Source organism: Zingiber officinale, chromosome 5A (assembly GCF_018446385.1).
Source record: "Zingiber officinale cultivar Zhangliang chromosome 5A, Zo_v1.1, whole genome shotgun sequence".
Classification (NCBI taxonomy): domain Eukaryota; kingdom Viridiplantae; phylum Streptophyta; class Magnoliopsida; order Zingiberales; family Zingiberaceae; genus Zingiber; species Zingiber officinale.
Window position 1 is genome coordinate 35,320,374 of NC_055994.1, and position 144,179 is coordinate 35,464,552.

Sequence of the window (144,179 nt, forward strand, 5' to 3'; positions counted from 1 at the left end):
TCGATCCAGTGATCGATCCAGCCGGCAACTGTATGCGGGACATAAGTTGGATCGATCCAGTGATCGATCCAGCATGCTACTGTGGCCGGGACGATAATTTGGATCGATCGGCTGATCGATCCAGGTTGATCAATCGATCCAGTGATCGATCCCAGGGCTCTCTGTTCGCGACTGAAATGGCTGGATCGATCGGCTGATCGATCCAAAGGCCTACTGTTCGCGGAGCAGATTGCCCAATCGATCAGCTGATCGATTGGAAACCCTCGAATCGATCAGCTGATCGATTCGAGTTACTGATTTCGTGCCAAATGTCTGATTTCAGCACTGTTTCGTGCCTCAACCACATTACAAGTACCAAAATGACTAAGAAACACTCTAATGACAACAACTAACATTCTAACAACATAAAAGAGGTGTTCTAAGCATAATAAAGTGCATGGTTAACTAATTCGTAATGAATAACATACTAAAGTGCAAGATGATAAAAAGAAACACTGAAAAGTTCTAATGTTTGAAATAAAGCTTGCTAAGGTTCCCTAAGATCTTCTTCCAGGTTCCATCCACACACATCCTTATCAATGCATTGACCTCCAGCCTCCGCTAGTCCATCTTTCCTTTACCTTTATCTGCAGTATAAGGAAAAATAGAATCTGTAAGCTTAAAGCTTAGTAAGAAACCATCTACCTCACAAAATCATGCATTCGATGCAGTATGCTTTTAAATCATGCTATTTGAAAATATGCACTGAACTTACTAAGACATGGTATACTGAAATCATAAGGCATAACATATAAGCATGGCATAAGCACTGAATCATGGCAAAGCAACCCAAAGAACACTGAACTGAATATAGGCTAAACTAACTGAAACTGAATCTGTAACTGGAAACAAACTCAACTAGCATAACTGATTTTGAGTTTTGAAATTTAATACGTAATAAGTGAAAATACTAAACATGCTGTTGGGCCCGGCAACTGTACTTGCTGTGCGCGCATCCCTACTAGACCCGGGGTTGCAAGTCCCGAATTTAGCAGGGTTGTCTAGGCTATCTGAACCTAGGGACGACTGTGGGAGTCCAACCCAATGGATATCTAATCCAGTACAGTGCCACTGAAAATAAAATACTGATATCCATAGCTAACTGATATAACATGCTGTTTCTAGGTTATCTGAACCTAGAGCTAGGTTATCTGAACCTAGAGGCGACTGTGGGAGCCCACCCATTGGACCGTAGTCCCATAAAACTGAACTAAACTAATGTGCTGGTTTAAATGCCTCTAATGCCTTTAATTGAGCTATTAAACATAACTGAGGTGGTATTTAGCTACACTAACATTTTACCGAACACTTGGTGTGCTTCAACTCTCTCCTCTAATAGGGAGATCACCTCTAGGCACCCGACAACGTCTAGAATCTCCAACTAAAGGAGAACGACGTGTCCGGCCCGTCCAGAGGTGTTCAACTAAATCCCTAAATCCTCGAGGAGGGTTTAACATACCCTATGTGCCGGAAAAACCTGCATATAGCTAAAACTAATGCATAGGAAACCAACCGGAGCTATTATACTGCAGGTGAGGGGTTTCTTACCTCGTACGCTAATTTTCTTACAATTCCTTTCGCTAGAATTCCGGTGGAGATGATCTTCTCGACGATCCGATCACGTCTTCGCGTTCCTCTCGCGGAGAAGAACCTCTTTCGTGTTGGAGTCGTCGCCGGAAGGTGAACCGATGGACCTTGGGCTTGGTGTGCCGTGCGTGAGGAAGAGGAGAAGAAGAGGGGCGCCGGCGTGAGGGTTTGAGAGGAGAAGGTGCCGAACCAAAATAAAAATAACCCAACTTCAACTTAAGTTTATTATTTATATTAAGTGGTTTAATGAACCCAACTCTAATATAAATATATTTGGTTCTCCTTTCTTTCAGCACGGCCCTGCTGGGTTCACCGGTTACTAAACTTATCCGTAACCCATAGGTCTTGGGTTCGATTCCCGCCTAAGCTATTTTACGATTCTAATTATTTTTGCTACTTCCGCTACTCGGAAAATTCCGGAAAAATATCCAAAAATTCTAGAAAAATCATACTGTATTTCTAAAATAGTTTTGAGAATTTTCGGGCTTTACACCTTCACTTAATACATTGATTAGCATCATAATGAAACCATACTCCTAGGATGCTTCTCTTGACCAAGTTTCCTCAATCAACTCTCTTTACTTGCTCTCTCTTTCTCCCTACTTTACTTCTCTCTACTTTAAGTACATAGACTCTCAAATCTCGATTGTTTAACTAATTCATTGTGGTTGGTCTCTAGTGCTTATATCCAATCCCTATAGGTTCGATATTTTTATTACTTGACGATAACCATGCACTTGCAGATTGTACACATCAGAGGAGACAAAACCTAGGGGAGATGTTTACATGGCCTAGGTGATGGGATGCGGGCGTTCCCTAGTGAGGATTCTCCTGAGCCATCAGACTGCTTCAAGGATACTCCCAAGGGGGACGTTCTCATGGTTGGTATCCTAAGGTAGTTTTGATGTGATCAAAAAAGTTAAGTTATGTCATGTTGTGTTTAACCCTGTGTCTAAGTGTGCAAGAACTTAGGAGTACAGGAAGTCAAGAAAACGACGCAACTAGAGAGAAGGACAGCATGGGAGAGAGCCGACGGACTCGATGTGTCTGAGGAATGAGGTGTTGTGGAAGAGTACATTGGCGGACGAGAAGGGAGTGTACGGTATTTCCAAGGGACGAGAAGCCGGAGCGGAAGATTGCTCGAGGAACAAAATATGCAGCTAGTGATAAGAACGACACGAGAGAGAGCCAACGGGTTCGGTATGTCTGAGAGACGAGGTGTTGTGGAAGAGTAGACTAGTGGATGAGAAGGGAGCGTGCGGTGTTTCCAAAGGACGAGAAGCTAGAGCGGAAGATTGTTCGAGGAGCAAAAGACACAGCTAACGAGAAGGTCGGCACGGGAGAGAGCTGACGGGCTCGATGCATCTGAGGAACGGAGAGCTACGAAAGAGTACGTTGGCAGATGAGAAGGAAGCATGCGGCGATTCTGAGGGATGAGAACCTGAAGTGAAAGCTTGCTTGAGAAGGTCGGAAGTTAGGTTTGGGTGAGCTCTTCCAGATGGCTAAAATCATCCAAGCAAGTAGAGCCAGAGCGGAAGACCTGGACTAAAGCAAGTGGAGCCAGAGCGGAAGGCCCGGACTGGAAAAAGTCAACATGGTTGACTTTCCTGGTCTGGGCTCCCGGACTCAGTCAGGGCGCTCGAAATGGAGTTTTATCTGGATCACATTTAACCACAATCCGTTGCAAAGGGGATAAAATTTTATCCCCCTTCAGGCGTCTGGAACCCTTCCAAGAGCCCCAACCAAGGTTACAAATGCATCCTTGGTCCAAGAAGCTAAATACAACAAGCATTTTGAGAAACAACACTTGTACGCTTCCAGTTTTTCATTTAGTTTTCTATTTTTGTGCGATCATTGCTGTAAAGAGGCTTCTCCGCCTGAAGGAGATATTAGTGTGCTCTACTTTCTTGGATTAACAACCTCCCCAGTTATAACCAAGTAAAAACTTCTGTGCCTCTATCTTTTTGATTTCCTTATCATTTCGTATGCAAGTGTTCTTTAATTAAGTTAATTGTCTGAGAAAAGTTGTTCTTTTGTTTAATTTGTGCAGGGGCTATTCCCCCCCCCCCCCCCCTCTAGCCGGCCACCAAGGGTCCTAACAATTGGTATCAAAGTCAGGACGCTTCAGGAGGATTAACCGTCGACTGAAGCAACGAGATGGCCGGAGCTAACATCTACCCACCAATGTTCAAGGGGGAGTTCGTGTTTTGGAAACGACGAATGGAGGTATTTATTAAAATATATTTTAATATTTTATTAATAATAAAATATGATTATGAAGCTCCAAAGAACACAAACAGAGAAGAAATTGAAAAACACCTCTGGACCAAAAAGCAGTATGACGACTTTACGTCAAACGGTAAGGCTGAATATCATCTAATAAGCATACTATGGGTGAAGGATCTTGACAGAATCGACAACTACCAAAGTGTGAAAAAAATTTGAGAAAAGTTCTTGAAGCTCCACGAAGAACCAATCGAAGCCAAATCCAACTCCTCGATCGACACCGAGTCATCGTCAGAAGAATTTGAGACCGAAGAAATTACCGGGATAGCCTTTATAGCCGAATTCCTTCCTAACGACACAGAAAGTTCATCCCAGATGAGCATCGACGAAGGGGAAGAGTCTTTGAAGGAAAGTAGCTCTACAGGGGGAGCATCAGAAGTCGATAAGGTAAGTCAGGACGGTCTCTATCTTCTGACCAAATGTTTAAGCTCATAAAAATATTATCATTAGAAATTGAAAATAAAAAATTATTAATAGAGAATACTAAGTTAAAAGGAACTCTAGCAACAGCTTGTCGATTAATTAGAGGATTTGGACCAATTAAAAATATAAAATGAAATGTTAAAAGAACAAATACAACTTTTAAAAGTTTCTACATGTTCAAATTTCTCTATTTTGAATTTTAGAAATTATAATAGACTAAATTGGAAATTTAAATTTCACAATGGACAGACTAAAAATTTGTCAAGAAAGCATGTACTTAAAAATTTCTTGTTAATCCGGTAGGAAGAAATCTATTTAGGACTCCAAAAACATGCATGTATTAAAAAAAAATTTGCAATTGATTTTTTTCTTTTTTGTTTTAACTTGTGTTCAAAATAAATTGGATCCCAATTTTTTAGAAAGAAGAATTCAATATTCATCTTAAGGAAAAATCTCAAATTTTTTTTAACATTTGAATCTTTAATTATTTAATTATTCTGCAAGTGTTATCCTTGCTAACTTTTCTTCATCTAAGAAATTGTTTTATGAATTTTCTTTGAGTTATTTAAATACAAATATTCAAATATTAAGAATATTCAAAATTATAAATTTTGAAAATATATATATGTTTTTTTTTAAATGAATGCTTAGTGGACATACTGATAAAACAGTCAACTACGTTAAATATTTGTCAAAAAAAATCTATTAGATTTTTTTTGATAAATATAATTACTTTATATAATTTCTTTAAATGTTTATCTAAATGTAATTTTTTATAAATTTTGAAAATATATTTTCTTCTATCAAAATGCATGTTCTATTTTTTAAAAAAATATTTCAAGATTTCCAAAATTGTCTTATGGCTTCCAATTTTGTTTTTTTTTAATTATTCACTTAGACTTGTATTTAAGATTCACAAAATTTTCTTTTAAAATTTTTTTACTTTTTCAAAGTTACCCTTAGATTTTTTTTGGTTTCCCATTTTTTATGTGATCAAAGGGAGAGAAGGGAAGATTAAGTCTAGAGAGAGGTAGCTTAATTAACTTTTTAAATTTTTGCACTTTACTATAAAATTTATTACTTTTAATTTATGTTGGTTTACCCTAACTTAATTTGGGTTACTCACATCAAAAAGGGGGAGATTGTAGGTAACCCAAAGTAGTTTTGATGTGATCAAACAACTTAAATTAGGTCTTGTTGTGTTTAACCCTGTGTCTAAGTGTGCAAGAACTTAGGAGCACAGGAAGTTGAGAAAAAGACGCAACTAGCGAGAAGGACAGCACAGGAGAGAGCCGACGGGCTCGGTGCATCTGAGGGATGAGGTGTTGCGGAAGAGAACACCGGCGGACTAGAAGGGAGTCTGTGGTGTTTCCAAGGGATGAGAAGCCGGAGCGGAAGATTGCTTGAGGAGCAAAAGACACAGCTAGTGAGATGGACGGCACGGGAGAGAGCCAATGGGCTCGGCGCGTCTGAGGGATGAGGTGTTGTGGAAGAGTACACTGGCGGACGAGAAGGGAGCGTGCGGTGTTTACAAGGGATGAGAAGCTAGAGCGGAAGATTGCTCGAGGAGCAAAAGACGCAGGTAGCGAGAAGGTCGACACGGGAGAGAGTCGACGGGCTTGGTGCATCCAAGGGACGGAGAGCTGTGGAAGAGTACGTTGGCGACAAGAAGGAAGTACACGACGATTTCGAGGGACAAGAAGCTGGAGCAAAAGCTTGCTCGAGAAGGTCGGAAGTTGGGTTCGGGTAAGCCCTATTCTGGATGGTCGAAATCACCCAAACAAGCAGAGCCAGAGAGGAAGACCCTGACCGAAGCAAGCGGAGCCAGAGCGGAAAGCTCGGATTGGAAAAAGTCAACATGGTTGACTTTCCTGGTCCGGGCGCCCGAACTCAGTCCAGGCGCCCGGAATGGAGTTTTATCCGTATCACATTTGACCGTAATCCGTTGCGAAGGGGATAAAATTTTATCCCCCTTCAAGCACTTGGAACCCTTCCAGGCACCTCGACCAAAGCTATAAATACAGTCTTGGTCCAAGAAGCTAAATACAATAAGCATTTTGAGAAACAACACTTGTACGCTTCCAGTTTTCCATTTAGCTTTCTGTTTTTGTGCGATCATTGCTGTAAAGAGGTTTCTTCACCTGAAGAAGATATTAGCGTGCTCTACTTCCTTGGATTAATAACGTCCCCGGTTATAACCAAGTAAAAACTTCTGGGCCTCTATCTTTTTGATTTCCTTATCATTTCTTATGCAAGTGTTCTTTAATTAAGTTAGTTGTCCGAGAAAAGTTGTTCTTTTATTTTATTTGTGCAGGGGCTATTCCCCCCCCCCCCCCTCCCCCCCTCTAGCCGGCCGCCAAGGGTCCTAACACTCAATGCTTACCTTCGAAGTACATGAGGGCTTAACCTTTTCGAAGATATACCCAATGGGGTTGTTCTCAATCCTTGCCCTTGGAGTCCCTAAGGACTTGACCTTTCTAAGGATGTATCTATTAGAGTTGTTCCCAATCCTTACCTTGAAGTCCATGAGGACTTGACCTTTCCAAGGATGTACTTAGTTCTGTGTGTAGAATATACATATTTTAAGCATCGTTTAACATATATCTTGTTGCATTTTATAAGAATGATTTGCATTCGCACACCCTATTTCTATGTAAGTTCATTACTTTTACTCTTTTAGTTCGTAGAAATGCTCTTTGCTTATTTTCATTGATAGGACATGTTTTTGAAACAAAAATAGAGCATAAAGCTCTTGGAACATGAAGTTGGAGCAAGAAGCATGCTTTGACCGTGTCTCATGACATGAGCATACTCCTACAGCCAAGAAAGACGAAGAATAGAGCAGAAAAAGGCTCAACACAAGCTAGTCATGCCTCATTATCGAGCCGAACACACAAATCATACATGAACAAAAAGGTCATCAAAAGACTTTATGAGAGTTTTTTAGCCTTAATTTAAGCCTTTAGGGGGAAGTGTAGTCGGGCTACGCTGGAGCGCCTCGTCAATTTGAGCCTTAATAAACTACGCCAACTGCCCTAGGGTAAAGGGCCTCTTGTAGTCTCCACTACTACAGTGGGAATAGATTGTCTCGATTCCTCGGATCCTTCCCTTTGTGACTTGGCTACCGTCTTCCTGGTGCTCACCATCCTCACGCCTCAGTGCTCCCTTTCCTACATACGACACCAGAAATAATGAGGTCGAAATCTCCCCTCTTGCTGCCCTGGACCTCCTCTTCTACCACAACACTTTAATAAGGGTTCACACTGGTAGAGCTTCCAGATTTCTGCAATCACATCATTCTCCTGTGTACTCCTACCTATGGCTTTAAGTCCTTTCCTGATCTATAGCACTCTATTATCCCCATCTACGATCTGCTATGTGTCCAAGTTGCTGACCTAACCAACAAAGCTAACACTAGTGAGAGAGGGTCGGTGTGGCCAACTTTGCCCCACTGATGCTTTAGTCAGCCACATGCTGAAGAGAAAAGGTGTCTCTCTCGAGGAGAGGGCTTAAGCTATAAAATAAGGGTCTTCGATGGGGAAGGGCCTAAGAAAATCCTAAGAAAGTAGAAGCCTTGTTTTAGCTTTGGTTCCCCTTTATATAGGGATGATCTTTAGTTTTTTCTACACCTCCTTACCCCTGTCACTTCATCTTTAGGAGGTATGGCTAGGGGCTCATTTCCTATACCGGGCAACTACACCTTCGTGTTAGAGGCATGCTCTGACACACCCTACTCCCTACCTGCCATAGACAATCAAGGGGCAATCCCCAAGTGTAAAATGATGGCATGTCCCTTCAAGTGTGGAACACCTTATAATATGATAAATATCTTTCTTGTCGCCAGCCTCTAACTTAGTTGACCGCCACAACACCTATGAAAGTCAACGGGGAGGGGGAGACAATGCAACAAAAAGAAATGGACTACATGGGAGAAACCATCTCTACGAACCACTCACACGGCCAACCTGAAAAAGTCCCCTGATGGACTACTGGCGAGCAAGGCACTACTGGCTATAGTAAGAGAGGATAGTTGAAAGTGTTGGTGCAGGGAGCACCAGATGATCAAACCTGTATTTTGATAATCATAAAGGGGTTCAAAGTTAACCTATCTTGTTGTCTAATAAGTTGAACTAAGTGTGCAGGAATGTCCTAAGTAATTTTAGGCAAAGGAAAGTTCTAGCTGCGGTTAGGTAGGTGAAAAGTCCTAGTTGCAGTTAGCCAACAAAGTCCAGGTCTGGGGAACTGGATGAAGTCTTGGTGAGTTGAGCACTTTGGGAGAAATCCTAGAGTCAAAGACTCTAGGTGAAAATTTTGGGGGGCATGGACATCAGGCGGAAGTGTGGACAGGTCATGGATCGGGCGTTCAGCATGAAGTCCTGAAGTCTTGGATACTGAGCAAAAGTCCAAATGGTCTGGAGGACCAATCTGGCAAAAGATAATTTTTCCTGAGAGGAGTAGGTGAAGACGCATTCCCCGAAGAGGGAACAGTAGGTGTCGGTCTGACCTAGAGTTTCAACAAAACTCAAAATCAGGACCGGATAGTCCGAAAACTATCAAAAGTTAATTTTTACATATTGTTTGCCTATTATTCTAACTTTGTTTTACAGGAAGACTAACATTTTACAAGTTAGGATTTTACCTTGATCGGTCAACCGAATGTTAGGATCAGTCGACCGAACCCCAGTGATCATATTGGCTCACGGGCAGCCTCAACCAAGGGACCAGTCGACCAGTTCGGTCGATCGAATGATGGATAAGTAGTGACTTGATTGAGCTGGGTTGATCGGACCAGATAAGCTGAGGATCATCGACAAATCGATCGAATGAATGGCGAGATTGGTCGACCGAATGAAGACTCATTCGAAGCAGCGGCATCTGGATAGAAAGCTAGGTTGATTAAGGCATGATCAGTCAACCGATCAGGGGGATCGGTTGACAAATCAGTGTCAAGTCAAACACTAATCCCGAGATCAGTGGATTTGGATCACGTCTAACTTGGTTATAAAAAGGACCAACGACTTCAAAACAATCATTCCAAGCATCTTTAGCTTTTGGATGTTGCTCCAATAACCTCTACAACGCCCGAACTCTGCTCCAACGACGGAAAGCACGACCTTCCAGATCCCTAGAAGTTGTCAGTATATTTTCAATTGTAGTACTTAAGTTATAAACCTTCTATACTCATATTTGTACTATTTCATATTAATAGTGAATTGGCCAAAGTAAACACTCAACAAGTGTGGGCTTTGGAGTAGGAGTCGTCACAGACTCCGAACCAAGTAAAATTGCTTATGTTCCTATGTATTCTTTTTCTTTCTTTTACTTATTTTCTGTTGCATTCTATTCTGTGTTTTTTTAAATTTATGAAAAAGTCACGAGTGTTATTCACCCCCCCCTCCTCTAGACGTCTCGATCCTACAATTAGTATCAGAATAAGGTCACTCTGAATTTGTGGAACCACCAATCGAGCAAGGGGTTCCTTTTTGAAAGAAAAAATTATAATCATTTTTTATTAGAAGTTATTCTTACGTCTTTCTTTTTTTTCCCTCTAAATTTTTTTCATTGAAAAATTCTTATTTTTCTATTTTTATTTTTCACTATTAGTCAAATTTGATGAAATATCTCATTTGACAAAATTTGTCATAATATTTTTTTATTATATTATTTTAAAAAAAAATCATGCAATACCATTTAAGTAATTTCTTTGTCTCCCACACTATTAATCCAAGACTAAGTCTTGGGACAAGTTTCTGCATTTTATTGTGTGCAAGATTTACTTTTTAGAGTGGCCCACCAAGTGTAACGCCCGCCCTCCCTGCTACCCTAAGGGACGGGGCTACGATACTCTACGTATAAATTTTTCTTTTTAAAATAGCGGAAGACTTAAAATAATTTTCATAGTTTTAATAAAACTTTTCTTTTAAATTTCTTTTGAACTATACTATCACATGGCATCAAAATCATAACATCAAATCTAGTAGAATCATAATGTCAAGCCACACATGTTTAGGTATCACAAGTCATAAAATACCAATGCATAGTTCTTTAAAGAAACTTTAAGCAGGTTCTTATTTATTTGGTTGCCTAGCCACTGCCACACACATCTTCATTGCCCCTCCTGCTGCTCCTCTAACTCATCCAGCTTTTTCCTTTATCTGTGGTACAAGGAAAGTAAGCTATGAGCACTCATGGCTCAGTAAGTTCCTTTCCTACTCACTAAAACCAACAATCAGCACATAATCAAGAATGCATCAACAAGTCATAATCTCAACTAATCATGGCATAACATAGCATTCTATTCAAGCATATCATGCATCATAATATAATCACAACTAGTCATAGCATATCAAGCATCACCATGGCCGAAACATATACATAGTGCATTGCATAAAACATAGCTAGACATGGCATAACAAACAAGTATTATGGTATATCAAAGCATGGCCGAAACATGTATATCAAAGCATCATTCCATGGCCGAAACATGTACATCAAGGCATCATCATATCTATGGCCGAAATCTATATATCAAGCATCAACAATTCCATGGTCGAACATGTCTATAAGGCATAGCATGAACATAACATAATCATACCTTATCATGGCATATCATAATCAAGAGCATAACATGAAACATAGAATAATCATAAGGTGTATGCAATATGATTTTGGAAAACATGTATCCGAAAAACAAGTGTATGTCTCATGATCTTTAAAACCATTTTCTTTTACATATATACTTGAAAATAATCTCAACATAAGGGGGATCCCGGCTATGTACCACTTACATATTGCGCGCAACCTTGTAGGTCCAAGGTAGCAAGTCTTGAACCCTACGAGGCAAACATACTAGGCCCTTAGTCCTAGGGGCACTTAGGAGCCCATCCCTAACGAGGTCTTTAGTCCCCGGGGCGCTTATGGAGCTCACCCTTGGTACAAGCCACTCACACATAAAGTAAAGTACATGTCATACATATCATGTATCATAAAAGCATGCATCACTTAGGCACACATCATAAAAGTATGCATCACTTAGGCATACATCATGTCATAAAAGTATGCATCACTTAGGCATACATCATATCATAAAGGTATGCATCACTTAGGCATACATCATATCATAAAGGTATGCATCACTTAGGCATACATCATGTCATAAAGGTATGCATCACTTAGGCATACATCATATCATAAAGGTATGCATCACTTAGGCATACATCATGTCATAACAATATGCATCACTTAGGCATAGATCATAAAAACATGCATATCTTAAGCATAAAGCATATCATCAAGCATGCATATTTTATCCACATAGCTTATCATAAAAGCATGCATATTTTATCCACATAGCTTATCATAAAAGCATGCATATTTTAAGCACTCAACATAGCATTAAAGCATGCATAATTTAACCACATATCATAACATAAGCATGCATATTTTTAGCACAAAGCACATCATATCATAAAAGCATGCATATCATATCATAAGTCATAAATCACAAGCATACATATTAAGCATAAGGGTGTATCTTGTGATTATCCTATCATAGGAAACATGATATCATATTTATCTTGGTTTTAAGCTTCCTAAACCCTTGTGGCCGAAACCCTTTAGGGCTCAATTTAGGTTAAACACAACATCCAAGCATGTGGCACCTAAATTATCATCATAACATTTTCATAGGAAGCATTATAAACATGATTAACTTAGTTTCTAAGTTCCTCAAGTCCCTAATTTCATATGGCCGAAACCTTAAGGTGTAAAATAAGGTTCCATATGACATAAAAGCATGGACAACTTTAAATCATATTTATAACATTTTTACCAAGGAACAAGGTAAACACATTTGACACATTTGAATTAGTTCCTAAGTTCTTCAAGCCCTTAACATATGTCATGGCCGAAATTTAACAAGTTCTCATTAGGGCTTCAAACAAGCATACAAGCATGTGAACTTGGACTAACATTATGTATAAATTCATACAAGGCATCATACAATAGTTATGGCCGAAACATACCCTAGCATCATTTTAGGTCATAAAACAACATATAGCAATTGAACCTTGGCTTTCTACTTATCATATTTCATGTAGAGTGACATGAGCATATTTAATTTAAGTCCTAGGGTTTCTAGGGCATCTATTCCTTCATGACCGAAGCATTCAAGGGTTCATTTAGGTCATGGAAAAATTATACAAGCATGTGAAACAATCAACACATTATCCTATTTTCATAATAAGTACTTTTAACACATTTGGTTTCATTTCTAAGGCCTCTAGGTCTTTTAAACCCTACTTGGCCGAAACTCACAGAATATGAACTTGCTTCAAATAGCCTAAAAGCATGAGAATTTATACAAGTTTCATAGCATGTATAAGGACAAGCATAATGAGTATACATATGAATTGTGTCTTAGGCTTTCTAGGTTTCTTTTCCTCTTTTTCTCTTATTTTTTTCTCGTGGCCGAAACCTAGCATTCCTTAGCTAGGTTTTTAAGTGGCCTAAAGCATGAAAAATCTAAGTAAGTTTCATGGCAAAAGTTACTAAGAAACATGTATACAAATTGGTTCATGAATAAGCTAGGACCCCTTGTGGTCATACATGTTATATGTCATGCAACTAATTTTTCTACACCCTAATTAAGCATGAGGGCATTAACCAACTTTCATATCTAAATAGCACAGAGGTCTTGAGCATATTAAAATTTTGTTTAAGCTTTTCTAAGCCATCCATCTCATCATGGCCGAAAAACCCTAAGAAGGAGTTCATGAAATTCTAGCAATATTCAAGCATACAAATCCTTTAAGATCTTTGTATTCTATCACATGAGCATGGTTATTTAAATTTCAAGGTCTTCCTAACCCTAAACCCTTTCTTGACCGAATCATATGAGTGGGTTTTCTCTTAGTTTCAAATATCTTCTAAGGAAGGAAAACTAATACATGATCCTTAATATTTCATAGGGAGAACCTTGTACTAGTTGGGTAAAACAATAGATTTTCCCTAGCCTCTTAAGAATATTTTTGGCCTAAATTCTAGGGTTCAGTACTCCTCTGATCAAGCATCATATAGGTATAAAAGTATGAAGAAGAACCCCTTTACATAGTATAGAAAATCCATCATGTAGTGAAGACTAGTTTAAACACCATTAGATTTTGAAAGCTCTTCTTGGCCGAATTTTCTCAAACTTGTTTCTAGGTTTTAAAATCTTCTTAAAATCCGAAAAGCACATAAAAACCTTGTACCACAGGTGAGGGGAAAGCTTACATCCTTTTCGCTTGTGGATCTAAGGTATGGTGAAGAAGAAGTAGCCTCTTCTTCTAGTTCCTTTCCCTTGATTCCCTTGCTAAGTCCTCCTTGTATCTTAGGTTTTCTTAGGAGAAAACCTTGGCTTGGGGCCGAAAATGGAGGATAGGGGAACTGAGGTTTCGGTGAGGGAGAGGAGAGAATGAGAAAAATAAGAGAAAATAGAATTTTCCCTTTACATATTCTCTTTTATGTTAAGGGGGAAGAGGTAGCAAACTTAGTTTTTACTTTCCTTCTCCCTTAGCCTTTTTTTTCTATTTTATTTTTATTTTTATTTATTTATTTATCCTCATCATTCATGGTGAAATAAGGGGGAATGAATCCCCTTAATTCCTCTTTAAACATTTCGGCAAAATCAAAGAGGAAGAGGAAGAGGAAGGGAGGAAGGCAAGTTGCCTTTCTCTTGCTCTTTTCTTGTTTCCTTTTGGCTAGCTTTTACTCTCATCTTTATCATAAGTTTCCCTCCTTTGTTATCAACATATTATTCCTATCCCAACTGGTTATTACCCATTAATTCTATGAAATATAATATAAAAGGTTCAAGGTTCAATCCTTGACCTCTCCCTATTTTTATTTCTTTTTTGGTTCAACTCATTTCCTATTATTTTCTAAGGTTAAATCCCACATTCATATATTTATCTTACAAGCTTAGTGGGTATTACACCAAGAATGCTACAGTACAGCTTGCCTGCCTATTTTCTCCAGCGAGGACTTCGGATACTGGAAAAGCCAAATGGAGTACCATCTCAAGACTCAAGTGGAAATATGGATCATAATTCAAACCAGATTCACACTTCCCACCGAAGACAAAGTACTCATCCCATGCGACAAGTTGGACCCGCAAACAAAGAGGAAGATCGAGGTGAATGCAAAAGCGGCATATACCCTCCAATGATGCCTAACTAAAGAAGAGTTGAACCGGGTTGGCTCCTTCACTGCACCAAGGAGTTATGCGAGAAATTGATCAAACTACACGAGGGCGCCTCTGATGCAAAAGTAAGTAAACGTGACTTAATATTAAATAAGTCATATAACATTAAAATGCAGGAAGGTGAGTTGGCGAGCCAGTTTCATGCTTGCATCAAAAATCTTTTGAACAGCCTCCACGTGATCAGACAAAAAGTGGAGAATCGTGATGTCATTAGATACGCACTAAATGTTTTTCTGAGGAATACCTTATGGGCATCGATGATAGATACTTACAAAGTATCTAAAGACCTTTCTTTAATTAGACCAGATGAGCTATTTTCATAATTTGAATTGCATGAACAGACTAATGCACTTCTGACCGAAAAAGGTATTACATTGGTTGCAGATACAAGCAAAACTAAGGAGTCTAGAAACAAGCATCAAACTGAACCCGAGTCCAAAGACGAATCGAACTCAGAAGATGACAATTAAATTACCACCGAGCTCGTGGAACTAATACAAAAATTGTACAAGAAGAAGAAGGGCTTCACCAAACAAGAGATCAAGAAGGTGACTCAATCGAACACGAAGGCTAAGTCCGAAGTTACCTACTATGGCTGCAACAAGAAGGGACACTACAAGCCTGAATGTCCAAACTAGAAGCAAGGAAGAAGGAAGGCACTGAAGGCAACATGGTCTGAGTCATCGAAAGAGTCAGACGAAGAAGAACAAACTCAAGCAAGCTTCCTTACTCTACCCGTACATGCCCATGTTGTCGAGACTGAATCTGACTCCTAGATAGAATCGGAAGCTGAGTCAAAGCAAAGCCACAGACCTGTATCTAGTTCAGAAGGTTCTAAATCCACTATAAGTAATTATTTAATTAGATCTCATAATTTAATTTCTTACTTATCAAGAAAATTAGCTAAGTCCAATCTCTGAGTCATGACACTCCTAAAGGAGATTGAATCCCTTAAGGAGGAGACTAATCCAAGTCCTTTGACTGAACCAGTTCAAAGTGAAAATTCAATACAAGTCCAATGACTCGAGGAAGAAAATTCCAATCTGAAAACTCAAGTCAAAGGACTTAAAGACATGTTGGAATGGTTCACCTTAGTTTCTAAAAACCTTGATCTGATTCTTGAAAAACAAAGGGTTGTAAGCAACCAAACCGGACTTGGGTACAGAGCTAGACATTGATTCAAATCTTATTGTCTTTAGTGAATCAATCAACTAAGAACCTAGTCCAAGCATGGGTCTCCAAGTCTAGCCTAACTAATCAAATTGGACTTGATCAATATTAGATCCCTAAGGATCAAATCCACTACCTTGATAGAACTTATCGAGACTATGATATAGGGGGAGACAATAAAAAGACCACCTTTATTATTGATAAACCTGATTGATGTATGATTTATCGCTTTCCTTATACATGCTTAGTTTAGGATAAATAAGGACTTAGGCTTGATCGACACTTATTCAATTAGACCAAGGATTCTCAAAAAGAAAATTAAATATTTAGTATCTTTAAAAGGTTTTTTCTAGAAGTGATTGTTGTTCCAATATCCAAGAAAGCTTAGTGTCTCGCCACAGCCTGGAAGCCAATTATTGAAATGAATATTTAATTGACTAATTATTAAACTTTAGTCTAACTCATATATAAATTAATCCTTAGATTTTAATCTAAATTAAAAATAAAATTAATCATCTCACAAAATAGATAAGGTTCTCTGATTGACAATCTAGAAAAAGAGTGAGATGGATTCAGGTTTAAAATTAGTTAATTCAAGCTTAAACCTAACTTAATCAATGAAAAATAATTCAAATTAATCAAAGTAACCTAAACTTAACCAAACTTAAATCGAATCTTAATTATTTTTCAAATGAAAAACTCTTAATAATTTTTAAATGTTTATTAACTTTGAGATCATAATTAATTTTTTTATTTTAATTTTTAAATCTTAATTATTTTCAAATATTAATTAACTTTCAAATCATAATTAATTTTTAAATTTTAATATTAATTATTTTTAAATCTTAATTAATTTTTAAATCATAATTAATTTTCAAATTTAAAACTTCAAAATCTTAATCATTTTCAAATTTTAATTAATTTTCAAATCTTTTCAAATCCTAATTAAAAGTTTTAAAATTTAAGATTTAATTATGCAAACTTAAATATTTTTAAAATTCAAACATAAATATTTGTTTAAAATTCTAAATTAAATATTTATCTTAAATTTTAAATTTAAATATTTCTTAAAGTTAGAAATAATATTCTCAAACTTAAAATCAACTTAAAATTTTGCTTAACTTCATTTTACACAAACTCATAAGCTAATATATTTGATAACATAGAATGAGTGAGATGGAAAATAAGAAAATTAGATAATTACTTTCATTTTTTTCATGCTTGGACTCTAGGGTCATAGTCATTAATCAAGGTATTAATTAAGACATTAATTAAATTATTTAAGCTCACTATCTCCTACAAATTACTTAAACTTTTTAAGAAAGAAAATAGGGAGTTGTTTTTTTTTTTTTCAAAATTAAGTTTTCTTTTGGGGTTATATTTTAAAAGAATATTTATAAGTTAAGCTCTTTCAAAATCAATTACTTCTTCAAATTTTTAAGAAAATTTCTTTTCAAAGCTAAGTATCTAGCTAAGGTTTTTTTTTAAGAAAATTTATTTTCAAAACTAAGTATTTAGGTAAGTATTTTTCAAAGAAACTCTTTTTAAAGTTAATTATTTAGCTAAATATTTTTCAAAGAAAGTCTTTACAAAGCTAAGTATTTAGGGTTTAGCTAAGTTTTTTTAAGAAATTCTTTTTTTTAAGCTAAATGTTTTAAAGTATTTAAGAAATCCTTTCCAAAGAATTTTTTTTAAAGCTAAGTATTTAACTAAATATTTTTTAAAGAAATCATTTTCAAAGATAAGTATTTAGCTAAAATATTTTAAACTAAAAATATTTTCTGAAAAGGTAAGTGCTACTTTCAGGGGAGCTTAAAGGAAAAAAGATTAAAAAGTTAACTTTTCAAATTTAAAATTTCTTTTTACAACTTGTCTCTCTACTTAGTAGTCATTTTTTATATATGCCAAAGAGAGAGAAAGATGTTGAAAGTAAAGTAAAAAAGTTTTATTTTGAAAAAAAAAAATAATACTTAAGGAGAAGTGAGTAACATTTTTTTTTTTTTGCCTTGAAAAATATTACTTGAAAATTTACTTGTTATTTGTTCTTCATGTCTTACTGCTTTTTATGTTTTTTCTTAACTTTTGAATCAGGTTGCCATAAAAAAAAAGATTGTTGGTATAGGGAGCATCAGACGATCAAATCTGTATTTTGATAATGGCAAAGGGGTTCAAATTAAGCTATCTTGTTGTCTAACAAGTTGAACTAAGTGTGCAGGAATGTCCTAAGTAATCTTAGGCAAAGGAAAGTCCTAACCACGGTTAGGCAGGTGGAAAGTCCTAGTTGTGGTTAGCTAATGAAGTCCTGGTCCGGGGAACTGGGCGAAGTCTTAGTGAGTCAAGGACTTTAGGTGAAATCCTAAGTCTGGACAGGTCGTGAATCGGATATTCAATATGAAGTCTTAAAGTCTCGGACGTCGAGCAAAAGTCTAGATGGTCTGAAGGACTAGTCTGGCAAAAGATAATTTCTCCTGAGAAAGTAGGTGAGGACACGTTCCTCAAAAAGGGAACAGTAGGCGTCGGTCCGACCTAAAGTTTCAGCAAAACTCACAATCATGACCGGATAGTCCAGAGACTGTCAAAAGTTAATTTTTATATATTGTTTACCTATTATTCTAACTTTTTTTGGTAGGAACACTAATATTTTACAAGTTAGGATTTTACCTTGATCAGTAGACCGAATATTGGGATCAATCGACCGAACCCCAGTGCTCAGATCAATTCACAAGTAGCCTCGACCAAGGGATCGATTGACCAAACGTCAGATTCAATCGACTGAACGATGGATAAGCAGCGACTTGATCGGGTCGGGTTGATCAGACCAGATAAGCTAGGGATCATTGACAAATCAATTGACCGAATGGTGGAATCGATCGACCGAATGAAGACTCATCCGAAGCAACAGCAACTGGACCGAGAGCCAAACTGATCCAGATAGGATCAGTCAGCCGACCAGGGAGATCGGCCGACCGATCAGTGTCAAGTCAAACACTGATCTCGAGATCAGTGGATCTGGATCACGTCCAACTTGACTATAAAAAGCGGTTCGACCAACAGCTTCGAAACAATCATTCCAAGCATCTTTAGCTTCTGCACGTTGCTCCGTTAACCTCTATGACACTCGAACTCTGCTCTGACGACGGAAAGCACAACCCTCCAAATCCCTAGAAGTCGCTAATATATTTTCAATTGTAGTACTTAAGTTATAAATCTACTGTACTCTTATTTGTACTATTCCAAATTGATAGTGAATTATCCAAAATAAACACTCAACAAATATGGGTTTTGGAGTAGGAGTCGTCACAGATTCCGAACCAAATAAAATTACTTGTGTTCCTATGTAATCTTTTTTTTTCTTTTACTTATTTTCTGCTGCATTCTATTCGGTGTTTTTCAAAATTTGTGAAAAAACCACGAATTATATTCACACCCCCCCCCCCCCTCTGACACGTCTCGATCACACAGAAAGGGTGAAACCCAAGGGATATATTCCCATGAGGGGTGTTCTCATTGGCCTGAGTGACAAGCAATGGACGTTCCCTAACACAAATGTTCCTATGCCGTCACACTGTTTCGGGGATACTCCCAAGGGGGGGCATTCCCGATCCTTACCTTCAGAGTCTATGAAGGCTTGATCTTTCTGATGGTGTACATAGCAGGGTTGTTCCTAATCCTTGCCCTCGAAGTCCCTAAGAACTTGACTTTTCTGAGGATGTATCCAGTGGGATTGTTCCCAAGCCTTGCCTTTGGAGTTCATGAGGACTTGACCTTTCCTGAAAGGTACTCAATGGGATTTGTTCTCAATCCTACCTTCAAAATCCATGAGAACCTACCTTCCCGGGGATGTACCCAATAGATTATTCCCCATCCTTACCTTGGAGGTCCATGATAACTTAACTTTTACAAGGATGTACCCAACGAAATTATTCCCAATCCTTACCTTTGAAGTCTATGAGGACAACGAAGTTCCTTTGAAGTCTATTAGGACCTAACCTTTCCAGGGATATACCTAATAAAATTATTCTCAATCCTTGCCTTTGAGGTCCATGAAGACTTAACCTTTTCAAAGATTTACCCAATGGTGTAGTACAGATAATAAATGCATGATAATATATTTGAATTTGATAGGAGGCGATCCCCAAGATGTCACTGACTATGATATTCTCCACTATGTCTTTCACCTATATATCCATATTTACCTCTCTCCATATCCGTGACATCAATTCTGAAAGGGATATTGATATGATGATTCCACATTTTTTAGTGAACTTTGTTAAATTTGAATTTTATTTACCTGTTAACTCAGTTACTGATTGGATTAATGATATAGTTCCAAAGAAAATTTACTCAAGTTGTCATGATACATAAGAATATACAAAAAAGAAGTGCACGGATAAAATAAATGACTAAATGTATTGGTTCGGCAGAGAAATAAAATAGCACTGAAACTCATCTCCAAAGAACTTACTAGGTATATTTGAACATGACATAATCTAAATGAATAATCCAACCTTAATTAATCACCTTTAGTTTAACCAAAATGTCAAAAAAAAAAAAAAAAGTGGGCATGAACACCCTAGTGGGGTGAAAAGAGAATGTGCATAATATTAACCCCTTAAAGGAAAAAAGAAAATGTATTCTTAGCATAAAAAAATCAACAATCATTTTTTCTCTTTAGTCATCTACTTTCTCAATGGTTAACATTGAACCCACCATATCAAACAAACTCAGTAAGATGATTAAAAAGAAAAAAGAAATTTATCCTCTTTTAAGTTATTATATGAACTTAGCAGATATCATGCGAGAACTTATGAACTCTTAAACAAATCCTACTCTTGATTGTAAAACTACAACATTCTTTGGATTAAAAAAAAAAAAAAAAGAGGATTAACAAAATTTTTGACAATCCGTTTCTACAGTAGATTCTACATCCAACTATCTTTTAACAATCCAATGCCCAGTAGCAATCAATTTTGCAGGCCTTCAGTCTTCATATCTAACTGGTTGCATGTAGAAAGCACCATCCCTTTATACCTTTATACATCCTCAGAACAAAAAGAGTAGATTTCATAATTGTAATATTCACATAGCTTGGAACAGACCATTTTTCTTGAATATCAGAAATTCACATTCAAGGCAGGCCAATAGATCAAGTACACTTTCCTCCTTGGATCCTTTGAATTGTTTCACAATATCCTCTAATCCAACCTGCAGAAAATTTATGTTCCCATGACAGGACATGTTTCTTTACTCTTCAGACAACCAAACAGGATAATTTTGAAATGGAAGAAAAATAGACCAACCTTGTCGTGCTCCATGATCCACTGCAGGACAGCAGTTTTTGTTGCCACTAAATCACTGCCAAAGTTTTCCCTGTTCTCACAAACTTTTTGCAACTTCTTTGGAGAGTAGTATTCTAGGTGAAGAGAGTCCTCAGCCCTGGATTGCTTTGTATTAGTTGTACCATGACATGGTGAGACAGGAGCAGAGGCCATTGCAGCGGCACTCATAGAACAATAAGGTTCTGCACTCTCTCTAATGGTGATTGCTAGGTTGATGTTTAATGATGATTCCATTTTCTTGTTAGGAACATCAGTTCTGGTGTCATAGCCTGACATTTCTTCCGCTGACAAGCCAAGCTCTTCCATTGTTAAAAAGGCTTTGATGTTATCATAGGTTACCTGCATGTTCAAATGGTTAAGCACAGACTTCTTAAGCAGAAACACAAAAAATACATGTTTGTTCTATTAGTATTAGTTTTGTAATATCAAGCTTTCGCTGCAGACTAAATGTCTTAAACCATCTTTTAGATGCTAGACATGATTTGGAGGACCTTTCATCATATTGCTTGTCACAGGCTGTGGTAGGTTAGAATTCTACTGGAATTGCTGCTGTGGGTAGATCTAGACCTGCTGCAGGGAAGTAGGCTTTCTACAATGATGACAAAGTAGGATGAAACAGCACAGAACAGGTGTGCCTAGAACAGATGAGATGTGCCATAGAGGTGGATCAGGCTGAGAGGAACTCACCCTATGCCGTAGGAAATCAAAGAAAAGGGAAAGGGAAATGATCACTTGGAGGGAATAGTCCTTCAATACACAAAAGGTTCCTGATTCATATAGAATTAAATCATTAATTTATTACTTTTTCTTTGCCAAACGACTGCATATCTATTTATAGGCATCTAAAATGTGCCTTGTTAATAATTATAAAAACTATTTGAATAATTATCTCTTATTCAAAATAAAATAAAGTAATTTATTTATTCTAATTAAATGCTTATTCTAAAGTTAATAGTTATTGATTAAAGAAGTGATTTCAATAATTCTCTTTTTAGTAGTATCATTCCACCATCCTTCAAAAAGACCTTGTCCTCAAGGGTGATCTGTTTTTTTTCTTCTTTTTCTTTTTCTTTTTCTTTTAATAACTCGCATGAAATCTGCTCTTTATTGTGGATCGACTGAGACATAAAGTTATGATCGACAAATACACCTCTATGATTCTTCCTTTAAGTAGAAATGAGTTCTAATGTGTCACTCCAAGGAAATTACTATTGTTGCTTTGTTCTCTTGAATGATGAAAGTAGAAATTGTTGTAGATGAAAGAAGCTCACAAACACTTTAATACGGTGGCTTCAAATATAGGTATTGTGATGATCGTGATAGATAAATTCTTCTAATCATTATCAATGGTTTAGATCCTCATATGGATTGTCAATATCTTGTTCGTTTCTCTATTCTCCACTAGTATTTTTTTCCCCCAATTCTACTTCAAACTTGTATTATAATGAATCATGTTAGACAATGGATTATTCTTAACTCAAGTATTTCTCCATTATTCTTCAAGGATCCTTTAATGCAATCATGCAAAGAATAATGCAACTTTTACAATAAGAGGATAGTACATCTTAATCTCCTTTTGGATGTTGGATGAAATCTTTAATAAAAGTGTCCAACAATTCTTAATCTCACCAACCACGAGTTTAGTTAAAAAGTTGAAGAAAGTGATTGTAGTAGTCTGAATTCCAGACAAATCCTTATTTGCATTCTCATAATCTCGTGGGATGGAATATATGAGAAGATCAACTACAAACTTCTCCCATGTTGCGGATCCACGGGTAGAGCCGTCAATTTGGGTTGGGCCCGTCGGGTTGGCCCGCCCCGCCAAACAATTTAAGCGGGTTGGGTTGGAATTTTATCAACCCAAGTCCGCCGTGGGCCGACCCGCCTAGACCCACGACCCGCACGGGTCGGCCCGCTCGGGCTTGGGTTGGCCCGCGGGTTAAAAAACACATGTAAGCTAAGTTTTAGGCCCATTTATTATCTTTATTTGTTATAATTTTGAAATTAAAATAATACTTTTCATCCAACATAAGTACTCGTTTGTGTTCATTTATATTTAAAATACATGTTTATGTATACATTTAATTGTAGAAAACTTTTTCGAAGTAAAATGTTGAAGATATGAAATATTTTTTAAATTTTTTTAAAATTTTTGATGGGCTTTCCCAACCCGCCAAGTTGGCGGGTTGGCTCGCCCCGCCCCGCCAAATGGTTAACCCGCCACGGGCCGACCCGCCCCGCCACGGGTTGGCCCGTCTGACGGAATATTTAGAGCATAGATATAATTAAGTTATGTTGGATATAATGGATATGTTTGTTATTTGAGATAAAAAGAATACATGCTCTTTTATTGAAAAGTGAGGAATATTTATATACAAAATTAGGAATCTATCTTAAGAAAGAATCTATCTTAAGAAACTATAATTAAGTTAATTAACAGCTAGCTAATTGAGAACTATATTAGCTAAAATATATAGCTAATACTCTCCCTTAAGTTGGAGCATAGATATTTATCATACCCAACTTGTTACAAAAATAATCAATCGGAACCTCATTTAAAGCTTTTATGAAGATGCTCTCTAGTTGTTCTCCAATTTTCACATGTATGCAGAAATCAAGTTTTGTTGAATTTTCTCACGAACAAAACAATAATCAATTTCAATGTGCTATGTTTACTCATGAAACACAAGATTCGATGCAATATGAAGAGCAACTTGATTATCACATCACAGTTTTACTAGTATTGAAATTTTAAGTCCTACTTAAACCAAGAGTTGATGTATCCACATTATCTCACACATAAACTATGTCATACCCCATATTCTGACTTTAGATCGTGATACAAAATTTTACTCCTTACTTTTTCATGAGACTAAATTTCCTCCAACAAAGATATAATAACCTGAAGTAGATCTTCTATCCATTTTAGAACATGCCCAATCTACATCTGAAAAACATTCAATAAAAGTGTGCCCATGATTTATATATATAATATCCTGTCTGGGTGCTCCTTTCAAGTAATACAAAATTTGCTCTAACGCTACCCAATGATGAACTATTGGAGATAGACATAAACTGACTGGCAACACTAATTGAATATGCAATATCTGAACAAGTCACGATAAGGTAATTTAACTTCCCAATCATCCTTCGATGCCTCAAGATTATCAAATAGTTCCCTATCTCCTGCGAGGTGCATGTTCTGAGTCATTGGAGCACTACAAAGCTTTGCCCCCAATTTTCATGTCTCAGTTAATAGGTAGAAGACATATTTTCTCTAAGATAAAAATATACCTTTTTCAAACACCTAAGAAATACAGCACCCCCAAGTCCTTTATGTGAAACTGAGTATGAATGAAAGATTTAAGAGATGAGATTCCTATAGTATTACTTCCAGTGATAACAATATCATCCACATACATAACTAACAAAATAACACAGCTCCTAAATTCTTGTCGAACATAGAATGATCAGACTTTTCATCATACCAAATTTTTCAAACCAAGCACAAGGACTCTATTTCAAACCATACAAAGATTTTCAAAGACGACAAACTCGCTCTGACTCCCTGAGCAACAAAACCAAAAGGTTGTTGCATATACATCTCATCCTAAAGATCATCGTGAAGAAAAGCATTCTTGATATAAAATTGATGTAAAAGCCAATGATTAGTAGCGACCATTGAAATAAACAATCGAACAAATGTCAATTTTGCAACAGGAGAAAATGTTAGAATAATGGATACCATAGGTCTGAGCATAGCCCTTAACGATAAGACGGACTTTCAATCTGGCAACTGACCCATCTAGATTGACTGTGAATACTAATTTGCATCCTATAACCTGTTTCCCTAAGGTAGATGACCAAGTCTCAAGTGTCATTGTCATCTAAAGTATTCATCTCCTCTATCATTGCTTCTTTCCCATTGGGATGAGATATGGCCTCACAGATAGTTTTAGGAATAGAGATCGAGTTAAGTGAAATAATAAAATAACAAGAGGAAGACAACAAGCTGTTATAAGAAACAAAAGAAGTAGGATAAGTACACTGGCATTTACCTTTGCATAACATAATTGGAAGATCATCGCTCGGAACTAGATCTGATGACAAAGGAGTAAGTGCAAGACATAAATGAAGAGGTTGACGCCTGAAATAGGCTTGAATAATAGGAGGCTTGACATGAGTTGGTTTCAAGACGAGTACGAAGGATGTGATAGAATACACCAACAAATCATCATCCTCTCTTTAACGAATTAGAATAGGTGAGGACAGGAAATAAGGTATGTCTTCCGTGAAAATAACATCGATTGAGACAAGATATTTGTTAATACTGAGACAATAACACCTATAACCTTTCTGAAGACGAGAATAATCATGAAAATACACTTCAAAGACTTAGAATCTAATTTAGTGACATGCGAACGAACATCCCGAACAAAACAAATGCTACCAAAGATCCTAGAGTCAACAGGAAAAGGATTTTGTAAGGGATCTCACCGTGAAGAATAGAGGATGATATGCGATTAATGAGAAAACATACGGTGGAAAATGGATCAGCCAAAAAAAGTTTGTGAACATTCATTTGAAATAAAAAAGCTCGTGCAATTTCAAGAGGACATTTGTTTTTACATTCTACCATACCATTTTGGGTGAAATATTAATTGGGTTGTAAACAAGCTGAGCTGAGTCGAGGTTTGGGGTATTCAAACTTGCTTGATAAGGTAACCAATCTAAGCCGAACCAAGTTTAAAATGAACTAAACCTTTGAAATGATTGTTCAAGTTTGGCTTAGTTTATTTTTATGAGTTTGAGCTTGTTTGAAGCTTGGTTTGAGCTTGGTTTATTTTGATGACATCGAGTTCTCAATTCAAGCTTGACTTAAGTTTGGTTCGAACGTGGTTCGTTTAAATGTTATCGAGCTCTCAATTCAAGCTTGTTTGATTGTTTGAAATTTTTACTTGTTTGATTAGTTATTGAGCTTGATAAATCAAACGTATTTGTTTTAAGAATGTAGAGGTCTTCAAACTCGCATCCTTTACCAATAATCTTCGTCAAAAGATTCTAAAATAAACAATGATAAGGAAAAAAATGAGATGCAACAGTTAAGATTATGAGTTAGTTGCAAATTAAAGGATAAATTAGGTAAATGTTAGACGGAGAACAGAGGAAGCAAAGGGGTTGTATTGATAGTGTCATATCTATGAACACAAGATAGACTCATTAGCTAAAATAACAGTAGAAGTGCTAACTTTGGACTAAAATTAGAAAAGAAATTAGAATTACCTGTTATATGATCCATGACACCATAATCAATGGCCCATTTGGAAGATGAGAAAATAAGACATGTGTTGTGTTTACTTGACTCAACAATAACAGTGACAGAGGAAAATGAAGACTTAAGTGATTCCTAATATTGTGAGAACTTGGGAAATTCATAAAAATTGATATATCAAAGGTGTCATTAGTGGACGCAATATAAGCCAAGTGTTTTTTGAAAATTTTTGTATCAGAGCTTTCTATACTGAAACTGTATGGCCTAGCTTACGACAATAATTGCACACAATACTACTAGAATTTGGCGTTCGAGTTTGAAAGTCCTGTGAGCCACCTCCTTTGTTTCCACTATGACTAGTTGATCTTTCAGGCATATAATTAGTATTGCGACTTACCAAAGCACCACTAAGTAGAACAAGTGTAGTACTTTCTATATGGAGACGTGACTAAAGACATCTTATAAAAAGAAGACACCTCAAAACTAAAGAGAGCTTATGACTTAGCACACTCAAAGTCAAGAGATAGGTCAGCGAGGAAGCTCATGATAGCCGTCTGCTCTGGTTGGCATTGTTTAACCTTCACATCAGGGCTAAAGGGCAGTAACATATTAAGCTCCGCATATGTCTTCTTGAACGCCATAAAATAATTGATCTCTTGTTTCTCCACACAGTAAAAGACTTTGCAAATCATAAAAATTTCAAATAATCTATTAGTTATTTAACAAATTCAATCAAACCAATTACCTTACTATCAATATAATTTCAAATCTAAAGGAACAAGCGAGCGTCCTTTCTAAGTCATGTCTGCTTCGAATCATCTTTACGAGGATTATCAGTCAAATGACCATCTTTATCAGTACTCCATAGATAAAAACAAACAGACTTACTCTAATTCAAATAGTTCGAATCATTTAGCTTATACTCCGTGATATTAGACATCACAGGCACCACATCTATCATAATACAAGACTTATTCTCAGCCATAAAACTTTATCCCAAAGGAAGTCCAATAAGAGAAGATTTCGAAGGAAGAACAAGATGTTTATGGTCAGGGAGACAACGATGGCGACTGCTCCACACACAGAGAAATTGCATCCATAGAGGGCAATGGCGGTTGTTGCTCATTGGAGTCGTAGACGAGGATGTTGTGATCTTGTCAAAGAGGTTGAGGTTGTGCACGCCGAAGACATTCTTCCCGACGGGATGTTCGATGAGGTGGAAGGCGGACGTTAACGAGCACCTTGTGCAATAGCTCTTTGGAGTGCATTAAGTCGATGAAGCAGTTGTTGTGCCCAAAGGATGTTCACATATCTCCACAATGACATGATATTGTCCACTTTAGGCCTAGACTCTCATGGCTTTGCTCTTGGACGCTCCCCAAAAGGCCTCATGCAATGGAGATATCATGCATCCTTTTAAACTCAAGATCTTTCCCAAATCTTTCCAATGTGGGACTTAGATTGAACTCCAACAATCCTCCCCTCAAACGAAGGACCACTATTACTCTCATGGTCTGACCCCCGTGAGCATTCAGTCACCCTGACCTATTCTAGGCCTCCTTGCAAGCAGCTGGATTCGATCAATCTTGACCTGCTTCAGGCCTATCCGCAAGCATCCGGTCATCCTGACCTACTTGCCTCCCCGCAAGTATCCGATCACCCTGACCTGCTCCAAGCCTCCCCGCAAGCATCTGGTCACCTTGACCTACTACGGATCGCCCTGACCTACTTCGATCCTCCTTGCGAGCATTCAGTCACCCTGACTTACTCCGGGTCTCCTCGCAAGCATCCGGTCACTCTGATCTACTTCGAGCCCACCCTCAACTTTGTTCAAGGCCACCCCACATTGCATCGAGTCTGAACCATGGCTCTGATACCATTTGTTGTACAAAAGGATGTCCACATATCTCCACAATGACATGATATTGTCCACTTTGGGTCTAGGCCCTCATGACTTTGCTCTAGGCTCTCCCCAAAAGGTCTCATGCCAATGGAGATATCCTACATCTTTTTTAAAATCATGATCTTTACCAAATTTTTTCAATATGGGACTTAGATTGAACCATAACAATCCTCCCCTTAAACGAAGGACCACAATTACTCTCATAGTCTGGGTCTCCGCGTGAGCATCCAATCACCCTGCTCTGGCCCTCTCCGCGAACATCCGCATCCGGTCACTCCTGACCTACTCCGGGCCTCTCTGTGAGCATCCAGTCACCCTGACCTACTCGACTCCTCGCAAGCATCCGGTCACCCTAACCTACTCCGGGCCCACCCTCAACTTTGTTCAAGGCCACCCCATATTGCATCGGGTCTGGACCATAGCTCTGATACCATTTGTTGTGCCCAAAGGATGTTCATATATCTACACAATGACATGATATTGTCCACTTTGGACTTAGGACCTCATGGCTTTGCTCTTGGCTCTCCCCAAAAAGGTCTCATGCCAATGGAGATATCATGTATCCTTTTAAACCCATGATTTTTCCAAATCTTTCCAATATAGGACTTAGATTGAACCCCAACAACAGCCAACCAAGAAATTTGCAGATACGCCGAGGTCGCGAGTGGCCTAAGGCGCCCAAAAGGTCGTCCGATTGGTGCACAGGCATCTGAAGAGAACATGAGGGGGTTTGCGGGATGTGTCGATGAACAAGGGAAGAAGGGGCAGTGGTGGCCAGCTTTGTCGCACACGGACAAGGGAAAACGAGACGATAGTAGTGGCAGGGATGGAACCCAAATTTCAAATCTCTAATGTTATGATACCATGTTATTTGACATAAAAAGAATGCATGCTCTTTATGGAAGAGTTAGGCATATTTATATACAAAACTAGGAATCTTTCTTAAGAAAGAATCTATCTTAGAAACTATAATTAAGGTAATTGATAGCTAGCTAATTGACAAATATATTAGCTAATATATACAGATATATACAGCTAATAGTGTTATAAGATAATAATGATCGTTCCAGGGGTGGTAGTAGCGATGGTGGTGGAGGGATTACAATGCAAGGATAACTGACAGTGGTGAAGAATCTCTCATCAATACCAAGTTGATAGAAATTCACATCCTATCTCATAGGAAATCATAGAAAAGGGGAAAGGAATGATCACTTTGAGGTCAAGGAAATCATCCTCTAATAGCCAAAAGGCTCTTAATTCATAAAGACTTTAACACATTGATTTATTACTCTTCTTAGCCAAAAGGTTACATATTTATTTATAGACATCTAGAATATGCCTTGTCAATAATTCAAACGACTAATTCTATAACTATTTCTTATGCTAAATAAAATGAAAATTTTATTATTCAAATTAAATAACATTCTAAAAGGCAGCCCGATGCACGAAAGTCACATGACAGCAACTTTACCGTTGTATTAAGGCACCCCTTCAATTAAATAACATTCTAAAAATACATATATAATATTATAGGTTGAAGGAATAATTTGAATAATTCTCCTTTGAGATTGTATCATAGGTATAAAGTGTGTGGCATGAGAGCTCACCATGATGCACAGTGCTGTTCAGAAAAAGCAAAAACTGCATGATGGTATTAGAGACGAGTAAGTTGATATCACGAAAAATAAAAAGTTTCAGTGAGTAAGATAAGGGTGGGCTGCCTTGGACTTTGAAGAGAGAAGGCATGGATGAAAGAAGATCACTGCCATCTCATTGAAATCGACAGCCTAACCCTTGAGGGAACATTCTTGAAATCTTAATCTAGAAGAGATGGCTATAATACCATGCTAAATGGGATGGGATTAAACTATATTGATTGTTATTGTAAGAGACATCCGTTGTATCTATATGTAGGACTTAACATAAACTCTAAACCTCTAAACCTAAAATATTAATGTGAGACTAAATCCACTATGCAACACATAATAACTCTAATAACTATAAGAAACATCAAGAATATGTAAATTTTATATGTAAAGATTAAGTCCTCACACTTTCAGGTAGTTCCTCTTTGATGGGCTTTAACCTATCTCTGGCACCAATTTTTTTGATAGCACGGCGAATTTGAGAGACAATCTCAAGTGTTAGTCCTGTTTCCTTACAGAACCGAGGCCAATTAAGTTCACATCCATTCTTAGCCGCAACAAGGATATATGAAATAACTGTCGTCTGTTTTACAGGACCTGATTTCCTTGCCAATTCCTGAAAAATAATTAAGGATTATATTCCATTCATGGAGGAAAAACATCTTTAAAATAGTAAGAATTGAAATTTTACAGCAACTTCAGAAAATGGCATTCCATTCTGCTGCCACATTTTCCATGCATCAGCTACGGCTGGAGTCAACTTTTTCTCCATATTTGTGTTGATCCTTCTGGCCATAGTGGCTTGAATTTGAGGAGTTCCTTCACAATGGGTTTGGAGGCCCAGTTCTTGTGACAACTTAATGATTTGACTAATAAACTCATCACCATACCTGGTTAGAAAATGCTAGATGGAAATCTAGAATTAGATGTCCTAGAAGAAATGTATGCAGAAACAGAAAACATTCTTGATGCTTTAGGTATTAACTGGCATGCATGAATATAACTACTAATATCTTGAAGTTTTCATAATGTGCACATTTTGCTAAATTTAATTGAAAGGTCAAATCATTCTCAGGAGAATTAACTCGTCAATCTTCCTCTCAAAGACAACAGTCTAAGATTATTATAGTGACAATGGCTAACAAGCATTTCGCTGCAAGGGAAAAGTCACACCAATTGGCTTGTGAACTTGCCAGGAGAAGAATTCAATATCTTCTAAGCATATAGAATTATATATCTTTTACTCTGAAACTGAATGACAGAATGACGCTGCTGATTTGTACGTAGGATACCCAGGTAACATGGTATTGGCACAATCAGGCATCCACAACACAAGCAAATACAAGGTCTGCTAGTGAAGATATACTACGGTCAACATGCTCCCAAGCCACATGAAACCAGCAGATTAGCATCACACTTCCAAAAACTTTTAACTCGTGCGGACGCTTATGTTGGAAACCCTAAGTATGCTAAAATTGAAAATAATGGAAGAAGACTTCTGATGTAAATCATGTGCCAAATTATTTCAGACGTGTTTGGTTTCATCCTTTTGTGGTCCAAATGTAAATCTTGTGTTGGAAAGAATCCTTTTGTAAATATAATACTTATTAAACATACCACAAAAAACAACCAGAGATTTCACTATCAATTTATGAAAAAAAAATTGATTTTTATTTCATTGGCATGTTGAGTTCATCCTTCAATGATCCAAATGCAATCTTGAGACTGTAAGAATCTTTTTATCGACGTGTACGCTTGTTAAATATGTCATAAGAAGCAACCATAGATTTTTTTTGGCGAGTAGGAACATCCGTATAAATTGATGCATACAGGACAAGGTATGACTGAGTTTTGATTTTATTTCAGGGAATTAATTTATGAATGAGGATGTTTATTTTCTTCTTGAAAGCTATCATGAAATTCTAAAAAATGATACAATAACACAAAAATTCAGTCCTTGAGATATATTTCTCAAGGAGAAATAGTCAATCAACCTGGTTGACACCGTCAATGTTTGCCAACCTTGCTCTGGTTTGAGGCCTTAATTTTGTCAATCTTTTAATTGTCTCATCACCACATATAGCATACCTATTGTATAAGCAAGAGTTTGTGAAAAGTCCAATAACATCACATGTGAAATAAAGTTACAACAGAAGTCATCAACTAGTTAACTTACGGAGCAATTCCATCTCCTTTTGCAAGTCTGAATCTGACATCTAAAAGCATGGAGAACAACTTTGCTTCAACCTGTTGAAATAAAAAATGGCTTGGCTTGACATGAGGTAACAAACCAGAACTTGATATCTACTGTACTATTGGAGTAAACAGGAAAGTGCGAAATCAACAATCCTACAGTTTTGAAATTGTGAATATATTATATATAATGTGCATTCTAATGCACTGGTATGCTGCCAAATAAAGAAGCTGCAAATGTTTTGAGAAAGACATCCAAGAGTGACTAAAATTTTCTTAAAGAGAATCATTATTGGCAATGCAGATTTAAATAGAATTCAATAACATACAAGATGATGTATCTGATTCTAAATAAGAGTTCAAGCATGCTGTGATGACAAATATATCCCAGTCAATAGGCACCATGACACCAGCCAGGCCATATATCTGACAAATCCACTAATAATTTACTAATTTCTAAAAGAATAGATAGGTTCTAACTTTTTGCCTAAATATAACCAAAGTAGAAATCTCATTTTGGAAGGAAAAAAGATTACCTCCAAGAACTCTTCACATGCTAAAATAGATGCATTTGGAAAGTCTCCCAACTTTTTTTGCTGAGATCCATGCTCTTCCTCATCAATCATCTCAGTTGTTAAGGGTAAAATTAGTGTCTGATCCACAGTATTCAATGAGAGGAATTGCAAACCAATAAGAGAAACACTGCAAATTATTTCCAATACAAACTTGCTGAATTGTTTTAAAACAAATTATCCTTCAGATCGTCAGTATCTTATAGTGAGGAAATAAAATAAAGTTGTGAAGTAGTAATCAAAATTTTACCTAATAGTTCTGTAAACATCAACAATATTCTCCTTGATAAAACCTGCCAATATCATTCAGGTCAAACTTAATGGCATTTCCTATAAATTAATGGTGTGACAGTGAAGATTTGAATATTATACTTAAAGATTATAGATTGATTCCTCTAATAAATAATAAGGAAACATATTAGAACTTAACATATACAGCTAAAGACTGAAAGAAATAACTACAGAAATGTCAGAGAATGATCAACCCTAGGAACCTAAGAACTATACACGTTTCACTGTCCAAACAGACAAAGGGAAAAGAATGCGCAGTTTCTCAAAGCCCAGCTATATGAACTGGTTTATCGAATCAAGTCAAAATAAAACTACAATTACATATGATAACTAACTGATATCTCCAACATAATGTTCTCATAGTGGTCCAAATCATACTTGTACTATTAGATTAGGGAAAATGAATATTGAACTGATTGTTGTATTGATGGACACACTGATGCAAAAAAAAAAAAAGGCAATGATTTCAATTTGGAATTTTTACTTTAAATTGTAATTTATTATTTTATTTTGACGTCAAGAAGCTGGTATCTTTTAATTTGATAGTAGTTTAATTGAATTATTGTCTTCCTAATATGTATTATTCCTTCTTAATTTAGTTAGAGTTAAGTCTACAAAAAGTGGTGTTGTCTTTATGTATTGATCATCTTCAGTTAATAAAATTTTCCCTCATTGATCGTGTCAAATCTCTTGTTCTTTGTGTGAGATAGTTATTTTTGTTCTTTATTCATTTCGTTTGAATTTTTTGTGTGAGTTTTGGTTTGGTGCTGCATCAATTTTGTATCAGAGTTAAATTCCTTTTTGGTGTTCGATATTCCATCTTCCACAAAATCTTCTTCACCTTTTGCACATCCATTTATCCATCACCTTCTCTTCACCAACTACTCATCCACTGCTAGAATAGGTAAACTATTCCACCTATCTACCACCTCCACGCCTTTGCCTTTGACATCTTCACAGCCACCAAGTCCTCCATCACATCCTCTCCCTGCAGAGCTTCTCACATCATTCAACCATAATCATGCATAGCATCCCATTCTTCTCGTTGCAAGTTGTTGCTTCCTTTTGTTTGTGTTAATAAATTAGGCATGATTTGATTAGATTAAATATGTTATGGTTTTATTTGATTGAAATAAATTTGGGAAGGTAATTATTGGTAATTATTAGGATTAGAATATTTTCTTATTCTATTTCCTTATTTTAGAATAGTACCTTGTACTCTTTCTTCTATTTAACTATGTATTGAGATCTGAATTACAATGAATAAGAAGTAGATTTTAGTCTTCCTCCTTCATTCTCTTTTGGTGCATTATTTACATGATATCATAAATTTCAAAGCTGCTATGGTCGGCGCAAACTCAAAATTATTGGGTTCAGCCACCGATGACAGCGCACCATCCTTGGAAGGAGGAAACCGACCAAATTCAAATATCTCGTTGTCAGATTCCCACCAAATCACCATACATAGATTCAATGGAAAAAATTACCTTCAATGGGCTCAATCCGTGCGCTTGGTGATTGATGGTAAATGGAAACTCGAATATTTGAATGAAGAAATAAAGCCACCAACTTCGAATGATATGAGATACAAACAATGCCACTCGGAGTATTCTTTGGTGACAGCCTGACTTATTAACTCGATGGATCCGATCATTGGCAAGCCTTTCATGTTCTTACCAACAGCTCATGATGTATGGGAAGCGGTACATGAAACCTACTCTGATATAGAGAATCATTTTCAACTATTCGAATTAAATATTCAAATGTGGGGAATGCAACAAGAAAACTGTGATGTTACTACCTATTACAATGAAATGATGATTGTATGGCAAGAACTAGATTTATTTGAAAAAGAGGAATGGGAAAACACCAATGACAGTATTCGATATAAAAAAAGGTAGAGAGAAGCAGAGTGTGTGTTTTTGGCAAGTTTAAATAAGGAGCTTGATGAAGTTCGGGGATATATACTTGGGAGAAAACCTCCGCCTACCATTAGAAAAGTTTTCTCGGAGGTTTGTCGAGAGGAGGCTCGACATCAAGTGATGCTAAAAGGAATTAAAGAACCAAAGATGTGGAGAGTGAGGGATCTGCCCTTGTCACTAAAGGGACCAATTTTGAAGATGATAAGTCAAAACTCTGGTGTGAAAGGTGCCATAAGTCATGGCACACCGTAGAGACATGCTAGAAAATCCATGGCAAACCAGTAAATTATAAAAGTAAGTCAGGCAGCAGCTTTAAAGCTACTAATGGGGGTGTTCGAGCCCTTCAAACAAATGATATTGATTCTGGACAGCAATCATCAACCTCTGAATCTCTTCATTTCACAAAGGATCAAATAGAGCACCTGTATAAAATGCTTCAATCTCACACTATTGGAAATTCTAACTCTTACTCTCTAGCTCAGACAGGTATATTCCCTATAGCTTCTATTGCCAGCACAAACTCAAATAGTTCCTGAATATTAGATTCAGGTGTCGCCGACCATATGACGGGCATATCACAATTTTTCCCTTCATATACACCATGCACAGGGAATAAAAAGGTTAAAATTGTTGTTGGATCCTTTGCTACTATCGCAGGGAAAGGAACTGTTGTTGTTTCTCCTTTCCTTGTCCTTAGAAATGTTTTGCATGCACCTCATTTATTATATAATTTGTTATCCGTCAGCAAACTTAACTTTGATCTTAACAACCATGCTATTTTTTTTGTCCTCTCATTGTGAATTTCAGGATTTAGCCTCGGAGAAGATGATTGGCAATGCTAGACAAGACAATGACCTCTACATCTTAAATTCTGGATTAACCTTAGTCAAACAAGACCTCAAGACCTATTTCAACTCGATTTATGCTTCTTTTAAAATTTTAACTTGTGCCGAGATTTCAATCCTAGACCGAAACGATACGATTTCGGTACCGTATCGTGCCGTGCCGATATAGTTTCGGTATTTTTTAAATATAAAATATGTTAATTAAAAACAAAAATATTTAAAAAATAAACAAGATAAAAAAATAATCTTTAAAAAAAGAAAAAGCTATGAAAATAATAAATAAATAAATAATTTATTATAATTTTTAAATTAAAATAAATGAAATATAAAATTAATTAGATAATTTTATTAGGGTTTAATAAAGTCTCTTTAGATTATCTCCTTCATAACTAGGAGTTGATTAAAAAAATTAACCTAAGTTTAATTAAAAAAATCTGAAATCCGACGTCACTCGCGAGCCCGCACGACTTCGGTGCTGTCGCAGGGTTGCGCGACCAGCCATGGCCACGGGAATTGCATGATTCTTTCAGCGCGACTGCGTTGGTCGTGCGACCCCTCTGCAGTGACCGCAGGGTCGCACGATGCCTCCACGACCGCAGCGGAAGATTTATGCGACCTCTCCGCTACTGTTTTAGGGTCGAGCGACCCCTCTGCTATGATCACGGGGTCGCACAACACGTCACACCAGTCGTGGGTCTGGTGTCGGGATCGTGCCGGTGCCGGTCGCCGAGCGGAACGAGACGTTTCGCCCGTTTCGACCGTTTCAACACGGCACTTTAAACCATGCTTCTCATGATAGTGAGATTATGTTATGGCATTATCATTTAAGGCGTCCAAACTTTCAAAATGTAAGACAATTGTTGCCTAAGTTATTTTTTAAATAAAAGTCCTTCATCGTTTAGATGTGAATCTTGTGAATTAGCTAAACATCATCGCTCGGTGTTTCCATTACAACCATATAAAAAATCAGCACCATTTACTTTGATACATAGTGATGTTTGGGGTCCCTCTAGGATAGTAACATTGTCTGAAAAAATGGTGGTTTATCACATTTATAAATGATCATACTAGAATGACTTGGGTATTTCTTTTGAAAAATAAATCTGATGTTAGAAATGTGTTCATAAATTTTTATAATATGGTTTAAACACAATTTCAAACACAGATTAAAATTTTTCATAGTTATAATGGGAAAGAATATTTCAATCAATTACTAGGGAATTTTTTGGTTGAGAAGGGAATTGTTCGTTAAAGTTCTTGTATTCACACTCAATAAAATGGAGTGGCTGAAAGAAAAAATAAACATCTCCTCGATGTTGCAAGGGCTCTAAGTTTTCATACTAAAGTTCCAAAGTATATTTGGGGTGATGTGATTCTAACAGCTACTTATTTAATAAATAGATTACCAACAAGGATACTGAATTTTCAAACTTCAATAAAAACCTTTCAAAATCGTTTCCCTAACTCTCGGCTCTTCACAGATATTTCCCTAAAAGTTTTTGGTAGCATTGTCTTCGTTCACAATCATGACCCAAGAAGTTCTAAACTTGATCCAAAATTTTATAAATGCATCTTTGTTGGGTACCCTACAAATCAAAGAGGATACAAATGTTTTAATGCAATTTCAAAAAAAAAAATTGGTACCCATGGATGTCACATTTTTTGAGGGACAATCTTACAATGATTCTCATCTTCAAGGGGAGCATAACAGGGAATATGAATGTTTAATGAGTTGGACTTAACCTGTTATTTCGAGGACGAACCCATAACAGAAAAGGGTAACAATCGATTCAAACATCTTGTTTACAGAAGGGAAGGTCAGGCTAAAAGAAAAGAAGAGATTGTCCATCTACAAAGCCAAGAATCTGATTAGAGGCAAAATCATGAGACTATCAATGATTACTCAAAGATCCCTAACAATAGAACCCAAGGTATGTCTGAGTTAAATTTCTCAAGTTGATCTTCTTATTGCCCTAAGGAAAGGAGTTCAGTCATGCACACAACACCCACTTTTGAATTTTGTATCTTATAAATATTTGTCTTCTTCCTATTGTGCTTTTGTTTCACAACTCAACAGTGTGAGTATTCCAAATAATATTCAAGAAGCTCTAAAGATACCTGAGTGGAAAGAAGCAATTTTTTAGGAAATGAGAGCTCTACAGAAGAATTCTACTTGGGAAAAGGTTGATCTACCTCAGGGTAAATCGATTGTTGGATGTAAGTGGGTATTCACCATGAAATACAACTTAGTCGGTTCCCTAGAATGATATAAGGCTCATTTGGTTGTTAAAGGCTTTACACAAACTTACGACATAGACTATTCTGAGACATTCTCTCCAATGGCTAAATTGAACACTGTTCAAGTCATATTATCAATTGCTGCAACGGTGATTTAGAAGAAGAGGTCTACATGGAGGCACCCCCAGGATTTTTTTATCAGTTTGGGTCAAAAGTGTGTAAAATGAAAAAATCTCACTATGACTAAAGCAATCGCCCAGAGCATGGTTTGAAAGGTTCGCAAAGTTTGTAAAACGTCAAGGCTACACCCAAGGACAATCTGATCATACTTAATTCACAAAGACATCTAAGAAAGATAAGATCTCTGTGTTGATCGTGTATGTCGATGACATAATTATGACTGGAGATGATATAGAAGAGATGAGCAGATTGAAAGCAAACCTAGCCAAGGAATTCGAGATTAAAGACTTGGGTTAGCTAAGGTACTTTCTTGGAATGGTGATAGCAAGATCAAGGAAAGGTATTATGGTGTCTCAGAGAAAAGGTATATTCTCGATCTGTTAAAGGAAACTGGGATCAGTGGGTGGATGATAGCAGATACTCCAATTGAAGTGAACGCAAAGCTAAGAGATATAAAAAATAGCACTCTAGTAGACTCAATAAGATATCAAAGACTTGTTGGGAGACAATTTACCTGTCTCATATTCGCCCAAACATTGCTTTCGCAGTGAGCATGGTCAGTCAATTCATGCATTCTCCATACGAAGAACATCTAGATGCAGTGTACCGAATCCTAAGGTATTTAAAAGGAACACCTAGAAAGGGACTTTTCTTTAGAAAGGATGAGAAAAAAGACATTGAATTATATACAAATGCAGACTAGGCAAGTTCTGTTACTAATCGAAAATCAACTTCAGGATACTGCACATTTGTGTGGGGGTAACGTGGTAACTTTGAGAAGTAAGAAGCAAAGTGTTGTAGTAAGAAGCAATGTAGAGACTGAGTTTAGAGTTATGGCTCAAGGAGCATGTGAGATTCTTTGGCTAAAGAGAGTTTTGGATGAACTAAAGAAACCAATAAACCTTCCTATGAAGCTATACTGTGATAACAAAGCAACAATCATTATTGTTCATAATCCAATTATGCATGATAGAACGAAATACATTGAAATTGATAAATGCTTTATAAAAGAGAAGCTGGTAGACAGAACAATTTGCACTCGATTTATTCCAACCACACTACAAGTTGTAGATGTTTTGACTAAGGGTCTTTCAAGACCACTCTTTGAAACACAAGTTAGTAAGTTGTGCATGATGAACATTTTTGCACCAACTTGAGGGGGAGTGTCAATAAATTAGGCATGATTTAATTAGATTAAATATGTTATGATTTTATTTGATTGAAATAAATTTAGGAAGGCAATTATTGGTAATTATTAGGATTAGAATATTTCCTTATTCTATTTCCTTATTTTAGAATATTACCTTGTACTCTTTCTTCTATTTAACTATGTATTGAGATCTGAATTACAATGAATAAGAAGTACATTTTAGTCTTCCTCCTTCATTCTTTTTTGATGCATTATTTAAAATTTGTCTTCCTCATTTCCTATGTTGACAGTATTGAACACCCTTCTCATTTTTCTATTGTTTTGCGACTACCTCCACCTAAAGGTTTCTTATGAAAATCCTCCCACAAACAATCGACATCGACATTTGAAGCAGCCAAATTTGCTTGTCAAATCATTGACCCAGAAGTTAGTCGCACACTTGCTCATGCGCACAAGCGAGCCTCCAGCGTTGACTGTTATTCTCAACAAGAGGAGATCTCCTCCCACCCCTAGCATAAATCCCTCTATTGAAACAGTACTAGACAAAGCCACTCAAGAAACCCTATCTCATGCTTGACCACTTAGTCAACAACTCCTTTACTTCAGCCTACAAACAACATTACGACACACTATTGTCACATCTCTACAGCTCAATGTTGACCACTTCACCCTTGTTCCTTGTGCAACTCCGAGTCTTCACACAACATCATGTCCCCCCCCCCCCCCCCCCCCCCCCCCCCCCCCCAAACGCCCCTCATCCCTACCACTCGTACTGCAACCACCTTCGGTAAGCCAACATCGTCAATCCATGTTGTCATCCAAAACCATCTAACTACCACCATCTTACCTTGTCATGTACCAATGTGAAACATCACATTGGATAATCTCTATTGTGATGTTCCATGCGTCGCCCAATTCTTCCATTATGCCTTTCATCTCAGCTCTAATCTAAAATTGCAAATTAAACCACCAAATCTACAAAATATCAATTTAGTCCTACTCTTAAAAGAACGACACCTAAAGTTGAGGCCTAACCATTTAACGAGATCTATTGCAATTTTAGATCTGGCTAAGTTTAAGTGCAAACAACAATTGCATGTTGATTTAGAATAAAATAGTTCTCATGTAAATTGGTCAAGATTCAATCATCATTGCATATTTACATTGAAAACACATATAATTACAGTGAAATTGTAATCTTTCTTTAAAAATTATTTTTGTTTATTTTGTTGATAAATTTAAATTATCTACATTTAATTAACTTCACATAAAAGTTAAACATATCATCATTCATAAAAAAAATTAAAAGAAAAAAATTTAGTTTCATATTCAGTTTATTCAGCATTCACATAAATATTTTTTTGAAAACATCAGCATTGGCATATTCCCTTGTATATTAATTTGTTGATTATTTATATGATTTTATGCATTGTGTTTATACTATCAAATTTCTTTCCTTTATAATCTTTAATTAATCACTAAAATGCTTAGATCAGCATAATGAGAAATAACTATAACTACTACTATATAAGCTCTAATATTTGAGAGATGTAGATTTTAAGAATGAGAGACACCAACCTCACTCACTATACTCGTACAAATGATGAATTTAGATTCATGGAAACTAAAATGAACTGTCCAAATAACTTTAATAAACATTAATCCTCGTACACATAAAAAGCATCTAGGCTTGCTCACCATCACAGTATCTTGTTTGGAGAAATTTTCAACTATTTGTTTGAAATAAAGATCGATATGGGCCTAAGCATGACACTCTTGTTTGAAATAAAGATCGAAATTTTAATGCACGATTGAACCTAAATAAATTTAAAAATTAGGATTTTTCATCAATGAACTTGTTGGAGTAGCTAGTGATAGCAAAGTCATGACAACCATTATTACATGATAGCAGTAGATCCCATCACAAAATGGCACGAGACGAAACCAAAATTGATGAAAAGTAAATATATGCTATCATAGTTCAAATATCAACCACATAAGTAAAATTGGAAAATGGAAGCAATCATCCTTAAGTAAACCAAAAACATCCAAAGCTTTTGCTTCACTTAAAATAAATAAACTTTTAATAAAAAAAAAAGTTGAGTTTTAGACAATCTCCTAATAGCTACACCCTAGAAAAACCCTCTAATGGCACCTTAGTGACGAAACCTTAGGTCATGACACCCTTGATAAGCCCTTAGTGATCAAACCTTAGAAGAACCTATAGTTCTTAGTAAACCCCTTAAGAGAATAATTAGCAACAAACAGACCAAAACACAGGCTTACAGATTATAGCTCGTTCATGTTACCCGAGAAGCCAAAGAAGAAAATTAAGCAAAGCAAACATAATGAAATAGGAATGCAAGACATTAATTTTAAAATTGGTAAATCAATTAACATGCTGCTATTGTCTTTTAATAGTTGTAAATTTAAGGATCATCAAACTACTAAGTTGTTTTTTGTTTATTTATATTCACCAAATTGAGAGCTCTATTATGCACATAAGAAAATACATACTAAAACTTAAAATGAAATTATAATAAGAAAAAATTATTGTTATGTAACTAATGATGTGGTCAATCATGATCTTGCATTCATGATTCATATTGTCCATATCATCTACTTTAGAAACATTTATATCTAATCTCTTTAGTCACTTTAAGGAAATTTAAATTGTTTTTATTTTGTCAAATTATTTAAGCATGGGTTCTATTTTAACCTTGACAATATACTAATTTGTTAAGAGAAATTTGAATCTTTTCATGTACATTGATTTTGTCACAAGTTGTGCTTATATGGATTCATCCTCACTATTACCCCTTTCGTGCTACATGACTTGCAGTGCAAGTGTGAACATCACCCTCGTCCTATGATAAATTGAGATATTTTCTTATTTATTAGAAGAATTACCAAAAGAGAAGGAAATGAAGTCAAGAACAAAGTGCATCAATTTCTTACACATTCAAAAAGCATCCAAATCAAAACAGTTAGCAAGAACCATTGTGCAAAATCTATAAAGCAATTATTCCCTACCTTTGAATACGACCCAAGTATGTCAGATTCTCCAATGATCAAGCACCTACTACAGATACGGAATCTTCTACTATTGGTTGTCGGCTCCATAGAGGTTGTTGAACAACCTAGCAGAGTGGTTTGCTCAAAATGGCAGGGTGGCTTAGGCATATGACTTTTTTAGACATCCTAGTCCTAAGAAGACATGGATCCAAACAGTGTGGAAGGCCTACTTACAACCGAGTCATGTAGTCACACTTTGGTACAGAGGCATCTTCCCACAAGAGACAAGATTACATAGAGGATCAACGATTTATTTTTCTATAGACAGGTACCGAAGTCGCAGGAGTATCTATTCTTCGAGTGCCCCTTATTATGGAGTTATTGAAGAGAATTCGGGATTGGTTACACATGCAGCAGGAGATCTCTACCTACAGGAGGACATTGAGAAACTTCGGGAGATATTATCGTGGGAGTCGAATGTTGACAAAGGCCCAACAGCTTGCCTTGACCTCTTTGGTCCACTATGTGTGGAGAGCAAGAAATAGTATTTTCTTTGATGAGGTAGATTTTTAGAAGTATGAAAATTTATATATTTCGGTCTTAAGAGTGTACTCTAATCTAACACTATCAATCATGAACCACAACTAAAGTCCGCTTATTGTATGCTTTGTTGGCAGTATATATAAAACTTTACTTATCCAAAAAAAAGAATACGACCCAAGAAAAGAAAAGAAAAGATGATGACAAATTGTCTTGAGTTGAATTCTTCTCAATGGAGAACAATTCAAACAAGGAAAATACATTGATTTGAATTTCATGTTTTGATTTTGAATTGTAATTAAATTTAATAATTGTTAGTAGTTTAATGGGATCATTGTCTTTCCAATTAATGGAACTTCTTTCCTAGTTTGAATAGGGTTGAGTCTATAAAAGTACTATCATCTTTATGTATTAATCAAGTTAATAAAATTTTACCTTATCAATTTTTTATATGAGATCTCTTATTCCATGTATGAGAAAGATAGTTATCCTCATATTTTTATTAATTTCTTCTGAATTTTTTATGTGAGTTTCGCCCAATTTGGTATTTTTATCATACCTCTTACATGATATATAGGACAGATAACAACACTCAAATATCAATTTGCAATTAAACACAATACTAAAAACACTATTAACTTTATAATTTATGATACCTCTACCACCTCAAGCTCAAACATAGATACTATCTCCGTTCACCTAATTATATAAACTAGAAAGTTCTTACAAATAAAAGCCATAAACTAAACATGGTCATTAAAATGGAAACATAAGCCAAATTTTGGAATACATGGAAGGGCATGTAGGCAAAAAAAAAAATCACCTTCAATCAGTACACCAATAAGGAGAGACGATAAAAAGAGAAAAGATGATGTGAGACTAGGAGATAAATCTATTAACTGAGCTTCTTCTTGCAATGGCACATGTGGTAGCACATGATGAACAAATGGAAGGGGCAAAAGAAAACACTCGACAAGGTATTGGGATGAAGCTGGAACCAGAGGAAGAGATAAAGTTCTAAGCGGCAAATATTTCAAGAGGGTTTCACCTTAAAGTGGTGCACAAAGCAGTAAGCAATTGATTGAAGACAGTAGCAGTAAGCATAGAAAAAAAGATGAGGACTTTGCAAATAGTAGGAAAACGAAGAAACATAGACATAAGAAACAAAAGGGAGAAGAAGAAAGGAACTTAGCGGTAAAATATAGAAGTAGATATAAAAGAAGCAGAAGGAATGGATGAATCCCCCTCTCCCAAGATGCTATGTTTTTTTGCTCTACAGCAGAGCAAGAGAGAAAACCTTGGAGGGAGGAGAGAAGTGTATCAAAACTTGACTCACTGCAAAATTCAGTTAAGAGATATGCACAAGAGACCCTCACTGGAGAACAAAGAAGGCAATGTGTGGATCCAGAAGTTATTTTGGTAGGGAGTTAAGATTGTTGTATGATAAGTAAATAACCTCCACAATTCACAAATGTCAAACAAATAAGAAACAATTACGTGGAGAGCCAAAGTACTATATTTAAAAGAAAAATTGGAACACAAATTCTAATACCATGGGTCATAAGTTGAGCAGCAAGAGCCTTCCACCAAGTTGATGAATAATCTTTCCCAAGCCCATGAAAGGGAAGCTTGTCAAAATTGTTTTCAACTATTTTCTTACTCTGGAAATGATAATGTAAAGAAAGTAAGATTATACATAAAAATGTTTTTCTTTGTAACAATTCAAAGACAAGTATAAAGAGATTATGCATAGAGGAACACAAAATCAAAAAATATGATGCATTGACAAATCCTTGATTATATTCTCATATAGTAAACAAGCGCACATGGTTAGAATTAAAGTGAAACATCAATTTATGATGACCTCATAGAAGTGGCATGCCAAAATTTTCTCTCCACAATAGACCGAGTATGTCATGAATCTTTAGGTGAGATATGATTAGTTGTACAAAGTCCAAATTTGAGGAATTTAAATTAAATTCTTCAGTTAAAAGACCATATGAAGTTTATCATTTATACAAGTTATAATCAACCAGTTAGGGAACTAATTTGTTGAGCAATGGACAGCTCACTTGGACTCTTCGTCATCCCTTCTATACCTATGTTAGAGCCTACACTTAGACCACCTACACTCAGACTAGCCACTTGACATTTGTAGTGATCGGGTGCACAATGTCTTAGAAATATCTATGCCAGGCACTTGGATCCACATTTGTACAGGATGCTTATTCCCGACTATTGACAGCAAAGACAAATAGACTAGATATCTTCATTTTCAATTGGCATGGTTGATCTATTTATGCAAAATCCAACAATTCTATTGAGAAGCTATGTCAATAACTTTAATATCTCAAAGGAATCTCCAAGTCAATGTGAAACTATGTCTATAAATGAAATGGACATCTTGGCAACCAAACCAGGATAAGGGTAGAAAATAGAGATTGAAATCAAAATATTCCCTTGGATATCATATATTCATGGGTTGCTTCTCCACTTCAAAGGACCTAAAGAGAAAGTGTGATTTTTGAATCCATTATAAAATTGCTTGCCATGCTTGGAGTATTTGTTGGTTCAAGAGTTTCAATGATAATTCTAATTCAAGGGGATAAACACCTTCTTAAAATCTACCTATGCAATCACATACCCTCTTCCTACCTTTCAAAATTTTGAAGAAATGTATTTTCTAGTTTTTCATAAACTATTCATGAGCTTTGTTCATGAACATTAATGTGTTGAAGTCACTAATGTTGAAGTCACTAATGGTCAAGCATGTTATATATAAATATATATATAGATATAGATATATTATCTCAAATGAATATAAACTGAGTGAGTATCAGCCTTGTTCACAAACAATTTATTCATTTTGGTACTTGCTTAGAAAGTCTATAAGTGAAGATACAAAGGATAGAGCAAGCAAAGTCAATTAAAGCCTACAAGACAAACCATAGCCAAGTGTATATCAGTCTCTTATGATAAGAATTATATAATGCATAAAGTATCTGCATTGCCTCTTCTTGACATTGGAGAGGTGGTAAGGGTGGACACGCAGTGGCACACTATCTACAACACCTCTAATATAAAAGGAGTAAGCTTACTGATCTTATCATTGATTTGCAGTGTGACTACAACAAGTTTAATATTTGTTGAGGACTTAGATGTCATATAGTAATAATGCAAGGAAGTAACTATAAAATGAAATAAGATAGCATATGCACGTAGGTAGATGAATAAATCAACCCTAATAATTTCTCATGATATTAAAGTCCAAGTATCATCATCTCCATCATGTTGACTAAGCATGATCTTCGTCGTCATTGATCTATCATGCTGCCTCTAGACACAAATCGAGAACAAAGCGGACATGTTATTGTATCGATGTGACTCCACACTCAACATTTCCTCGTCTGGCGTCTTCTTCTTGTTATCACATTGTGTCCTCACCTATAGATCCCCAAACACATACTCTACGCTGAGGAGATCTGCTAACTCACATAACACATTCTCTTTGAGTCACAAATCACCACACTCGGTTCCAAAGATTCACACTATTTGTTCCTTCTGCCAAACTTGTGCCACTTAATCCCCTACTGTCATTGCATCCTTACTGGAAGTTGCTTCATTCAAAGTGAGCTTCTCCTCGGCCATTATGAGCTTTATTCATTTACTGGCCAATTTTTCTTTGGATATGGATTTGCTAGTTGTCCCTACAATATCTTCTTCAACTCCTAAAATTTGTGGAATCAGAGTCTCTTCCTCAAGCTTCTCTTTCAAAAACATCCTAAGATGTGGAACTAGCTCTCCCCTAAGTCTGAGAGACTGCAAGTATCATCTAAAATCTGGTTCGTAGGTCAACTTTGACTAGAACACTTAACAAAGACTTAAGATTTCTAAGTCAAATAAAGCTGTTAGAGAAGATTGATGTCCAATTGCTTGCCCTTCTTTGACAAGCAATCAGCTCTACTCTGGTGAGCATCTTTAATGATTTTTTTCTCATGCTACGATGTTTTTTCTCATGCTATGATTTTTTTCTCTCATGCTGCGAGATTGTAGATTAGGGATCTTTATCATGCTTCTGAGATGATTGGACTTCCAACTTCATAATTCAACACAAAGCTGACCACACATATTGGTTGCTCTTAGATCTTTGCTACTAACTTCAAAAATCTACACAAGGACACTTCAGATGCTCAAGTTATGCAAAATCATACTGATGAGATACCAATAATTATATTCCTTCATACTGTGCGCTGTGAACTTGCACTCATGAAAACTCAAACTCTTAAAACACTTTCATTCCTTGTTCAATGCCTACAAAAGGATGTCACGAGTTTCTATGTAATATTTAATGTAAAATACCGGAAAAATGACGAATAATGATAAGGGAATTTTCTGGAATTTTTAGAAATTTTTCGAGAATTTTTCGGAGCTCATATGGATGAGTTTGCGGAGATAAAAACGGGGTCCGGGAAAGCCTGTTTAGGCTACCCTGTTTTAACGAGGAAAAGTTTATTTATTTATTTATTTTTCCTTTATTTTTTCATTTCCCTTGTTTTTTCTCCCGCGCGCTCCCCTCTTTCTCCCCTTGCCGAACCCGACGCCGTGCCCTAACCTCCTCGCGGCCGTTCCTCCTTTTCCCTCTCCTCTGGTCCGACGAGACACCGCCGTCCGCCCCTCTCGGCCGGAAGCTAGCCTCTGCCCTAGCCACCTCTCGCCGCCACCACAGTCTACGCCGAAGCCTTAATCCCCCTGCTGCCGAAGCCCTAGCCGCCGGCGACGCACCGAGCCACCCCGATCATCTCCCTCCTTTTCCTCCTTCCTCCTCGTGCCTCTGAATTGGAGCCATGGTGTTGTTCCCCTCTGCTGCAACTTGGCAGCACAACCACCACCGGCGAGCCCTTGTTTGCCTATCTCAACAACCTCTTCCGGTGATTTCGGCTTGGGAAAGAAACTATTGGCACATAGGTAAGGGATTTTGATTTTTAGTCTTGAGATTTAGAGGTTTGAGATTTCGGATGTGGTGTTTATTAGGAATGAAACATTTTGGCAGTGGTTCCTTGGCAGTGTCGGCAACTGAAATTCCAGTGGGTTGTTGCTGTGGATTGTCCCTGTTGCCGATCACCACTTCTCCTTCTTAATCCGATGGGTTCCAGCAGTACCTATTTAGTTGCAGTGTTACATTGAGGTGAGAAGTGTATAGAATTGGATTAGTACTAAATTAAATCCATTATTATGTTGTTGCATTGAATTTGGTTATGGTTCTAAGAATTTAAGGGTTAATTGTGAATAGAGGATTGGTTTATTTTCGGGATTTAGGTTGTTAATCTGTGCAGCTTGAGGCATGGTATAGTAAATTTTGATATATGATGCAGTAGGTCACATGATCAATTAAAGGATTAAAGGGTTATTTGATTAGGGTTTTCCCTAATTAGGTTAAGTTGAGATTTAGCTAGTTGTTTGTATATATAATTAGCTAAATTATAATCATGTGATTGATACAGGAATTAAGTTTGAGACGAGACGTTGGATTTGACTGGATTGGACTTGCGATTTGAGGCGGGTACCTCTTGACTTATCTTTTATGATATTGTCTTTGGATATGCATAGTATTTTATAACTACAAGCAATGAACATGTTTGTCTTTGGTATGTCACTGTTTGATATCCATAGCATGTTAGGTTTATCGCCTGTGACGTATCCGTGCTTATATCATGTGATTTATTGCCATGAGTACTGTATTACCATGAGTATTTTAGTTTCTAGAATAAGTGACATACCATGTTTTACTGAGGTTAGGACTAGGTTCTGGACTTTTGGTTTCAATCATGTGTATCGAGATTATATGATACTTAGGTTTTATGCCATGTGGCTTGTGTACTTCTGTTGTATATCATATATGATTCGTGTACCTAGACCTTGATTCTTGATATATGCATATTGTTGGTACATATGTTATGGAAGGAGATATGTTTAGGATCTAGGTTGTTATACCATGAGGACCTGTATGCCCTAGATCGTGGATTTGACTCATCGATCTTGTGGTACCCATATTATATATATATGGATTTTTACCGACTGATATTCCATACTTATTATGTTCGGGACATAGGGTTATTGATATTCTATCGACCCGTACTCTAGATCTTGGTATGTGACCATCGCTTTTCAGACCCATTTGTATGTATGGATATGGTTATGTTGATCGCCATCTTAGTGTCATGCATCACGATTGCGTCCGTGCGATAGTCGACTCCATTGCCGAGCACATCGCTACATGGATCTCGCACACACCACCACCATGGGTTGTGGTCGATTCAGGCAGTGTTGCAGCGAGGACTTTGTTTGGCTACGTTGGTCCGCTGGGTAGTGTGACACAACGTGTTGTGGCAGGATTCCTCCCCGTGGGAGTTGAGAGCATTGCGCCCCCCATTTATGATTTGGGGTCACGGGAGGAGTACTCGACAAGATCCCGTCCACTCGGTCACCATCGAGCAGCGATGACAGAGCGCACTACCCACCCTGGCCTCGCCGTTGTGAGATCGATCGGGGTGACCAGACGATCATCGACATCATACGCATCGATGCATTTATTTCTTGTGATTGTGTTTCACGATTTATTTATCGTGATTGGTTGGATCGTATGTTTGGCGACATACGTGATTTAGGCACTTCGGTTTGTGACCCTTTGTTTGGATAGAGTTCTGTGAGTCTGACATTCCTTAGTTACCTTTCGCCGATCTTTCCTAGATATATGATTAGGAAGTCGTATTCCATGTTTATTGCTATTAGATATATCTTACTAGGCGTTCTATTGGTATTCCGAGTTGTTGAACTCACCCGTGGACTCTATATTTTCGTGGTGGTTATTTATGGTGTCGCTGAGCATCCTGTCTGGTCCCCACGTCACATCGGAGGACTTATCGATTTCACGTATGTTTTGTTTGTTTATGTATCGGTTTGTTTAGCTCTGTACTCCGGTTTGTTTTGGAGTGTTGATGTCGTTATGTGGTATTTTGTATTTGTTATTGGTTGTAAGCCAGCGCTTTTGTTTTGGTTTTAGTACGGTAGGGGGTCGCTTTATTTTTATCATGCGTGGTTGTGTCGGCGAATTTATTATTAACTGCGTGGTGTTTGTTTTCTTTATTGTTATTATTCCACCGCACGCGTCGAGGTATATAGTCTTGTAGAAAAGTTTCATTGTCACCGTGGGGAGAGTCTGAAATTTCTTCTGACGGATACTCCTCGGGCGTGATAATTTAGTATCGAGCGGTATACGATACTTGCTATGTGGTTTGGATTTTCGAGATTTATCTGATTTGCATCGAGATCGACTTCGTGTCTTATTTTTCCTGTTTCGGATTTTGTGTTTTGGTCTTCTCGATGTGACTTTTTGGATTTTGGGACCTGGCAGCAGCAGGACATCTCCAAGCTATAGGAGGTATGTTGGTATACTGTTATCCTTCTATTTAGTTAGAGTATGCATTGTTGACTGTGAGAGTTATGACACTTTGTATCTGGTATCTGTCTGATGTTGTAGCCATATTACATGTGAGGGATTACAATTTCTGGTGATTTATTATATCATACACCAGTAGTATTTAGCTTCTGTTATTACTAGTTGTTTAGCAGATTGAGGCACATACCAGCCTTTGCTAGTATTAGCTGGGTAGTGGATAATATCTATATCTTCATGTTGATCTAGCCAGTAGTATATCATTTTATCTTAATTAATTACATCAGTAGATAACTGGTTTACTCTTGTTAGATGGGTCAGTGAAAGACTGACTTACGCTTGTCGACTTGGGTAGTCGTAGATTGATATACCTTAGTAGCTTATGGAGGATTAAGGTATTCTTGATTAGTTAATAGATGACCGATTTAGCTTTATTGGTCCGATCTGAATCTTTGGGTAGTTTGTGCTTAGTTTGGTATCTAAAGTACATTTGAGTACATGTTTTGTACTGATGTGGAAAAGACAGAGTTGATCGTATATCATTGTCGATTTTGGTCAGTCTATGGAGGATCGATGTATCATATTCTATGGATACTTTAATTTTAGACTGTATGTACCTGATTGGATAACTTAGAAGGTGGTATATGATTTGTGTGATAGATTGGATTAAATATGTTGATTATGCATATATATGAAGTGTACATATGGTTGTTATGAGTTGAAGGAGTTCTATGATGGATAGTTCATTTGTGGATAGTGTGGGTATTCCCATCTAGATATGGTTATTGTAGGTTCCTTGTGGATTATAGCTATTTAGTTAGCTGTACGTGTCTGATTGACATATTGGAGGTATCTTGTTGATTATGTGCGATTTGTAAATGCACCTGGGTTATAGTATGCCTTATTGGAAGTATATATTGATTATACTCTTGGCATATGTGTATATTTGTCATGTGAGTGTTGTTTGGGGGTATTGTTGATTTTACCTACGATGATATATGCACACGGGTTCGGTATGTATTGTTGGAGATATCACGGTGATTTACACCTATATTGTGAGTATGTTGGGTGTGGACTAATTAGAGGATTATGTTGATCATACCTATGTTGTGTGTGCACGTGTGTCAGATGTATGGTTGGTAGCATCATGATAATTCTACCTATGTTAAATGTAGAATATTAAATGTCTACATTATGATATTGGTCGTTATACCCTGTCAACTAATTCTCCCATTAGTGGGTGACCGACCCACTAGGAGGATGATAGAGTTGACTATGGATTAGATTTGCTTACTGGGTGGTTATACCCTAGGCTACCCACATTGATCTGTGGTAGAGAGATCTTGTGCAGTCTCTAGCTAGATAGTTAGGTGCTTGGGCACTTATGTATTGTCTCCCACATGTTATGGATCGTTTGTGGTAGAGCGTAGCTCCCACATATTCTGGATTGTTTGTGGTGGAGCGTTGCTCCCACATATTACGGATTGTTTGTAGCGGAGCATTGCTCCCATATTTATTGTGGATATATATTCTGGATTATTTGTGGTGGAGCGTTGCTCCCACATATGGAGGATTTCTTGTGGTAGAGCGTTGCTCCCACATGTATGATATTTCGTGTGATAGAGCATTGCTCTCACACTGGAGGTTCTATTCTTTGATGATTATATATCGTTGGTGATTAGATCTATTTATTGTTGAGGATCTCATGGTTAGGAATGTCTGTGATACGGACATTTTGTGTCTTGGTTTTACCATTAGTGCTTGTGGTGCCCTAGATGTTATCATAGACTCGATGATATGGGTATTCCTAGGATGTTTAGATTGGTTTCCATTGTCTTTGTTGACGATGTGGTGATCTATTTCGGATCCGAGGTGAGTCACGTGCACCACCTTTGCATAGATCTAGAGATGATTCGACGAGAATATCTATATGTGATTATCAATAGTGCTGATTTGGATTGTCTTATGAGATGATGTTTGGGACACACGATCACCAGTAGGAGTGTACCGTGGTTCCACAGGAGATAGAGGTTGTTACCGTTGGGAGCAGCCGAAATCAGTGCAGGAGATCCGCAGTCCTTGGGACTGACAGGATATTACAGACCTTTCGTCGAGGGTTTCTTTCGCATAGTTATGCTACTTACACGCCTGACCTAGAAAGGCGTGAAGTTCACTTGGACTGAGGATGACAAGACCAGCTCCTAGGAGCTGAAGTGGAGACTAGTGTCGGCTCCGATTTTTGGTTTTACCTTCTGGAGAGGACGAATTTGTGCTCTATACCGATGCACTTAGCAGGAAGTTCAGAGGGACTTTCGCTTGCCACAGAGTTGTGGTCACGAACTTGATTCTGGGTTTCTCCGAGTTAGACCTTGAGGAGCGGGGACGGACAGAGCAGGGTATTCTGGTTACCATGGTTGCTCAGTCGTCGATCAGGACGAGGATCCGAGAGCCCTAGGCTGCTGATCAGTATTTGCAGTTTATTTGCAGCCAGATAGCTTCCGGGTAGCAGACCGAGTTTACGCGAGACGAGGAGGATGTTATACACTTCCGAGGCAGATTATGCGTACTTCAGTCTCATCCGGTTTTATAGGAGTTACTTTCGGAGGCTCATCGCTGTCAATTTATGATCCATCCAGGCGGGACCCGCATATATCGGGATTTGAGGTGTTCCTATGGTGGAACGGTATGAAGAAAGACATCGCAGAATTTGTAGCTAGATGTCTTGTCTGTCAGCAGGTGATGGTAGAGCACCAGATACCTGCCAGATTATTTCAGCGGATTCCTATTCCTGAGTGGAGATGGGAACATATTACCATGGACTTTAAAGTGGATTTGCCTAGGACATGACGAGGCCATGAAGCGATTTGGGTAATCGTTGATCGATTAACCAAATCCGCGTATTTCTTAATGATCTGGAAGATTTGTTTCCTAGATCGATTGGCAGGGTAGTATTGCCGAGAAATCATCAGAGTTGCGCAGCAGAAGCGTGGTGGCCCATTGAGTATTATTTCGGATAGAGATCCTCGGTTCACGTCTCGTTTCTGGCAGAGTTTGCGGCAGGCCTTGGGCACGCAACTCTGTTTCAGTACAACTTTCCATTCGCAGAAAGATGGACAGTAGAGTGGACCATTTATACTCTAGAGGACTTGTTGAAGTCTTATGTACTAGATTTTTGAGGCAGTTGGGAGGATCATTTGCCGTTGGTAGAGTTCGTCTACAACAACGGTTTGCATTCGGCTATCTAAATGCCACCGTTGAAGCGTTGTAAGGTAGGCCTTGTCGGACACCCATCATCTGGGATGAGGTTGGGGAGGCTCAGTTATTAGGACCTCATAGAGCTCAGCTTGAGACAGAGTTGGTTCATACTATCGGACGGAGGATGTTAGAGGCATAAGACTGCCAGAAGAGTTATGCTGACCGGAGTCAGAGACTTTTAAAGTTCTCCATTTGCGACCAGGTATTTCTGTGAATTTCACCCGCAAAAGGGGTGAAGAGATTTGACCTCAGAGGTAAGCTAGCTCTGTGATATATTGGACCTTTCCAGAGCTTGGAGAGGATTTGAGCAGTAGCTTACCAGCTGACACTACCACCGTCCCTAGTAGGCGTTCACAACGTATCCGTGCTGAGGAGATACGTAGCCGACCCAGCTCATGTACTATATGATATACCAGTTCCGGTTCAGCCTGACGTCACTTATGGGGAGATTTCGGTAAAGATTCTAGACCAGAAAGAGCATTAGTTGCTGGACAAGACTATCCGACTGGTTAAAGTCGGATGACAGTATCATTTGGATGAGGAGGTTATTTGGGAGCTCGAGGATACTATCCGAGCTCGAAACCCCATTTTTTCATTTGAGATATGTGATTTTATTTACCGTTCAGCATTTATACTCGTTACCCGTTGTTGGTATTTGTTGATGGTAGATAACGAAATTTGGGGACCAAATTTTTATTAGTGGGGGAGAATGTAAAATACTGGAAAAATGATGAATAATGATAAGGGAATTTTCTGGAATTTTTAGAAATTTTTCGAGAATTTTTCGGAGCTCATATGGATGAGTTTGCGGAGATAAAAACGGGGTCCGGGAAAGCCTGTTTAGGCTACCCTGTTTTAACGAGGAAAAGTTTATTTATTTATTTATTTTTCCTTTATTTTTTCATTTCCCTTGTTTTTTCTCCCGCGCGCTCCCCTCTTTCTCCCCTTGCCGAACCCGACGCCGTGCCCTAACCTCCTCGCGGCCGTTCCTCCTTTTCCCCCTCCTCTGGTCCGCCATAATCCCCCTGCTGCCGAAGCCCTAGCCGCCGGCGACGCACCGAGCCACCCCGATCATCTCCCTCCTTTTCCTCCTTCCTCCTCGTGCCTCTGAATTGGAGCGATGGTGTTGTTCCCCTCTGCTGCAACTTGGCAGCACAACCACCACCGGCGAGCCCTTGTTTGCCTATCTCAACAACCTCTTCCGGTGATTTCGGCTTGGGAAAGAAACTATTGGCACATAGGTAAGGGATTTTGATTTTTAGTCTTGAGATTTAGAGGTTTGAGATTTCGGATGTGGTGTTTATTAGGAATGAAACATTTTGGCAGTGGTTCCTTGGCAGTGTCGGCAACTGAAATTCCAGTGGGTTGTTGCTGTGGATTGTCCCTATTGCCGATCACCACTTCTCCTTCTTAATCCGATGGGTTCCAGCAGTACCTATTTAGTTGCAGTGTTATATTGAGGTGAGAAGTGTATAGAATTGGATTAGTACTAAATTAAATCCATTATTATGTTGTTGCATTGAATTTGGTTATGGTTCTAAGAATTTAAGGGTTAATTGTGAATAGAGGATTGGTTTATTTTCGGGATTTAGGTTGTTAATCTGTGCAGCTTGAGGCATGGTATAGTAAATTTTGATATATGATGCAGTAGGTCACATGATCAATTAAAGGATTAAAGGGTTATTTGATTAGGGTTTTCCCTAATTAGGATAAGTTGAGATTTAGCTAGTTGTTTGTATATATAATTAGCTAAATTATAATCATGTGATTGATACAGGAATTAAGTTTGAGACGAGACGTTGGATTTGACTGGATTGGACTTGCGATTTGAGGCGGGTACCTCTTGACTTATCTTTTATGATATTGTCTTTGGATATGCATAGTATTTTATAACTACAAGCAATGAACATGTTTGTCTTTGGTATGTCACTGTTTGATATCCATAGCATGTTAGGTTTATCGCCTGTGACGTATCCGTGCTTATATCATGTGATTTATTGCCATGAGTACTGTATTACCATGAGTATTTTAGTTTTTAGAATAAGTGACATACCATGTTTTACTGAGGTTAGGACTAGGTTCTGGACTTTTGGTTTCAATCATGTGTATCGAGATTATATGATACTTAGGTTTTATGCCATGACTGGCTTGTGTACCTCTATTTGTATATCATATATGATTCGTGTACCTAGACCTTGATTCTTGATATGTGCATATTGTTGGTACATATGTTATGGAAGGAGATATGTTTAGGATCTAGGTTGCTATACCATAGAGGACCTGTATGCCCTAGATCTGTGGATTTGACCTACTGATACTGTGGTACCCATATTATATATATATGGATTTTCTATGCTGATCAGGATATTCCATACTTATTATGTTCAGGACATAGGGTTATTGATATTCTATCCGACCTGTGTACTCTAGATCTTGGTATGTGACCATCGCTTTTACAGTACCCATTTTGTATGTATGGATATGGTTATGTTGATCAGTTTTTGCCATGCTTAGTGTCATGCATCATGATTGCATGCTGTGCGATAGTCGACTCCATTGTCGTTGAGCATATCGCCAGTTACATGGATCTGCACACACCACCACTCATGGGTGGTTGGTAGCCGACAGGTGTGTTGGACTTTGTTTGGCTACGTTGGTCCGCTCATGGGTAGTGTGACACAGCGTGTTAGCCGGCAGGATTCCTCCCGTCATCGTGTACCGAGTTGAGAGCATTGCGCTCCCCCATTTATGATTTGGGGTAGGAGTATGTGTGTACTCCGACAGCATCCCGTCCACTCGGTCACTCATCAGGAGTAGTGATGCAGAGTGCACGGTTGTCACAGCCCTACCCACTCGGTCCCGCCATTGTGTGTGAGATGACTGACTAGCGTCGGGGTGACCAGGACTGCATTGACATCATACGCATTGATGCATTTATTTCTTGTGATTGCTGCATTTATTTCTGCATTTGGTTGGATGCGTATGTTTGACATGCATCAGGATTTAGGCACTTCGGTTTGATGACTCTTTTGTTTGGATAGGAGTTCCTGGTGAGTACAGCTTCCTTAGTTACCTTTCAGTTTTGCATCTTTCCTAGATATATGATTAGGAAGCTGTATTCCATGTTTATTGCTGTTAGATATATCTTACTAGGCATGTCTATTGGTATTCGCTGAGTTGTTGAACTCACCCCCGTGGACTCTATATTTTTCAGGTACCAGGTTATTTATGGTGTCGCTTGGAGCATCCTGTCTGCTGGTCCCCACGTCACATCAGAGGACTTATCGATTTCACGTATGTTTTGTTTGTTTATGTATCAGTTTGTTTAGCTCTGTACTCCGGTTTGTTTTTGGAGTGTTGATGTCGTTATGTGGTATTTTGTATTTGTTATTGGTTGTGTAAGCCTAGCCGGCTAGCAGTTTTGTGTTTTGGTTTTGGTACAGCCGAGTGGGCTGCTTTATTTTTTTACTGCGTGGTTGTGTCAGCCAGAGGCTGAATTTATTATTAACTGCGTGGTGTTTGTTTTCTTTTATTGTTATTATTCCAGCCGCATGTGGCTGAGGTATATAGTGCTTGTAGAAAAGTTTCAGATTGTCCGCCGTACAGGGGAGATGCTGCCGAAATTTCTTCGGACAGATACTCCTCCGGGGCGTGACATTTAAAATGCCCCTGATTATAGAAATTATTATGCAACTAATTGATTTATATAGCAGTTCTATTTTAAATTGAGGAAAAATCAGTTCAATTGAATCCTTTTGTCATTGCTTTTGAGGCTTACAATTTCCGTTTAAGTTAGTTTTCTTTTGACTCAAGATTGGGTTAATTTGGAACTAGTTTGGTTGAGATACAACTATACCAAAAACAAATCATATTCTGCTGATGGTCGGTGAAAGTAAAAGTGAATGTGAGAGGACTGTTCAGATCTTGGAGGATCTCGAGCAGGCTTGTGCTTTGGAGCAGATGCAAAGATCACTTGTACTTAATGGAGTTTGCCTATAAAAATGACTTATATTCATCTATTATTCAGATGGCACCTTCTGAAGTATAATATAGAGAGCTTGCAGATCCTAGTAGTTTGGGATGTGGTCGGTGACGGCAACCAGTACAGAAAGAAGGAAAATTGGTATGTGTTTGGGCACACGTTGTTGATGGTTCAAAGAGACAACAAAAGGTTTGCGGTAGTAGGCATCGGAGCTAGAGTTTGTTGAGGATAATCATGTGTTCCTTCATATTTTCTTTTCTAATGGTGTGAAGTGGTTTGGACTCAAGGGGAAATTGGCTCCTGTAGTTTTTAGAGGATGTTGGCTCAGCGAACTATCGACTCATATTGCCTCCTTCGGTTGACGTGCATGATGTATTTCATTTATCGATGCTCCAAAGTATGTGCCATGTCCAAAGCATGTTTGAAGAGTTTGTACTGGGGAAATTGGCTCATGTAGTTTTTAGAGGATGTTGGCTCAGCGAACTATTGACTCATATTGCCTCCTTCGGTTGACGTGCATGATGTATTTCATCTATTGATGCTCCAAAGTATATGCCATGTCCAAAGCATGTTTGAAGAGTTTGCCAGTACGATTTCAGTTTGATGTCCCTTATATTGAGCAGCCTATACATACTTAGAATGGAAAGAGCACCAACTCCAAAAAACAAGACGATGAAATTAGTAAAAGTCATGTGGTAACATCATTGAGATTTATGTCCTGTCCTCATCTATTTGTTGCAAGTGATTAAATTTGGAAAGCAAATTTTCAATGAATATACTTGAAATTTTTTTCAAATTTAAATACTTGTGATTTGTTTGTGAAATAGTTGGACACTATAAATAGTAAGAATTAACTCTGCAATTTATAGAAGCTTTTGGTGAATTTTAGTTTGTGTTAATAAATTTCATGTAGTTTAGAATTGATTTATTGGGGGATGTGTTACAGACAAAAATGGGTCAAATTTAGCCTTGATCTAGTTTATTTCAAAGTCAAATGGAGAGGTCGGGTTGCAAGCTCATGAGTGAGATTTTTTCCACTTAAGTTATTATTATAATTGGACAAGAAGAGGTTGAACGCCTCTATTTTCTTTGTTGTGGATAGGAAGAGAAATCAAAAGTACATCTCATACTGGGCCAACCCCTACCTTCCTCTTCTCTAGGATTTGCTATTCCGTCCCAAGCCATCCCTTCCCTGCATCAAACTCCTCTCCTTTTCCGGCAAATGGCGGCATCGCTTCAAATGGAAGGATTTGGGGAAGCTTAGAGTAGTGACATTTCCCTTGATCTTGGGCAATAAATACAAGGGTCAATAGGACAATAGGGTGTATCCAGGGAAGAAAATTGGCAAAATTCAAAAGGGTGCCCCAAATTATACAAATCATCAAAAAGGCACCCCTTTTAAAAAATAAATAAATAAATCAAAAGGACACCCCATTAGATGTTTTATCTCCAAAATACCCTATTGATAGTTGCTACAATGTATAGTAGCTATTCGGTAGTTACTACAACGTGTAGCTATTGTTGTAGATGAGCAAAGCCGAGCTGTTTGATAAGGTAACCGAGCCAAACCTAAAATGAACCAAGTTGTTGAAATGATTGTTCAAACTTAGCTTGGTTTCTTTTTTATCAGCTTGAGCTTGGTTCAAGTTTGACCTAAGCGTAGTTCGTTTAGATGTTATCGAGCTCTCAATTCAAGTTTGTTTGATTATTTGAAAATTTTATATTTTAAGCTTATTTGGTTTGTTATCGAGTTTAATAATACAAATCTATTTGTTCATTTTGAAAATTTTTTTGTTTATTTATTATGTTAATAAGAGTTTCATTGATGAACATGTTCACGAACGTTGTTCATGAATCACGACGAACGTTATTCACGAACGTTATACACGAACGTTGTTCATGAATCACGACGAACGTTATTCACGAACATTGTTCACGAACTTCAACGAGTCAAACACACATGCACTCAAGCTTGTTCATTTAGTTTAATGAGTTATTCAAGTTTGTTCATTTAATTGATCTTATGTATATTGAACAAACAAAAACTCTTACCAAGCCGAACATCAAGTTTGTTCATGAGTGTTTGCTTCATTTACAACCCTACGTGTAGCAGCCTGCTCGGTAGTTGCAACAACGTTGTTCCTTATTTCTAGAGTTATTGTAGTAGCTATAACTAGTTGCTACAATATGTCAAAGTTACTCTATAACTGCTACAACTTGTAAAAGATACTAAGTAGCTAGTTAAAATGTTTTTCATTAATTTAAAGTGATTTTGATGAAGCTTAAATAATTTTGACCAAGTTGGTTTCGAATATTTTAATATAATAGTATTCAAAGTTTAAAATTAGAGTTAAAGATTTTAAAATTTAGGATTTAGGCATAACATGTAGAAGCTACACGATAGCTAGTATAACGTGAAAAATAAACTATTAAAGTGTTTAGAATTTAGAATTTAAAATTTAAAATTTAAAATTCAAGATTTTAAAATTTAGCCGCAGTGTAGAAGCTACTTGGTAGCTGTTACAACGTGAAAAATTAACTATTTCACTAAAACCTTAAACCCTACATCATAAACTCTAAAAATATTATATAAAAATACTCTTTACCAACTTAGCCAAAATTATTTAAACTTCATTAAAATTATTTTAAATAGATTAAAATCACTTGAAAATTGTGGTAGCAACTATTAGATAGTTGCTACAACGTGTAGAAGCCACTAAGTAGCTTGTACAACACTACAATAATATTATATAAGTGTTACACGTTGTAGCAACTACCCAATAGCTTCTACACATTATAGTAACTAGTCGTAGCTGCTACAATAGCACGGAAATGGATTCTCGAGATAAAATATCTAGTAGGGAACCCTTTTGATGATTTACTTAATTTGGGCGCCCTTTTATTGTTTACCTTAGAAAAATTGCTTCCTATCATGCAGAAGCAACAATTTCAATGGATTGTGGCGAGGTCAATGGGGCATTATTCCCAATAATGGTCAAAAGAAAGGTGATAGCATAGCGTATATTGAAACAATTAAGAATATATATAAAATATAATGACAAAAGTGAAGACTTCAGGCAAATTAAATGAAATATTTCTTATTAAGATAGGATTGCATAAGAATCAACTCTAAATTCTTATTTTTTCACACTAATTATGAATAAATTTATTGGACGAATCCAAGGCATGTTACCATGGTACATACTGTTTGCAAATGACATTGTTTTAATCAATGAGATAAATGCTAAATTAGAATTTGGCAAAAAATACTAGAAGCAAAAAGTTTTAAGTTTAGTAAAGTAAAGACAAAATATTTAAAATTTAAATTTAATAGTAATAGACATAACAAATCAATTGTTAAGATAGAAGACGACAACTTACAGCTTTAAGTATCTAAGATCATTTTTGTAAAAGGATAGAGGATTAATATAAATGTTTCGCATAATATAGAAACAAAATGATTGAAATGGAGGAAGGCGGTAGGTGTTCTTTGTTATTGTAAAGTACCTCTATAACTTAAAAAAAAGTTTTACAAAACGACAATTAGATTGCTATTTTAATGAAGCTAAATGTTAAGCTATGAATCGAGCATATGAGAAAAAGAAAATAATAATAGAGATAGGGAATGTTAACATAAATGTGTAGATATGTAAGAATGAACAGATAAGAAATGAAAGCAATAAAGAAAAAGTTGAGATTGCACCTATCGAGTAAAAATTATGAGAGTATATGTTTAAAATGGTATAAATATATATCTAGGCGACCAATAAATATTTCAATTAGGCGTTGTAAAACCATGATAAATACACATTAATCGAGGAAAAGGGAGATCAAATAAGACTTAGCAACAATAAAAAAGAATAAAATTATTTAAATATAGATAACAATATAATAGGAGATCAAACCAAATGGCATAGGAGGATCTATATAGTTGACCCCACTTAGTAGGTTAAAGTCTTGTTGTTGGCATTCTCTAAGATTTGTTTTTATGTAACAAGCTAAGCATGATAGATACTTATGCTCCAACTCAAAGGGAGTGTTGGAAAAATATGTTTTTTTCCATGTTGCCAAGTCTCGAGACTATTTCCACATTCCCTAGTTAGTTTAAAGTTTTTTAAAGTTGTTTAGTCATATATTTATCTAGTATTTAGGCAAGATGGTTATTTTGATGTTGATAAATAAGTTGTATTCTCTTAGAATATACAATCAAGTTTCTTTCTCTCGTATCTATGGTCTACCAAAAATTTGTTGAACAATCACCCCTACAAAATTGCCTAAGCCACATAGTTGCATCTCAAGAGGAAGAAGTTTAAGTGTCAACAACTTCACTTAAAGGTGGGTGTCCTCTTGTTGATTCCAAAAAAAATTTGTGTGGCCTAACTAAAATCTATACAATTTTTTCTCAAGTTGTCCTTAAAATAAGAATAAAAAGTAGGTATTTACTAGCTATAAGGACAAAATGGTGAAAGATCAAGGTTCCTTCCAATGAATGGTCCATAAGCTCTTACATTCATTCAATTAACCTTATATTGTTTTACCTTCTTAAAGTTCTTATTGTTTTACCTTCTTAAAGTCCTTATTGATAATTAATTTCTACATGTCATTGTAAAATAAGACGTATAGTACTAATTATACCTAAAGCATTAACAAAAGTAATCAAGTGAACAATTAATTAACATTCAGAGATAATTATAAAAAATGTGTTAACAAATTTATCTGAACAAATCAGAATTAATTACTTCCTCCATGTTTTGGGGGATGATTGTACTCTTAATATGAACATTTATATTTAATTAAATGGAATATTGAAGAGCTAAAGTGTAGTTGAAGAGCTAAAGCATTATGATTAAAAAATATATAAATGGCTTGCTTGATGGGTATTAATATTTAGTTACACCTACTAGTGCTTTGATAATAAATGGTATATACTTATTTTGCCACGCTTAGAACTCTGTCCCCATGCTCAACAAATAAAGTCAATTCAATGGAGCCTTTGGCCCATTTATTTCCCTATTCTATTTTGGACTCTATCCTCGCACTTAGCAAGTAAGCACGTTATGTTTTTGCCCATGTATTCCATTATTCTATTTGAACTCCATCTCATCATCTTTTACTATGAAGACAAGGCCCAATGGGTGTCTACTCTGCTAGATACCAACAATTTATCACCTTCTACATACAAGGCATAGTAGAGAAACTATCCAAAATTAAATAATATGTCTACAATCACCACCAAAAACCTTGTATGAAAACTATGGTATAATATCAAAATGTAACTCATCAGTAGACTTCTCCCTACTTATGCAGCTCAGATAAGGTGAGTCTGTCACGATCTCCCAACCTGGTCTAACAAGGAGAGGGAGTAATAGCCTAAATAGAGAACCTTGATAAGGCACAGCTCTTAGCAAGCTTCTAAAATGCAGGAGATAGAAAAGAATTGAAATACACATGAAGTAGAAAATATGATTGTTCATAGGTATAAAATGCCTTAAATGAATTATGTATTCTACACGACTAAACATCTTTTAGTGGAATTGATTGAGTTTTTTTGTAAGAACTTTATTGTTAATCGTGCTAAGCATACAACAATTCCAGGATAGTTGAGCAATCAGAAAGCTCCTACTAACCTTGAAGTCAAATTCCAACATGTGGTAAAATTGTACCGTCAGTTGCATGGGAAGTCAACCACAGAGGCACGTTCAGGTTGTTAAGCATATGGCGGCTTACAATTATTATCATTTATAATACTAAAATGCTTTTGGGGAGTAACGCTGAATAATATATAATAAATACTGCAAATATTTACCCGAGATCCTCGAAGAATATCAACATGCATATTGATACCCCATCGACCACCACAAGATCTTATGGAAGACAACAACAAGAAGCTTTCTCTTGACAAGTTTCTTTCTTTTTTGGTTTTCGTACAATTATCACAGTTTCCTGCAACACAAAAGAAATAATAATGTTTTTATCATATCCCATGAAAATATCCTCCTAAACAAATGAATGGGAAGCAAGCATAAATCCATAAGACCCTTTAATTCACAGCACCAAACATTAACAATCATATAATCATGCCTTCTATCTAGTATGCCAAGAGTGGAAAACACAGTTGATATAACTCAAAACGAAGACTTTTCATCTGATGAAAAAGTTAATAAGACCATACCGCAGTCATCTGTTATCTCTTCTCCAAAATACTGCAACAAATACTTCCTGCGGCAAGTAGCCAACAAGCAATATTTTTCTGCTGCTACTAGAGACATTTTAATTGCATTTCTTCTTTCCTGATTTGTCTAAAGCAAATTCTTGGGTGAGGACATCATACAAGTTGCAGAATACATGGTAAGCATTGATTAGCCTAAAACAAATAAACAATATTTCTATTCTAAAAATTGCAGTTTAAATGTCCAATTTATAAACGGATTACACATACAGATTGTGCTTCACCGCAGTAGAAATCAACTTTGTAGAAATCACTTCTCGAGTAGTATAACAAGCAGACTGAGGCCAGGCCATCTCTACCGCATCTTCCACTTTCTTGATAGTATGATTCCAAATTCTTAGGGCATCCATAATGAATCACACACCTAATATTAGGTTTGTCAATACCCATGCCAAAAGCAACAGTAGCAACCATTACTTGAACCTCATCTCTGATGAATGATCTGCAAGTTAGCTGTCATCAGAATTTTCATTCCTGAGAATAAAATTTAGTAAAGTAAAACAATGGTTTTCATATAACACAGGCTGAAGCCAGAAGCCCTGCAATTCTAGCTGGCTGCATTTTCCTTTTCTTTAAAAATTTTGAGGATACACAACATCTGTCACTTGAATTGTCAGATTTCATGAACAAACCAAGCATTGTAAGTTTTTGGAAAAGAACCTATGGGACATCTCCCGGTCATTACTTCCCATTTGACCGTGATAGATACAAGCCTTGATTCCAGAATTCTGCAATGCTTTGTAAACCTGGAAGATAGAGAAACTATTAAAATATGGCCATCCAGCAATGAAAGATAAGTTAAAAAGTATTAGAAAATGTTAAATTATGTGTCATCGATTAAAGGCTTGAACCTAAGAAGTGAATCTAGGATATCTTCCAAATGAACCAAGAGTAGCTTTTGCAATTACAAAGCTCATTGAAGATTATTGCAATGTTTCAATAAGACATATCAAAAACACCAGTTACAGAAAAATATGATAATGAGAAAAAGTTGAGAAAGGAAAATTAAACCTTCTGAGAATTCAATTGGATAGACCACAAAATTGAATAGCCTTTTGGCATAAGAACAAACATCAATAACAACGAGAGGCTAGGATATAAGGTACAACCACATGGCAAATCCTGCAAACTGCCTAATGGGAAGAGGAAAACAATAAAAAAAAGTACAGGATATCTAATTTGCATGAAATACAATTAAGACTTTCGGTCACATCATCCAAAAATACAATGATACGAGGCCACAAGAATATATTAAGGCGAATAGTCAATCTAATGTACTGATCCATACAGTTACCAAACCTATGATCTACAACGTACCATCAGTTTATAGCAGTCAAGGTACACAAGCCATACAATATTCTCATATCTGGATTTTATTAAGGCAATGTTAATACGGGATACAGTGGTACTATACCAGCACTAGGTATAATCTAAAACCTATGTTGCACGGACACTTGCAGTTTTTTTTTTTCAAGTGTCGGACATGGACACGACACGGATACGGATACGACACGCAAATACGCGTGTCGGATACGGCAAAATCCGTGTCATTGACTTTTTTAAAGTTTGACCAGCTGGATACGGTTAGGATACGGCAAGGATATGGATAGGACACGTTTCCGGATATGTTTGGGATCAAATGTAAAAAAAACTAAAAGTTATAAGGCTCAAATTGAAAAATAATAAATTTCTAAGGATTGATTAATAAATAAATTAAAATGAATTTGACATAACAAAACCCTAAATTCCTTTGGTTTTGTATTGCTCCCGATTATTTCCTCCCTACTCTCGCCGCTGCTCGCTGCAAAGTGCAAACCTTTGCCGCTGCTCGCTGCAAACCTTCCTCGCTGCTCGTGCAAACCTTCGCCGTTGCTCTGCTCTCGCCGCTTCTCTTCTTGCCTCGCCTGCTCTGCTCGCCTTGCCAGAGTCGCCATTGTTCTACTTGCCTCGCCACTGTTCTGCTCGCCTCGTCACTACTCGTTGCTGCCCTTTAGTTTCTGGCAAGTTTCCCTTTCTGTTTTTTCTTCTGAAATCACGGTTCTGAAGTTGTTTTTTTGTTTTTTCGCTTTTCTTTCATCTGAAAAAAAAAGAACTGCACATCCATGAGACCTTTCTCATAGCAGTTTTAACACTGCACATTTTGGTTGCACTGCACATTTTGGTTAGGGCTTCTTATGCAGTGTGCAAATAGTGCAATGGTCAATAGAACAACACTTTTTTAATTTGTTGGAAACTGGAAAGTCTATTGATCAATATGTTTATGTTATTTCTCCAGCCTATTTGCTATGGAAAATTTTCAAAATGAGAGTGGACAAGAGGATATTGATGATTATTCTCCTCTGTAGAAATTTGTAACCAAGGTGAAAAAGGCAGTTGGAGGAGGAAATGTCACTTGGTCATGCAATATATGTACTAAAGTATATAAAGGATCATATTTGAGGGTGAAAGCACATCTGTTAAAACAAAAAGGGGCTGGAATTGCTGGTTGTACAACTGTTACAATGGATCAAATGAAGCGTATGCAACAACTTGTGGATGATGCAGAATTGAGAAAGAAGAATTCTAAACCGAAAGAAGTTTCGTTGCCTTCGTCATCTGCATCATCAAACATGGCTTCAAAATCATCATTTAGTGGTCCTGGTCCTTTGCAAAATGATGATCCAACTCTAACAAAGAAGAGGAAAGGACAACTTGGCCCTCTTGAAAAAACTTTTAACTTGAATGCTAGAGATGAGCTCCACGCTGAAATTGCGAGGCTCTTTTACACCGGGGATTATCTTTCAATATTGCTAGGAATCCTCATTATGTTCGTGCTTTCAGTTTGGCTACTCAATGAATGATTCCAGGTTATCTTCCACCTGGATACAATTTATTGAGAACTTCACTTCTTCAAAAAGAAAAAGCTCATATTGAAAAGTTGTTGGAGCCAACAAAAACTACTTGGAAACAAAAGGGGGTTAGTATTTGTAGTGATGGGTGGTCGGATGTGCAAAGAAGACCGCTAATTAATATCATAGCCGTGTGTGAAAGTGGTCCTATGTTTTTGAAGGTGATGTGCGTAAATAGTATGATCGTTTATGCATGTTTTGACGCACATTCACTTGCTTTATACGTATATATTCCTTGCATGATCGCCTCTTTTAGCATGTATTCACCATATATACTCTTTTGTTCGGATATCTGCTCTTTGTTTGGTTTTGTGTTGACAGGGATAACTTTTGGAGCGAAAACGGTGATTGTCGACGCACCAGGATAAAGCAAAGAGCACGGTCGTGCAACCTTGCACGGTCGTGTGGCCAATCCAGAGAGGGATCAGAGCACGACCGTGCAACCCTGCACGACCGTGCCTCACCACCTGCAGCCAAGTAAGTTATGGTCGTGCAACCATGCACGGTAGTGCCCCCATGACAGTGGCCAAGCAGCACACGGCCGTGCCAACATTACAGTGGAGAGAAAGGTCACGACCGTGTGAATCCACACGGCCGTGTGACCTCGGCAGAGACGAAGAAGGCCACGGTCGTGCAACCTCGCACGGTCGTGTGACTCAACCTGAGAGGAAGTCGTGTGAGGCCGTGTGGATTCCACACAGCTGTGCGACAAAGAACGCGGGCCGTGCCACGCCAAAACAGAGCTGTGCTGAATTCTAGGCAGATTGCGGACCGATCGTAATTTGGCCATAACTTTGTGCTCCGTTGGAGTTTCGGATTGTTCTTTATACCGAAACGTAGCTGACTTCAAGATCTACAACTTTGCTTCAGATCCAACAAAGAGAAAGAATTGTTTGCCCGTGCTAAATGGCACGGCTGTGCCTCCCAACCACGGGTTCAACTGGATCTCCGCCCAGACCGCAGACCAAACTTCGAACCGCCATAACTTTCGACTCGGTTGGAGCCAGGGCTCGATCCAAGTATCAGATTGAAGATAATTTCAAGAGCTACAACTTTGGTTCAGGGGAGATCACGAGAAAACCTAGTTTAATGGGTGAAAAACTCGGTTTACCGGACGCCCCGTAATCCTGGTTTTCCTAGGCGGCTTGGAGGAGGTATAAAAGGGTCAAGAACCCTATTCTTGGCATCTTTGGTTCGGGGACTTCGTCCCTCTCCTTGGGAAAGGGTTTTCTCCTTCGGGGGAAACCCTAGAGCTTCATCCACCGCCGTCCCTCGACGTTCCGTCCATATCCAGAGCAAGGGGGCATCTCCAAAACATCGGAAACCTCGGCAAGCATCGCTTCTTCCCTTCCTTCTCATATCTAGGACTGTAAATGAACCAAGCGTTCGTGAACAAACTTGATGTTCGGTTTGGTAAGAACTTGTTTATGTTTGTTCAATATACATTAGATTAATTAAACAAACAAACTTGAACAGCTCGTTAAGCTAAACAAACAAGCTTGAACACATATGTATTCAGCTCGTTAACGTTCGTGAACAACGTTCGTGAACAATGTTCACGAACAATATTTATTAATAAAATTCTTTTCAATATGCTAAATAAACAATAAAATAAAATAAAATAAATAAATTTAAATTATCAACCTTAATAACCAATCAAACAATTAAAAGTTTCAAACAATCAAACAAGCTTGATAACATCTAAACGAACCAAGCTCAAGCCAAGCTCGAACCAAGCTTGAATTGAGAGCTTGATAACATCTAAACGAACCAAGCTCAAGCCAAGCTTGAATTGAGAGCTTGATAACATCTAAACGAACCAAGTTCAAGTCAAACTTCAAACAAGCTCAAGCTCATAAGAAATAAACCAAGTCAAGCTTGAACACTCATTTCAAAAGTTTGATTCATTTTAAGCTCGGCTCGGCTCGGTTATCTTATCAAACAAGCTTGAACACCCCAAAGCTCGGCTCGGCTCGGCTCGGCTTGTTTACAGCCCTACTCATATCAAGGGTTGTAAGTATGTTCTTCTTTATGTTTTGGGGTTGTTCTTCCCCCACAATGGAGTAGACGTCCTCTTCTAGGATTAGGGAGTAATTGTAATGCGATGGAGATGTAGAACTATGCAGATTCACTTTGTTTCTATACGATGACTTGTCAATTCTTGTTCATGCTTGTGTGAGATGTTTATATTTCTATTCTTTGATTGATTGATGTGGAGGATTGTTGATCCCGCAAAGGGGATACCTTAGAGCGTATTGACCAAGGTACCCTAGTGACAGGGGTAACCCTTTCCGGACGTCTAAGACGTTCCCTCAAAAGGAGAGACAATCCTTTAGGAATTGCTGCTCTCGTAAAGAGAGTGCTCTAGATCGTATACCCGAGGGGCCCTAGTGACAACGGTAACCCGTTCACGGACGTCTAGGATATTCTCTTGAAAGGAGAGGCAATTCCTCCATAAGGAAGTAGGTAACCGTACCGAACCTCTACCCTTATCCTTATTGTTCTTTACTAGATATGTATCCTAGTGATCTACCGAGACGCCCTCGTGACAGGAGGGTTAACCGTTACAGGATTTCACAGGGAACATCTCTACGTGATACTTAGGGATACTGGCCAATCTAACTTCCTACAAGAACATTGAACTGAGCAATCTATGTAGTATCTCATAGTATTACAATGAAACCAAAATCCTAGAATCCATCTCCCGAAGCTCATTCCACCCAAGATTAGTTCTTTCTCTTTCTCTCATCCTTCTCTTTCCCTTTTCAATCACCCTCGTTAGTTTGCAAACGCCAAAGCCAGCTTTCGACTGTCTAGATAACTTACCTTGTGACATCTCTAGTGCTTAATCAACAGTCCTTGTGGATTCGATATTTTTATTACTAACGACGCAACCGTACACTTGCGGTTGCGTAACAAATTTTTAGCGCCGTTGTCGGGGACTGTTCGCATTAACATTAGTAGATTAACAATTTAGTTAGTCTAGATTTGTGAATAGTTTTTATTTTTCCATTTTCATAATTCAAAAAAAAAAATCTGCATTTTCTTTCTTGTCTTTAAATTCTACATTTATTTTTTGTTTTTCATATAGCAATTTATTTCTTGTCTTCCATTTATTTTATTTTAAATTCTTCTCATAAAATTTTTTCTTAGATACCATGAGCGCTAACATGTCAAGTAGGTCCTTAAGAGATTTCTCTGCACCCATTTCTGCAAGATTTTTATCTCCCATTGTGCAGCCTCATATTGAAGCAGAAAGTTTCCAACTAGACTCAGAGTTAATTTCTATGATACAAGGTCATAAATTTGGAGGAGAAGTATCAGAAAGTCCTTATATACACTTTGATAGATTTTTAGAGCTTTGTGATATGGTGGACTATGAAAGAGTGTCAGCGGATGCAGTTCGATTGATGGCATTTCCTTTCAGTATCAAGGATAAAGCAAGGACTTGGTTATATTCTCTTCATCCTCAAAGCATCACAAGTTGGGAACAATTAGAGCAACAATTTTTGAATCATTTTTTCCCTCCAAGCAGAATAATCTACATGAGGAGTTGCATCACAAATTTTGTTCAAGCAAATAGAGAATCTTTATTTGAAGCATGGGACAGATTCAAGAGTCTACAAAGGCAGTGCCCTCACCATGGCTTGGAAAAATGGCTTACCCTGCACATATTTATAGGGGAATTTCTTTCACAGATAAATGTTATTTAGATTCATCAGCTGGAGGTTCTTTTATGAATAAAAGTGTGGACGAAGCATATACATTGATTGATCAAGTGACATTGAATCTCCAAGAATGGTCAGATAAAAGTTGGATGGAATCTCCTTCAAATATTCAAGAAGTGCAAGTCATAAATACTAAAGAGCCTGTCAAATGAAATACAGTTCAACCATCCAAGAATGTCGAAATTCGGAAGTCACAGAATAAGGAGTTCAAACATTTGGGGGTAAAGATTGAGAGCATAGTTTCAAAATGGTTCAAAGAAGGTCCCCCTCCTACACAAATAAGATCTAGTGACAAATGTAATGATAGTAAGTTGAGGAGCAGCAAGAATCATGAAGAACTTCTGAAAAATAACTTGTATAGAATTGAGGAGAAAAACAATAGAAGACCACATGAAATTTTTAGAAATTTTCAAACTTGTACACAGTCTAAAACTAACTACTGTGACTGATTTTGTAAAACATCGTAACAAAATAATAATAATAGTATAATAAAGTTTAATAGACGAATAACCGTAATAAAATTTTTAGAAATTTTTTGAGAATTTTTCGGAGCTCGTATGGCATATCTTGAGGAGATGAATTTATAGGTTTGGGAAAAGCATGTTTGGAATATCCAAAAATGGGAGTTGATTGAGGAATAAACTTAGGTTTTGATTTGCCTAAACCTAAGTTCATATTATAAATACCTAATCTCTTCTGTTCCTTTTTTTTTCCTCCTCACCGCCGACCCTCCTCTCTCTCCCTCTCGCGTCGACTCTTTCTCTTCTTTCGATTCTTCCCTCTTCTTTGCGTCGACTCCTTCCTTAAGCCATCATCGCCGACTTCACTGCCCTCCTCTCCTCATCTCCACCGCAATCCTATTTCCCCCGATTCACTACCGCCGGCGCATTCCTCCCCTTTCCTCCTCGTGCCACCGCCGGCCAAGTTTCTTCTTTCCTTTCTTTGAGTCGCCCTCTCTACACGGGACAACCTTCGACCAAGGGTAGAGAGTCGTGCCCTAGCTTTGATCCGCCTCCGCCGCTGCGAGGGCTGCGCTGACCATCGCTGGAGCGACCGAGGCTTCCATCTCCTCTCCCGATTGTCGCGAGCCACAGTGTCGAGCCACTCCTCGCAACAAGTATGAGTCGACGATCCTCCTCTTATCTTCGGATCCCTGGTGTCGACCCTTTCCCTTGCGGATCTAGGTACAGCATCGACTGCTGCCACCCGAGGAGTTTTTCCGGCAGATTGTCACTCGACCTACCCCCAGACAACTATCGTTAGTCCACTTCGAGCCGATGACCCTCAGGTATGAGCAGGAACACACTGTGGTGCCCTAGGTCTACCGCCCACAACCTTCCTTCATCCCTTTCACTGGTGACAACCGGAATCTCCTCGCCGTGTGCCATTATTCTTTTCCCATGTGCCAGATCTTTGCTCTGTACAGATCTGAGGTGTTTTAGGTTGGAGGACAACAACACCAGTTTGCTTCAGCCACTATTTTTCCGACAGCCATCTCCTAAGACAGTGAATCAACAATGAAGGGAAATGGAATTGGGTAAGTTTTAGTGTTGATTCTTGATGGTTATTTGATAGTTGATCGATGGATTAGATTAGTGGAGTTAATCAATAGTTAGGATTAATGATCATATTGATTAGGATTTTCCCTAACTAGTTTGGGGGATTTTATTTAGCTATTTAATTCATAAGAACTTAGCTAAATAAAATACTTTGATGCAAGACTCTGTTGAGAAGACATCACAACGTGAGATCTATCTGATATGATCTTCGTTTTGAAGCGGGTACCTTTGACTTATTTCTTTTGATATTGTCATTCTGATATGCATAATAAGTTATAGCTAGTAGTAATGGTTATGTTTATATCTGCCTTGGTATGTCACTGCTTGATATCTGTAGTATGTCCATATTGTTATCTGTTATGCATTTATGCTCATGCCTCTTGATTCTTGCCATGTGTACTTATGTTCATAGAAATAGTGACATACAATGCATTACCGAGTACAGGTCTAGCTACTAGATATACTTGGCTTGTGTACTTAGATTTATTACCTGGCATGTATATCTAGATTTATTGCTTGGCATATGTACCTAGATTTATTACCTAGCATGTGTACCTAGATTTATGATACCTAGATCATTATTATAGACTCGATTTTTCTTTTGGTACATATTATATGGAGGTTGATATTTTCAGGAGTTACATGTTTTAATGTCATGCATCATTTTGCATGATTGCATGCTGAGCGATTGTCGGCTCCTTTATAGTTGAGCACATCGCCGATTACATGATCTGCACACACAACCACTCATGGGTTAATGGTACATCAGGCAGGTGTATGCAGTTTGCTCTATCAGGGCTCCGTTGGTCCGCTCATGGGTAGTGGTGACGTAGCGTGGTAGCGGGCAGGGATCCCTCCTCTTGACTATGACACAGGGAGATGAGAGCTTCGGCTCCCCCATTTAGTTGGGGTAGGAGGATAGGTGTACTCCGACAGCATCATGTCCACTCGATCACTCAGGAATAGTGATGGCAAAGTGCACAGTTGTCATAGCCCTACCCACTCGACCTCACCATCGCGTGTGAGGTGGCTGACTGACGTCAGGGGTGACCATGTCATTTGCATCATATGCATGGATTGCATTTATTTCTTGTGATTGTTGCATTTTGGATGTTGCATTTTGATTATTGCATATAATTGACATGCATACAGGAGACATTATGTATTTAGTCAGACGACCCTGCACCTATTGGTATGGTGCACACCCTTATGTTCGGATAGGAGGTCTTGGTGAGTACAGTCTCTTCGGTTGTTCAGTTTTGCATTACCTGTTATTGTTCAAGAGACTGTACTGCATAATTATTATTGATAGTTATATCTTAGTTCAAGAGACTGTACTGCATGATTATTACTGATAGTTATATCTTACTATGCATATCTGATCGATACCCACTGAGTTCTTGAACTCACTCCGTTGATTTATTTCTATTTCAGTTGAAGCCGTCAGGAGATTCGAGTTGCAAGTCCCCACTCTGTGTCGAGTTGATTTTCTGTTTTCGAACTTTGGTTCCTTATTATGTGATCTATAGAATTGTGATGTGTGTTTCTTGCACTCGTGAATCTTATATCAAGATTTTGGTATGCTGCCCATGTTTTCCACTGCGATGGTTTTCCATTGTGGGTTGTGTTTTCCTCACTGTAGTGGTGTGTATATATATATATATATATATACGTGGAATGTTTATTTAAATTATTGCTTATGTTTCGGTCGTGTTGGCCGAGGATTAAGAGACCCTGAGGACTGTGTATTTATGGATTCAGATTGTCACTGGTACAGGGGAGATGCTGCCGGATTTTTCTCTGACAGGGACTCCTCTGGGGCGTGACAATTTATTTGATATCAAAGCCAAGTTTTCAAGTTAATCTGGGTACTTTTCGGATTTGTATGAATTTCCGTCGATTTTCATGTTTCGGAATTCTGAAGTATGCTTTGACGAGGTCATATTTTGGGACTTGGCGGCATCTCCAGACGACAAAATAGGTAAAATGATTAAGTTTTATAATTTTGGTATTTGCTAAATATCATGTCGACTCGGTTAATAGAGTATCGATTTACTCGTATTAGTTCGGTCAGTAGAAAACTGATTTATTTTGTTGGTTCAGTCACTAGATGACTGATTTACTCTTTTTGTTTCGGTTAGTAAAGAACTGATTTATCTTTGTTGGATTGATCAGTAGAGGACTGATTCATTTTATTGGTTTAGTTAGTAGAGGACTGATTTACTCTTATTAGTTCGGTCAGTAGAGGACTAACTTACTCTATTTCATGGAGATTCTGATCTTTGAGTTATTTGTGTTTGGTTAGATAACTTGAAAGACACATTAGAGTACATGACTTGTACGGACGTAGAATGGATTGAATTAGCCGCATACCATTATTAGCTTGACTAGTCTGTAGAGGATCGATGTATCCTATTCCATAGGGACTTTGACCATGAACTATATGTACCTGGTAGGATAACCTAGAAGGTGCATTTGGATAGATGACCCCCACTGACGTGGGAAAGTGTAGAGCTAGCTACTTCACACTTACGAGATACAATCGTTATATAGGGGTATGAATTGGTGAGTACATTCAGATCTATGACTTGTACTGGTGTGGAAAAGACGATGTTAGCTGCATATCCTCTACGTGACCAGACACCACGCGAAGGAAAAATGCAGAAGACGACTTATGGGAGCAGAGCATCTCTTGTTGATGAATCTGAGGTGCTCTAGAGAGATAGTATTTCTCTACCTCCTTCTGTATAGCTTGTTAAAAGTTCTTGAACCGGAAAAGGAGGAATCGTGGTATAATAGTTTATAAGGCGATGGTTAACCAACTCGCCTAATATTGTTCCATGGGAGATCCTGACTCATGGATCGATCGGATATGGATAGATATCCTCGATGGTACATATGGATATATAACTCGTAATGATGCGGAGAATATGGTGTTAGTTGAATAATACCTATTAAATTCGACCGTTAATGAGGGGAAATTTCAGATGCTGATCTTCGAGGAGCAGAACGGCGATCGACAGTTATGTCAATTAGCTATTTGTTGATAGTACTTCTCTACCCTTGTGTGTATTGCTTGTCACTAGAGGTTACTGAATCTCAGGTGGAACAATCGTAGTATGAAGTGTTACAAGATAATGATTAGTCTACTCAACTATCATTGTCTCCATAAATAGCTCAAGACCTTGACCACATGATCATTTACTAAAGGTCTTGAAATCTATATCTCATATAGAGTGTTCGACATTTGTCGAGGGACATTTACGGATATGATTATGAGAGTTGTGGAGATACCCTCTTGATGGATAGACTCTCTTAGGAGGTTGAGTGACCTGTTGGACTTTGGATTGATATTCCTTTACTGTGGATATTTGAGTACCTGAGAGGATGAGATTTGACATACTCTTTGAATATTTTTGGATATGATTAGTAGAGTTTTTATACTCATATTTTATAGATTGACCATATCTCTACCATTTGGAGAATTGTAAATTATCAATCAGGAAGTCAAGAGATATCCCTTGAACTTCAGTAATCATACATCATAGGTAGGATGATGATATATATCTACATTTTGATAGTACACCATAATGAGAATTGGCCAGGTATGATTGATGTTGAGGATGGTTTGAGATTGATAGATATTATGAGATCAGATATTGTGATATGTTAATTTCTGATGATTTATTAGTGGATATCCTTTTACACAACATCTAAATGTTGTGATATGTGATTTTCTGATACTCTATTAGTGGATATTTGACTTGGTGGTTTATTATTTAGTGTTTGATGTTGATAGTAACATGAGGAGTAATATGCCTTGATATTTATGATTTTGGTGATTTGTAGTTGGTGATCAAATTATAGATTCGTTGGTGATCTTCATTCTGATATGCGTAATAGGTTATAGCTAGTAGTAATGGTTATGTTTATATTTGCCTTGTATATCACTACTTGATATCCGTAGTATACCCATATTGTTATATGTTATGCATTTATGCTCATGCCTCTTGATTCTTGCCATGTGTACTATGTTCATAGAAGTAGTGACATACAATGCATTACCAGGTACAGGTCTAGCTACTAGATGTACTTGGCATGTGTACCTAGATTTATTAACCGGCATGTATATCTAGATTTATTACTTGGCATGTATAGCTATATTTATTACCTGACATGTGTATCTAGATTTATGATACCTAGATCATTATAATGGACTCGATTTTTCTTTTGGTATATATTATATGGAGGCAGATATTGTCAGGAGTTACATGTTTTAGAGTCATGCACCATTTTGCATGATTACATGTTGAGCGATTGTCGGCTCCTTTATAGTTGAGCACATCGCCAGTTACACGGTATACACACACAATCACTCATGGGTTAGTGGTACATCAGGCAGGTGTATGGAGTTTGCTCAGTCAAGGCTCCGCTGGTCCGCTCATGGGTAGTGATGACGTAGCGTGGTAGCGGGCAAGGATCCTTCTTGACTATGACACAGGGAGATGAGAGCTTCGGCTCCCCCATTTAGTTGGGGTAGAAGAATAAGTGTACTCCGACAGCATCATGTTCACTCAGTCACTCAGAAATAGTGATGGCAGAGTACACAGTTGTCATAGCCCTATTCACTCGACCTCACCATCGCGTGTGAGGTGGCTGACTGGCGTCAGGGGTGACCATGTCATTTGCATCATATGCATGGATTGCATTTAGGCTACGTTTGGTTGGATGTAATGTAATCTCACCCGAACCCGATGAAAAATCCGACATCCGACAGAATGGAGGAGGGTATGGAGGGACTATCAATACCCGATACCCGACCCGAATATCCGATTAAATAATATATATACATATATTAAAGAAAATTTTTTTTTCCCAAAATCAACTTACTATTTTTTTTTATGTTAGGAGGAGACTATATAGATGTTAAATCTATTTTTTTAATTATATATATATTTTTTAATAGGTTGTTAATTTTAATATATTTTTATTGAATGATAATAATTGGATAAAAAGATGAAAAATTATAACTATAGAAGATATCCGATCATTTAATGGGTATGGGTATACCCATCGGAGATCCTATACCCAATGGGTATAGGGACGGAGGATATAGAATCCGACCCGAACCCAACCCATTGTCATCCCTACTTACTTGTAATGTAATCAAATTTATAATGTAATGTAATGTAATCTTGATTAGATTACTACGTTTGGTAATGTAATGTATGTAATATTTGATTACAAAGGTGATTACATTCTTTTGTTAGGTATCCATTATATTTATAAGAAATGTAATTCGTATTATTATAAAATGACAAAAATATCCTGCGACCTCTACCGACGGCTGTCGCACCTCTGCCGGAGCTTGCGGCAACCAGCGACCACAACCGTAGGCCTCCTCCGCCGTCTGCCACCATCGGCAACTGCCGACAACCGACGACGACGGCGGCGGCCGAAGGCGACAGCGGCCGCCGACGGTGTGCAGTGACAGTCGACGACGGTGGCAGTGACAGTCGACGACGGTGGGCAGTGACAGTCGACGACGGTGTGCAGTGACAGTCGACGACGGTGGGCAGTGACAGTCGACGACGGTGGGCAGTGACAGTCGACGACGGTGGGCAACGGCCACGGTGGCCTAGGGGTATATTCGACACTTAAATTTTGATTAAACGGTGACCTCGTAATATAATCAGATTACATAGTATTTGCTTTGTAATCCAGATTACAAAAGTTCACTACCTTTTGTAATCCAGATTACATTACATTACAAATTTAAAATTAAACCAAACAAAATAATCCGCTTTATAATGTAATCCTGATTACATTACAAGGCAGATTACACCCTACCAAACGTAACTTTATTGCTTGTAATTGCTGCAATTTGGATGCTGCATTTTGGTGATTGCATATGATTGACATGCATAAGGAGACATTATGTATTTGGTCTGACGACCCTTCACCTGTTGGTATAATTCACACCCTTATGTTCAAATAGAAGATCCTGGTAAGTACAGTCTCTTCTGTTGTTCAGTTTTATATTACCTGTTATTGTTCAGGAGACTGTACTGCATGATTATTACTGATAGTTATATCTTACTATGCATGTCTGATCGATACCGGCTTAGTTCTTGAACTCACTCCGTTTATTTATTCCTATTTCAGGTTGAAGTCGTCAGGAGGTTCCAATTGCTAGTCCCCACTCCGTGTCGAGATGGTTTTCTATTTTCGGACTTTGGTTGCTTGTTATGTGATCTACAGACTTGTGATGTGTGTTTCTTGCACTCATGGATCTTATATCGAGATTTTGATATGCTATAATGAAATGCCTTTTTGACCCACAATGTCATGAACCATGTCCATACACATGAAATACAAGAAAATTCATGGATTGGAAGCATTCACATAAGTTGCAATTTAGCTTCTCATAAGCAAACAGAATTTCTATGTAACTGAGCAATCAGAATGTCCATGCATGGATGGACTTTGGACTGCCACAGAACCAAGTTTATTGACTCAAGGAAAAAAAAAGGACAAGAGAGCAAATAGAAGCAGCCTGAGCAGGTCCAATGGTCCAATTTCTAGTCATTTAAGCATTGGTGTAGCATCATACCCACCATTATTAATTTATTATGAATATGGAAAATAATCTCAATGCTGAGAAGAGTAATGATACAGAAAAACATGGCATGCTGTGTCATCTCACATTTAAAAAAAAAAAATCCTTCCTATGTAGACAGTTCAGTCAGCAAATGCAAGCGAGCATAAGAAATCAACTTGTATAATATATCATTTGTAGGAAGCATCAGCTAGAATTATACTTATATAAACCAACTTATGGATTTCAGTAAAAAATAACTTAATGAATCTCCCATCTCTGCTATATTAGCTAGTTAGTAAATAATTAGTATAATGGCATTCTTAGGATGAACAATTACAAGATTGATATACACTTAAGTCCAAAGAAACAATATTTAGAAAATAACCATTCATTGAATCATTTTATAGTAGGCAAGCATGGACAAAAGGGTTGAGGAAAGAGACCTGTTCAGTATCATTGATTGTCATGCAGTATATGATAGTTGATCCAGTATTAACAATGTATTTGGAGACCTCTTGAACAAGCTCATCGAAGAACAGAGACCTCGTAATTGATCTAACTCCATAAAAGAGGTTTTCCCGATTCAATGATCCGACGGCAATGAATGGATCAGTCATCTTCAAGGAGTAGATAATGTCATTGCGAACCCTACAAAAAGTATTAGCAAGCCCTGTAACAGAATACATGAAGAACGAGAAATGATAGACACCAAGTAATGAGAAGAACAGTAGAAATGAACACTCAGCTATACAACTATGTTGGTAGCAAAGAACTTAGAACTGCACCTTCATACAGATAGTCCTAGGCCTGGATAAGATTTATCTCACTACCTATTTATGTACTCTATAACCCTAAAAAATGACAATATACTAATAGATTTCAGAGAATTACAGATATACAAGAGCACAAATAGTATTGGAAATTAATATACAACAGACTAAATTGATAGCCCTTGTTCCTTCTTATAGAATTTATCACTTCATGTTTTAACAAGTTTTCAATCATTCCATCAAACAATGTCCATGGACTATATAATGTTATTGAATCACTTCATTACATTGATTAAAAATAACAACCATTAGGTTGATTACACACACTAGAATTGATGTCCCACCATAAAAGTTCAGTATTGGAAAAAGGATACAAGACAGGAAATGTATCTATAGGATCATCATGCTTACTTTCCAGTAGCTGTTGCAGTTAAAGCCACAAAAGGAACATCAGATAGAACACCACGTAGTACATTTAACTGCTTGTACTCCTTCCTGCGAGGTGTATAACCATGGACTTACATGAAAAAGTGTTTACTTCTATAATCCAAAAGACAAAAAAAAAACACAAATTCCTCAAGATCCAAAGAAACCACAAAACGTTTATACCAAAAGACTAATAACCAATCTCAAAGGAAATATACACATTAGCATTCGAACAAAAGATCCATATGTGCCAAGACTTGGCATACTTTTTTTTTATATTTTATTTTTGTAATCCACATATCCATCTCTTACGATTCGACTAATCCGAGAGGTGACTAGCACCACGAAAGTTTCCCACGCACCACTAGGATAAATCGGGAAGCAGATGAGCACTTAGCATACTTAAAAAAAATGATGAGCCAAGTAACACCGAACCTAGGTGACTAGCCCGGCCCCGCGGAAATTTCCCACCGGCTGTCAGGTAAATCGAGAAGCGCTCGCGGCGGACGGCCAGAAGTCCAACATCTTGTGGTTATGCGCCCCATTTGAAGGAAAAATTTCTACAAATGCATTGTAGCTAAAATCAAACCATGAGTGCTTGGGTGACAATTTGGTGTCCTTCCGCTACACCGTAGCCCCAAGGGCTGAGCACTTCGCATACTTAGAAGCATACCAAGATGGTTAATATTAAAATAATTAATAGTTTAATATATTAAACTTAATCTTTGTAATTAATATACATTTATAACTTATAGCAATATAACTTAGAGTTAATGTTGGTATGAATAAATATTAATTAAACTTATAAATATCAAAATAACTTATAATTTATATTAATAAAGCATAAATATTAACGATACATATTAATTAGCTCTGATACTAATTATAAGTGTAAATCACTATACGTTAATATCTACTGTTAATAAGTGTAAATCACTATACGTTAATATCTACTGTTAATATTAAGAATAAGTATATATTGATATTAACTATAAAGTTCTAACTCATGAGTTCCCCCCCCCCCCCCCCCTAATCCCTTTGTTGCTATTATGCCACTATGCTGTTTCATACCAAGCAAGGCAAAACCTGCATGCACAAAAGTTTCCATTACCCCAATAGCTGTCTCAATATCACCCTTAACCCTCTCTCGGAAGCAGTCCCCCTCCCCTTGAAATGGTCAATCTGTCTTAATTGGTACCCTTTAAAAAATTTTCTGTTTCAACCTGTACAGACCAATATAGATGAACAATAGTTGTCCTACTAATATTTCATGGCCAACCATATGAATTTCCATAAGCTAAAGGTACAAGATACAATGGTTGTGTTGACGAAAAAGTTAGGATATTTTATAGCCTTGAAATAAACACTAGATTCTTATACCAATAAGTAATTTCATTAGCAAAAAACATGATTTTAAATATAGCACAAATCATAGTTTACATCAAGTTCTGCAACAGACAGATAAGGAAACAAAATATAGGCTCTAATACCACTATTTGAGCAGATCCATTGGCAAGCTGAAAGAAAAGATTAGCTAGAAAACATGAAAGATTGTTTATTTGTCTAATAACACATGACAGGCAAAGTCTGTATATGATATGCTGTGAGACAGTCATATCTTACCATGAACCTTATCATGCAATTAGCAAAGAAAAACTTTTTTTAAAATATAACTTTTCCAAATCATATCTTTTCTCCAATGAAAGGCAAAATAGATAAGGATTGTTTTTTCTTTTGGATGATATGTAGATTGTAGACCTATCATCAGGCATTCTTGGGGTCAGCCTCTATTAAACAACAAACAACTATTACCCAATCATCACCAACTGTCAAATGGCAGACAATCACTAGTATTCATTATGTCTGAAATTTTTTTTTCAAGATGTCTGTCATTTGCGTATAACTTTCACTAATATGAATTGCTTCAACAGAAACTATCTTTAATAATTTTGTTAAAATTTCCTTCTCCTTTAACCAATGTATTTCCCATAAAGATAGGGCTGCATCAAATATTATCTTTAAATCCCTATCTTTTTACACTAATCATGAATGAACTCACTAGACACCTCCAAGATACAATATCGTAGTGCATGTTATTTGCAGATGATATTATTTTCATAGATAAGACACAGTAAATGCTAAACTCGAATCTTGACGAGAAACACTAGGTTTTTGATTTAGTAAAGTAAAGACAAAATATATGAAATTTACGTTTCGCAATATTAGACATAATCAGACATCTGACGAGTTGTCTATAACCGAGAGTTTTAAGTATTCATGATCATTTTTGCAAAAGAATAGAGGGATTGAGAGATATATCTTACATAGAATACAAGTAAAATGGTTAAAATGGAAGAGAACGTTAGGTGTTCTTTGTGATCTTAAAGTACCTCTAAACTTTAAAAAAAGTTTAACAAAATGACAGATAAACTCGTTATAGTATTTGGAGCTGAATGTTGAGCTATGACTCGAACAAATGAAAGATGAAAGTTGCAGAGATAAGCATGTTAAGGTGGATGTGCAGACATACAAGGATGGACAGAATAAAAAATAAAAATATTAGATAGAAAATCGGATTGCACCTATTGAGGAAAAAGACACATTTAAGATAGTATAGGCATGTACTTAAATAACCAATAAATGTTCAATTAGGCGAGGTGAAACTATGATAAATGTGCACATCAAACGAGGAAAACTAAAACTGACTTGATTAGCATCAATAAAATAAGAAGATTTATTTAAATATAAATAATAGCATAGTAGGGGATAGAGCACAATAGCGTAGAAGAATCCAAATAACTTACCTTACCTAGTGAGATAAGGTTTGATTGTTGTTGTGTGTTTCCTATATAAGTCTTTATGAGTCCTTTATGTTTCCTATATGTAAATATGTATGTTGCTTCAATGTTGGGACATAGAATAGAAATAGTCTTTAAGAATCTCTTATTCTGGATTCATACTCCACAATCTTTCCAACACTCAATCTCTCTTCTTGTACTTTAGCTATCTAGTTTGATTAGATTTTGATTGCCTGTTAAGTAATTGTTCAAGAACTAGAGGAGGAACAAATTGATTGTGTTTTATTGAAGAATGCCTTTGATATTTTTTGTAGAGATTGGGTGATATGAAATGTTATGAAAATGACTTTGAAGCAGTTCTACTCAAAGGAGATATTTTTTGTAGAGATTGGGTGATATGAAATGTTATGAAAATGACTTTGAAGCAGTTCTACTCAAAGATACTGCAGCCAATTATTCAAGGAAAACTTCAAACAGAATTTGAGAATATTCATGCCCAGATTACAGGTTAAAGGTATTCCCTTCCTAAGTTACTGGAGTAAAATCAATTATCTTAAATTCACCACTTATCTTACTTTTGTTAGGTTATACAGCTAGATGCACTATAATCTACTAATCAACTATGCAAATCCTTTTTGGTCCAGCAAAATAGGAAAAAAGACAAGTTATGATGTCAACTTGTGAACAACCAATCAAGCAAAAACTATCATAGCTGTCATGAGGATTTCAACAAGTACATTGGCCGCTTGAAGAAAGAACAACTTTTGATGCCCAGTTCCAACCAAAAAACATATAAATTATCAACACTTAATTGAATACCTGGCGACTGATCAAATATCCCTAATAATCAGGATAGATGTAAAGGGAAATCAAGGGAACAGTCTAATTATAAATTTGGCTCCTCCGCACATGATGCATGAGATGGCGCTCATGTGATCATAGTAGTAATCAGGTTAAAATGAAATAATAAAATAACTTCAGATGTTCACATTAGGTTGATGCATTCTGAGCCTGCAAGGTTATACTGTTCCTACACATAAAGATATATATTCATTTAATGTAAACTCTGTTAGAAATGTAAAATTTATTACAATCTAAAATGTGTAAGAAATCGAGTTCCAAATATATAACTTGGTACTTGAAAGTTGAAAGTCTAATTTACTAAGAGAAAGTATTACTTGTCCCTTAAAGATATAAAGGAGATAAATCAATCAGTCATCAGCTTCATTCTTGCACATTTAGGTACAAACACGAATTCTAAGTTTATCCATATGTTAAAATAAAGCAAAAATTGTATAATCAGGAAAACAAAGTGGAAACTAATAACTATAAAATTCCAAAATTCAGAATCAAGAACATGGAAATGGATTATGGAGAGACATCACCAACATTAACTTGCAGAAGTTTGATAAGCCATAATTACTTATAAATGCCTATTAGTATAAGTTAGAAGTAGTTGAGATGACATAGAATCAATTAGAAAGAACCTGAAATCATGACCCCACTCTGATATGCAATGTGCCTCATCAACAGCCAGTAAACAAATTCCAACTTTCAGCAACCTTGACCAGAAACTGCAAAGAAATTCAAAACACTAAGATATACATTAACCTAGTAATTATTTAAATCTCCAGATACGGAAAAAGGGCAGCCCGGTGCACGAAGCTCCCGCTATGCGGGGTCCCGGGGAAGGATCCATTGTACACAGTCTTACCTGCTTTTTGCAAGAAGTTGTTTCCAAGATTCGAACCCGTGACCTTTTGGTCACAAAGCAACAACTTTACCGTTGCGCCAAGGCTCCTCTTCAAATAAATAGATGGTAAATAATTAAAAATGATCCTCCATTTTCTTCTCTTAATCCATAAAAAGGATTTAAGCTATTTACCAAGGGCTTAACCTTTTAGGACAGCTGGATGCCCAATCATATATATCACATTATCAGTGTAAAGTTTTATTATTGGGAACCAGAAATGGCTTGTTAGTTGTCCTGTGTTTTCTCTTTGTGTCTGGTATAATCACCCATCATTAATCTTTTTTAGTAGATCTTGTACTTGGATTAAAACACCAATTTAAAACCCATTTCAATTGGCTGTCAAGATGGTTCTGTACAGAAGATTTTTGTGGTCGCACAGGATAGATCAGCATAGGTCAATTGTGCTGAGCTACTACAGTGATGAAGAGGCTGAGGAGGTGCAAGAATAAGAGAAGGCAAGTTGATGATGTTGCTGCCTAAGCTAGGAAGCAGAAACAGAAGAGTTGTGTGTACATTTTGTGGTAGCTGTTGCAACCAGTAAATTAGGGTTTAGCCAGTTTTACCCCAAGTTGTTCACCAGCTGCCACTAGGAAAACATGCAAAACCTTCCCCAAGCTATCCCACCAAGATTGGATTCGCATAGTTGTCAATGACATGATATGTGGGCTCATATCAATTGTATCTATAGAATGAATGATACAAATTAGACTACTTGAACTTTCTTATTCATTTTAGAGAAAATGTAAGGCCAATGGCCTGCCAACCAATACAAGAAATAAGAGACAGGAACATACATGAGACAAGGGCGAGTGAGAGAAGCAGGTTAGATATGTAACTGACAGGACCATAATGCAATGACAGGGACCTATTTGCAAATAACATATGTTACAAGGGTTAGATTGTAATGTTACAATCATGAATTTTATATGCATATTGACACAAATAGAACTCTATCCTTTCCTATCTATATGGTGTTAAAGCATGACTCAAACTTAACAGGCAACTAGTTCACATCATCCCCCACATCATGTCAGAAGGCTCTCCTTCCTTGCCATCCTCACAAGCTCAAGGAACCTAGATAACATGGTTGTCAAAATCCATTTAGCAAACATTTGCATCATATCAATAGGATGAATGAATCACAATCGGCAAGAAAAATTAAAAATGAGAAAGATATTAATAAACCAGTTTTGTATATCAAACTATGTTTAAAATGTTGAAGTGTATCAAAGTCTCAGTTTATGACATATGGTTTAGGTATCGTATGGTATAAGGGTGTCAATTCGAGTGAATTGGATAGGGTCGAGTTCGGGTAAAAAAAAAAATTTTAAACCCAACACGAACTCGTCCCGAATCCGAATTCAACCTGAAACTCTTAAACCCGAACCTGAACCCGACCAACCTGACCCGAATAATCTAAAAATCCGATTCAAAACGACTTCTTTTTAGCTATTTTCCCAAAAATTCTTCACTTTTATCTCAATAATCCATAATTATCATACTAACATTGATACATAAAACAATCTTAATTTTCAAAATAAAATTCAATTTAACCAAAAAAAAAAAAAACCACTAAATCCTAAATTCGGCTCAACCCGGGTCAACCCGAATCCGACCTGAACCCAACCCAAAAATTTTCAATCAAAAACCCTCTAACCCGAACTCGACCCAAACCTAATTTTTTTCAGGTCGACTCGGGTTAGGTTGTCAGGTCGGGTTCATTTTTGACACCCCTATGGTGAAACTTTTTTTACATAAAATATATTAATAAAAAATATTATTATATTATTTGATTACTATAAATGCTTATTATTCTGTTAATTAATATTTTAAAAATTAGAATTGAGTTTAAAACAATTTAGGATTAATTAAAGTTTAGATATAATAATTAGGATTAAGTACATTTAAATTAAATTGAATTTAATTTATTTTAATCAATTTAAAATTTTTTATGTATTTAAGTAGGGAAAAATTAAGAAAAAAATAAAAGAAATTTTTAAGTGTGTTTAAATATGAGGAAAGAGAAAGAATTAAAAGGGGATAGAATTAACTATTAAAAAAATCAAAAAAAAAAAACTCAGTGTTATCTCGAGTACAGTCGCATGCAACAACAAGTCTCTTAGGCGGCAATGGGTCTCACGCACAGGGCTTGCGCAAGGCCTCCTTATGGTCATAGGGTTCACGCTAGTAGCCTTCTCCTAGCCGAGAGGCTCGTCCTCGCAACCAAGGGACCTCATGCGGTTGCAAGGTCTTGCATGAGGCCAAGGGGGTGTTATGTTGTGTGGGTCATAGGCGAAACAATATATTCCTCCAATACCACCTAGTACGGCAAGAGATTTTAAACCACGCAATAGATGTTCAGAACTCTTAAAAAAAAGAATGTCTATTATATGTTATTCCATATCCAACTATTAGTAATGCAATATGCAAAAATTAATATATTTACTAATAAAATTTTAATGAATAATTCATATATATTATAACCAATATTAGGATCATATCCTCCGTGTGTGTATATATATAACTTAATAACATTGAATTGTTTATTTATTTTTCAATAAGTGTGATGTTTAATATTAAATTAATTAGGTCTCTAACTGCATTTGAATTGGAGTTTAGTTGAAGGAAAATTTTAAGATTATTGTTAATTGAAAAAAACTATGGTGTTCTCTCTAAAGCTAAAGTAACGTCGCTCAATCAATGGTGAACGAGATAAGAATGGATGAATCATTATTTCTAATGAGCGATGGAAAGGTTAGATTAGTGGTCTTTGATCTCGTCTTGATCTCATAGTAAATCCTAAAATTGCAAGGCAAAGCAATTTAAGAGAGCGACAAAGAATCTTTATTCTTCCTATGCAAGCTCTCTGAGAAGAAAGTTTGGGATAAAGAGGATAATAGATTAGTCCAATTTTTTAAAAGTTATCTTAGTTTTATAAATTTTTAAGTTAGTTTTTATCCATTTTCACTTGCAATAAGAGAATGGATTCTAACAATTTTCTAATGTAATCGAACTAATTTCAAACTAACATCTTTGAATCTTTATAAACTTCTCAATTTTCAATCTTTGTGAAATGTTGAAATCTTATAGTTATTGTTGACATTGATCCAAGCATTTTCTTTGTTTTTAATATCAAGTTAATAACCATTCAATACCCTACTTCCACACTTCCATACATCTATTAGAATATCATCAATCCAATTATTTCTATTTTGCATCCATTTAACGCATGTTCTACTACTTAATTTAAATTCACCGATAAAAATTTAAATTTTTGTACTCTAACTTGTTTAAAGTTCCTAAGGCTTCAATAAAATGTTAATGAAAATATTTCTTTTATAGCTTTTTTATTTTCTCATCCTTTACTAGTACCCTATTGAATTCATTTTTAATGCATTTTATTTCAACAAGATCCCTTGTTTTCCTATATCTTTCTTTAACTATTATATAGATGTCTCTTTCCCCTTGTTTTGCAATATATGGTTGATACAAGCACTTGAAAGCTTCATTTTTGACTTCACTCAATGTTTTCTTGGCTATTATATTCTTTTTTAATTTCCTTCATTCTTACAAATGTAGGGTAACTTATAAGTTGTCTATTTTCCATCACTTTTACTTATATTTTTTTATTACACCATCAAGATTCTTTATTTAACGGTGCCCCTACTATTGATCATGGAGTACGCTCTTAACCATCGTTTTCAAATTTAGTATCATTTTATCTCATGTCGTATTCAAATTGTAGAATTCAAATTTCGGGTAGGACAAGCTTTAAATGAGATGCAAAACAAAAAAATAAATGGACCAAATGATATTTCGATAGAGGTATGGAAATACATAGGGCAACAAGGATGGAATAACTTACAAAGTATTATGCATGATATTGAAAACGACAAAAAAATGTATGATGAGTGGAGGGTAAATACAATAGTTCCTTTATATAAGAACAAAAGAGGTGTGTAAAATTATACAAACTACAGAGGAATTAAACTAATGATTCATACCCATTGCCATCGAATGATAATGGGTCATACTGTAAGAAGGCCCTTACGATTGTTATCTAGTCGACCTTCACAGTAGAAAGTGATTCTAGGATCAAGAGTCAATCTACTTGCACCTCTAGTTCAACTTGCATCATCATGTCTTCCTCGGTCTAAGTAGTAATGGCGCTAGCCATCTTTACTAGCTTATCCGTCTTCTAGTTTTCCTCATGGGGATCTACTTAAGGATAATTTCACTAAACTCCCCCCTTTCGTAGACCTTCTTATATTTGTTTAAGTCAATCACTTCTTATCTTGTATGAGTCATTCATCTGACATGCCAATAGATGGGAGTTAGATTACATGACTAACTGAGCAACTACAGCATTCTTAGTTGTCTAAAGCATAGTGAGGAATATCTCGTACTCGGTCTTGTTGATGGAGGACTTTAAAGCTGAATTGGACTGCCAATTTTAGAAAGACACCTATACCGCTCTATTTTTCTATGGAAGACTCATCTACGAATATTCTCCATGGCGCATAATCTTCTTGTAGAGGACTCATCTACGAATATTCTCCATGCCGCATAATCTTCTTGTAGAAGACCTATCTACGAATATTCTCCACAACTCTTCTCAGTCTGAAGTTCGAGGAAGAAGTTGGACAACACTTAGGCTTTAACACTGAATGTCATACTTACGGAGCTCAATCATCTATTTGATTAATCTTAACATTTCCAAATAAGCGAGTACACATCCCATAACACTGTTAGCCATGACCACAAACAAGTGCCACAAGAAATAAAGGTGCAATCATCAGTGGTGAGGATTAATGGCATAGTCAATTTTTCCAATGTGGTGTATTGTTGTTCGACTCCCTTGAGGAGATGACTGACGAAGTATACTTGTTTTTGCACTAGACCCTCTTGACGAAGGAGGGCCAAGCTAACTGTCCCTTCCATTAAGGATGGCAATCAGTAGGATTTCATATCCTCCATCCCCATAACTATTTATTTTATTCATCCTCATCTCATCCCTATCTTCATCCATATTGGGTATTTAACTTTCATCCTCTTCCTCATACCGTCGGAGGATCAGATATTCATATCCTACCCAAATATCCTATTACCACCTACAATGTTAGATTTTGTTTCGGATTTGAGAAAAAATCTTATTTTAATATATAAATAAATATATAAGTATATTATAATTTAATCGGATATTCGAATCGGATATGGGTAGAATTCTACCAAACTCACCTTCATACCCAAATCCAAAACTCTTCATACCCTATTACCCGATTATTTAATTGGGTCAAAAATAAATCCCTCCATACCCTCCTCCATTCAGGTCGAGTATTGGATCCTTCACCGAGTTCGAAAAAAATTATCATCCCTACCTTCCATAGTTGAGAGATATATACCCACAACTTTTCTCCTAGAGTAGGCTTCTCCTAGGGTAAGCTAAGATAAGATAGGCAGAGTGAATACCTTTTAAGGTCGTTAAAAGCCCACTCGCACCATTCATCCCACTTGAATTTAGTTGCTTTCCTTTGGATTTTGACGGAAGGAACCTAAATGAACCTTGATAGCATTGTGATCCGGCGAGCTAACCAACTAGCTTTTGTACCTCCTTCATGTTCCACGAAAATTACATATGCTAAAGGACTTATACTTTCTCTAGATTGGAGTGCCCTGCAAGCCGCTTTATAGATTCGTGTAAATAAATATCTTTTATTTTAATATAATTCAATTCAGTATAACATTTACTTTATTTTTATACCCATGCTAGATGCATAGATAAAATCCTTGAATATACTATAGTGAGATGTGGTACATATGATAACCATCATGAAATACATCAACATTTACTGAATATTCTAAACATATTCTTAGTCTATTGGGCTACCTAATAAACAAGGATAAAAGGTCGATCGAGTTAGAGACATCTGTGATGTAATGTACCATGTTTCATTGATAAGGACATAGAGATGTTCAAGCATACAGACGAATGCTTATACGATGAGTTCATCGAACAACCCACATATGGACTTTCCAAGTGGTTGTCATTTATCGAGTAGATAAGTATATAGTCAGACATGTTGAAGAAATCCAAGCCAAAACCTGTAGCTCTGATACGCAATTGTTGTGCAAAGAGAGGGCAACACCTCTCAACCTCTAAAACGCGGAAGAGGAAGATAGAAAAGAGATCACGCGGAGCAACAATACAAAAACGCACAAAAGGAGAGCAAACACGAGAAAAGAGAAGAATAAGAGAAAGAAGAAAAATTACCGTGATTCGACGACATGCCTATTCCAAAAAACGGCCAAAGTTTTATTAGAACTCTATGTACATAAGAGAATCATATTACATGATTCTTGTGATTGTTGTTGTACAATAGGTTTACAATGATCCCTATAAATAATGCATAAACTCCAGACCTGGTAAAATCATAATAAAATTTTGTTATGAAAAATCACAACAAAATTCTGTTATGAAAAAACGTAATAAAATTCTATTATATAAAATTGTAACAGAATTTTATTACGAAAAATCTTAACAGATTTTTCTTCTACAACATCTATCGCATTGACCTCATCCAAATATGAGTCACACATCAACAATCTCCACTTTGGCGAATATTCACCCCTTTGAATAATACGAGTATCTGAATAAAACTCCACCTGGATCTTTGTGTCTGGGCTTCATTCCTCTAGCATTTAGAGATATGGAAAAGTTCAAGCAATGCTTGAACTTCTATGTGGTCACTGGCTTTATCAGCATATATGCAGCATTGTCTGTAATGTGAACCTTCTCAAGTTAAATTTCTCCAGAAACAATTAACTCTCTGATCTTGTGAAACTTCACATCAATGTGCTTGGTTCTCGCATGATACACTTGATTTTTCGCCAAATAGATAGCACTCTAACTATCGTATAACAATTTGACTCTACCTCGTTGAACACCAATTCTCTGACCAACTCTGTAAATCATAAAGCTTCCTTTGCTGCTTCAGCTGCCGTCATAGACTCGGACTCCATAGTAGACATGTAAAATACCGGGAAATAGGCGGATATTAATAAGGGAATTTTCCGGAATTTTTGAAAATGTTTCGGGAATTTTTCGGGGCTCGTACGGACATTTAAGTGAGGAAAAGATTTAAGTGAGGCTACCCATTTAAGTAAAGAAAAGATTTATTTAATTATTTCTTTTTCCTTTTTCTTATTTGTTTTCTTTCCCCCGTCGTTTCCCTCTTCCCCGAGCCCCTTCTCTCGCGCCGACGCCTACCCTAACTGCCCACGGCGGTTTTCCTTCCCTCTCGCGACAAATCCCTCGGCCAATTCCTTTTCTCCTTTTCTTCCTCCCGAGCCGCACCCCTCGGTGCCCTAGCCAAGCTCACCGACGTCGCTGCCTCCCTCTCCCCTCCTCTGGTCCGACGAAACACCGCCAGCCGCAACTCACAGAGCCGACATGTTCTTCTGTGCTCAGCCCGCGACACTCATCTCACGGCCTTACCCCTTCTCCTGTGCCCTAGTGCCGGCGCCACCGTCGACCACCCGGAGCCCGGGCCTTGCCGACGCCGCCGATTTTTCCCCCTTCTCTGCGCCCTAGCTCCTTGGTTTGAGGTCCTCTGCCGTGCCTTAGATCGCCGGGAGCCGAGAGTCGCCGTCGCACAGAAGGTCTGTTCCGAGACCCCTCACTCTCGATCACCCCTGCGCCAACAACTGTGCCCTATCACTGCTTTGCGGCCTCTTCCGTGCCCTAGTTCCGGCCGTTGTAGCCACCAACAGCTACCTCTGATCCAGAACTGGTGAGTTTGTTAATTAAGCTGTGGTTGATATCAGATTTGGAGGAATTGGGTAGCATTTGTTTTTGTATAGGTTTGTAGAGGTTGAGTTTTGATTTTTGTTACTAACTGGAAGTGATGGGTTCTGGCAGTGAGACCTGTTCTCGGTAGCAAGTTGTCTCTGCTGTGGATCTATTGGGCTATCAAGAATTTCTGCTGTAGATAGGAGAAGGGAAGGTAAGGAGTTAAGCATTTTATATATGCTATGAATCATTGTTTGATTTAATTATGTTAGATAGTTGTTCATGTGCAGATGGATTTAGGTTTATGTGTTGATTCGGGTTTTTGCTCTAATTTAGGGTTGGAGAGTTTATTTAACTAATTATAAGAATTTAGTTAAGTAAAAGTATATCTATTGGTATTACAGGACTTTGACGCGAGACGAGCATCTCGACGTCGTATTTGGATCATATTTGGACATTCCTATTGGAGGCGGGTACTTTTGACTTATTGTCTTTGATATGCTTAGTAATGAAATTAACAATTTGCATTAATTGTGTTTTCTTATTTGTTCGGTTAATCACTGCCCGATACATGTTACCTGCTTGATTGTTTGTTTGTTTGCATCTCTTATTGATACATATCTGATTTCACATGCTCATGGGTAGTGATATAACCATGTTTTACCATGTCAGGACCTAGGTTTGATACCTTAATTGATTAGTATACCTTGATATGATTTATTTACTTTGGTGCACATTATCATATGTCCAGAGATTGATTTAGCATATTACCATGCTTAGTGACATGCACCATTCGCATGATTGCATGCTGTGTGAGAGATTGCTCCATTATTGTCGAGCACTTTGCCAGTTTTCATCACTGCTCGGTGCTCCGTCGCTCATGGGTAGCGTGACACAACGTGGTAAAGACGTCACTGACTCTTCCGGTGCTCCGCCGATCCGCCACGGGTAGTGCGACGCAACAGAAGACGTTAGAGATTCCTCCCCGCCATAGCAGTCGGAGACGAGAGCATCAAGGCCCCCATTTACGATTTGGGGTAGAGTACGATGTACTCTCGACAAAGATCTCGTCCTCCTCGCCACCATCGTGAGTAGTGATAGAGTGCGGTCGTCACAAACCTACCCACTCGGTCCCACTTTGATATGAGTCATCGATCGCCGTAACTATGACATCGCATCATACGACGATGCATTTATTGTTCAGATCGTGTTCACGATTTATACGCCGCATATTGTTCGATACCATGTTCGACACGCACATGTGTCTTCTATACCTTCTGACTGCTTTGTCCTTATGCCGGGTCCCGTTAAGATGCTGATTCTCTCCTGCTACTTCGATTTGATTTATCTTTATTTTTATCAGAAGTGATTAGTGCTTGGTGTTATTTCTTTACTTTGCATATCAATTGTACCTCCGAGTGTTGGACTCACCCCGCCTCCATTATTATTTTCGGGTCGATGCTGTCAGGGAGTTCCATCGCTAGTCCTCACGCACGTAGTGCTAGATCCCGCCGACCTCGATGATTTATCTATCATTTAGTTTTGTTTTTATTTGATTCATTTTGGATATTTGGATACTTGTATGGAATGTTTTACTTATGGATGTTCTATTCGACATGTTTTACTACACGCCTGCCTAGACGGCAGAAGAGAGTTCGTTGGATTTGAGCTTTACGAGTGTAGTGGAGTAGGTGGATTTTCGAGTATATCTTTCGCTTAATTATCTTAACTGCGTGGTTGTGACACCAGAGGCTGAATAAATTATAAATACTGCGTGGTGTTTGCTTTTACTTATCGTTATTAGTCCAAATACCTCGGTCGAGGTATATGTTATGTAGAGTTCAGATCGTCACAGAGAGACGTCAAATTTTTCTGGACAGGACCTCCCATGACAATTTAGTGGTATCGAGCACGTATACGATCTTTTGTTTCGTATTTTATATTTGAGATAACCCGATACCAATTTATTTACTTGGTATCAGAGCGGTTTTTAGGTTTTTGATTTCGTGTTTTGATTTTCGAGATTTATCCGATACCAATTTATTGCATCGTGATTATGGATACCGCTGTGTTCTGGATTTTGGACGCTATTTCACTGCATTTCCTATGGTTATGTTTCTGACTTCCGCTTCCACTGTATTCATTACATAATCAGGATTCCACAAGTCGATTTTAACATCTCCGCATGAATTAGGTATGATGTTTATTTTACGATTTTATATCAGAAAATATCCGTAATTTAATTTAATGATATGAGACGATCTACTCAGATTACGCGAGACGCGGTGTCGGACGACCACGCTGAGACCACGGATCTCGATATACCGTAGACGCCCACCGCAGTGAGCCCGCTACCGTGGATCGACTCAAGACGCCACGGACACGTTGGGCTTTCGGACCTCGACGGCTCCTATAGAGGTACCTACCTCGGCTGAGCGCATACTATTCCTACAAGAGTTCCAGTACCATCATGGCATCTGACATCCGCCCCAAAGACAACCTACAACAGATTCAATACCACCGCCACTGACCCACCGCAGATCCCAAGACCAAGAGTTCCCCTGCCCCTCAAAGACATATAGTGTACCCAACAAAGACTGCACTAGTGGATACCGCCACTCCACATCCGGTACCATCGCTTATCAGACATCCAAACCACTTATGTTCACCCCTACGGTGCCGACCAGATTGCTCCATTACCCAAGAAGACCGAGAGTACCTCCTCCTATGATGACCAAGACCACCTCAAGAGCTTCCCAGCCATTCGTCCCGACACAAAGACATCGATACGGTTCACGCATTTAGCTAGGATTCCAGATCGGTCGAGTCGATGAAGACTCGTTTCACTCTTTTCCGCGAGATCTCGATCCGAGTACGGCTGACATGGATAGAGACTATGGAGCGCACTTTCTTCTATATAGCTTGCTCCGAGGGGAGAAAGCAGGTGGCCGCCATCATTTACTGGACGGTGCTAATGCCGGTGGATTACTCAGCTCTATTATCAGAGCGCAATGTCACGCGGATCGGGTTCGAGAGGCTTTTGAGAGCCGCTTTCCACCGCTGCCTTATCGATGGCTCGCCGATGATTTTATGAGTCCGAGGCGTAACAACCGCCAACCGAGTATAATCAATTCCACCCCATGGCTAAGTTTTGTCCAGAGTTAGTTGCGGAGGAGACTCGCGTGATGCAGTTTATTCGAGGACCGGATGGTTATTCATACGTACGGCTTGCAGATCACATCTTACTCGATCGCACCGGATCGAGCCACGATGATAGTTAGCTCAGCAAAGATATCCTACGGAAAAGGAAGCATACGGTCGACATCGTATGCATCCAGCAGACATAAAGCGATGTGACAGATCGAGTAGTCGCAGATGGTCGGTCGTCGAGTTCTCCGGTATCTCGTAGCCTTGTCGTGATGCCTTCCTCGGACGCTTCGGCCTCCTCAGATCGGAAATACCCACCGGCGATATACAAGAGTTTCGATGTGGTTCCAGAGCACATCTCTTCAACCGACTGGAATGCCATTGCTTTTATCAGAACCGCTGGGCACCAGAGCCGAGATTGTCACCAAAGGCTCAAGACAGGGTCAGAGCAGAGGGACATCTAGTCAGTCAGTGTCTCGACGAGGAGGGCGGAGATTCTCACCCTCACAGCAGGGAGCAGCCCTCAAGCAGCAAAGATTTGGCATGCTGATGTGAGTACTCGGTTCCAGAAGACCCCGCAGTTTTGTTCCAGACCTTATTATCCGACTCTGTAGCGTGCATCAGACTACGCGCGCCAGCACAAGATCACCACCATCCTCTCGCCTTCTACGGCTCATTATCCAAAGCCGGTGGCCCAATTCAAAGAGCTTACCGGCAAATACATTCTCCTCCTCCGCCAGAGATCGGACGAGTTCATGCGATGTGGAGGATGCTCGACGGATCCGCTTTTCCGCGATACGATTTTCATTTATCGATTTTCCACGATATTTTGATTGACATCGGTAGTTCGCGACTCTTTATATCCCGCACCTTTACGCGAGATCGTAGATTACCCATCGTTAGATCGCAGCGTTAACCGCCTCCCTACCATCCTGATACTTTAGACGCCACACAGAGATCGAGGTCGCCTGCTAGACTTTCGCAACACGACACTTACGTAGATCTTCTAGTATCGAAACGATCGAGTTTGATATCATACTGCATGGATCGGTCAAGATATCATGCTACCGCTGATCGCCAATGAGGTGGTCACATTCACCTCCGAACCAACCCTGGAGTTTCACCGCATTAGAGACGATCTCGATTATTTCAGCGAATCAGCGCAGGTCATTGCCTCACTACCGTGGTTTTCTGTTATCTTCGATCAAGATCGAGGCGCAGCTCGCAGCCTCTCGACGCTTCAGTAGTCCGAGAGTATCCAGATGTATTCCCTCAGAGCTTCCTGGTTCGCCTCCCGAAGGTGGAGTTCACTATCGAGCCGATTCCCGAACTTCACCAACATCGAAAGCTCTGTAACCGAAAGAGTTGAACGAGTCAAGGTTCAACTCCGGGAGCTTTTCGATATGGGATTTATACGCCCTAGTGTTTCACCACGGGATCTATTATTCGTCAAGAAGAAAGACGGCACCACGAGGTTACGTATTGACTACGCAGCTGAACGCAGTGACCGTCTAAATAAATATCCTTTACCACGGATCGAGGATTTGTTTGATCACCGAGGTACATCGATGTATTCTAAGATCGATCCGCAATCCGGATATCATCACCGAGGGTCGAGACTCGTATATCCGTAAGATGCCTCCGCATCTGATACAATCATTATGAAGTTTCGTAATGCCATTGGCTTACCAACGCGTGTTTATGGACTCACGAACCGCATTTTCTCGAGTATCCGGATCGGTTTGTTATCGCTTTCATCACGACATATCGGTTCACTCGATTCCGAGGAGGAGCACGACAAGATCTTCAGATAGTCTCGAGATTCTGGCGACGACATCGCCCATACGCCAAGTTCGAAGTGCATTCCGCCATCCTCACGGTTTTCGGGACACGTGGTTTCTAGCGGGGTATTTCAATCGATCCTCGAAGATCGAGGTCACACCGATCGGGAGCACCAAGTCGCCAGAGATCCGTAGTCGATCGCTTGATATTACCGACGCTTTATCGAGGGTTTCTCGTATCATACGACACGCCTTACTGTGAAAGGCGTGAAGTTCACGTGGTCCGAGGATCGCGAGACCGGCTTTCGTGAAGCGGAGATTAGTGTCGGCCCAGCTGGTTTTACCTTCCGGAGAGGATGGATTCAGACTTCACACCGACGCTGCCTCTCTGTGGCTTTGCGTGCTGATGCAGCATGGACGAGTAGTCTCTTATGCCTCTCGTCGTTGAAGGAGTAGAAGAACTACCCGCCTACGACCTAGAGTTACAGACCATCATTTATCGATCAAGATTCGCCATCATTTATATGGTATTACATTTGAGATTCTCACCGATCATAAGAGTCTCAAATATATTTTACTCGTATGAGCTTAATCTCCCATGAGGAGATAGATGGAGTTCTCAAGGACTACGATCGTTAGCTACCACCCGGGAAAGCTAACGTGGTTGCCGACGCATTCAGAGAAGTCCAGAGGAACTTGGCTCGCCACCGGACTTCCATTCTGATTCGATCTGTGGTTTTTCCGAGCAGACCTGAGGAGCGTGGATCTACGAGAAGGTATTCTCGTTACCATGGTTGCTCACCGCCGATCGTGACGTAAGATCCGAGAGGCTCAGCCGGTGATCGATTGTCGGCTCATCAAGATAGCTTCCCAAGGCAGCACCGAGTTTACACGAGACGAGGAGGTGTTATATACTCCGAGGCAGATTATGCACCTCGCCTCATCCGGTTTTACAGAGCTACTCGTGAGGCTCACCGTTTCGATTTACGATCCATCCAAAGTGGACCCGATGTATCGATTTGAGACGTCCTATCGGTGGAACGGTATGAAGAAAGACATCGCGAATTTCGTAGCTGGATGTCTTGTTTGTCAGCAGGCGAGCACTGAACACCAGGTTACTTCAGCGGATTCCTATTCCCGAGTGGAAGTGGATCACATTACCACGGACTTTGTGGTAGGGTCGAGGACACGACGAGTCGCCGATTTGGGTAATCGCTGATCGATTAACCAACCACACTTTTTAGCGATTCGGAGGATCGATCCTGATCGATCGCGCATCCGTATTGCGGAGATTATCGATCATACGGTGTTCCGCCGAGTATCATTTGGATGAGATCCACGGTTCACGCCTCGCTTCGCGTAGTCTCGCAGCAGCCTGGGCACACAACTCCGCTTTCAAGATACCTTCCATCCACGTATGTACGGACAATGAGCGACCATTCGGACTTTAGAGGACCTGCCGAGGTCATGTGTTATGGATTTTGAGGTAGCTGGGAGGACCATCTGTTGTTGGTAGAGTTTCGCCACAACAATGCCTTCCATTCGGCCATCCAGACGGCACCGCTGAGGCGCCAGATGGTAGACTCTCTGACACCCGCCCTCCGACGAGGTCGAGAGGCCCATTGTTGGGACCTCATAGAATTCAGCAGACGCAGAGTTGGTCCGCACTATCGACGGAGGACGCCGTGGCGCAGACCGCCGTAAGAGTTATGATGATCGGAGACGCAGACCACTAGAGTTCTCAACATGGCGACCATGATTTTGAAGTTTTCACCCACGAAAGGGGTGAAGAGATTGGCCTCGAGGTAAGCTAGCTCGCAGTATATCGCCCTTCGAGATCTCGAGAGGATCGAGCAATAGCCACCGACCGGCACTACCACCGTCCCCGCCAGCGCACGACGATTCCACGATCTACGCCGAGGAGATACGCGCCAACGACGCACGTGTCGACAGATATTCCAGCCTAGTTCACTGACATTACATACGAGGAGGTTCCAGTGCGATTTTCGATCGGAAAGAACGCCAACAAGACTATCCTACCAAAGTCGACGGCAAGATCATTAAGACGAGGAGGCTACTTGGGAGCTCGAGGATACGATCCGAGCTCGATATCCCCATCTTTTCACATGAGGTATGTGATTTATTTACCGTTCAGCATTTATACTCTATATCTGTTGTTAGTACTTGCTGATGGTAGATAACGAAATTTGGGGACCAAAATTTTATTAGTGGGGGAGAATGCAAAATACCGGAAAATAGGCGGATATTAATAAGGGAATTTTCCGAAATTTTTAGAAATTTTTCGGAAATTTTTCGGAGCTCGTACGGACGAGTTGGCGGGAATAAAAACAGGGTTCGAAAAAGCCTGTTTAGGCTACCCATTTAAGTGAGGAAAAGATTTATTTAATTATTTCTTTTTCCTTTTTCTTATTTGTTTTCTTTCCCTCGCCGTTTCCCTCTTCCCCGAGCCCCTTCTCTCGCGCCGACGCCTACCCTAACTGCCCATGGCGGTTTTCCTTCCCTCTCGCGACAAATCCCTCAGCCACTTCCTTTTCTCCTTTTCTTCCTCCCGAGCCGCACCCCTCGGTGCCCTAGCCGAGCTCACCAACGCCGCTGCCTCCCTCTCCCCTCCTCTGGTCCGACGAGACACCGCCAGCCGCAACTCACAGAGCCAACCTGTTTTTCTGTGCTCAGCCCGCGACACTCATCTCACGGCCTTACCCCTTCTCCTGTGCCCTAGTGTCGGCGCCACCGTCGACCACCCGGAGCCCGGGCCTTGCCGACGCCGCCGGTTTTTCCCCCTTCTCTGCGCCCTAGCTCCCTGGTTTGAGGTCCTCTGCCGTGCCTTAGATCGCCGGGAGCCGAGAGCCGCCGTCGCACAGAGCAGTGCCGGCCACCAGATCTGTTCCGAGACCCCCTCACTCTCGATCACCCCTGCGCCAACAACTGTGCCCTATCACTGCTTTGCGGCCTCTTCCGTGCCCTAGTTCCGGCCGTTGTAGCCACCAACAGCTACCTCTGATCCAGAACTGGTGAGTTTGTTAATTAAGTTGTGGTTGATATCAGATTTGGAGGAATTGGGTAGCATTTGTTTTTGTATAGGTTTGTAGAGGTTGAGTTTTGATTTTTGTTACTAACTGGAAGTGATGGGTTCTGGCAGTGAGACCTGTTCTCGGTAGCAAGTTGTCTCTGCTGTGGATCTATTGGGCTATCAAGAATTTCTGCGGTAGATAGGAGAAGGGAAGGTAAGGAGTTAAGCATTTTATATATGCTATGAATCATTGTTTGATTTAATTATGTTAGATAGTTGTTCATGTGCAGATGGATTTAGGTTTATGTGTTGATTCGGGTTTTTTGCTCTAATTTAGGGTTGGAGAGTTTATTTAACTAATTATAAGAATTTAGTTAAGTAAAAGTATATCTATTGGTATTACAGGACTTTGACACGAGACGAGCATCTCGACGTCGTATTTGGATCATATTTGGACATTCCTATTGGAGGCGGGTACTTTTGACTTATTGTCTTTGATATGCTTAGTAATGAAATTAACAATTTGCATTAATTGTGTTTTCTTATTTGTTCGGTTAATCACTGCCCGATACATGTTACCTGCTTGATTGTTTGTTTGTTTGCATCTCTTATTGATACATATCTGATTTCACACGCCACGGGTAGTGATATAACCATGTTTTACCATGCCGGGACCTAGGTTTGATACCTTAATCGATTAGTATACCTTGATATGATTTATTTACTTCACGCATTACTATCATACGTCCATAGATCGATTTAGCATATTACCACGCTTAATGACACGCACCATCTGCACGATCGTACGCCGCGAGAGATCGCCCATTATCGCCGAGCACTTTGCGGTTTCATCAATTGCTCGCTCCGTCATGACGCCACGTGTGGCGTGACAGCAGGTAAAGACGTCGGTTGACTCTTCCTGCTCCGCCGATCCGCCTCACGGGTAGTGCGACGCAGTGAAGACGTTAGAGATTCCTCCCGTCATAGCGTCGGGAGACGAGAGCATCAAGGCTCCCCATTTACGATTGGGGTAGAGTATGCGATCTCGACATCCCGGCCCTCCTCCACCATCGAGTAGTGACGCAGAGCGCACGGCGTCGTCACAACCTACCCACAAATTCCACTTTTGATGAGTTAGGCGCACTGACCGTGACATCGCATCATACGCACGACGTTTATTGTTCAGGATCGTGTTTCTGCGTTTATACTGTGCATTATTCGATACCCATGCTCGATACGGTCTTCTATACCTTCTGATCGTCCTTACGCCGGTCCCGGTTAATGCATTCTCTCCTGCTCACTTCGATGCATTTATCTTTATTTTATCGAGACCGCATGATTAGTGCTAGGTGTTATTTCTTTACTTTGCATATCAATTGTACGCTGAGTGTTGGACTCACCCGCCTCCATTATTGTTATTTTCAGGGAGTTCCAGTCGCTAGTCCTCACTGCACGTAGTGCTAGATCCCTGCCGACCTCGATGTTTTATCTATCATTTAGTTTTGTTTTATTTTGATTATGTGTGGACTTGGTTATTTGGATACTTGGACATTGTATGTTTTCTTTTGCGATATTCATGGATGTTCTATTCGATATGTTTTTACTACGTCCTCGGACGGTAGAAGATGAGTTCGTCGGATTTGAGTTTTACGTGTAGTGGAGTAGGTGGATTTCGAGTATTATCTTTCCGCTTAATTATCTTAATCACATGCGTGAGGATTTGAATAAATTATAAGAATCGCGTGGTGTTCGCTTTACTTATCGTTATTAGTCCAACCACCGAGGGGTATACGTACATGTAGAGTTTCAGATTATCCACGACAGGGAGACGTCAAATTTTTCTGACAGGACTCCTCGGTGACAATTAGTGGTGTATCACGTGTATACGATCTTTGTTTTCGTATTTTTGTTAGATAACTTGATACCAATTTATTTACTTGTATCCGGAGAGTCCGATACTTGCTATGTGTTTTGGATTTTCGAGATTTATCCGATACCAATTTATTGGTATCGTGGTGATTATGGATACCGCTGTGTTCGGATTTTGGATGTCTATTTCAATCTGATTTCGTTATGGTTATGTTCGGACTTATACGGATTTTCGCGATGTTTCTCGCTCGAATTTTGAGGTTAAAAGACGGGACCCATGAGCTTTGAACATCTCCGACATGAATTAGTATGATGTTTATTTTATGATTTTTATACTGTAGTAATATCCGTAATTTAATTTAATGAGATACGAGACAATCTACTCAGATTACGCGAGACGCGTGCCGGACGACCACGCGAGGACCACCGGATCTCGATATACCGTAGATGCCCATCGTTATGAGCCCGCTACCGTGGATCGACCAAGACGTCATGGCACATTGGGCTTTCAGACCAACTACACTAGCATAAGGAACCTTTGAATCTCTTGGATCTCATTATCCGTCTTTAGACACTGTATACGATAACTTGAAGTGATGCATCAGGGGTGTGCTCACTGACTTTACATTCTTCATGTTGAACCTATCAAGCACCTTTTCCACATAGCTACGTTCAGACAACCATAATCTCCCTGCAGCTCTATCCCTGCGAATCTTCATCCCAAGAATCTTCTTGGCATCTTCCAAATCTTTCATATCAAATTCCTTGCTCGATAGCCTCTTCAATTTATCAACCTCTTTCATCTTCTTCGCAACAATGAACATGTCATCTACGTATAGTAGTAAGAAAATCAATAATTCATCCTCAAAGCTCTTCGCATATATACAGCAGTCATACTCACATCTCTTATATCTGTTTTGAATCATGCATAAATCAAAACATTTGTACCATTGTCTAGGAGATTGTTTTAATCCATAGAACGATTTTTCAACTTACAAACCAACTGCTCTTGTCCGGACTGACTAAATCCCTCGAGTTGTGACATAAAAATCTACTCCAAATTTCCATGAAGAAATGTCGTCTTCACATCCATTTGCTCAAGTTGCAAATCATGATGTGCCATTAAAGCCAACACCGCTCTAATTGACGTATGTCTTACTACCGGAGAAAAAATTTCTTCATAGTCAATCCCCTTTCTCTGTAAATGCCTCTTTGCTACCAACCAAAGCTTTGAACTTCACTTCTTCTCCCTCTGACATTGCTTCTTTCTTCTTGAATATCCACTGGCACCCTAAAACTTTCTCTACTTCAAGAAGTTCCACTAGATCCCACGTTTGGTTCTTATACAACGACTCTATCTCCTCTGCCATAGTACCCGTACACCTGTCTTTCTCAGAGCTATGTATCGCCTTTTGAAAAGATGTAGGGTCTCCGCTGCTAGTGATGAGTGCATAAGATACCAAGTCTTCGAATCCGTATCTAGTGAGTGGTTTTACGACTCATCTCGTTCTACCACTAGCTATAGTGTGATGCTCTGTGTGCTCTGAGCTAGAATCGTCAAAATTATGAGTCTCTAGCTCCACCTGTACAATATCTTTCTCCATGTTGCTCTGTGGTGTTTCATTTCCTTCCTGAGTATGTTGTAACATAGCTTTCTCGTCAAACACCACATCTGTGTTGATCACCACCTTGTTTACCTTACACCCTGTTTGGAAATAACTTAAGTCATGGAATTGAATTGAATTCCATTATGAATTGAATTTCATAAGAAATTGAATTCAATTCTCATGTTTGGAATGAATTGCAACTTAAGTTATGGAATTCTTATGTTTTACCATTTTATCCTTATCTCTTTTTTCTTTTCTTTTTTTACAAAGAAGAGAGAATAAGGGCACAATGGACATAATATGGAGAATTGAATTCTCTATCTAAATCACATATAAAGAGGTGTGATTTACTTTTGCCTTGTTTGATGGAATTGGAATTGAATTCCATATCAATTCTTAGCTAAAAAATCATTCCAAAGCATGGAATTCAATTCCAATTCTAAAAGGAATTGAATTCCATATCATTCCAAACAGGCTGTTAGGATTTGTTTGCCTTAGGATCCCAAAGCTTAAAGTCTTTAACTCATACTTCAGAAAAATGCACTGCTTTGACTTCGTATCTAGCTTTGATCTTTCCTCACTAGATATGTGCATATAGGCAGGACATCCAAAAACTCGAAGATGAGAGTAATCTACTTGATTCCCTGTCCATACTTCCTCTGATACTTTGCCTTCTAGTGCTGCCCTTGGTGATCTATTAATAAGATAACATGTCATGTTAACCACTTCCGCCCAGAAATTCTTTGCAAGCCCTACATTCAATATGAGACATCTTGTCTTCTTAATGATTGTCTTGTTCAACCTTTCTGCCACCCCATTCTACTGAGGTGTCCTGCGAATCGAGAAATACCTCATTATCCCATGCTGCTCACAAAATTCCTGAAACTTTAAACCTATGTACTCAGTCCCATTTTCTGGCCTAAGAAATTTGATCTTCCTTCCAGTATAGTTCCCTACTTCAGTTTTCCACAATTTAAACTTTGCAAAAGTTTTCGACTTGTGACGCATAAAGTATACCCAGACCTTTTATGAGAAATCATCAGTAAAACTCACAAAATACAAGTGCCCTCCACGTGATGCTACACTGGTTGGTCCCAAAGATCCGTATGTACGTAGTCCAAAATCCTCTCCGTCTTGTTTGCTGCCGTCTTGAATTACACTTTACTCTGTTTTTTAATAACATAGAATTTGTAGAATTCAAACTTGCACGTCTTGACACCCTTCAACAAATCTCTCTTGTGAAGTTCTAACATCCCACGTTCACCTATATGCCCTAGCCGCATATGCCACAAGACAGTACTGTCTGATTCAGACTCAACTGAGGCGGCTCCACCTATAATTGTAGCCCCTATCAACTTGTAGATATTTCTTGCTACCTTTTGTCCTTTCATTACCATCAGAGCTCCTTTGCAGACTTTCATCACATAATTACAACCAATATCATCTAGTGTGCTTAGTGAGATCAAGTTCTTCCTTAGCTCTGGAATATATCTGACATCACATAAAATTCTGATCACACTATCAAACATCTTGATTCTGACATTCCCTATGCCGATAACTTTGCATGACGCATCGTTTCCCATCAATACTAAATCAGAATCCACTGCCCTATAGGTGTCGAACTAATCCTTTTTGGAGTCATGTGATATGAACATGCAGAGTCTAAAATCTATGCATCCGTCAGCTGCTCCGAACTTAACATTGCTGATAGCATATCTCTATCACCGCTCTTTGAATTTTCTTCTTCAACATGTTTGCAGACTATGTCATAATGTCAAACTACCTTTGTTCTCTGCAACAAATTTCTTTATCTTTGGACAATCTCTCTTGATATGACTAGCACGTGATCACCTTCTTCCTTCTCGACTTAGAACGAGCCTTACTGTTGTTACCTAATCCATGTCGAGATTTGCTCCCACCACGCTCTTGGTTACTATTTACCACAAGTCTTTCTCCCTGAGAAACTTCATCGCTTGTTTTCTTCCTTTAGTGAAAACCTAGCAACACACTTATAATCTCCTCCAATTTGAGAGTTTCCTTACCCCACATCAAAGTAGTAACCAAATTCTCGTACATAGGAAATAAGGTAGAGAATTCAACAACATTAGCGCCTTGTCTTCGTCTTCGATCTTCACATCAACCCGCTTCAGATCACTTACAATCTGGTTGAATACGTTGATGTGCTAGCTCAGATCGGTTCCTTCTATCATCTTTAGCCCGAATAATTTTTGTTTAAGATACAACTTATTTGTTAATGACTTTGACATGTACCGGCTTTCCAACTTTTGCCAAACTGCCACCAATGACTCTTCGCCCATGACATAGTACATCACGTTATCCGTGAGACAAAGCCTGATTGTTGCTACTACCTTCGCCTGAAGTTCTTTCCAATCTGATCTCTCCATGCTTTCCGATTTCGTCAAACTTCGGAGAAGTCGTCCCCGACATATTGAAGAAATCCGTCAAAAAAACCTGTAGCTCTGATACCAATTGTTGCGCAAAGAGAGGGCAACACCTCTCAACCTCTCAAACGTGGAAGAAGAGGAAGAGAGAAAAGAGATCACGCGGAGCAACAAGACAAAAACGCACAAAAGAAGAGCAAACACAAGAAAGGAGAAAAAAAAGAGAAAGAAGAAGAGTTAACGTGGTTCGGCAACGTGTCTACTCCAAAAAAACAGCCGAAGTTTTATTAGAATTCTCTCTACACAAGAGAATCATATTAAATGATTCTTGTGACTGTTGTTGTACAATAAGTTTACAATGATCCCTATAAATAATGCATAAACCTCAGACCCGGTAAAATCATAACAAAATTTTGTTATGAAAAATCGTAACAGAATTATGTTATGAAAAACCGTAATAAAATTTTGTTATATAAAATCGTAATAGAATTTTATTACGAAAAATCTTAACGAATTTTCTTCCATAACATCCATCGCATTGACCTCATCCAAATATGAGTCACCCGTCAGCAACATTTATCGACTCCATTAGAGTCATCAGGTAGTGAGATTAGGTGTAATAACGAAATATATAAAAGTCAGTACATTGTAGTCGGAGAATCACCGCACACTTATGGGTATGGATATCCTATGTAATGTATTGTTCTATAGTATATGAAATCTCTGATCAGAACCGTAAGATATGCTTTAGGAAAGGAGTTTCCTAGTTGCACATACGATGTTACTATAAGATACATCGCATGATCATCGAATCAATATACAATCCTCGATGTACCAATGGTTATAGATACAACCGGAATATATAAGATGAAGACAACATTAACCATAATCGACCGATTGTTGCAAGCACTTTTAGTGGTATCTAGGGAGTCATCGGACAATACTGCTAGACGCTCTTACCATGATTCGTTGGATGTTAATCAAAATTATTTCTGACAACCTATAATCAAGCTGATTATAGGATGGGATTACTAAGGGTATGCCCAAATAAAGGATGAGCATCGTCCTGAATCACAAAGAGTTGTGAACCCACGACTAGCTATATCCCTAAACCATTGAGGATCACACATGTATTGGTTTCTCTATTTCCCGTTGAGAAACTCAAATTCAAGTAGTTGAATTTGGCGAATAAAGTTTAATGTGATCAAATAGTGAATTGGCAACTAAAGTTTGATATGATTAAATGTTATTAATAATATAATTATGATGGACTCACATTATTGGGTTTTAGAAAAGTTCAAATATCCAATAGACCAAGATGGAAGAAAAAAATGGCTAGATTCAATGTATCAAGAGAAGAGAAAGAAAAAGTGTTTTTCTTTTTCCACCTCATCCACCACTAACTCTTGTTCAAGACAAACAAACAAGAGCTATTTCATTAAATCCAAAATAGTTGGAGTCATCCCCAAACAAAGGTTATTTGGAAGGTATATTTTCGCTTATGTTTCGATTCATTTATATATCAATGCATGTATTGATAGTTTTATTTAGATAATGCTTAAATGATCTCGTATGTTTAACTTAGATAGTTTTGTATGTCTAAATAAAATGATTAAATTAATATTAGATGAATCATTCATAGTTTATCTTTATTATACTTCAAGGATTTTACTTGAATGGTTAGATGGTAATGCATACTTAAATTAAAGATTATGCTCGGATTTATTTTTGAAAAATCCATATAAACACTCATTTAATTTAATTGTTAAATCATAAAATAAATTTTAAACTTCCGCTGCGGGTGTAGAAACATGATACTCGAATTTTCAAATTCGGCGCCAACAGGCTCAGGCCAACTTCATCAAAATGTCATCCATGTATACCTCAACGTTCCTCCCTATCTGCATATTAAAGACTTTATCCATGATTCATTGATATGTCTCTCTTGTATTCTTGAGCCCGAAGGTCATGACAATAACAGAAGGTTCCTTCTGAGATAATGAAACTAACATTCAACTAGTCTAACGGAGCCAAGGACATCTGGTGATATCCTTGATATACATCCAGAATACAAATTAGCTCATGTCCCACTATTAAATCCACTAACTAGTTAATCCTCAAAAGTAAATAGCAATCTTTGAGAGGGCTTTATTAAGCTCTCAAAAATCCATGCACACTTGTGATTTCCCTACTGACATAGGTACTAAGACCACTTTAGCTAATCAAGTTGAGAAGCCAGGTCGAGAACTATACCTCATGAATATGACCAACCTCTAACAATTTGCTTATCTCCGCCTTAATCATCTTATTTGTTTTGGGGCCAAAGTGTTGCGTCTTTTGCTTAACTGATCGTCCAACGACATATTAAAGCGATGCTTCATAACCTAGGGATATCCCTCTTAGCCTTGTAGTCAACCAAGCAAATGCATCCTTGTCTTGGGCATGACCTTAAATTAGTCTTTGCTTCAAGTGAGGTAGAAGGTAAAGCGCAACTCAGGTGGCCATTTCGGGGTACCCTAGCACCACTTCGCACTGATTCGTGTTCTTCCTTTGCGAGATAACGAGGGTGTATCCTACAAGAAATGCACCTCGAAGCCCCTTCTCTTACTTGGACACCCCACATGGCCAGCGAGTCAAACTCACTTCAGGTCGATCTGGACCATTTCTATATAAAAAAAAATGATTAACCAGGCTGGGAAATGATTAATCAGGCTGAGTAACGTCAAACCTGGGGTGACCGGTCTAACCCCACAGAAGTTTCCCAAAAAACTGATAATCCCAATTAACCTCATTGACTATCTCTGGGGTAACCGGCCCGGTCACCACGGAAGTTTCCATATAGCACTTACATAAGGTGGTTCACTTTCTATCTGATAGGGAATTTAACTTTCTAATGATATAGTGAAGCTACCACCTTAAATGTAGTCTTATGAGTCATCCCAGGATAGCATTATATGTCGGAGAAGCTTCCACAATGGTGAAGATTATCACCCGAGTCCACTACAATGGCTCCACCCCATGGAAAGAGGTACGCCAAAACCTTGTCTTGCGAAACCAAGCAATGACGTGGATACAGCCTTAACTCGAAGGTCTCCTTGAAAAGTATCTTGAATCGATAAATATTCAAGCAACATTGTAGTTAGCAATGGTAGCCCGGATGACTAGGGCATCATTATATGGCATTTATAGTTCCCCTCCTTAGAGGTTATCTTGTCGAGTCCACCTTGGAGATTCCCGATCTTTGGATTGTACGGTCTTTCACATTTTTTTGGAGGCTTGCCTATCACATTTGGCTCAACATGGCGAACTGTTAGCGATCACGACATCTTGCTTAAGGGGTTTCTTCGATTGTCAAGAAGGGTCGGATTTGGAGATAGCTATATACAACTCGTTCAATCTCTTCTCCTAACCGATGGTAATGGGTGGTAGGCCTATTTTCCTGATAGAAAGTGCAGAAGAACTTGGACAAAGAATTATGTGGTCTCCGACTATACCTCTTTGGTCGTTGCCTTGTTTTGCTCCAATATTTAAATAGCTTCTTCTTTGGACACTGTTAAGGGGGGCATAGCTAGCAATTCCTCTAAGGGCCTCCTCCTAAGCTGTGGCACAAGAGGGGATCTTCCTTTTTGCCCAATCAAGAGGAGTGAACATCTTTTATTCACTGCTTTTAGCTTTTTGAGCCTCTTCTACATGGATGTATTTTTTCGTTCGACTTAGGAGGATCTCATAATCGGTTGGGGGTTTTTTCACCAAGGACTGCCAGGGTTGTCGAGGTGAAGCACTAGATATACTCTCTTCTCAAGGTCTCTTGTTTTACAGCTTCTAGTTGAATAGGTTGAGAGGCATCTTGTGATATCGCTTGCAACTAGCGAAGTGACATAAAAAGGCAAGATTGAAGTCCTCGAAGGAATGAATTACCCTGGCTTCAATCAATTAAACAACAATTGTGCTAGGGTGATTAGGAAAACATGACATTTCGCCCATCTCAGTATTGGTGTAAGAAAGCAGCATTTTCAAAGGGGCACAAGTGATCCTCCAAATTCAAGGAACCATTATATGCTCCTATCCGCAATGGATGAAAATTACCTAGCAATTCCTCGACTAAGATATCCACGAAAAGGGGTATCTCGCCATGTTCCTATCTTCTTTCTCACCTTGACAAGGCATAAGACATCCTCCTTAAAGTATGACAGGTGCCTATGGTCGTTGTCTCCCTAGATTGCTCCTCCTAATGAATAGGTTCCTAATCTTAACCACTTCTTGAAGGAAAACTCATATGGCATGCCGATGGAGAACCTCTTCTACCATAGTCAAAGACTAGTTGACTTAAACGCTCCACTGTCAATGGCGAGATTGATGACTCTAGGGAGGCTAAAGGATCTCTCCCCTGATGAAGATTTTTTTGGCTTTCTTAGTTCTCGTGTGTGTCTTCTATCTCAACGTCTCTGCTCAATTTCCCATAGGCAGCACCAAAATGGTGCAGCACAAATATGTCGCCTTACCTAACATCGAGGACAAAGCTTCTACTTACGAGCAATCTACGCTTACAAGTTAGGGAGATGACTCGGTTTAGTTGATCGAGGTTGTCCCATCCTCTTCGGCAAGTGACTCGAACTCTCATGGTAGACCCTAACTTCTCGGCCAATATCTCCCCGTCTATGTTAGCCAAGGACACATGTAACCTAGGAGCACTACAAGGAGAAAGTTAGAAAGGGATTGCAGATGACCACAGTTAAACCCCTCCGATGCTCAAGTGAGTTCTCACTCTATGAAAATTATAGAAGCACAAGAGATTAGAGCAACAAGTATACCTCTCATTCACTCCAACTCGTCCTTATAAACTTAGGAGGATGGGGGTGGGGCTCCTTAGTACATGGCCCATGACCCCCACCTTTTCAAGCGAGGGTTTCCCCAATACTTTTTCCTACTTTCTTAATGTCGACTTTACTAAGCACCATTACCTTGCACCAATTATCTAAAGAACGTGTTGATATTGTGTGCACGAATGTGGAGTTATCTAGGTTGATCTTTCCTTCCCACCAAGCTTAACCTACGCCTTAGCAAACCTATTGAACAAGGGCTGCAATAGGCCTTCTAAGGTTGGTAACACCTGAGATCCTTTAAGAGTTGTCTTCACGAGATGGGCTTTCCGCCATCCCTTCTACACTTGTGCAACGAGCCAATCAAGGCTTCCTGCCTAAGTTGAATAAAGAGAGCGGCCCACCAAGGAAGGCGAGCCACGTGGCCCATAGTCACCTCACCGCTATCAGTGAGTAATCTATAAATCAAATTGAGGTTAAACAAAAGGCTAAATTGGTCATGTTTTTCAAAGTCACTAGTGTTACCTAAAGTTAACTAAATTTAATCTATTTATACTTTTAATTTGACCAAATTTCAATAAATTTTATTAATTTCCTAATGTAATTTAATAATCTCTAGCTAATTTCATTAAACATTTTCTGACATTCTCCTCGATCTTTATGAGATGTCAATTTCTGAAAAAAGAAAACTTGAGTATTTAGAGTTGAGAAACTTATGTATCTTAGAAGGGGCTACCTAGGAAATAAATTCTAATTTCTTCCCCATAATCTAATGACTATCCGTGACCTTTTGTAGGACAGCCTATGAAAAGGTTATGTTGGAACTTCTCAAGTAACAACATTGAGATACAAATCCAAAGAAACTACTTATGAAATTGCGCACAAAAACTAGATGATAATTTATCATCACAATAATTCCTATGCTCTCTTTCTACTTCCATATACATTAAAACTAGATTAGCTTGAATTGTTAAGAGAACAAACACATGTATGGTTCCTAAAATCCAGTTGTTACTTATCATCAACAGAAATATGAGAAACTTAATAAAGAACTTGAGGTTATATCTTTGTTAAGGTCCAGCACTAGCTATAATCTGTTCATGGATGATTCTGTGAATACCACTTAGAGCATTCGCGCCATAACAGTGAAATGAGCAATCATATTTTGACAGTACATGATAACTTTGTAGAACTTCACCTTGAAGGAAGCCCGCAAGCCTTTTCTGGAGTCATGTACAAAACATCATAGTTACCACTTTCAGCATGAGACTGCACTGATTTATTAGTTTGAGTACTTCCAAGATATTCACCTTTGATTCCTCGTTGCTTTAAACTCATGACCTATTCCATTTAATGGCTTATCAAGACCAATATGCATAAACATTGCACTTTCATGCAATTTGAAAGTGGCTTCATACTAGCAAGTGAAGCATGAAAACAACAAATAGTTACATACCTGATCTTGCATCAAGGATAAGAGAGGGCTTATCACAATAGCAGTCTTTCTTGTTACTAGTGGAGGGATTTGGTAACTGTGAAATTAAATAATCAAACACCTATTAATAATAAACTGAATTGCATTATTTGCATGGTTCTTTAGCAACATTTGTATGAAAGAGGAAATTATAAGAAAACTTCTCAGCATCATTGTGACTGGAACACAATTAGAAACAATCAAGATGAAGTGAAATATGATCACAAAGAATAGCATGACTAAACACCAAGCATTTTGTATTGAGGTGATAGCGGTGGTTAGGGCCCTTTTTCTTTTGAATGGATCAACTTATAGTATTTTCCTAGCTTTTCAACTTTAAAATCGCATTCAAGATATTGTATTAAGTCAGATTTAAAATCTTGAGCGGCATTAGGGGTTTCAGTCTACAATTTTAGTAACTTATCATGCTATGTTGATATGCTTTCAGTGCTTGCAGTGGGAATTCCTTAGTGACAAATCAATAAACATATCCTCCACAAGCACATGAAACATTTAAATTGCAGTGCAAACATAACAGACTTCTGAGATACCATAAAGACTTCCCACTTCCTGTAGTCATGACCACCAAGCAATCTCTTCCATCTAAGATTTTCTCTACAATCTCCTTCTGGTGAGACCGAAACTGAGCGTAGCCAAAGTGTTCCTGCGTTCAATAATAACAGATAAATCAATCGAGAGGCAAAACAAAGGGATGACTGGATCAGGTCACTTCTCTCGAGAAAGCAAAACATCAGGCGAAAAACAACCAAACGGGGCATCTAAAGGAGCGATCTGAAGCAATAAGGAGTTAGGGTTTCAAAGCATTTCTTCATGCCACTGCGAGAGGCGAAACGATAAGGTTCCGGTTGCTCGCCTTGAGAACTTGCTCCATCTCGAAGACGCTGTCAGTAGAAGGCGAGGAGCAGCAGTCGATGAGCCTGGTAACTGAGGAGGTAAAGCGGGATCGTCGTGCTAGGGAGAAGCGCGAGCACGGATCGAGCCTCCCGCCAACTTTTCTCCAGCAAAAATCGGCCAATGCCAACATCATTTTAACATTTGCCTGTTTGTTTACATGGATATAAAGAAAAATATTCAGCATTTTACTAAAAAACACATCTACATTTCGAAATACTCAAAAGGATGTATCCTAATTTTCATTTTATCAAAGAGGCAAGATGTATCTTATATTTTAATTTATCAAAGAGGTGAGAATTTACTTTCGTGGGTTTTCAAAAATACTCCTATTTCAAGGTTTTTCAAATAATTTACCTATTTGATTTTTCAAACCGATCCATCTAACAGATAATCGTTTCGTCATATAAAAAAATTTTATTAGTCATTAAAATAAATTAAAAAATACTCATAAATACTTATTTAAAAAACTAATATTTTTAAATTTATTATACCACTATAGAAAAATCTCTATAATATATTGTATTAGAATCTTAGAATTATTTAATGGTTAACAATTGCTCAATCAATTAATAAATATTAAGTACTTTTATAAAATTACATGCACTAGTATGAATTATTAATGCATTATTTATTTATCTGTATCTAATGGTGTCAAAGATATTAGACCGGGATGAATGTTATCAATTTTTTATTCAAATTTATATATCTATGATAATGAAATGAGGGGAATAAAATGTATATCGTACGAGAAGAAAAACACATGCAGCGAAATAAAAAAACATGCATGCTAATAATACATGAGAAAGAAAAATGCATTAAATATTTTAACAGCATGTAAAAACACGCTGTTAATAATATATTTTTAAAAATAAATTTTTAAATGTGTAAAATCGTGATATTAAAAAATATATTTTTATCCGGACCGCTTCCAAAATTTTCTTACCTGCATCGACTTTGTTAAAACTTAAAAAGACTTTTTCATTATATTTATAAATTAATAAATAATTTTTTACCCCAAACTTTTCCTTCCCAGCAGCATCGCCTCCTTTCCTCTTTGCAGCAGCACGGTTTCATCCTCTCCGCAGGAAGCTAAGGAGCTCAAACGTAACCCTAAATCTCTTGTTTCTGGTTAAAAAAAAGATTATGCAGCAAGCGCTGCCTCTCGAGAGGTGACCGTCGAGGCAACGAGCGGCCACTTTGTGAACCGCGCAAGGCAGCTGTTGCATCACCAGGCAACGAGCAGCTTCTTCGAGTGCAGCCGCAAGCTAGGCGGTACGTTCGCGAGCAACCAGTTCACGAACAGCGACACGCGAGGCCACCGCTGCCTTGCTAAGTGACGAATGGCCGCTTCATGTGAGGCTGCACACGAGGGGTCACTCCCTCGCCAAACAGCCGATTCACTAAAGGTCGCACGCGAGGAGGCAGCTGCATCGCCAAGCAACGAGCGGCCACTTCGCGTGCAGCCACTATGTCACAAGAAATTACACTTATACGAGGAAATATGAAGGTGGTGGACAATGTGTGGCATCTGAAGTTCCTGAAAGGAGGAATTCAGAAAAGCCACAGTCCATGTGGAGAAACAAGAATCTCAATGCAAAAAATTCTGAACTCCCTGAAGCTACGAAAAAAAAAATGAGGACAAATGTCTTTCATGGGGTAGGTTACAATGATTAATGTGGTATATGTTTCAGAATAATATATGATATGGATATATTTTGAGGACCCTAGTAGAATTAAAGAGAAAGGGAGGGTATTATGGTAAAAGTATTGTTTAGGGCTTTTTAGAAGAGAATGCATTGTTTACAGTAGAGGGAGGCGGCGCTTTGATCCGCCGCCACCCAGAAGAGGAGGTCACCTTCGCTGTGATGCCGACCACCTCCAAGGTCGACCATCTACGACGTCGACGGCCGCCTGCTTCCTTCTCAACACCAATGACTTTGGACTTGTGCTATTAGCATTGCTTCTCCCTCTCGGCGTTGCATCTCGTTGCCGGCTCCTCTCCACACGTGCTGCCTCCAGCCGACATCGACGTCGACGTTAGCAGTCGCCTCCTTCCCCTTCTCTATCTCTACGCGCCGCAGTCATGCTCGTCGGCAACCACTCAGCACCGCAACCACGCTCGTCGAAGCCTCCTTCGGCTCCTCACGCCATCGCTGGCACACAAACCCACATGAGAACGCTGTCACATGTTTTCTCCTCTCTCTCTCTCTCTCGCGACTCAACTGTAGCAGTGGGGGCTCGCCGTCTCCCTCGATGCTCGCCAAACGCTTCACCGTGGCCTTCTCGCATGCGTGCAACCGCTTCTAGTACCGGAGAGACAACCGCTTCTACTACCAGACAGACCTTCAGATGCCAAACGACACCGCCACCTCCCCCCTCTGTGCGCTGGCAATGCACACTCTGATTTCTGAGTTCATTGGTAAGCCGACGGCCTCCCTTCAGCAATTACTGCCTGCTACTCTCGACCGGTTCTAGCGTCAAGGGCATTGTTGTCGCATTCCATAGCCCTCGCGTTCACGCCACATGTTGATAATCCATGTGTCGACGGTCCCTGCGCTGACTCCGTCACTGTTCTAGCTTTGTATCATGGTTGTGGGCTAGCCTATGCGCTGTTGTTATTATCCAGCTCCGTATCGTTATTATTGTTGGTGCGGGAAGCATCCGACGATCGAACATTGATTATGTCAAAGGGTTCAAAGTTAAGGTGTTTTGTTTTCTAACAGTTTGAATGAGCTTGTAGGAAAGTCCTAAGTGCCTAAGTGGTACTTAGGCAAAAGTCCTAGCTGCGGTTAGGCAGGTGGAAAACCCTAGGGGGGGTGATAACCCTAGGTCATAGGGGGTGGTAACCCTATGCGGAAAGTCTTGGCGGGTTGAGAGCTTCAGGCAAAAGTCCTAGGGGGTAACCCTAGGTGGAAAGTCCTGGTGTCGCGAACCAGGTGAAAGACTGGACGGGTCGGGAAGCAGAAGTCCAGCAGAAAGTCCAGAAGCTTCGAACGTTGAGCAAAAGTCCAGTCGATCTGGAGGATCGCACTGGCAACAGGTAAATCTCCTGAGTGGAGTAGGTGAGGACGCGTTCCCCGTAGAGGGAACAGTAGGCATCGAGTCGACCTAGGGTTTCCGGTTAGAAATCCGAAGTCAGACCCGGACAGTCCGATGACTGTTGATATCATTTATCATATTTCTGTGCTAACTTTGTTTTGCAAGGTTTGTGTTTGGGACTAACACATTTTGTAGGAACAAAGGAGCGCATTTGACCTCGGATGAACAGTGTCCGAGGCGCCTCTATGGGGCTTGGAGGCGCCTCGGGTGCAAGCCGAAGCCAGCTGTCCAGATGAGCTGGAGGTGCCTCGAAGGAAGCTGGAGGCGCCTTGGACCAGGTGTAAGAGGCGCCTTGGAGCAGCTTGGAGGCACCTTCAGTGGGATCAGGCGCGACCAGATCAGAGCTGATCCACGTGTGCGACTCAGCGGCCTGGAGGCGCCTCGGACAGGCTTGGAGGCGCCTCCAGCACTGTTTAAAAGAGGGACTCGAGCAGCAGCTTAATATAACACAAGAAAAGCAATCCTTACGCAACCAGCTGCCAGCGAGAAGTTCCGACAAGACTGTAACTTGACGCCAACGACCCAGAGCTTAGAATCTACTATTAATCTTGTCGTTGGTATATTTCTTTATTAATTGTACTTGAAATTTGTAACTATCTTTACGAGATTATAGTTGTTGCCCAACGTAAACGCTCAACGAGCGTGGACTTTGGAATAGGAGTCGACACAGACTCTGAACCAAGTAACTACTTGTGCTTGCGTGTGCTCTTTTTATTTATTTAATTCCGTTGCGTATTTTCGACTCTGTTTTAAATCGAACGAAATAGCCACGAGCGCTATTCACCCCCTCCTCTAGCGCTTTTTGATCCAACAATTGGTATCAGAGCGGGGTTGCTCTGAATTGGTACAACTACTGTTCGAGCATTTTTTCGTCGCTTTCTCGTTCTTACAGGGTAAAAATAAAATCTTACGCCTTTCGTTTTTTCCCTCCAAAATTATTTTCAAAAAATCCATTCTCATCTCTTCACCACTCATTAATATTGATAAAACATTGCATTTAGCAAAATTTGAAATAATATTTTTTTAATAATATTTTATTATTATTTTATTAATTTTTCCAAAATTCGTGAATTCCTATTTTTATCCTTCTCTCGCACTACTAATCCAGGCTTAAGTCCTAGGACAAGTTTTTTTGTTTATTTGTGTGCTAGATCTTAAATGGCATTCTAAGAAGGATTTAGCACCGTCCACCCGCCACTCTTTTCTAGCGAGGACTTTAGATATTAGAAGAACCGGATGGAATACCACCTCAAGACGCAAGTCGAGATGTGGATCATTATCCAGACCGGACTCGAGCTTCCTCGTGACGACACCGGAAAACTTATCTCATGCATCAACTGGGATTCTAGCACAATGAAAAAAGTTGAAGCTGATGCCAAAGCGACTTGCATGCTACAATGCGGCCTAACCAATGAAGAACTGAACCGCATCGACCCCTTCGCAAGTGCAAAAGAGTTGTGGCAAAAACTGATTGAGCTACACGAAGATAACTCCAATGCGAAAGTAAGTAAGCACAATTTAATAGATAAATCATTTGAACAAACTAATACTACTCTGGCCGAGGAAGGTGTTGTGTTAGTTGCAGGTACAATCAAGACTAAGGAAGCTAGAAAGAAGAAGGTGTTGCAGACGACGTGGGATGAGTCCTCCTCCGAAGATTCCGATGAAGAGCTTGAACAAACAAGCTTCCTACCTCTACCGATACAAGCAAATATTGTTGACACCGAGACCGAGTCTGAATCCGAGATCGAGAGTGAATCAGAAACCGAGTCCGAGTGAAGCCACGGATTCGTATCTGTTTCCGAAGGACCGAACCCCACTGTAAGTTCACTACTCGCCGATACTCAATTAGACGACTTAAAGAATATAGTTCCGTATTTGCTAAAGAAGTTGGCTAAATCCAACGTCCGGGTTAAGTCGCTCCAAAAGGAGGTAACAACCCTTAAGGAAGCGACTGACTTGAGTTCCTTAACTGAGTCAGTTCAAATTGGAAGTTCAACTCAAGTTCAATAACTTGAGGAAGAAAATTCCAATTTGAAAACTCAAATTAAAGAACTCAAGGACACGTTGGAACGGTTCACCATAGGTTCCAAGAATCTGGATCTGATTCTTGGAAAACAGCGGGCTATTTACAACAAATCCAGACTTGGATTTAAGACTAAAAGAAAATATAAATCATATCTATCTCTAGTAAATATAAATAATAGAAATATAATTCAAACACGAGTCCCCAAGTCAAACTTAGTTAATCAAGTTGGACTTGGACAATATTGGGTCCCCAAGGATTAGATCCATTACCTTGATAGATCATATCGAGGCTATGATCCAGGGGGAGCCAATAAAAAGACCATCTTTACCAATAGATAGAACTGATTGATGCTTGTTTACTTATTTTTTTAATATGCATGTTTAGATTTAGGATAGTTTAAGGACCTAGATGTAATTTACACTTGTTCAGTTAAACATAGGGGTTTCAAAAATAAAATTAAATATATATTTCTTTTAGCGATTCTGTCTAGGAAGGAGTGGATGATCCCATACCCAAGAAGGCCTAAAACCTCGCTCTGACCTGGGAATCAATCATGGAAAGAAATATTTAATTGACTAATTGGAAAACCTAAGTTTAACTCAAATGTAAATTAATCTTTAGAAATAACCTAAATTAAAGATAATCATCTCACAAAATTACTTAAGATTGCCTGATTGATAATTTAAAATCGGGTAAGATAGATCTAGGCTCAAATTATTCAAAATTTAATCAAATTTAATTAAAATCAACTAAACCCAATTTAAAAAAAAAACATTTTAAAAATCGTTTAAAAATCATTTTAAAAATTGTTTTAAAAAATCTTTTAAAAATCATTTAAAAATTATTTTAAAAATTATTTTAAAAAATCGTTTAAAAATCTTTTTAAAAAAATTCATTTAAAAATTATTTTTAAAAATCCTTTAAAAATTATTTTGAAAATTTATTTTAAAAATCCTTTAAAAATTACTTTGAAAAATCATTTTAAAAATCTTTGAAAAATTATTTAAAAATCATTTTAAAAATCTTTGAAAAATTATTTAAAAATCATTTTAAAAATATTTGAAAACTTAATTTCAAAATCTTTGAAAAATTATTTAAAAATCTTTAAAAACTTAATTTCAAAATCTTTGAAAATCAATTTCAAAATTATTTGAAAAATCTTTTAAAATCATTTAAAAATTTTTAAAACTTAATTTAAAAAATTATTTAAAAAGTCTTTTAAAAATTATTTTAAAAATCTTTTAAAAAATCAATTTCAAAATTATTTTAAAAAATCTTTGAAAACCAATTTCAAAATTATTTTAAAAATCTTTGGAAATTAATTTCAAAATTATTTTAAAAATCTTTGAAAATCAATTTCAAAACTATTTTTAAAAAAATCTTTGAAAATCAATTTCAAAATTATTTTTAAAAATCTTTTAAAATCAATTCCAAAACTATTTTTTAAAAAAAATCTTTGAAAATCAATTTCAAAATTATTTAGAAATATTTTAAAAAGTAATTTCAAAATTATTTTAAAAATCCTTGAAAACTAGTTTCAAAATATTATTCAATTAACTTGAAAATATTAATTAATTTAAAGTGGTTTTAAAATATTTAATTCTCAAATCATATTATCAAATTATGATTTCAAATGTTAACTCCAATTAACTTTATCTCACACTCCCTTATAAGCTGAACATGCCTGAAAACTTAGAATGAGTGATATGAAAATTTAGGAAAAATATAAAAGACCTATTATATTTTGGACTCTAGGACCCTAGGGATTCTTTTTTGCATTAATTAAGGGTGAGTGAGCGGAGTCAAGCTAATTATCAAATAACTTTTGAAAAGCTTTTCAAATTTAGCTAAGTTTTTTTCTCAAACTTAGCTTTTTCAAATTTAATTAAATATCTTTCGAAATTTTTTTCAAATTTAACTTAGTATTATATGGTCTTTCAAAATTATCTCAAATTTGGTTATACTTTTGTTAAAATCATTTTATAATTTAAAAAGTTAACTAAATATTTCTTTGAAGAAGTTTTTTAAAAGTTAACTAAATATTTTTTCGAAAGCTCTTTCAAATTTAATTAAGTATCTTTCGAACAACTTTAACTAAGTTTTCTTCAAAACCATTTCAAATTTGACTAAGTTTTCTTTGAAATATCAAGTCAAAATACTTTTGAAAATATTGTGACTATGTTATCTATCCTTAAATTAAGTATTTTTTTCAAGCTTAATCAAGTTTTCGTTAAACTAAAATTATGTTTTAAACTTAGCTATCTGGCAAAGTGCTTTTTTAACGCAATCATTTTAAAGCTAAAAATATAGCTAAGTTGATTTTTTAAAAAAATGTGTGCTACCTTTTAAGGGGAGTTTAAAATCGAATATTTGTTTTTCTCTTTTCCTAGTATTCTTTTTTATTTATGTCAAAGGGGAAGAGAGAAAAATTAAGTAAATTAAGAGTAAACTTAAACATAATCAAAGGGGAAGCATAATGTTTTTTTGTTATTTATGCTCATGTTTTGTTATTTATGCTTATGTTTAAGTTTTTGTACTTACTGTCATATTTTTCTCTACTTAACTTTGAACCCTTTGACATAATCAAAATATAGGTTCGATCGTCGGATGCTTCCCGCACCAACAATAAGTTTTTTTGTTATTTATGCTCATGTTTTGTTATTTATACTCATGTTTAAGTTTCTGTACTTACTGTCATATTTTTCTCTACTTAACTTTGAACCGTGTTGCCATAATCAAAAAGGGGGAGATTGTTGATGTGGGAAGCATCCGACGATTGAACCTATATTTTGATTATGTCAAAGGGTTCAAAGTTAAGGTGTTTTATTTTCTAATAGTTTGAATGAGCTTGTAGGAAAGTCCTAAGTGGTACTTAGGTAAAAGTCCTAGCTGCGGTTAGGCAGGTGGAAAATCCTAGGAGGTGGTAACCCTATGTCATAGGGGGTGGTAACCCTATGCGGAAAGTCTTAGTGGGTCAAGAGCTTCAGGCAAAAGTCCTAAGGGGGGTAATCCTAGGTGGAAAGTCCTGGTGTCGTGAACCAGGTGGAAGACTGGACGGACCGGGAAGCGGAAGTCCAGCAGAAAGTCCGGAAGCTCTGAACGTTGAGCAAAAGTCTAGTCGATCTGGAGGATCGCACTGACAACAGGTAAATCTCCTGAGTGGAGTAGGTGAGGACGCGTTCCCCGTAGAGGGAACAGTAGGCGTCGGGTCGACCTAGGGTTTCCGGTTGGAAATCCGAAGTCAGACCTGGACATTCCGATGACTGTCGATATCATTTATCATATTTCTATGCTAACTTTGCTTTGCAAGGTTTGTATTTGGGACTAACACATTTTGTAGGAACAAATGAGCACATTTGACCTCGGATGAACAGTGCCCGAGGCGCCTCCATGGGGCTTGGAGGCGCCTCGGGTGCAAGCCGAAGCCAGCTGTCCAGATGAGCTGGAGGCGCCTCGGAGGAAGCTGGAGGCGCCTTGGACCAGGCGTTGGAGGCGCCTTGGAACAGGATGGAGACGCCTTCAGTGGGATAAGGCGCGACCAAATCATAGCTGATCCACGCGTGCGACTCGGCAGCCTGGAGGCGCCTCGGACAGGCTTAGAGGCGCCTCCAGCATTGTTTAAAAGAGGGACTCGAGCAGCAACTTAATATAACACAAGAAAAGCAATCCTTACGCAACTAGCTGCCAGTGAGAAGTTCCGACAAAACTGTAACTTGACGCCAACGACCCCAGAGCTTATAATCTACTATTAATCTTGTCGTTGGTATATTTCTTTATTAATTGTACTTGAAATTTGTAACTATCTTTACGAGATTATAGTTGTTGCCCAACATAAATGCTCAACGAGTGTGGGCCTTGGAGTAGGAGTCGGCACAGGCTCCAAATCAAGTAACTACTTGTGTTTGCATGTTCTCTTTTTCTTTACTTAATTCCGCTGCGTATTTTCGACTCTGTTTTAAATCGAACGAAATAGACATGAGCGCTATTCACCCCCCCCCTCTAGCGCTTCTCGATCCAACAATTATATCCCGACTTGGGTGTCGTTGTCATATCCTAGTCTGCGTGCCAATATCATATCCCCGCCTACGTGTCGATGCACATCCCGACTTACGTGTCGCTGTTAGGTCCCGACCTGCGTGTCGTCTTCCAGCCGAATCCAGGCCATCCTCGACTAGGTGACATCAGATCCAGCTCAAAGTCATTTTCTCTTCCAAGTCTCGACAACTCGAGTAGCGTCCCGACTAGCTCATCGCCACCCAAGGGCGCCCCCTGGGCCATGGTACGTTCTCCATTGATATTCTATACATCTTTCATTATTATATGTCTTAGTCTATTACTTATATACTCGTTGGATCTACCTCGAGCATCAAGGTACTAGAGACTAGGGTGACCCAGTCGTTGGATGTAGGTAGCGTTGACTAGAGGACTTCTGATGACTTGGTCAACATAGAAGTCATCTTAGCATATCCCCCTCCGGGACATCGCGATTTAGTCAACATTCCATTCTCCTCACTCGGCGGTCTGTCTGACTCAGATTTCGGACAGGATCAATTTGACACCGTTTGTGGGAATCTTCTCCACATGTTCTGGAACATGAAGATGGGCGACGTCGAGAGGTTCTCTGCCATTGTTATAGTCCCGAAGGATCCTGACGAACATGTTATCTTCTCCACTCGCTCCACAGGTATTCAGGAGTTGAGGGATTGAGTTAGAGCTTCAGCTGATCGATAGGTTATTTTTTCTATTATATTTTCCCCGACTCATTTTTTCCCCAACTTCACGAGTATTTGGAAGTTAAGAGATAGAGACAGATCCTCAGTTGATTGGCACGGCTCCTCGATCAGGTATGTTACGGGCTCTGCTCCCTTTTTACAATTATTGTATCTGCTATAGCTCCTTGATAAGAGAGTAAAATCCTAGTTCTTTGATCAAAGACTAGGGCATTAGATCTTTGATCGGACACTAGGGGCACAACTCCCCGATCAGACATTAGGGGCACAACTTACCGATCAGACAGACACAACTTCCCGATCAGTGACTCACAGTACATCTTCCCAATCAGGATCTAAGGGCATCACTCTTTGATTAAAGGCTAAGAGTTTTACTCTCCGATCAGGGACTAGGGGCTCAGCTCCCTGATCAGGTGTACTATAAGCTCTGTACCCTCCACACATGGGACTCTGCACCTATTACTACTATATGCTTTGCACTCTCCACCTATGAGATTTTGCATCCTCTGACATCTACAGGCTATGCACCCTCCACCCACGACCCTCTTCTTCCTTTTATTGCTACAGCTCTGCTCCCTTATATTGCCCATCCCTTTGATGGTTAGGACTCGGATTATTATCTTCTCCCCTCACTGCACGGGTATTCGGGAGTCAAGGGATTGACTTAGAGCTTCAGCTAGCTAACAGGTATGATAAAGCCTCTGTCCTCTTATATTGATGCAGGCTCCGCTTCTATGAACTTCACGACTTATCCTCTCCCGTTCAGGGCCGAGCTATCACCACTGGTCTTGGACCAGAGTATTGTCACCAGTCTCAGATCGGAGTATCGCCAAGAACCTCCCGGTCGACTCCCAGATTCTCGCCCAGTGCGAGTTATAAGCGAGCAGGCACTCACTGCTCTCGTATCTCACTCATCACTTTGTCCCGCATTCGATGCCCGATTGATACCCATTTTCCTTTTTCTTGGCATTCGTATAACCGCATGATCGCTTTGCTCTCGTTTGCGCTTGATCCATAGGCTCTGCTCTCGGTCGCTTTTAATCTCTCGGGATCTGTGCCCAACTCAGCTCATAGAGCCTTTGCTCTTATTCATGCTTGATCCATGGGCTCTGCTCCCCTTCTCATTTGGTCTCGTAGGCTCCGTGTCTATCCAGCACACAGGCTTCACGTCCACTCGACATTCTTTTGGTCACCTGGTCGACCTTCTCTTAGTCGACTGATCAGTATCGCCTAGTCGTCCGCTCGACCACTCAGTTGTGTCGCTTGACATTCTTACAGCTACCCACTCAGCATTCCCCCAATTGCTCTGCCAGCATTTTCATGGTCACGCGCTCAGATCCTCCCACCTGATCAACATTGTCTCTATTACCGAGTCGACACTCTTTCGGTCGCTCGCTCGACATTCGCCCTATCACCAGCTTGGCATTCACTCAATCGCCAGCTTGACATCTGCTCGGCATTGTTGTTCATCACTCAGTCAGCATTTGTCCTACTTGTCGCTCGACTCACTGGTTTCACGCCCACTCGGCTCATGACTTTCTATCCCGTGCGCCTTTGATTTCACAAGCTACGCTCCTGCTCAGTTTTCGGGTTCCATTCACGCTCGGCTCATGGGTTACATTTGCTCCTGTTTATTTTTTATTTCATGAACTATGCTCTCGCTCAGTTTTCGGGTTCTACGCCTGCTCGATATCGTGCGACATTCTCTTGATTGCCAAGTCTACATCAGGTTAGTCATTTGCTCTGCATCTTGTTTGGATTCGCTTGGTTGCTCGCTAGCCACTCGCTCAACATTTTCTCTATTACCCTGTCAACACTTTTCAGTCTCCTGGTTGCATTTTACGATCACTCAGTTGACACTTTTCGGTCGACAAATCGCGGTTTACTATCACTCGGTTGTGCGCTCGACACTGCTCTCTCAGCATCTCTCTACCTGATCAGTGTTCTCTTGATTTTTTGGTTGACATTTTCTCGGTCACGTGCTAGGCTTCATTCGCCCATCCTTATTCCACTTGATCGGCATTGTCTCTGTTACCTGGTCGGTATTTTCTCAATCGTGCGCTCGTCTTCTCTCACCCGTCCTTTTTTCACTTGATCAATATATATCTCTATTGCCTTGTCGGCACTCCTTTGGTCGCTCGCTCGATATCTTTGTAGCCACTCGATCAATATCTCCCTGACATTCACTTTGTTCCATTCGTCCTATCGCTCAACGTTTTTCTCAGTTGCTCGCCTAGCTTTCGCTCAACAACACTTGGTCATTCATTTTGTCCCATTTGGTAGCCCGCCCGACATCGATCCAATTTTTGGCTCAATGTCACTCGACTGTTTGCTCAGTATCGACCGATTGTCTGCTCGCTATTATCTTTTGTCACTCACTCAGTATTATTTTTGTCACTTGTTTGGCATCGACACAACTATTCGTTTGACGTTATACGATCGACCTAGCGATCTGACTCCGCATTCAAGGGTGATTTTACTTTATGTTAGGCTTGGTCTAGTCAGTCGGACTTGCGCCTTCTTCGACTAAACTTAAAGAAAAGACTTATGATACGGATATATCTTGAGGAACCTAGTGGAATTAAGGAGAAAGGGGAAGACATTCTGTTAAAAGCACTGTTTAGGGCTTTTTAAAAGAGAGGGCACTGTTCACAGCAAAGGGGAGGTGGCGCTTTAGTCCACCACCACTAAGGAGAGGAGGTCACCTTCACTGTGACGCCGACCACCTCCAAGGTCGGCTATTTCCGACGTTGGCGCTCGACTGCTTCCTTCTCGACACCAATGACTTAGGATTCGCGCTGTCAGCGTCGCTTCTCCCTCTCAGCGTTGCACCTCACTACCGCCTCCTCTCCACACGTGCTGCCTCCAGCCGCTGTCGACGTTAGCAGCCGCCTCCTTCCCCTTCTCCCTCTCTACGCACCACAGTCTTGCTCGCTAACAACCACCCGGCATAGCAGCCATGCCCGCAAATGCCTCATTTGGCTCCTCACGCCACCGTTGCCGTACAAACCCACACGAGAACGTCGCCACATGTTTTCTCCTCTCTCTCTCCTGCGACTCAGCTGCAGCTAGTGGGGGCTCGCCGTCTCCCTCAATGCACACCAAACGCTTTGTCGTGGCCTTCCCACACGCGTGCAACCTCTTCTTCTATCGGACAGGCTACCACTTCTACTACTAGACAGACCTTCGGATGTCGAATGACGTTGCTGCCTCCCCCCTCTATGCGTTGGTAATGCACACTCCGATTTCTTAGTTCATTCGCAAGCTGATAATCGCTCTTCAGCGGGTACCGCCTACTACTCTCGACCTATTCTAGCGTCAAGGGCATTGCTATCGCATTCCACAGCCCTCACCTTCACGCCACATGCCAATACTCCATGTGTTGGCGTTCCTCACGCCGACTCCGTCCCTATTCTAGCTTTATATTGTGGTTGTGGGCTAGCCTGCGCGCTGTTGTTACTATCCAGCTCTGTATCGTTATTATATCCTGACCTACATACCGTTGTCATATCTTGACCTATGTGTTGATATCATATCTCGGCTTGCGTGCCGATGTCACATCCCGACTTACGTGTCGCTGTTAGGTCCCGGCCTGCATGTCATCTTCCAGCCAAATCTAAGTCGTGCTTGACTAGGCACCGTCAGATCTAGCTCTTCATCCTGCTAGGAGTCATCTGCTCTTCTGTGTCACGACAACTCGAGCAACGTCCCGACTAACTCACCGATCCACCCGAGGGTGCCCCCTTGAGCCAGGGTACATTCTCCATTCATATTCTATACACATTTCATTACTATACATCTTAGTCTGTTACTTATATACTCGTTGGATCTGCCTCAAGCTTCAAGGTACCAGAGTCTGGGGCAACCCGGTCGCTGGCTGCATGTAGCGTTGACCAGAGGACTTCTAACGACTTGGTCAACATAGAAATCATCTCAGCATACCCCCCTCCGGAACATTACAATTTGGTTAACATTCCATCCACTCATCCGGTGGTCCGTCTGACTCAAATTCCGGACAGGATCAATATACTTATGATTATGGTCAACTCAATTGAATAATTATTCTACAAGATCTATTTTCTCTATCAATCTCTTCAAACATCCTCTAAGCATTGCATTATAAAACATGAAAAATAAAAACGAAATCTATAAATCATAAATACTTATAGTGAGTTCGTTGAACTGATTCTTTATATTAAATTTTGTTGATATGTTACTTGTCATTGGAAAGATGATTATAAATTGAAAGATTTTTTATTATTCCATGAACTAAATCCTTCTCATGCTTTGGATGTTTTTCTTCTCCACAAGACACAATCTTGACAGAATTTCAACAACACTTTCACTTAGTCTCTCTGATCTCCTCGTACATAATGCAACCTCCCCTCTTTCTAGCAACCCTTTCTCACTTGGACGCACACGCTTATATAGGCGCTCGTGTAGTTGCGAAAACTTCTACACAAAGTGCAGAAGCGCGAGGTAACCACAATCACATCTACACAATGTATAGATGTGGGTGATATTGGTAATATCTCCCATTCATCTAAGTGATGTTATAAAGAAAAAAATAGCCATAAAGACCAGATAGTCACACATACTAATAGAACATACAATTTATAATTAGGAAAAATGATTTGTTCGACAGTAAACATACTGAGTTATCAATGCTAAGAAAATTGTTGCACTTTATATAACTACTCTCTGAGCAATTAATGCTAAGAAAGTTATTATATTTTACTTAATTGCTCTCCTAGTGGCACACAACCGCTCTCCAAAAGCCATCAGTGTCTTGTTATTTATCCAAATTAAATTATTTATATGAATATGGACATCTCTAATCTCTCATAATGACTATTACGTCAAGAGCATGTTTCATGTCTCCAATTAATACAATTATTCATAATCATATTTTAAGTACTTAACAAAAAATGTAATTAGTCGACTAGTGAATAAATGTCAAAGATGTAAATATATTTTAATCTACCTTTTTAGCTAGAATCTATTTATTCTAATCGATTATTTTTCTAATTATGCCTTATAGACCAAATCATCCATAGCCAATAGAATACATATTAAAGTAGCAATCACTGATTAGAACTTCAAGTAGACAACTAAATAGTTACTCAAGGCGAATATTGAGATTAACTTATAATATCAAGGGCTTACATAGTAAAGAAGTAAAGATTCATTCTTCTACTACTCTTATTGTCACAATAGCACATGCGGTATGAATCAGATGCTACGATGTTACTCTTTTTACTAAAAAGAATACGTGTTTTTCTCAAATTAACATCATACAGATTTTAATCTAGATATTCTCAATGTCTAATTCTGAATTCAACTCATAAATTCAAATTAGGTCTCTTACAGGTTCAGTAAATGGTGGATGCATTAATTCCACTCATTATCAATTAACAAATAATCTCATCTTGATATAATAATCAAGGTGACCCCAACTTATAGGTATGTCTTTATTCACAGCTATATAAGTTGTTTCATAAGTAATGATCTTATCTCTATTTATACTTAACAAATAAATATTATTATTCATATGAGTGAATCAATCTCAATCTGCCAACGTACTCACCGAGTCTTTATCCAAAATGTAACAACAACATATATACTAAATAGAAGATGACATTTCATAGCTCTAATTGTCTTTATAATGTGTTACATTTTACGAAGTCATAAAGACTTCACATATCCTTGAAATGATTTTTTAGTCAATGGCTTAGTAAAAGGATTTGCAAGCATATCACGTCTTGGGATATACTAAAAAATTATCTTTTTCTTATCAACAATATCTCTTTCAAAATTGTATTTAATTTCTATATTATTGTCTTTGTTGTAATATTTAGGATCCTTAGAAAAAGTTATAGCAACTTAATTTTTATAATATGTTGTAACATGACTCCCATTGTCTTCAGTAATCTTCAAATGCTTCAGGAACATTCTTAATCAGACAGTCTCTTGCATAGTCATTGCATGGGCTATATACTTAACTTTCATTATCGACAGTGCTACACAAGCATGTTTGTTGTGGTCCATGAAATGACGCTACCAATTTAGTAAGAAGGTATAGTCATATGTAGATTTTCGATCATCAAGATCTTCGCCCAATTTACATATATATGTCCCTTTGGGCTCATATTTGATCCTTATAAATATAGACAATAATTTGTTATCCCTTTGAGATATATTAATATCTCTTTACCATTTTTTAGTATCTTGATCCTGTGTTTGACTGAAAATGACTAACTAAATCAACAACATAGCTAATATTAGGATGAGTACATAATATAGTGTACATCAAACTACCAAGGGCATTAACATATGATTTTTTCTTCATTTTTACTATTTCTTCAGGAGTTTTGAGATACATACTTTTGTTCAAAATAGTATATCTTTCTATATGTGTTTTATTTAATATTTCAATCTGACATATTGAAGTGTTATAATATCTTAGTGATATAAGCCTCTTGAGACAAACCAAATGTCTTTTGATCGATCTCTAATAATCTTTACTCGTAAGATATGCTCAACTTCTCTCGTATCTATTATGTCAAATTGTGATGAAAGCCATGATTTAACTTCTATCACAAACTTAATGTCATTTCCAACCATTAGTATATCATCAACATATAATGATAAGATGACAAACTTTTCTTTCTCCTTTATTAGGTAAACACAATGATTCTCAATATTATTTTAAAATCATAAGATAGAATGACTTCATTAAATTTTATGTTTCATTGTCTTGATGTTTGCTTTAATTCACATATAAATTTTTTAAGTCTATATACTTTCTTCTCTTAGATTTTAGTAATGTAACCTTCTAACTGTGTCATATAGATTCTCTCGTTAATATTACCAATAAGGAAAGTCGTTTTTACATCCATCCGATTTAATTCCATGGCAAAATGTGTTATTGTAGCTAGGATGACATGTATTGACACAACTCTATAACAAGAAAAAATGTCTCTTCAAAATCAATACTTAACATTTAGGTATATTCTTTTTCAACTATATGAGCTTTATATCAATTAATCGACCATCTACTTTCCTCTTAATTTTGAGAATCCAATTATTTTCAATAGCTCTTTGGACTGGAGGAAGATTGACTAAATTTCAAACTTGATTCTTTCTCATAGACTTCATTTTCTCATCTATTGCAACTTTTTATTTCTCTTGAACTAAGCATTTCAATGCTTCCTCAATCATTTAAGGTTCTTTATCGTCAACTGAGAAAAGCATTAATGTCTCATTCTCAATATCACACCTTCTCCGAAGAATTATCTTATGACTACTTCTTCATAGGTCAAACTATTGAGAAATCATCTTATTAATTGATAAATCACTCCCACTAGGTTGACTAAATTCATACATCTCTCATGATATTTCTTCCATTGATAAAGAAACATTATCCTTCTCCTTTATTGTAAATAGAGAAATTATCATATCAACTTCACTTCTTGTTGGGAACTCAGTTTCGAGAAAAGTAGTATCTCTCGACTCTATTTTGGAGATAGTTCTATCTTTTTACTGTTATGTTTCTGTAAGTGCACAGATATATCGTTAGTAATAAAAGATATCGAACCACAGGGACTGGTTATTAGCACTAGCGTTCGTTCATGTAGAATTAGCTAAACTATCGATTGTCAAAAATTTACCATCTAGAAAGAAAGAAGAAACTTAGAAGAAGGAAAAGAGAACTAGAGTAATTTTGAATATATTGGTTTGAGGAATATTCTAAGAGTTCGGTTTCATTATGGTGTTTACTAATGTATCATATTCTATCAATTTCCTACCTTCAATTAACATGCACTTGTAAGAAGTTAGATTTATTATTCTTAAGTATTTAATAGAGATGATTCATATGAAATCCGGAAATGGTTAACCCCTATCACTAGGGCACCTCGGTCATAGATCATAGGAATATATGTCTAGTAAATAACAGTAAAGATAAAGAATTAGGTGTGGTTTCCTATTTTCTTATTGAGAAATTGCTTCTCCTTTCAAGTAAATGTCGTAAAGGTCCGTAAACGGGTTACCCCTGTCACTAGGGCCTCTCAGACATACGATCTAAGACACTTCTTTTATAAGATCAGTAATTTCTACACAAACATTCAATCTAACATAGCAAAATATCTCATTCACATTAGAACGAATAGATACAAAGCAAGTTAGTATCATGCAGATAGATAAAAGGCGTAACCATGAGGTTTTACATCATAACACAACCACAACTACTTCCTTGTCCTAGAACAATGAATCTACTCTATGGAGGAAAGAAAAGAATCTAAAGACATCGAGAAATAAAGCGATCAAAATCCAACGAAGAGAAAGAGGGAGAAGAAGGCTTATCCAATGACGTCGAGTAATCCTTGGGTCCAATACTTCACTTCCGGAGTTGATGGAATGATGGAATTTGTCTCGTATCGTCGAACAACAGTCGAGGACGACGTGGAATGGTACCAGGATCATTCTCTGAAGGCCGGCGACTTCCTCCCTTCCAAAAAAGGTTTAAAGCCCTTTTATAGGCTAGGGAATAGGCTTGGCAGGGCTCGTGCCATGGTCGTATGAGATTCACATGGGCAGCATTGCCTTGGCTTTGAGTCAAGTGACACGGTCGTGTGAGATCCATAAGACCATGTTCTTCTTCGGCTTTGGATGTATTGCATGGTCGCGTGTTGCTCCTCCTCTGGATTGGCCACACAGCCATGTAGGATCACACGGTCGGTGCCAATATCTTTTGCTTGCTCTCCGATTTATCGACGATCACCTTTTTTTCCTCCAAAAGTGATTCTTGTCAACATAAATACACACAAAGAGCAGATCTCTGATATAGAAGAATAATTATACTATAATTATGATAAGAAGTGCAAGATGCATAAATCAACCAAGAATAAAGTGTTGGGTTTTTCGGGCCGCGAAAACCGCGTTTTCGCGTCGTGGAAACCCCGAAAGCCTCAGCCACCGGATCCATGCAAAGGAAAAATAAAATAAAATACGAGTAGGAGTTTACAAACTCTAGATCTACACTAGATAAGAGTATTACCCTCGATGCGATGCCCTTCGCTATCCCGCTAGTCCAACGGCTTGCCGGATCTCAAGATTGTCAACGTAGACAATCCTCTACACGTATCCACACGAACACACTAGATGGAGAAGGACCAAACAAAGGTGTGCTATCACCTAGGGTGTTCGGCCAAGATAGGAGAGGGAGAGCAAGAAGAGAGAGCTCAAGGAGGAAGAAGAAGTGAATGACCCCTTGAATGAGAAAAATGAATTCCATTCATTTTTTGTGTGTGGTCGGCCACAATTGTAACTCCATTACAATTAATGTGGCCGACCACATTAAATGGAATGGAGGTTTGTAACCTCCATGATGTGGCACACACTTAAGTAACCATGATGATGTGGAACATTATCATTGGTCCACATCTTGCCAACTCACTAATGATGTGGCATATAGTCAAGTCAAACTTGACTCTTCCTCTTCCTCTCAAGTCAAGTCAAACTTGACTTAATCTCTCTCATGGTTGATCTAATCCAACCATTTAATTCAAGCCAATTTAATATAATAAATCTAATTCATTTAATTAAATTGATTCAATGAGTCATAATCTAAATTAGACTCATTGAACACATGAATCAACTTGAGTCCAACTCAATTAGCCCAATTAGGATTACTCTTAATCCAATTTGATTCATCAAATAAATCTAATCCTCTTGGTTCATCATATGAACCTAATCTCCATTTAATTATCCTTAGTGTGTGATCCTATAGGTTCTTGTAATGTTGGCAATGCCCCTAAACCCATTTAGGAGCATAAGTAATGAGTGATATCTAGCAACACATCATTACTACCCAAGTTACAAGAATGTTGAGATCCAACATCACCTTGTAACTACTAATTGTGACTCCTCACAATATATGACAAGTGTCCTTCTATCCTAGACATCTAGATTGATCAATGTGAGGCATAGACCGTGTCATCCTCTAATCAATCTAAATCTTGAACTCCAAGTAGACTCACTCGATCAAATGAGCTCAATATCTCATATTGACTCATTTGGGCATGGTCATGCACTTCGTGGTCTCACTCTATCAAGAATATCAATGTCGCTCCCGTCATATAGGAGGGATAGATCCCATCTACATCACTCACATCCCTCTGCATAGTTCGTTACATACCCAGTAATCGCCTTTATAGTCCACCCAGTTACAGGTGACGTTTGACGAAACCAAAGTACATAACTCCTTATGTAGGGATCCATGGTGACTTCAGGTCCAAGGACTAGTAGTCATACTAATAGCCACATGAGAAAGTATATGACACTCATATAACAATCCATGATACTTTCTCATGGCGGGTCATTCAGTATACATTCTCTAATGCATACCCATGTGTCAACTTGATATCTCTATATCCATGACTTGTGAGATCAAGTCATCGAGTTGACCTACATGCTAGTCTTATTGCATTAACATTGTCCCTGAATGTTAATACTCAACTAGGAATGATTAAGAGTAGTGTTTCCTATATCATCTCACTATCGGTTCAACTAACCGATTGATATAGGTGAGAACCTTTTACTCAAGGACGCTATTATACTTAGTTTATTGGGCACCAATACAAGTAAGTATAATAACCAAAACAAAATGCCTTTATTTATATAAGAATATGATACAACAAGTCCATAATACAATCATCAAATGATTGATTCTAGGGCTCTAACTAACATAAAGTACGTGATTGTGTGTCAAAACATGCATAAAAGAGTATACGATTGACGCACATATGTTACTCACTAATGAAAATATAACCCTTATAAGTATCAGAATACCTTATAAAGAGATACTTCTTGTCCATTGGTCCTAATTTTTTATATGTGTGTCTTATCATGAACATAAGTAACTGACTTCCAAGGTCTCAGATTACTCAAATCTAATTTACTATCTATTTAGCATTCATATGAAGTAAAACGAACATATTTAGAAGGCACTCAGTTAAGTATATAAGTTGCTTTTAATAATTTATCTCCCCAATAGGAAATTGACAAATTAGCTTGAGCCATCATAGACCTAACCATATCTAGAAGAGTTTAATTTCTTCTTTCAGCAACCTCATTTTACTGTGGGATTCCAGGAATAGTTAGTTATTTAATAATCCTTTTCTCATTACATATTATCTTGAACTGATCAAACAAATATTCAGTTCAACGGTCATTACGTAAGGTTTTAACCTTACATTCCAATTGATTCTCAACTTTGTTCAAATAATGATTGAAGTAATCTAATATTTCAGATTTATGAGAAATCAAATATATATGACCAAAATATGTGAAGTCATCAATAAATGTAATAAAAGAGGAATATTCACGTCTAGCCTTCACATTTATTGGACTACAAATATTCAAATAAATTAATTACAATTAGAGTCGTCAATTTGGGTTGGGCCCGTCAGATTGGCTCATCCCGCCAAATAATTTAAATGGGTTGGATTGAAATTTTATCAACCCAAACCCGCGACTGACCGACCTGCCTAGGCCTGCGACCCGCGCGGGTCGGCCCACAATGGGCTTGGGTTGGCCTGTAGGTTGAGAAACACATGTAAGTGAAGTTTTATGCTAATTTATTATCTTTCTTTGTTATAATTTTGAAATAAAAATAGTATTTTTCATCCAACAAAATTACTCATTTATGCCCATTTATATTTAAAATACATGTTTATGGATACATATGATTGATGAAACCTTTCTGAAGTAAAACTTTGACGATATGAAATATTTTTTTTAATTTTTTAAAAAATGTTGATGGGCCTGCGGGTTGGTCCGCTAAACTCGCAACTCGCCTTGGATTGGGGTTGGGTTGAAAATTTCCCAACCCGCCAAGTTGACGGATTGCCCCGCCCTGCCCCGCTAAATGATTGACCCGCCACGGGCCGACCCGCCCCGATACGGGTTAACCCGTCTGACAGCTCTATTACAATGGCGATTCAACTCTAATAACCTTACCAAATTGTCTCCTAGTTATTTTTTAGTAAGACAATGATCACATATAGACAAGTTATCTTAGCATAAGTATCTACTAGGCCTTTTTAGCTAATCTATTCATTCATTCTTATCCAATATGTAATAGTCTAGCATGTCAAACTTCATCATTAATATCAACATTATTAGTAAGAGCAATGTTTGAAAAATAACCATTAATTTCATAATTAATATTTGATTTTACATTAAGAAACATGAAATCATTCTTTACATAACCACACCTAATTGACACAAAGTTAATTCAAAGTTTCATACATTGACTGAAGAAGTTTATACAATAACCCAAATCAAGAAAACTAGTAATAGAAACCAGATTCCATTGAATCTCAGGAACATAAAAGACATCATGTAGAAATAAAATACATCCACCACGTAGGTTAAGTTTGCAAGTGTTAACTTCTTTGACTTCAACATGAATCCACCTTTTTGGTTTAGTATATTCCCGAATAAAATGACCCTTCTTGTCATAGTTAAAGCAAGTCAGCTTACTTTTAGGTTTCTTTCTATTCTTCTTCCCCATGTACTTTTTTGTATTTGGGCGCAATCTAGCAACATCAACACTAGCTTCTTTTCCTTTTCCATTTCCTTTTTTGAACAATCTTTCTTATTCTTAGATCCAAAAACTCTAACAGAACTTTCAGCTACAAAATCTTATCCAAAAATCCTTGCAGATTCTTGAGAAGGGAACAGATTACGTAAGACATTAGCAAAATTCTTAATACTTTGACTATGTATAAGATTTTGTTTCATCATTTCTCAAAAATCAGGAAGTGAACAGATTACTACTTGAGCCTGTTGTTCATTAGTCAACTCATAACCAGTAGTCTTTAACTCTTGAATTATATTTATCATTTTCCTCAAACGTTGGGTTATGAATACATTCAGATGTCTTTTACAACTATCAAACTTAATCGTCAACTGACAAAACTTGTTCGAACTAACTTGTAGTATCCGAACATTCAATGGTTTAATTAAAGGGGTTCACTTAATTTAATTAAGAATTTATTTAATTAAGTTAGCCTATGATTAGAGAATTTAGATTATTCAAATAATAAGATATAAATATATGAAATTTTTATATAGATTATTGATCCGGTGGTAAGACCGGGGGGCCCTCATAAGGGAAAGTCCAACGACATGTGGAAGTCGTCAGTCAAAGGGGAGTTAACCCCATGGATTCGAAGAGCGGGCGGAACATGCCGATCACCAGGCCATGACCCCCACTCGAAGGGACGACCATCTGATTGGTAGTCCATACTTCCAAGAAGATCATATGGCCGAGCGGATAACCCGCTTGGCCGCGGTACAACGCAAGGGTGAAGGCCGAGCCGTGTGCCCGATCGGCCCATGTCTCAGGCGATGAGAGCCGAGCGGACGGACAACCCTGAACCTTCCCGGACGGACGACCACCTATGCCAGACCAAAGACGAATGTTCTGGCCGAGCGGCTTGATGGTCGATCCGGGAAAAGGAAGTCAAAGAGTAGAGAACAGTGTGGACGTAATCTCAGTAAACCCTGTTGCTGACAACAGGCATGTTCGAAGATCAGACCATACTCAGTATGGTGCGATAGAAGGTTCCGCTGTCCCATCAAGGAGACGCTCAGACTGTAGCGGCATGGAGCCGGACATGCTCTTCTGACAAGCCCATGCTGCGGTATGGGGTATGACACGTGTGCACCTCGGGTTGTGTGCACCAAGCTCCCATGACTCTATATAAAATCCATTAGACTTCACCGGAGGTATGTAATGAAGGATCCCTGGAGCCACTTTCTTATTGTTCGTTTTTCTGACTTGAGCGTCGGAGGGTCGTTGCCGGGAACCCCTTCCCGGCTCGACTTCTTTGTAGGTTCGCCGAAAGTTTGCACAAGCGGTCGAAGATCTACGTCAGCAACCGGAGAGCGCCACGTGCCCAGCGTCCATTGATTCAGCTTTCGGACAGGATCAATTTGGCGTCGTCTGTGGGAACGCTCCTGTATCCGAGCGGAAGCAAAGCTGGACGACAACATTCGGTGATGCTCTCCACAGAGGAGCTCGACGCTCTGATCGAGATAAGAGCTGCTAAGCTTGTGGAACAACAAAAACAAAAGTCGCAAGATGAGCGGATGGAGCAGCAAGCTACATCAGCATCAGGTGGCCGAGCGGAAGCGCCACAGGCCACGGTTCCATTCCATCGAGCCCTCTTCCTCACTCCTCCTGAAGCCGCAGCGGCTAATCGTAATAGAGGCTCTTCTTCAGATGAAGTACCAATGTGAGATAACAGAAAAGGCAAAGCCCCCCGAACAGACTCCTCGCCCGAGCGGGTCAATCGTCAATTCTCAGAGGCCATCTTGAGGGACCCTCTGCTAAAGCACTATGTGCCCCCGGCGATCGGCGAATACAATGGAACCACCGACCCGGACGATCATTTGGGTAAGTTTGACAACACGGCTACCCTTCATCAATACACAGATGGGGTGAAGTGTCGGGTTTTTCTTACCACCCTCTCTGGATCGGCTCAACGGTGGTTTCGGAGGTTGCCGGACGGATCCATCACAAGCTTCAAAGACTTCCATACGACCTTCCTCCACCACTTTGCCAGTAGTCGACGCTACCAGAAGACGAGTGTCAGCCTGTTCGCCATCAAACAAGAGCCCAGGGAGCCGCTCAGAGCTTATATCCAACGCTTCAACCAGGTGGCCATGGACATTCCAACAGCCACCTCAGAGACAATGATGAACGCATTTACACAGGGCCTCGTGGACGGGGATTTCTTCCGCTCACTCATCCGGAAGCCGCCCCGAGACTACGATCATATGCTGCACCGGGCCAATGAATACATCAATGTGGAGGAAGCCCAGGCGGCTCGGAGGAAAGAAACGCCAATTGAACGGCCGAATATTGCCGAGCGGAAGCCTATAGCTCGCCACGAGCCGCCCAGAGGACCGCGGGCCGAAGCAATTCGTTCTCATCATCCAAGGTCTCATGTCCAAGAGGTAGCAGCCGAGCGGCCCAAGCTAAAGAAGAAATGGACCCCCATGTTATGCTCATTCCACCGGATGGACACGCACAACACAAGAGATTGCCGGAGTCTTCCCTTGATCGCTCATCCTGTTCCTCGGAGTGGCGGCCGTCGATCACCATCATCCGACAGGAGACAGAGACCTCGGGAAGCTGATCGGACGATACCCGACAGGCGGAAGAGACAGACTCCTGAGTGGCACCACACTCCGAGGCGTGAAGACAATACCCGGATGTCTAGAGAGCAGCCCAGACCGTCCGCTCGGGAAGAAGAGAATAGAAATAACACTTCTCGAGGTGAAATCAACATCATAGCTGGGGGGCCGATCGGAGGAGACTCCAACCGAGCAAGGAAGTCGAGCGTCCGACAGCTCCAGATCCATGCAGTCGGCTGCAGCCAGGAGAGGGCGAGCGGACCCGAGATCAGCTTCGGGCCCAGGGACTTAGAAGGAGTCGAAGTGCCACATGACGACGCTCTCCTCATCAAAGCGGTAATAGCCAATTATACTATTCACCGCATTTTTATTGACACAGGAAGCTTGGTCAATATCATATTCAAAAAGGCCTTCGACCAACTACAAATCGATCGGGCCGAGTTGCTGCCCATGACGACCCCCCTCTACGGGTTTACGGGCAACGAAGTTCTGCCGGTCGGACAAATCCGACTGGCTATCTCGCTGGGAGAGGAGCCGCTCAGAAGGACGCGGACTGCAAACTTCGTCGTAGTGGACTCGCTGTCACCATACAACGTCATATTGGGACGACCTGCCCTGAGCGAATTCCGAGCGGCCGTCTCCACCTTCCACCAGAAAATCAAGTTCCCCGTCTAGGACAAGGTGGGAGAAGTATGAGGAGACCAATTAGCAGCTCGGCGGTGCTACATCGAGATGGTCCGAGCAGAAGCCAATTCCGCTCGAAAGATACCACGGATCGAAGTGAACGCTATAACTGAAAAACCTCCCTCTGTGGTTTATGAAGAAAAAGAGGAACTGCAGATTCATCCGATCCGATCAGAGGCCACGACATTCATTGCGTCCGATCTGGAGGCGAGCCAGAAAGAGGAAGTGATCCAATGCCTCCAGAGAAACTGTGATATCTTCGTCTGGTCAACCCATGAGCTGCCCAGAATTTCGCCGAGTATAGCACAGCACGAGCTTCATGTCCGACCGGACGCTCGGCCAGTAAAGCAGAGAAAGAGGGATTTCAGCGCCGAACAGAATGCTATCATCCGAGCGGAGGTGGAGAAACTCCTGGAGGTCGGCCATATACGCAAGGTCCAGTTCCCGAGCTGGTTGGCAAACGTGGTATTAGTCTCCAAGCCGGGCAACAAGTGGAGAGTTTGTATCGATTTCCAGGATCTCAACAAGGCGTGCCCAAAAGATTTTTATCCTTTGCCCCGGATCGATCAGCTGGTGGACTCCACTACCGGTTGTGAGTTAATCTGCATGCTCGATGCTTATCAGGGCTATCATCAAGTGCCGCTTGCACGAGAAGATCAAGAAAAGGTCAGCTTCGTTACGGCCGATGGCACCTACTGCTATAATGCGGGAGCCACTTATCAGCGCTTGATGAACAAAGTATTCAAGGAGCAGATCGGGCGAAATCTAGAAGTGTATGTGGACGACATTCTTATCAAGTCCGTCCGAGCAGCCGACCTCTTCAAAGATATGGAGGAGACTTTCCGAACGCTGAGGAAGTATGGGGTTAAGCTAAACCCTCAGAAGTGTCTGTTCGGAGCAAAAGGCGGGTGTTTCTTGGGATATATAGTAACCGAGAGGGGCATCGAGGCGAATCCCATCAAAGTGAAAGCATTACAAGATATGCCGCCCCCAAGAAATCTTAGGGAGGTGCATCGCTTGACCGGTCGGATAACTGCTCTGTCCAGATTCATCTCCAAGACCGCCGACCGGAGCCTACCATTTTTCAAAATCTTGCGCAAAGCCACTAAGTTTCACTGGGACGAAGAATGCGATCGGGCGTTCGAAGATATGAAGACTTATTTGAACTCTCTGCCTGTGCTCGCCAAGCCAGCTGTGGGTGAACCACTTTGTATCTATTTATCTTCACATGAGCAAGCAGTTGGCTCGACACTAGTGAGGGTGAGCGGAGAAGAACCTGTATATTTTCTGAGCCATATTTTAAAAGATGCTGAATCTCGCTACACCGGGCTCGAGAAACTGGCTTTCGCTTTGGTCCTCGCCGCTCGGCGCCTCCGTCCCTATTTCTTGGCTCATACTATCATTGTCCGGACGAACAACCCACTGGGAAGAGTGCTGTTGAACCCAGAAGCATTCGGGCGGCTCATCAAATGGACGACGGAGTTGAGTGAATTTGACATTCAGTACCAACCCCGTTCGGCGATAAAAGCTCAGTCCTTGGCAGATTTTATCACCGAAGTACAAAAGCCTGAGCCCGAAGCTATGTGGAAGATATTTGTAGACGGATCGTCTACTCGACTCGGAAGCGGGGTTGGAATACTGCTGCTCTCCCCCCAAGGAGAAAGGGTGCACTTATCCGTCCGGCTGAATTACAGAGCTACAAATAATGAGGCAGAATATGAGGCCCTTATAGCCGGTTTACAGGCAGCTCGGCATGTGGGAGCCGGACGGGTGACGGTGCATTCAGATTCTCAGTTGGCCGCTCAGCAGCTCTCTGGTACTTTTGAGATTAACAACGCTCGGCTCAAACTCTACGCTGAAGCCTTTGAAAAGCTCAAGGCCAATTTCAGAGAAGTCATTATCCAGAAGATACCTCGAACGGACAACCAGGCAGCAGACGAGTTAGCCAAACTTGGAAGTTCAATAGCGCCGGTCGTCATCCAACAGCCAATTGAACAAGTATCTTTGGTGGCGTATGTCGACAAGGATGGAGGGCCTCACATTTCCAAGTGATTGGAGGACACCCATCATGAAGTTTCTCCGCTCAGGAGCTACATCGTCTAGTCACGACGAAGCCCAACTTCTCAGGAGGAGAGCCGGTTGGTTCACGCTTATTGGAGATCAACTCTACAAGAAGGCTTTCTCCCGCCCGCTGTTAAAATGTGTAAGCTCGGAAGGCGCGGCGTACATCCTCCAAGAAGTGCATTAAGGATCATGCGGTGGGCATCCGGGCGGACGATCGCTAGCTAAGAAGATCCTGCTGGCCGGATACTTCTGGCCAACCCTACAAGCAGACGTCGCTCGGACCGTCGCGACGTGCCTTTCCTGCCAAAAGTATCATAACTTCTCTCACCGACCGGCAGAGGAAATGAAAGCAGCTACTGTGTCCTGTCCGTTCGACCAATGGGGGATGGATATAGTGGGTACATTTCCTATGGCTACCGGGCAGCGGAAATTTCTACTAGTGGCGGTCGATTATTTTTCCAAATGGGTGGAAGCCGAGCCGCTAGCCAAGATCACCGAGCAGATGGTCAAGAAGTTTATCTGGCAGCATATCATCTGCCGGTTCGGCATCCCCCGCCGACTTGTTTCAGACAACGGGCGGCAATTCGCAGGAAAGTTGCTCGAAGATTGGTGCAAAAGCTATGGCATCGAGCAACACTTCTTGTCCGTGGCGTATCCCCAAAGCAATGGTCAAGCCGAAGTAGCCAACCAGGAAATTCTTCGCATTTTGCGTGCTCGGCTCGACCATGTGGGAGGAAGCTGGGTGGATGAAGTGTCGGGCGTCCTATGGGCCATCCGAACGACCCCGAAGGAAGGAACTGGCGTCACGCCCTTCCATCTGGTGTATGGCGGCGAAGCAGTCATTCCTGTTGAAGTCAGCGTTGAGTCCGCTCGGATCCATAATTATGATGATGATAACGCCGAGCGGAGAAACATGGAGCTGGATTTGGTCGAGGAAGAGCGAGCCAAGGTGTCCGTCCGACTGATGACGTACCGGCAACGAATGAAGCAAAACTACAACCGACGCGTAATCCTTAGAACATTCCAGGTTGGCAACTTTGTCTGGAAAAAAGTAAAGCCGGTCGACGACGTCGGCAAGCTGGAGGCTCCTTGGGCGAGCCCCTTCAAGGTCATCAAAAAGCTCCGCTCGAGCGCTTATTATTTGGAGGATGAAGATGGACGACGGCTGGACCGACCATGGAGCGTGAATCATCTCCAGCCTTACCGAGCTGGGTGAAAGGTGCACTGATGTAACTCATTCTGTATATGTTATGGTCGCCTATGTCCTTGTAATGCAGGAAGCAAAATGATAAAAAGGGATGGCTAATAGCTTCGCCGAACGACATTGTTAAAATTAGCCTTAAAGGTCGTCGAGCTCCGACGTTAAAAATCGAGAGACGAGCCGGCGTCTATAAACCCTCCGAGCGGAAGACCGTCGAGCTCCGACGTTAAAAATTGAGAGACGAGCCGGCGTCTATAAACCCTCCAAGCGGAAGACCATCGAGCTCCGACGTTAAAAATCGAGAGACGAGCCGGCGTCTATAAACCCTCCGAGCGGAAGACCGTTGAGCTCTGACGTTAAAAATTGAGAGACGAGCCGACGTCTATAAACTCTCCGAGCGGAAGATCGTCGAGCTCCGACGTTAAAAATCGAGAGACGAGCCGGCGTCTATAAACCCTCCGAGCGGAAGACCGTCGAGCTCCGACGTTAAAAATCGAGAGACGAGCCGACGTCTATAAACCCTCCGAGCGGAAGACCGTCGAGCTCCGACATTAAAAATCGAGAGACGAGCCGGCGTCTATAAACTCTCCGAGCGGAAGACCGTCGAGCTCCGACGTTAAAAATCGAGAGACTAGTCGGCGTCTATAAACCCTCCGAGCGGAAGACCGTCGAGCTCCGACGTTAAAAATCGAGAGACAAGCCGGCGTCTATAAACCCTCCGAGCGGAAGACTGTTGAGCTCCGACGTTAAAAATCGAGAGATGAGCCGACATCTATAAACTCTCCGAGCGGAAGACCGTCGAGCTCCGACGTTAAAAATCAAGAGACGAGCCGACGTCTATAAACTCTCCGAGCGGAAGACCGTCGAGCTTCGACGTTAAAAATCGAGAGACGAGCAGGCGTCTATAAACTCTCCGAGCGGAAGACCGTCGAGCTCCGACGTTAAAAATCGAGAGACGAGCCGGCGTTTATAAACCCTCCGAGCGGAAGACCGTCGAGCTCCGACGTTAAAAATCGACGTTAAAAAGCGGGCAACCGGAGTCTATAAAGCCGCCAGACGGATAGCTTTCTGCGTGGTCCTACTCGGTTGTGAAGGCCGACCCATGATCGGGCCTGCCGTTAAGGCAAGAATGAAGACATCGTGTGGCCGAACGACTCCTTTATAAAATGCACTTAGCGCGAGAAAATTAGGACCGAGACAAGAGTTAAGGATTGGATGCTAGTCGAACAAACAAATAACAAAAGGAGAGAATTCATTTACGCCGAACAGCGGACAGACAAAATTTATAACAGTATTCGCCCCGAACGGCGGACATACAAAAGACAGCACACTTAAAGAAATTTCATAAACCCCTCATTCACAATCATCAAAATTAAAAAGAGAGTCAGGGATGGAGCCCATCATGACCGCCAGATCTTCGGGGGGGGGACAGACAGCTCGGCTGGTATGTGGCCCTTAGTCTTCAGATAGTCAACTGCCACTTTGATAGCCTCTTCAAAAGTTAAGGACAGCTTGTCGCTGAACTTTTCGCCAAATTTGTCCGAGCGGACGAAAGCCTTGCGCACTTCCGCCGACCGACCGGGCTCCCCATCTTGATATTCTTTAAGAGTGGCTCTAGAAGCATCAAGGGCCGGCTGGAGATCTTTCAAAGCCCCTTCCGCTTTAGCCTGGTCGGCCGAGCGACCCTCCCGTTCGGCGGTCAATAAGGCATCCAAGTCCTTCACTCGCTGTTCTAGCCCCCGGTTCTCCACCTTCATCATGTCCATGTCGTCAATAGCCTTGCACTTCCGGGTGGTCGCGGTCTTTATCTCCTTGTCCCGCTGCTTGACCAAAGCCTCAAGTCGAGCCACTTCACTCGACAAGTCGGAGGACTTACCCCATTCGGCTTCCAGTAGCTTCTTGGCCTTCTCCAGAGCGGCCGTAGATTGGACTCTGCTTTCCCCCGAAGCTTTGAGCTTTTTCAGCTCGTCCTCCAGCTCGGCTAGGCGGTTGCTGATGGCAATCTGCTCCACCCATATCTGCAAATGGATA

The 144,179-nt window shown here is 39.0% G+C and overlaps 1 protein-coding gene and 1 non-coding gene across 4 annotated transcripts; both read right to left on the reverse strand.

Annotated features, from left to right (window-relative positions):
* Nucleotides 1-20,502: 20,502 nt before the first annotated feature.
* Nucleotides 20,503-115,669, reverse strand: LOC121980424 (ATP-dependent DNA helicase RecQ-like). 3 transcript variants are annotated; one of them, XM_042532453.1, is made up of 21 exons: nucleotides 114,987-115,669; nucleotides 113,091-113,276; nucleotides 112,768-112,880; nucleotides 112,199-112,274; nucleotides 111,941-112,083; nucleotides 84,031-84,117; nucleotides 79,731-79,814; nucleotides 78,993-79,197; nucleotides 64,434-64,519; nucleotides 63,984-64,215; nucleotides 63,717-63,843; nucleotides 63,351-63,487; nucleotides 44,407-44,515; nucleotides 32,924-32,966; nucleotides 32,638-32,803; nucleotides 32,085-32,155; nucleotides 31,903-31,996; nucleotides 30,600-30,812; nucleotides 30,315-30,524; nucleotides 21,049-21,426; nucleotides 20,503-20,953 (listed from the first exon to the last, which is right to left on the reverse strand). In XM_042532453.1, exons 2-21 carry the CDS (start codon nucleotides 113,262-113,264, stop codon nucleotides 20,828-20,830), a joined length of 2,874 nt encoding a protein of 957 aa, XP_042388387.1. In that variant the 5' UTR covers nucleotides 113,265-113,276; nucleotides 114,987-115,669; the 3' UTR covers nucleotides 20,503-20,827. The 3 variants fall into 3 exon arrangements, with proteins under 3 accessions (XP_042388387.1, XP_042388389.1, XP_042388386.1); XM_042532455.1 differs by lacking the exon at nucleotides 114,987-115,669 and adding an exon at nucleotides 114,145-114,724 and having other exon boundaries at nucleotides 63,717-63,834; XM_042532452.1 differs by lacking the exon at nucleotides 114,987-115,669 and adding an exon at nucleotides 114,145-114,719.
* Nucleotides 70,205-70,310, reverse strand: LOC121983503. Its single transcript, XR_006112552.1, has one exon. It is a non-coding gene; the product is annotated as a small nucleolar RNA R71 (small nucleolar RNA).
* Nucleotides 115,670-144,179: the final 28,510 nt, after the last annotated feature.

Excerpts from the sequence above, each read along its gene's own strand:
- LOC121980424 (XM_042532453.1), bottom strand. The coding sequence starts at position 113,264 with ATGATGTTGGCATTGGCCGATTTTTGCTGGAGAAAAGTTGGCGGGAGG. Across the intron at positions 84,118-111,940 it reads GCTTGCGGGCTTCCTTCAAG|TTTCTGGTCAAGGTTGCTGA; the intron begins GTGAAGTTCTAC and ends ATTTCTTTGCAG. Across the intron at positions 21,427-30,314 it reads AAGAGGAACTACCTGAAAGT|GTAACCTATGATAACATCAA; the intron begins GTGAGGACTTAA and ends TTGAACATGCAG.